General features: G+C 43.8%; 4 protein-coding genes and 2 non-coding genes across 10 annotated transcripts in view; 2 read left to right on the top strand and 4 right to left on the bottom strand.

Moving 5' to 3' along the window:
- The window catches only part of Usp13 (ubiquitin specific peptidase 13), a 113,834-nt gene extending 86,790 nt beyond the window's left edge, over positions 1–27,044 (bottom strand). For 2 of the 3 annotated variants that reach the window (XM_036189956.1, XM_036189957.1), the window contains exons 1-2: positions 26,770–27,044; positions 1,753–1,878 (exon numbers count right to left, since the gene is read on the bottom strand). In XM_036189956.1, coding sequence (XP_036045849.1) covers positions 1,753–1,878; positions 26,770–26,931 — 288 coding nt within the window. In that variant the 5' untranslated portion in view covers positions 26,932–27,044. Of the gene's footprint in view, positions 1–1,752; positions 1,879–26,430; positions 26,723–26,769 lie in introns of those variants that run through there. The other variant, XM_036189958.1, reaches the window with a different exon arrangement.
- Positions 27,045–48,055: 21,011 nt separating this feature from the next.
- On the top strand, positions 48,056–48,162 carry LOC118586510. Its single transcript, XR_004945378.1, has one exon. It is a non-coding gene; the product is annotated as a U6 spliceosomal RNA (small nuclear RNA).
- A 24,816-nt stretch (positions 48,163–72,978) lies between these two features.
- Positions 72,979–73,110, bottom strand: LOC118586448. The gene has a single exon (XR_004945334.1). It is a non-coding gene; the product is annotated as a small nucleolar RNA SNORA70 (small nucleolar RNA).
- A 9,809-nt stretch (positions 73,111–82,919) lies between these two features.
- On the bottom strand, positions 82,920–101,654 carry Ndufb5 (NADH:ubiquinone oxidoreductase subunit B5). The gene is made up of 6 exons (XM_036191075.1): positions 101,464–101,654; positions 92,339–92,427; positions 91,087–91,153; positions 89,540–89,601; positions 88,673–88,779; positions 82,920–83,124 (listed from the first exon to the last, which is right to left on the bottom strand). Exons 1-6 carry the CDS (start codon positions 101,585–101,587, stop codon positions 83,004–83,006), a joined length of 570 nt encoding a protein of 189 aa, XP_036046968.1. The 5' UTR covers positions 101,588–101,654; the 3' UTR covers positions 82,920–83,003.
- Positions 101,655–101,738: 84 nt separating this feature from the next.
- Mrpl47 (mitochondrial ribosomal protein L47) lies at positions 101,739–112,673 on the top strand. 2 transcript variants are annotated; one of them, XM_036191073.1, is made up of 8 exons: positions 101,961–102,024; positions 103,827–104,098; positions 104,405–104,541; positions 104,986–105,046; positions 106,715–106,811; positions 109,152–109,282; positions 110,560–110,655; positions 112,189–112,673. In XM_036191073.1, the coding sequence occupies exons 2-8, from the start codon at positions 103,995–103,997 to the stop codon at positions 112,310–112,312; spliced, it is 750 nt and encodes a 249-aa protein (XP_036046966.1). In that variant the 5' UTR covers positions 101,961–102,024; positions 103,827–103,994; the 3' UTR covers positions 112,313–112,673. The 2 variants fall into 2 exon arrangements, with proteins under 2 accessions (XP_036046967.1, XP_036046966.1); XM_036191074.1 differs by lacking the exon at positions 103,827–104,098 and having other exon boundaries at positions 101,739–102,024.
- Positions 112,674–113,478: 805 nt separating this feature from the next.
- On the bottom strand, positions 113,479–132,976 carry Actl6a (actin like 6A). 2 transcript variants are annotated; one of them, XM_036190168.1, is made up of 14 exons: positions 132,640–132,976; positions 129,461–129,537; positions 129,155–129,329; positions 126,864–126,964; positions 125,956–126,053; positions 122,601–122,695; positions 122,244–122,350; positions 122,059–122,148; positions 120,850–120,911; positions 120,541–120,655; positions 120,268–120,348; positions 118,499–118,594; positions 115,150–115,236; positions 113,479–113,923 (listed from the first exon to the last, which is right to left on the bottom strand). In XM_036190168.1, exons 1-14 carry the CDS (start codon positions 132,662–132,664, stop codon positions 113,843–113,845), a joined length of 1,290 nt encoding a protein of 429 aa, XP_036046061.1. In that variant the 5' UTR covers positions 132,665–132,976; the 3' UTR covers positions 113,479–113,842. The 2 variants fall into 2 exon arrangements, with proteins under 2 accessions (XP_036046061.1, XP_036046062.1); XM_036190169.1 differs by lacking the exon at positions 132,640–132,976 and adding an exon at positions 132,175–132,543.
- Between the last annotated feature and the right edge of the window lie 11,203 nt (positions 132,977–144,179).

The following is a 144,179-nucleotide window of genomic DNA, read 5'->3' as shown; positions in this document are numbered from 1 at the left end:
ATAATGATATGCATGAAAATAACAGTGAGAATGAGTGATGGTCACTTTGGGAGAATGAAGGGCTCCAGGGGGAACTGGGGATTGGCTCCATTGATAGAGTGCTTGCCTGGACACACAAAGCCCTGAGGTCAATCCCCTGCACTACACAAACTGGCCTTGGAGCACACAGCCATAATCCCAGAATGTAGGGTAGGTTAGCCAAAACTAAGGGTGTATGAAAAAGCCTTATACAGACATCCAGTAGTTAGTAAGCTAACTTCAAAATATAACTTTAAAAAAGAGTTCAAAAGAATTACTGTGCCATCAGAGGACAATGCCACTCCTAGAAGACATGGGTTATTAAATGCAGGGTCAAGAGCCCTCAGAGGTGTCCAAAACGGCACAGGCTATTGCCACTGCCCTTCGCCACCCACCATAACTGCATGGTAAAACCCTATTGCTGAATATGCCATACAATCTGGCTGCAGGACATAGCAAAATCAAACAAACCAAGAACCATCCTCCCCACTGGCTAGATTTCACAGTTCCAGGGCAAACTTCTGAGAAAGCAAAGAAATCATTGTCCTTATTGTGTGCTGGGCCCTGTGTGAGGGACTATCGACCTGGGAGGCAAGATGTACTCACTGATGCAATAGTGGCATGTCAAGCACAGGGTAACTAACTGCTTTCTGGTTGGATTTGAGGCCTGTGCCACAAGAGAGAAATTCATGACTGATCCTGTAACCCCAGTCAAAAGCCCGAGCTACAGGAGGTCATGGGCCTTACTATTATTTTGCTAAATGGTCATGTTGTCGTGTTTATACACAGACCTAGACTACTTTCCACCTTGGTCAAAGAAACTTGGGCAATCTGTCAACACTGAGATGCATGACCAGTCTAAGTACTGAGCACTGAGACTGAAGGTTCAACCCAACGTGGGACATCTTTCTCCACCATTACCACCACGGCTGAGGGAACACGGTGGAATAGAGAAAGTGTAAGAGCTGGAGGGTGGGAAGCAGGGCCGAGACTTGACTTGGCGTCGCCCTCATCAGCTCACGTCAGCACTGATGACCTGCACAAGACCTTCACAAGAGCAAGCTAGCCGAAGTTCCAGCATAGGTGAAACCTATACTCTCCAGGCCCCACTGCTTGCTGAGGAGCGACCAGCAACTGACAGTTGCTGGAGAGGGAAAGTCACTATTTTCTGAACATGTGGCCACTGGTACACTTCCCATGTTCCAGAGGGTGGTCCCACACCCGTGCACATATGGGTGGCACTAATCAGACTCAATGGGTTATCAAAAGAGATAGAACACACATTATGAAAAGGGACATGTTGGGGGCAACTTGGGGGTGTAAGTTGGAGAAAGAAATGGGGTGACTATGACCATGTTTTATAGTATAAATGTATAAAATTCTCAAAATAAAGAAAAATTATATATATTTTTTTAAAGAAACAAAGGGATGTGGACTTTCAAGAAGGTTTTTCTTTCATTTAAGGAAAACATTGGGATGCATTAGGTTTGCACTTTTCCAGTTTTAAAGTTAAAATTACTTTTTCCAAGCAATCAGCCACATAGCTTCTTAACTCTGACTGGTGGTCTAGAAGAAGAAAAATAAAACTGGCTAAAGTAAGGACTGTGTTGGGAGGGAGCCTCTGAGTGTCTACAAAGTGCTGCAGTCTCTTGACACCAAAGAGAATTTGGAGTTGTGAGTTCTAGTAAGTTCCCTCTGTGGAGCATGCAGGAACTCTCCGAACACCCATCTCACCTCTCGCACGTGCCTTTTCAGGTGCATGTACACACTCTGTCCAGTTTTCCGAAAATGTCTTTCAACGTGTTCCCTTCCAAAGGCCAAAAATGTATTCATGCATATATAGAGTCCACCTTCAGAGTTCTAGAAAAAAGAGACAGGGTACAATGTTACCTGGCCAAGCCATCAAGATACAGACAACTAGAAGAGGAAGAAAGGTAAATGATTAAGGGTCAACCTCAGCAAAGGGCTACAATGACTCTTGGTATCTACCAGAGCCTGAACGGCTGCACACCCACCCTGGTAGAGCACCGTGTTTATTGAGTACAGTCCGCCAGAGCCACAGTGGCTGCACACCCACCCCGGTAGAGCACCATGTTTATTGAGTACAGTCCGCCAGAGCCACAGTGGCTGCACACCCACCCCGGTAGAGCACCATGTTTATTGAATACAAGCGACTTTCACCCCAGGTGAGATACTACAGGCTTTAGAAACATGTATGACATTTCACACAGGGCAAGGGAAGGGAGACAGAAAGGATCTATACATTACAGCATGCCATGAAGCGCATCTCAACTTCCAGTTTGAGTGAAGCTTCTCAGTTCATTGAGTTTTCCAGAGAATTCACTAAGAAGAGAGACCTGCCCTTACCATGGGCTGCAGCAGCCAATAGGCCGGGGACTAGATGGATAAAAGAGGAGGGAGAGGCCCTGTAACACATTCATCTTCTCTCCGCTTCCTGAATGCAGTGAGGTGAGCAGCTCTGTTCTGCCACACCAGAGACCACAGCAATGGAGCTGGCCAACCGGGGACTGAGACCTCTGGAGCCATACGCCAGAATAAATCCTTCCTTCATCAAACTTTTTCTCAGGGGTTTGTCACAGAGACAGAAAGACTAACAGACATGCTTAGTATGCTGTCCAAGAGAATATGTAATAGCTGCTTTTATTAGCCACTTCAAGTTGTTAATATTTCCACTTCATAGTTTAAAAAAGTAATCATGAGTCTTTTTCCCCAAGTATATACAGCCTGGAAGTTTCAGAGCTAGATTTCAATGTTTCTCTTTTTCTCTCTCCTTGCTGCATTTCAAAACACATAGTTATTTCATCAGAATGAAGCCAGGGCTGACGTTCACATCCAAGCTACTTGACTTTCTGTCTCATTTTCATATCTTCTTCTCTCACTTTGCCTAACACCACCCTCTGAATACTTAGTCTACTAAATTACGTAGCCTTTCTTCAAGGAGGCAGATCCTGTGAGACCACTGCCAGTCTCCCTCTCCAAAGGAAAGGAGAGAAAGATGCAACAGGTACACAGATGTGCATGCAGTAAAACACCCATGCGTGTAAAATAATATAGGAAAAAAGTAAAAGGAAGACAAACCCGAATGGGAAATACTATCCAGCCAACACATAGAGAGATTCCTTACACTAACATCAGGTGTATACCTGTACACCTGTGAGTCTAGCACACAGGAGAGTGAGGCAGGAGGGTTGTGAGTTCGAAGCCAGCCTGGGCTACAGAGTGAGATCAAAGGAAGGAAAGGAGGGAAGAAGAAAAGAAAAATCCTTTAAATAAAGATAACATTCACCTGATCAATACTTTAGAGAAGTCTTCAAATGTTTATCTTTTAAGTAAACAATCTCTAGTATAGTTGTACTCAATAGATAAAAACATACAAATATAAAGATATACATATAATATCTATGATGGTCATTGATTTATTACATCAAGCATTATACTGTGATCAGCAAAAACACTTCCATTTGCTCTCAATAAAATGTTAATTCAATTAAAGAATCGAAGCTGTAAGGTATGGGGCAGGGTAAGTGACACACAGAATCTGTAACAAAGGCCATGAACGAGCCAGCCAGCTCTGCAGCTTGATGGGATGCTGAGAACCTTGGGCTCCATGTTCTCCAGAAACAATGCTTTGGTAACTCCCACCTCATGAGGCTGCTTAAGTAGAAAAGAGGAAAAAAACACACCAAAGAGCTTCCTGTGTTACAAAACATTACACAAATGTTGGCTGTCCACGGTTATGAGGTCATTAATTCTCCTACTGCTGCAGTCATTCTATAATTGGGGGGCAGCAGAAGGGGGTGATGCAGTTCTCACGGCCACGCAGGCTAGGGCCAAGAAATAGTCATCAGTCAGAAAGGAAAACGCAGGCAAACAGGGAGAGAAGAGAGAAACTGGTAAATGAAAGAAAGAAAATGCTATATTATAACATTTTCCTAAAGACAAATATATAACTGCTCTATAATGCATATTCAAAAGAATAGCCAGGCAATAAGCTCGTGTGCTGGGCTCTGCTGACTCCCCATGGGAGATCTTGATTTGGAGGATGTGGGGATGTGGGGTGGCTTGGGAGAGAGGGCTGGGGGTGGGAGGAAGGAGGAGGGGAATCTGTGGGTGGTATGTGAATTAAGTAGAAAATTTCTTAATAAAGAAAAATGGAAACAAAAAAGAATAGCCAGGCTAATCCTTTGATAATCTATTAAAGCCATCTCACAGTTTTTGTTTGTTTGTTTTTTACTTTCTAGTGCATTTGATAGAAATGTAATACACCAAGCACTTGGTATTCATCTCCAGGGCTGTGTGGCATTGTCCCAAAGTCCATAATCAAACAGAACAACTCTGGACGAGAGACAGAGACAGAGAGAGAGATGGAGGCTGTCATAAACATCCACAGCCATCCTTCATCTGACACTCAAGACTAGCCTCTAAAACAGGAAGTGGCTGCTGTGCTGCTGTGAAGGTACTTGGTGGGGAAACTTGTCAATAGGTGCAAAGTTCAGGGCACGCAGGAACAAAGAGCTCTGTCAGAGCTCCCCAGCCAACAGTCAACAAGCAGTCCAGTCTCTTGATCTACACTCTCGTCCCTCTTGCTTCACTGTCTACATACTGGTCCCAGCTGAGCAGAGTCTTGCATCTCTAAACCCAGCACTCAGGAAGCTGAAGCAGGGGAATAGCCACGAGTTTAAGACTTAGACTACAGTCAGTATCAGGTCAGTCTGAGCTACAAAATGATACTTTATCTGTCCTGGGCGGGTTTTTATCAACTTGACATAAGCTGGAGTTATCTGGAAAGAGAAACCTCCATTGAGGAAATGCCTTCTTCCAGATTACCTGTAGGCAAGTCTGTGGGCGTGCGCATGCAGGCGGGCGTGCGTGCGTGCGTGCGTGCGTGTGTGTGTGTGTGTGTGTGTGTGTGTGTGTGTGTGTGTGTGATTGATTGATTGATGTGGGAGGGCCCAGCACTCCTGTGCAGGTGGTCCTGACTTGTATGAATAGGAAAGCAGGCTGATCAAGTCATGAAAACCAAGCCAGCCTTGCTTCAACAGCCTCTGCTTCAGTTCCTACCTCCAGATTCCTGCCTTAAGTTTCTTTCCTGAGTTTCCTCCATGATGGACTATGATGTGGAAGTATAAGACGAAATAAGCCCTTTCCTCCCCAAGTTGCTTTTGGCCATGGTGTTTTATCACAGCAATAGAAACCCTAACTGAGACAGATATTAGTACCAAGGTACAGGGTACTGCTGTGAAAGACCAGATTTGCATTTTGGGGAGGACTGTGGGAAGAGTTTGGAATTCTGTGCTAGAAAAGCCACTGAGTGACCAGATTTAAGGAGCTATTGTGAGAACTTAGAAAACAATGCTGAAAGTGGTGCACATGATGAAGTCCTGGGTGGGAAGGTGCAGAGGGAGCTTGAGAGTCCCTTCAAAGCTTGGTCAGGGTCACTCAATATTCTGAGACTTGAGAATCTGTGGTACTAAGTCAGTTGGGGCTGAATAATTAGCTGTGATTAATGGAAGACCAGAACCACTAAAGTGATTCTTTGCTAGGAGGATCAATACTAGCCAGCTGGGGCTGAAGAATCAGCTATGTTTAACAAGAGACCAGCATCCTTGAGGTGGCATCTTCTGTGAAGTGTTTCCTCAGGTCAGCACTCAGGAGCTGTGGTCCAGAGGCAGCCAAGGATGTACCTCATGCTGGCAGCTGCTCTTGGTAATACGTAAGAGTTTCTCAGTAGGTACCTGTTCTAGAACTCTTGAGAGGTTAGGAGGGGCCATTGGTGAAACTGAGGCCTCCATTCCAGTAGAAGCCCCAGGATTGGAGTGGCCATGGAGAGAATTTGAGGCTTGGCACCATGTGGCAGGCCAGAGAACTTGAGGAGAGCCCAGGAGAGGCTATTGGTGAAGCTACAACCCAGGCGCAGTAGAAACACCAGCATTTTGGAGATGTCAGTACCATAAAAGGACCATCAAGAACAGCAGCAGCTGTGGAGTGGAGCCCGCCTGAGCCTGTGAGACAAGCCATATGTGCTGTGGACAGCAGAGCTGAGACCTGCAACTGCTCAGGCCTTTGGAGCCCAGAAGACCATGAGTCCCAGATGTCGGACGCAGAGCTTCACGCTGTCGGACTTCAGTTTTGCTTTGGTTTAATGGCTTTGGTTGATGACTGTGCCCTGGCTATTCACTCTTGGAATAAGAAAATACTTATTTTGATTTTACACAAATCCACAATTATGAGACCTTGGATATTTTAGAGAAACTTGGTAATTTTAGAGAGACTCCAAAGTTTCGGAGAGACTTTAGAGTTGTAAAGACTGGATTTTTAGAGAGACTTTGAAATTTTTAAAGACTTCAGACTTTTAAGTATTAAAAATTTTAAGGACTGTAAGACTTTTAAACTTGAAATGCTTTACATTGTCCTATTAATGACATCTTGGGAACAAGAAAGGAAAAGTTATGGTTTAACAGTGATGTGTTTTTGTGTCAAGCTGACAAAAGGTCAATTTCCTGGTTTGTTTTTTGTTTGTTTGTTTTTGTCAATTTGACACAAGCCAGAGTTATCTAGAAAGAGGAACTTTAATTGAGGGAAACGCCTCCATCCAGAGGGCCTGTAGGCAAGTCTTCATGACATTTTCTCGATTAATGACTGATGTGTAGGGGCCCAGCTCCTTGTGGGTAAGCCACTCCTGTGCATGTGATCCTGACTTGGGTAAGAAAGCAGGCTGGCAGGTCACGAGGACCAAGCCAAGAAGCAGCACTCCTCCACAGCCTCTGCTTCAGTTCTGACCTCCAGGTTCCTGCCTTGATTTTCTTCCCTGACTTCCCTCAGTGATGGTCTATGACGTGGAAGTATAAGATGAAATAAACCCTTTCCTCCTTAAGACACTTTTGGTTACAGTGTTTTAACACAGTGACAGAAACCCTAGGACTGACTATATATATATATATATATATATATATATATATATATATATTTTTTTTTTTTTTTTTTTTTTTTTTTTTTCAGTCAGCCCTCAATGGCATGTGCTCTGAACAGCTTCTTTCAAAAATAATGACACACTGAGGCTGATAAAATTCCCCCATTCACTTGTAGCAAAGTCCAGAGACAGCTGAGAGCTCCTAGCTCTCAACCTCATTTTCTAGCTAGCCAGGCCCTCTCCTCTAAGGCTGCCACCAAGGAAACCTGGAGAAACATCTGCCTCCACACTGCCTTCAAGCCAACTACATCTGGCGAATGAGACCTAAATGGAAGAATACAAGGGCAGAACACAGAAGCACACCTTTAAAAAAAAAAAGCACGGAAAACACTGGTGGGCTGGCCCAGTGGGAAAAGCGCATCCTGTGGAAGATGAGGACCCCAATTCAAATCCCCAGCACCCACATGAGAATGGGTACAACAGCATCAATATGTAATCCCAGTGCTCCTGTGGGGAGTTGGGAGGCAGAGACAAGCAGAGCCAAAGATGCTCTCAGGCCAAACAGTCTGGAATAAGCAGCAGCTTATTCAAAAAAGAGACCCTACTTGGAGCAAGGTGGAGAGTGAGGACAGACACCAGAGGTCGTCCTACGACTGCCACACATGCACTGTCACAAACATGCACGTGCACACATATACACACAGAGAGATAATAAATGTGTGCTGTTAAAATACATGACAGGGAATGAAGAGATCACCCAGTAGGCAGAAGGACAAAGTGTTAGGAATAAAGTTCACATCCACACAAGGAGCCAAGCTGACACAATCACAAGGCATCAACACTGAGTGAGGTTCAACTCAGTAAGTGTTTTTTGGGTTTTTTTTATTTTTCTATTCTTCTCTCATACATTACCTCCCAACTGCAGTTTCCCTGCCCTCCACTCCTCCCACTACCTCTCCTCTCCCCCAGATCCACTGCTTCTGTTTCCTTTCTGAATAGAGAGGCCTCCCAGGGATGTCAACAGAACATGGCACAACCAGTTGGGCTTTGCAAGGAGACACAGTTTGTCATTAGAAACAGTCTCACTATGTAGCCCAAGCTGTCCCTAAACTAATCCCGTAACTTGGGCTGGCCTTGTGCTACACATTCTCCTCCCTCAGCCTGTGGGATCACAGGTGTGTACCACCACATGAAGCATTTTGGTACTGAATGTGTAAAAACTAAAATATTATCTCCTCACATTCACACAGCCTCCTGAAGGAAGGGTTACTAAGACAACCCAAGACCTGTGAGAGGGCTCTGCAGTTAAAGGGCCTCTCCGTCTTCTGCATGGATAAGTGTCCACTTTCCTTGGCCACTACTGGCATTTATATATTATGGGACCAACAACAAACCTTACGTAGAAATAATTTACCTTCCAGCTGTTTTTACACACACATACAATTACACACGAAAAAAAGATAGACTGCTCAAAGCTCTATGATGAATTTACATTACAACTTCTCCCACACAGCAGTGTCAAAAGCTCGTGTGATGCCTATGAACGTGTGGATGACATTTCCACGGCCATTTGCTCATTACTCATGATGTGTTGCCCTACAAGCTATGCCTAAGCACCATCAAGGACAAAGGGACTTCTTTTACATTGTCTGCCATTTCAAACAATGACAGAAGATCCCCACACAAAGGTCAAGGTTACATGTCTCCAAGACACATGTGAATGAGTCAACAGCCATTTCATAATAAAAATCCTCCACACTGTCAATGAGCAGGTGTTCAGAGAACTCTGTTTATGAGGGCGTTTTCTTGGAGACCAGCCTCACTGGCAGGCCAAAAAGTAGAATGTGCCTGTGAGAGTCACAACTTGGAAAGCTGGGGACACTTCCAGCATGTCCTGTGGAAAACAAGTGCCTACCACCACAAGGAGCATGACACAGGGAGCCAGAGTCAGCACAGGGCCACAGCCAGGATGGAGACTGACCCACACTCCATTACAGAGGGGAGGCAAAGGGACAAGGGCACAGAATCTTCTAGAACACAAATAACTAACCAGCTGCCTGGAATCGTGAGATGAAGTAACACTCATTCATGACCCATCCTTAAAATGTCAGCCATGAAAACAGACAGAGCACATACTGAGGGAACACGCATGTGGTGATGTTCCTGCAAAAAAAAGGTAACCAGCAAGCATGGTGGTACACACCTGTAATTCCAGCACTCAGGAGGCTAAGGCAGAGGATTGAGAGTTCAAGGTTAGCCTGGGAAACACAGGAAAACCCTACCTTCAAAACAATGTAGATAACCAAACTGAGTATATATTATAATATACACAACATACATCCCCTAGCATGAGACATTCCCCTCATGTGATAAGGTAAGAATAATGTGGGATTGTTTTCTTCATATTCCTTTGTCTGAGTGGACTCAATACATGTGATTACACATGTCCCAGTGCATGGGTGGGGGTGCCTGTGCATGCAAAGGCCAGAGATCAACCTTGGATGTAGTCTTTAGGCACAGTCTTCCTTGTTTTTCTGAGAAAGGGTCTCTAATTGGCCTGAAGTCACCAATTAGGCTGGCTGGCTGGCTATCAACCTCCAGGAATCCACTCCTCTTTGCTTAGCAGTGCTGGGGCTTAAGTACATGCCACCACACTTGGCTTTTTGTACACAAACTTTGGGGTTCAAACTCAGGTCTTTGATTGAGCTATCTCCACATCCCTCTTGGCATTTTCTACTTGTTACTGTGGTACATAGATGTGTTTCTTAATTTAAAATGAATAGAAATTGGGGTTGGGCCAGGCAATGGCAGTACATGCCTTTAATCCTAGCACTTGGGAGGCAGAGGCAGGCAGACCTCTGAATTCAAGACCAGCCTGGTCTACAGAGTGAGTTCCAGGACAACCAAGGATACACAGAAAAATCCTGCCTCAAAAAAGAAAGAAAGAAAGAGAGAGAGAAAGAGAGAGAGAGAGAGAGAGAGAGAGAGAGAGAGAGAGAGAAGGAAAAGAAAAAAGAAAGAGAGAAGGAAGGAAGGAAGGAAGGAAGGCAGAAAAAGAAAGACAGACAGAAGGAAGAAGGGAGGGACGGAGGGAGGGAAGAAGGGAGGGACGGAGGGAGGGACGGAGGGAGGGACGGAGAGAGGGACGGAGGGAGGGAAGGAAGGAAGAAACTGAGGTTGGAAAAATGGCTCAACAGTTAAGAGCACTTGCTGTTCCTACAGAGGACCTGGATTTGGTTCCCAGAACCTACACTGGCTGGCTCACAGGGGACCAGACGCCCTCTTTTGGCATCTATGGGCACCTGCACTCACATGCACAGACACATAATGATAAGAGACTAGACAAGCAAAGATGGATAGGCAGCCTAACCAGATGTGCAGCAAGCCAAGCTCCAGTGATCACAGAACAAAAGAGACAATGGGGTGCAGCTCAGTTGGCACAGCACTGCCTGCAATCCCAGAACTGGGAGGTGGAGGCAAGAGGATTGGCAATTCAAGATCATCCCCAGCAACATAAGGAGTTCCAGATCCTGTCTCAAAACCAAATAAGAAAATAGAACAGAAGAAAACAGGGTGCTGAAGGAGCTTGAGATCAGAGGACAGAGGAGAGGAGAAGGAGAGGCCTGCAGATGCAAGCTCTGTAGGCCCCACTAACAAGAGAAGAGCTGGCTTCTACCTTCAGTGAGAGTCAAAGCCACTGATGGTATCAAATGGGAAGTGCCTGCATCCCACCACATTTAGAAGGTCACTCTGCCATCTCCCCAGTCCAACAACTCCACCTTGGTGTCTCTTGTTTACTGGTCCACTGAGCTGTCAGATGCTTTTTCCTCAAGCATAAAACTGAGTCCTCACTCTAGGAGTTCTGAGCAATGAGGATGCTGTCACTACCAGCAGCTGGAGATGGAGTGATGGCACAGGGCAGAAAGGAGAGCTACTGGGATGCTCAGAGGACAAGGGTTGATGACAGCCATGGCTGGCTGAAGACACTGAGCTCAGCACCATCACCAGTGTTAAAGCAAATCTAAAACCCATATATGTAACTAACTCCCAGGTTTAAAAAGGAGACTGGGGAACCACCTCATTACTAATAAAACCCTTTCATAGTCATTTAATATTTTATTAATTCTTTGAGAAGTCATACAATACATTTTGATCATGTTCACCCCTGCCCTCACCTCCCTACCCACCAAACTTAGAATTTCCTTCTTCATTCCCCACCCCATCCAGCTAGTGTTGCCTAGCTGGTTTTGAGAGGGGACCTGCCCTAGAGTGTGGCCATCCTACCAAGTATCATGTCATTAAAGAAAGATGACTGTTCTTCTCCTGGCAATATCAAATACTAATAGCACCTCAGCCAGTGATAAGATTCTGCCCACCTCCTCCCCTCCGCTGGGATTTTGTCTGGCTTGAGCTTTTGCAGGTCTTGTGCATTCTGACACAGCTACTATGAGATCATATGTGCAGCTGCCCTGCTGTGTCCAGAAAACACCATTCCCTGACATTATCCAGCACCTCTGGCTCTTACAATGCTTCCACCACCTCTTCCATGATGATCCCTGAGCCTTGAAGGGAGGGGTGTGATACGTAGATCTCATTTAGAGCTGAGCACTCCCCAGTCTCTTAGTTGCTGCCTGTTGGACAGTTGAGGGACTCATGTTCACTGACATCTAAAAAGAGAACTTTCTCTGATGAGGGCTGAGAGATGTACTGTTCTGTGGATACAGCAGTAAGCCCTTAGAACTCATTTTAATACTATGTCTATTCAGCATGATAGTATTAGGGTCTCCCCTAGGGCCTATCACCTATCTTGCCATGAGTTCTTGGTCATGTTTACACTGTCAGGTATGAATTCCATCTCATGGAGCAGGCCTTAGAACCAATCAGAAAGTAGTCAGTTTCTCCCACAACATTTGTACCACTATTACACCAATGAACACATCTTGTCAGGGCAGTCATTATTGTAACTTGCAGGGGTCAAAACTGGATAAAGTTAATAATTACTTTCCTCTTCTGGTTGCATGCATAACACCATCTAACACTATATGGCTAGCCAGTAGGGATGAAGCTTCTAGGTGAGTGCCAATTTAATTTCTAAGTACATAGTGTCTTAAGCAATAGGGTACCATCAGTTCAGGAGAGGGACCAGGAGCATTGGCAATAGCCTATAATGTTTGGTATTTATCAGCCCAAAGTTCAAAAAGAGATACCCACTCCTGGTACTGAGGTTTTTATTTGCTAGCATATAATATCCAGTTGTGGTACCATCTTCCCCATCTCAGTAGGTTTCCATACAGCTTTTTCAATATGGCTTTAGTGTTAGCTATCCCGCTCTATAGACCGTCCTCTACCCTGCCCTTGCAGCCCCTACCCCACTGTAACCTTCCCTGTTCCATTACTCACCTTAAATCTTTATACTACTCTACTATCTTCTCTCCCTTGAAATCGCCTAGCCCCCAAAGCTCCTTACTAAATTCGTGACCTCTATGGATATTCCAAATGAAAGGCACATATCTGAAAATTCAAAGTTAACATCCAGAAATGAGAAAAAACATGTAACATTTGGCTTTCTGGGTCTGGGTTATTCCACTCAGCATGATTGTCTCCTGCACCATCAATTTACCTGCAAATTTCATAATTTCATTTTTCTTAACGTTTTAGTTTAAGTTTATTATTCTCTGTGTATATGCATATTTATGCGAGTACATCTGCATGTACATACATGCATGTAGAAGCCAGAGGTCAACCCCAGGCATTGCTCCTCAGGTACTACCTACCTTTTTCTTTGAAGCAGCCTCTCTCGTTGTCCTGGAACTTGCCAAGCAGGCCAGGCTGGCTAGCCAGTGAGCCCCAGGGATCCACCACTGTCTGTCCTCCTGCACTACACAGCCTCACCTAGCTTTAACGTGAGTCATGTCCAGTGGTCCTCAACCTTCCTAATGCTGTGACCCCTTAATTCAGTTCTGCATGTTGTGGTGACCCGCAACCACAAAATTATTTTCATTGCTACTTCATAACAGTGATTTTGCTACTCTTATAAATTGTAATGTAAATATCTGATATGCAAAGGTCCAGGCGATCCCTGTGAAAGGAATGCTTGAATCCCACAGGTTGAGAACTGCTGGTCTAGACCAAGACAAGATCTTGTGAGTGCCATGTCACTTTCTTCTCAGAGGACACACACACACACACACACACACACCCCCCACAGACTAAAGGTCATGGCTACTGTGGTGGTTTGAATAAGAGTGGCCCCCCCAGGCTCCTATATTTGAATGCTTAGGGAGAAGCACTATTTGAAAGGATTAAGAAGTGTGCCCTTGTTGGGGTAGGTGTGCCCTTGTTGGGGTAGGTGTGCCCTTGTTGGGGTAGGTGTGCCCTTGTTGGGGTAGGTGTGCCCTTGTTGGGGTAGGTGTGTCACTGGAGGTGGGCTCTGAGGTTTCAAGAGCCCATACCAGGCCCAGTGTCTCTCTCTTCCTGCTGCCTGTGGATCAGGATGCAGAACTCTCACAGCAACAGAACACCGGCTAAGACAGGCATTATGCAGAACAGCCTGGAGCCATGTTTGACAGGCAGCAGGATAACATAGGTCCTAGGCTGGGGACCCCTAACCACCCAAAAATGTACAGAAATGAAGCTCCTGCTGAGGTCACATGGCTGTCAAGGAGTAGGGGCTAGACTGACCCAGGCCAGCCTGCCCCCCAAGGCTGCCTTGTATGTCTGAGAAGCAGATGTCATTTTGTTGGCAGCAGCCGGGTGGGCGGCTGTCGGCAAGCACAGCACTTGCTGCCAGGCCTTGAAAAAAAAAAAAAAAAAGAGCAGCTTTTCCTTCCAGGCTGTTGCATTCGAGGCAGAAGAGGCAGGACCAGCCACCCAACTCGGGTGAGGGGCTGTGTCAGGCACTCTGCCAGGCTTTCCTGCAGAGGGAGGAGAGGTGTGCCCTTCTTAGATGCCAAAGGGCGGCTGACTCCCTGCAAAGTGGCCACTCCTGGCTGAACTTGTCCTATCCAGAACAGTTTACAACCCCAAGGACTGGGCTGGAAGATGCTGCTGAACAAAGGGTTGGCAGTCCTCATCCTTCTACCACATCAGCCGTGTCTAGAAATCAAATGAGGGCCCTGGAGAGAGAAATCACACTCACTGAAAGGCCGGGGCTGAAGACCTGCCATCCAATACAGTGAACCCCAAGTGGCCACACACAAGAGTTATTCAATAGTCTTACCCCAAAAACACAGTTCCAGAATTAGCTTCACCCTGCTTCTTGTACTCCCACCCCTACATTCCTGCTCTGATGTTCTCTTTCCTCCTGGCCAACCAATGTTCTGATCCCCACAACACACCACCAACCCTGTTTCTAAGAACTGCTGGGAGCAGAGATCTATGTCCAGGTCATCCCTCCTCCACACCCAAAGAATTAGCCAGTGCACAGAGGGCAACATTTGACTTCACAGGAGAAAGTTTGCATAATTGCAGCCACTTACACGTGTCTCTTAAGGCATTTCTCCTTCTTAGCTAATCGCATACACAGGTGCCCACTGCAAAGCTACTCCAGGCTGGTTTTAAGTCACATGTATTCTGCTCAGAACAGCTTGTGATAGCCTGTTCACGTCTAACACTTGGAGGAAATATTACCCGAGGCTTCTGCCTGAGGGTCCCTGAACATGAGTCAGTCAGAGGAAAGGTGAGAAGGACGTAGCAGGCACTGCTTTCTCCAAAAGTGGGTGACAAGACTCCAGGAACATAGAAGTGGGTCCCAGGCCCTCACAAATCCAGAGTACTCAGACTGCCACATTCCCAGATGCCAACCCTGGCCCCTGAGGTCCCTACTATTCCTAACTTCCCAGCCAGGACAAAGTCCTAGCCCACTTGCATTTCCTGTCTCACCTTCCTCATGGCCACCCTTGACACACTCCATTCCAGGATACTGGCCAGAAGTCCTCTTACACTCATGCTCTGTGGACTCAGTCACCAAACTCAAGACTGACCTATTACCTGCTCCCTCAAGCTTCACCTTCACGGCCACCATCCTGAGGAAAGGCTGTCTTCCAGTACAAAAGCAACCTTCTACCTGGACCTTTGCTGCAGGTTTCCAACCCCCACACTCCCTACCTGGTCCATTCCACTTCTAGAAGAGCAGCCACCTGGCCTCCAAACTCTCTTCTATCCTAAGTGGCCAGCCCATCTGGACTCATCTTGTTTTGAGACAGGGTCTTACATAGCCCAGGCTATCCTTTGAACTTGCTTATGGAGCCAAAGCTGGCCCTTAACTGTTGGTCCTCTGGCTTCCATCTCCCACATGCTAGGATCACAGAGATTTGTCATCACTGCCAGATCTCCACCAGGTCTAACCTCATCAAGACCATCATCCCCGAAAGCCCTTGGAATAGTGATCTGCCCTGCTACCCAATCTCACTACTGCCCTGCTATTCCAGAAGACAATTTACTATCTCAAACACGTGAAAGACCTCATACCTTCATACGGATCCCGTCCAGGAGTCCAGGCCTTATGCACTGCTTCTGCTCAGGCCTGAAATCTGCACACACAGGTGTGCCACATTTAAATATCCCATAAGTGCTTTTGTGGGGGATGAGGTCTAGTCATATAACACATCAGAGCTTACATAGCATCTCTGTCACACACCAGACTCTGAATGCGCCCTTGAAGGAGGTCACCTAGCCTCTCTGACTGTTTCCTTACCTGTGAGACAAGGTAACGACAGCATTTCCCTTCTGCCAATTACTATACCTATGGTACACAAGAGGATGTGCAGACAAGTCCCCTGTGCTCGATGGATCCATAATGGACACATTAAAGTAGAATGCACAAAGATCTGTCACTGTCCTCCTGCCCATGGGCCTCTGTCTTCCCCATTCACTCACATCTCTGCCACTTTATCACCTACCCCAGTGCAGGCTGATTGGTAGAGTCTAAATATGAAGTGATACTGGCAGAGTAAGACACAAACAAAACAGAGGTGGGGGTTAGGGCTTTATGTCGCCCAGGCTGGCCTTCAACTTCACTACCTACTGGAGGAGGACCTTGAACTCCTGATCTCTCTAGTACTAGGGTTCCAGGCTTGCACTATTACTCTGGTCTTGTGCATTTCTGGGGATAGACCAGGGTTGTGCACATGCTGGGCAAGCACTCTACTCACAGAACCCACAGCTCTTTGCTGGAAACACACTATCCTGCACCCAGACACTGACTCAGGGCAGTACTGGGCATGCACAGATCCATCATATTTGTGTCACTATTGCACTGTTCTGATATTTCAGCTCTTGTTCAGACCGTCACTGTGCACACGGACAAGGCGGCCTGGGACCAATCGCACAATTCTGAACATGAATGACAGTACAGCCCCGGCCTCTGAATCTCTCTGGGGAATTCTACAAAGCCCCTGAGGCAATGCACAAAACACCCAAGACACCATTCCCTGGCATCTCAAGCATCAAACTTAGGACTTTAACAATAATATAGCAAAATTAAAATACCACAGTGGTTATTTTTAGTAACATTTTTCATTAAAAAATACATGTGCAGGGTCTTAAAAATAAGAAATCAGAAAAAAATTCAGGCTTAGTAACCCAGACTTACGAACAGTGTGATTTCACTTTTCTGTTCTTTTCCATTTAATTCTCTATTCTGACCTTACTTATTCCATGGTTTGAACAGTCTGCATCCCTCCCCCTTTCAAGATCAAAGCACACTGTACAGCCAAGTGTAGACTCTTCCAAACAACTGGTAACCATGCCCCTGGTCAAATCATCCTATTATGTAGCCCTGCTGGGTAAAGCAAGCTCAGATTCTCTGACCCTCAGTAAGGTCTCACTAGATAGCCTCTGTGGATCTCCACAGTTCCCTCTTCTTAATAATATAAAGTTTTCAAGTGAGGGTACAGAGCTTAACTCTATGAAGCTCTGAATCAACTTTCCAATAAGAGCTTGCAAGTAGCTGGAATAATTATAGCAATATCCCTGCTCCTTATGACTGCTATACCTCCTAGTAAAGGAGTAAAGGATGATAAAAATGGAATGGCCTTTTTGAATGGGTCTAAGATGACTACAGCCATCTTAGCTACACCAAGCCCATTTTTAAAATCAATAAACTCCTGATGCAACTGTATCAAATAAATCAGTAAACTCCTGATATAACCACATCAAATCTAAGGACTCCTTAGCATCATCATTAACATTAACAGGTTAACACCATAATTCTATCATGAATATTACTATACATAATTACAATGCTTACAAATGTACATCCAAGAGCAAACTCTCTATAGAACTATTTACACTTCATAAACTTTAGCAAATATCCAAAAGCAATCTCTTAATAGAACTATTTACACTTTTTGCTAACAAATATGAGGTACATTAATACAAGTTAACATTAATCCATTCAAGGGACAAGAAAGTATTTTGTGTAATTAAAGAGACTGAGGAATATTAACTCCCCCTTTTCTTTATAATTTTTTAAGTTGCGTCTTGAGTCTAGGTATAAAAAACAAATTTCCCTATTTCTACACAAACAGTTCCGTTTTTACACAAACAGTTTGTGAGTTACCACAGTTAATAAAGCATATATGCATACACTAAACAGTTCATAAGTCATAATAGAGTCTATATGTGTAAGTGAATTCAAAACTGTCCCATTGCAATTGAATCACTCCTGTTCATCTCTAGTCTGAAAAGTTCAAAAAGTAAGTTCTGATACCAGTCTTAATGTTCTATTGAATGCTCAAAATCAGGGCCTGGCTCATCAGTGGCCCTGAAGTCTTTGTATAGCGTTTCAAGTCAAAATGAACCTGAAGCAAAGCTCATAATACAGAAAGTCCCACAACCAAAACTTGTTGCAGTTCTTTTGCTTGCAACAACTCAGTTCAAATCAGAGTCTCTAAAACTTTGCTCCCAGTTCCAGCAGCATTTTACACAGGTCACCTTCCACTAGGCAATTTGCCCCAAGGCGAAGGTGGCTGTCACAGTAACTGAGCAGCTGCAGGCTTCTTCACAAACAGAAGCTGCATATTTCTGCCTGCTGACTCTGTCCATTCAGCTTTTACAGGCTTAGTCCTTGACTACCATATAGCAGTGAACACCTTTGTCACAAACTCCTCCACAGCAGTCCATCTGTGCCTCCCATCACCGGCCCACCTGTCCAGATCCCCTGAGTCCTGAGGCCCTGAGGGCTCTCTTGTGCCTCAGCACTGTATGGCTCAAGTTGCTGCTCTACTGCTATGAGCTATGTCTCTCATTCAGCACCTTGGGTCTGGGAGGAAACCCAGCCTTGGCCATTCACAGCTGCTACATCCCAGCTCTGTTAACTGCTTTGCTGATGACCTTGCATACTCTGGCGCTGCCTTGCTTGCATGGCTGAATATCAACCACCCTTAGGGCAGCTCCATGGCTTCAGCCACACCCTGTTGCTGGGAGCTGGGGCTGCCCTGAGTTCCAGCATGTCTCACTCGGGAATTCTGTCAGCCAACAATCTCCCCTGTGTCCGCAGCACTACATCTACCATGATTCCACCCTTCGGAAGTGCCCCCAGTGTCCTTAGAATGCACTCAAACTCAGAGGTGCCTGCTCCCTGGCCCTCCTGATGTGCACGCCACAGGCGTCCCTCTCTGAATGAAGGTTCTGTCTCTTGAGCAGCCACCATGCACTTGCCCTCCAGCTGCCTGCTGACAGACCTGCTCTGGCTGCTGGAGTCCAAAGCTTCTGCTGTTCTCCAAGCCCCTACTGCTGCCTGCCATTTGCCTCCCCCACAGCATCTCTGCTCAGCTTGTCAATGTTGGGCATAGCCTCAAACCATGTCAGTCCACTGGCCAACTGCATTCTCCTCTCCGAGGCTTGTTCATGGCAGAAGGCATGCAGAACCCCACTGCTTGCACTGGCTCTCAGCATCTGCTGCCTGCGCTGCGATGATACCCCACAGATCTCAGCTACCAATGCCTGGCTGGGGCAGCCACTGCTCTTACTGCTTCTGCTGCTGCGGCTTGAGGTGGGGGCTTCTGAAGCCGCTCTCAAATTTGCAAAGTCCACAATAGCTGCTCAGTCCCTTATGCTGCTTTCTGCATCTCAGATCCCGTGCAGGGGAAAACTTACTTTACACTACGTTTCTATTAAACCTTCACTGTATCCCTAGACCTAAAGTCTATGTGTCTCAACCTTCACCAAACCGTTTTTTACAACTTTAAACCTAACTTAGTAAATAGACATAGAGAGAGAAACAGAGACAGAGAGAGATACTTGCTGCAGCCTAACTCTAACTACTTGCTTTATATTTACAATATTACTCTCAAAGAAAAGAATATCATTGCCTCAATTAATTAATTCTGAGCATGCCACTTAACCCACGTTGTTCTTTTTCTTTATCCTCTGTCTCTAAGTCCCTGTTCAGGCACCATATGTGGGAGTCCATCAGAGTCCAGCTCCTACCTGCCCACCTTTCGAAAGGTTCTTGGTTGGAGGAGAGAGGAATGAGGAAATAATAGGTAGAAAGATAGAAAGAGACAATAAGAAAGACAGAGACACAGGATAGCTTCAGGCGTGCCCTGAGTCAATACCCAGTCACCTAGAGCTTTATCCAGAGGGCTTTTTATAATACGCACAATGTACAGCCAAGTGTAGACCGTTCCAAACACCTGGTAACTACCCTCCAGGCCAAATCATCCCATTATGCAGCCCTGCTGGGTAAAGCGAGCTCAGATTCTCTGACCCTGAGTAAGGTCTCACTAGATAGCCTCTGTGGGCCTCCACAGTTAAACAAATGCAATACAAAAGAAAACAACACATCTTTGCATCATTAAACAAATGTTCCATGCCATAAACAAATGTAACACATCTTAAAATAATATTCTACAACAGAGGAGCTGAGGTACAGCCATCTGAAGAGCAGCACTGGGGAGTTCTGGGAAGGAAATGATATGAAACGGGCATTCTAGAAAGGTTACAGAGGGCAGTATGCAAGACAGGAGGGGAGGGCACTTGTTAAGAAGCTTCTGCAAGGGCCCAGCAAGAGCTGATGAGGGCTTGAGCCTTAGCGTGTAAGGGAGAGAGGAGGCTGCTTCAGATCTGGTGACTGACAGAGTGGGATAACAGGAGAGAAAGAAAGAGATGCTGTGTTTGCAGCAGAACAAATCACAGAGCCACAAAGAGAAGCACTCCAAAGCCTATGAACAAATACGGAAGAAAGCGAGTATCTGTTTATGAGATGGAATACTATTCAGCCTTTAAAAGTAAAAATAATCCTGACATGTGCTGCAGCGTGGATAAAGACATCTAAATGAAAAACAACATACATACATACATACATACACACACACACACACACACACACACACACACACGCTCACAAACTCACATACACGTGCACGTGCACACACACATTACATAAAGTAAGAACAGTCAAAACAGCAAAGGGAGAAACAGAATGGTAGAATATGAAAGTACAAGGTGACCAGTTGAGGAGAGGGAGGAGATCAGCAGGGCCTGGAGGGGGCATTCGAGCAATGGGTGAATATGATCAAAATTCATTATATACATGCATGAACATGTCATAATGAAACTCATTATTATGTAGAAATAATATTGTCCAATAAAATACATCTGGTTAAAAATTATCTGTCTGTGTGTGTTTGTGTTTGTGTGTAAGTATGTGTTTGTGTGCCAGAATGTGTGCATGTTTGTGTGTTCACCTGTGTTCATGTACATGGGTATGCATTCATGTGTGTCTATGTGTGTGCGCATGTGTTTGTGTGGGGGGGTATGTGGGTATTGTGTACGCACAGAGAGGTCAAAGGTTAATGTTAGATGTCTTCCTCAATCGCTCCACACCTTATCTTTTGAGGCAAGGTCTCTCACTGAGCCTGGAGCTGAACAAGTCAGCTAGACTGGGTTCCTAGCAAGCCCCTGGGATCCTCCAGTGTCCCTAGCAGTGGGATTATGGCACTTACCCCCATGCCCAGCTTTTTACATGAGGTCTGGGGATCCAAACTCAGGTTCTCACACTTGCATGGCAAGTATTTCACGACTGAGCCATCCCCCTAGCCCTTAGAAAACTGTTTTTAAAACACAAATAACTAGTCTCCCATGACATTTCTGTTTCAGAAGATCTGGGTTAGGATGCATAAACTCCGGTTTCTAACAGTTCCAGGGTGTGTTGGTGCTGCCATCACCGAGAACAGGTTAAGCCTGTGGGAGGTACTGTTGCTGTTGATGGCACCTGACGCAGCAGCAGGTGTACCAGTGACACGTGATGGACAAGTTCAGGAAGATTTACCAAACCCCTAATGTGACTTTTTCCCACAAGTAAGTCGGTCATGACTACCAGGCCCTTCACCGGAATCTGGGAAGATAGACAACCAACCATGATGTCACCATCTAAGAAACTTGGGAAATGAGAGAGAAGTTCCTTCTTCACACAGTCCTGTTACTGGAAGGGAGGTAAGAGGTCCTGGGACAGTCCTCAGGCTCTCTCATCCCCTGGGCACACAGGGCAGCCCTGTGAGCTACTGAGTGGCTCTTCTCAGCTGGCTGCTCCTGGAAGCCTGGGCACAGAGGAGGCCTTCCAGAACAAATGCTGAGTTGGAAAGTGAGGGTGTGTCCTGGATCAGCATTCAGCCAGCAGGGGGATGGGGCTGGGAGCCAGAAGATAAATACTCTCTCCCCCTTCTCACATCAAGTGAGGGCTGGAAGTGCATTCCACAGCTCCCTCCCTGGGACTTGCTGCAGGCTGTGGAAGCCAGGGCTTTTCTTGCTCCTCGTCACTGTCCCTTGTCCTTTCCTGAGACAGCTTTCCGACGTGAGCTGCCTGTTCTGAGGCTTTGCCTCAGCCTCCTCGTCTTCAGCAATCCAAGGCCAGTGTGATCGCCAACATCGATTGTCAACTTGACAGTCACCCAGGAGACAAACCTCTGGCCATGTTGTTGAGGGGGTTTCTAGGATGGGTTGATTGTGTTGGGAGACACTATGCCATGGGCTGGGGTTCTAGACTGAATAAAAATGGGGAAAGCAACTCAACACCAGCGTTCATATCCCTGTCTCCTGCTGTGGATGCAGTGACTAGCTTCCTTGAACTCTTACCACCACGGCTTCCCTGCCAGGATGGACTGCACCCTCAACCCTAAGCCAAACCGTGGCTTCTGTCATGGGTTCTTTCATAACAACAAAAAAGGACAGTGAGACAACAAGAGGCTCACTCTGCGATCAGAAAGTGGAGTGCCCTGAACAGAACCTCCTGCTCCGCCCAAGATTCCACATCCCGTAAATGATTCAAAAATAGGAATTAAAGGGATAAAATAAAGAGAAAGAAAGGCAGAATGGGAGAGACAAGACCTAAGTGCAGAAGCCTGCGTACAACACAGACTGTGCAGCGTAGGCACTCGGGGCAGGATGGAGTCAGAGGTGGATGAGCCTTGATCACCAGGGACGGTAATATTAGACAAGGAAATGAGTGTTGCAGAGTAAAAAGCCATAGAGTGGCCTCACAAGAGCTGCAAACAGGAGAGAACAGTGCGCACAGTGTGGAGAATGACTGAACCCCAAAGAGCCACGTTGGGCTCCTGAAGGAACTGACTAGCTGCGGGAACCATCACCATCCCCACCTTCACCTCACGGAACTTGCAACACAGCATCTGACACCCAGCTCTGCTAGGAAGGACATCACCGACTTCATAGACAACCAAGTCAAGGAGAGATGAACTGAACGTACTGGGAGCCAGAGGCCAGATCTGGGCAAAGCCTCAGAGGTGGGAGAAAACAAACTCATCTTTAACATCTGTTCTCTGCTAAACTCTAGAGCACTGGTTCTCAACCTTCCTGATGCTGCGGCCCTTTAATACAGTTCCTCATGTGGTGGTGACCCTCAACCACAAAATTATTCTCACTGCTACTTCATAACTGTAATTTTGCTACCGTTTTGAATCGTAAAGTAAATATCTGAGTTGCAGGATATCTGATGTGCAACAACTCCCACTCCCCCTCCCCCACCCGCACCCCCACCTTGTGGGAGTCAAGACCCACAGGTTGAGAACCCCTGCTCTACAAGGAGGGAAAGAAAAGCAAAGTACAAGAATGACTTTTACACTGTCCAAAACACCACATCCTACAAAGTTCTTATGACTGTGCCTAGGTTCTGATACCTCGATGATACAAACTCTTGGAATCGCTGTCTTCCTCTAGCCCCACTATACATCACTGTATTCCATGGGAGGCATCACTACTTACCTTGCTCATGATCATGTGGCCTCCTGCACTAGAACAGAGACCCCACAGTGGTATAGGTGTGGTGGAGGTGCTGCTTCCTGAGTCCCAGCAGGCAGGAACAGAGAGCCAGGAAGGGACCAAGGACAAGGCCTCCACCAAAGACCCACCCCTAGTAACCCTCTTCCTCTGCTAGATCTAATGTCCTAATGTTTTCCAGCTCCCCAAAAATAGCACTATCCTAAACTAAGCCCCTAACACATGAACCTGCAAGGGATATTTCATAGTCAAAACACATGAAATCGTGTCACCTAAAAGTAGCTTTTCAAGAGGCGGCGATATGGCTCAGCAGACAAAGGTGCTTGCCACTAAACCTGAGGACCTCCATTCAGTCCCCAAAACTCAAGTGATGGGGAGAGAAAACAGGCTCATTTTGTGTCTGCACAGTGTTCTCTGTCCTCAACAAGCAAGCCATGAGCCAGGTGGTGGTGGCGCACGCCTTTAATCCCAGCACTTGGGAGGCGGAGCCAGGCAGATCTCTGTGAGTTCAAGGCCAGCCTGGTCTACAGAGGGAGATCCAGGATAGACTCCAAAGCTACACAGAGAAACCCTGTCTTGGAAAAAAAAAAAAAAAAACACCACCAAAAACCAAAAAAACAAGTCATGTGGGTGCATCTCACACACACACAAATACAAACACCACACAAACATAAAAAAATGCACACAAACACACATTAATTAATACTTCCTTTTAAAAATAAATGTAAAAGTAGCTTTCTAAGCTGGGGTTGATAGCACAGGCCTGTAATCTCAGCTATTTAGGAGGTTGAGGTGGAAAAATCCAAAGTTCAAGCTCAGCCCAGGGTTCAGAGTAAGTTTGAGTAAGTTGTCTCAACTGAGACCCCATTTCAAATTATAAAAAGAAAACTAGAGATATAACTCACTGGCACAGTGCTTGTCTAACACATATAAAAACTTAAACCCAAGATCAGGATAGAGTAAGAGGTTAGCATGTACAAAGCCTTGAATTCAAACCCAGCACCAAAAGGAAGAGGGGGGGGGGGGGGGAGGGAGAGAGGGAGAGAGAGAGGGAGGGAGGGAGAGGGAGGAGAGAAAGGAAGGAATAGAAGATAGATAGATAGATAGATAGATAGATAGATAGATAGATAGATAGATAGATAAAACCAAGTACCCTTCTCGGTTCTGAAGTCACATGTTACTCTCCCAGGTGGTGGTACTGTGAAGGGGTAGGGTGGCAGAACTTTTGGTGGAGTCTCCCTAGAGAAACAGGTCACTGGGGGCTTTTCTATCTGCTTCTCACGTTGGCCTGAGCCCTCTGCTTCCTTGAGTGGCCCTAGCTGTTCCACCATGCCATGCCTTCTAACACCAACTGCACAGCAAACCAACATAAACCTTGCCTCTCAATGGCTACTCCTGTGAGAGATTCTTATCTTAGCAACCAGAAAACCACCACACTTGGCCAAATCAGTCTTTTTGTTTTCCAGAGCATTACAGGCGAACAAGAGTTCGCACCTTTGCCCCTCGCTTGGAATGCCCACCTCCTTTATCTTCTATCTTTAGCTATGAGCCTTTTCAAATTTACCGGAAAGGAAGATGTCTTCCCTCATACCCACCCAAACATAACTGTTTTCGACCTTTCTCTGGAAGCCCCACAGCACTTATGAATGAAAATGCTGCCATGTTGGGCACCATCCAACTGTGTTTATCACATGTATGAGCTGGTAAAGTCAAGTGCTGAAAAAACACTGGATTCTCAATGAGCTGTTCAAGTGCCACACAAAAAGACTTCACATTATCAGGCACCCTGCCCCAAATTAACAAGTTATAAACCCTCGTCATTTTCCCTGAAATACAGATAACGAAACAGGATGATTCAGAGCCTGCAAATGGTCCCAGTCTCTGAAATCATTGCTCACATGGACAAGAAACCTCTAGAGCGCTCTCTGGCACACAGAAAGTTCCAGTTCCTTCCAATCCGTGGAAACCAGTTAAAACAATTGGCTATTTCTCACACCTGCCCAGCAGTAACAGTCTATGAGCAGGGCTTGAAAAGCAACCCCTCCACCTTGGAGAATGCCATTTTACATGTCCAGAGGAGTTAGGCCAGACGCTAGGCAGGCTCCACTCTTGAAGAGTTTTTAATATCACCTACCCACAGGGTCCACACAACCTGAAAAACAGTCTTTCCAATAGTGTTGGAGGTAACAAGATGCAGTGACAGTCACTGTGGGTAATATGGTCAAAATATGCTATTAAATGTAATCTTTCACTCCACTCTATCTGGGTCTTTTTAAAAGATATGAAAATAACAAACAATTTAGGTAAATGTGATACCCAAATAATGTGGAATACCATAACAGAAAAAAACAAACAGTCCCAGAGAAGATAATAACACTAGAACGCCAATGTATGCCGAACAAAATAAGGATCACCACCAAGAACTCCGATGTATACCAAACAAAATAAGGATCGCAACCACCCCAAATCAACCCACAGGCTTAAATATAAATAAATAAATAAATAAATAAATAAATAAATAAATAAATAAATAAATAAGTAAGTAAATAAAAGGAAACTTCTGAAATTTTGCCTCTCATTTGGTGGTCTCCCTCCACCCACCCCACCCCCCATAACTCTCTATATTCTAAGAATAAAATATTCCGGACAACTTCTGTGAAACCTGCCTCTCCAGCACATCCACCTCGCGATGCCCCAAGATCTGCTGGGTGACATATGAGATCCAAAGTGGAGGGATAAAAATAGCCTGGTCCTCAAAAAGGCAGATAACCGCCAGACAGCTGAGTCACTTTGAACCCATTTTGACTAGTGAAAGGGGCATTTCCCCCTGCTTCTGCTTCGCAGGCTTTCACAACCTCACAACCCACCGGATTGGAAACGTCCACCAGCCTCCCTGGTGGAAGGCCAGGATGCCTTTTAACTTCCCCTCCTCCAGCGGGGTCACGATTCAGGAGTGAACTTTTAATAATTCACATAGCGCACGTCAGCCCAGTGACTCACTTAGAAAGGAAGGATTTGAGTAAGGCTTTGGAGAGCCATCATAAGCTAGCGATAGGCCCCTTATTTCTGCTGCCCTAGTGGACCACCCGGACCTGACAATGGCCAGAAAGGAATGGGATGGGAAGTAGGAGGAGGCGAGCTCAGAGGCCATCAGCTTTGTCCCGCAGCGGCAAACCCTGGGCAAGGAAAAGCTTCTAGACTAGAGACTGGCTGTGCGCGCCGCGGGCTAGGGGACTCTCACCTACCACGTCCCCGCCCTCTGTCACCCGGAAAAGCAGCTCCGAACCCTGGACTAACTCTTCTTTGCCTTTCTCGGTGCTGGAGCTGTGGGCGGGATGCTGATGACCCGGAGCCCTGGCAGCCTAGCCGCAGGCTAGCGGAACGAAGGCCCCAGAGGACCTTGTCTTCGGCCGCCGCAGCCCGGGGGCGCTCACTTGGTGCCGGAGAGCCAAACCCTGAGCCAGGAGGAGAAGCAGCAGGAGGAGAACAGGGTCCCCGGCCCGCAACTCATCTGGTCCCCTGCCCGGCGCGCCACCCAGTTCCTAGGCCTCCGGCTGCGCGACCACGCCGGGGATCTTCCTTACCGGGGAGTCATAGGAGAAGGAGCACTCGTTCTTGTAAACGCGGTCCCCCGACCTGGGCACGCGGATCGTGGGCATGTGCGGCACCAGTAGCTCGCCCAAGTCCCCTGTAGCCATCTTCCTGCCGCCGCCAGGCACGCTGAACAGGGCTCCCCGGCGCTGCATGGCCGCAGAGCGCAGCGGGCCTGGGAAGAAGCGCGGCGCAGCGGGAGAGCGGGCCCAGGGCGCAGAGGCTGGAGATCCGCTCTGGTTGGGGATCGGCTCCAGCTGGGGAGGCTCGGCCCCTGCCCGGGCGGGCGGGCGGGCGGGCGGGCAGGCGGGCGGGCGCTGCTATTTTTAATCCAATGGCGAGTCGCCGGCCCAGCTGCAGCGTCAGGCGGGGCGCGCGCCAGCCGCAGCACCGGGGAGGGGGATGCCGAGCAGGTGGGGACGGAGGAATCGGAGCCAGGGAGATCCAGCGGTCCCTGAGCACGCAGCACGGCCTGCGGTGGATCCCACATCGGGGATGCAACCCCCAACTGCCCAGGACTAGGTCCAGGAAAGCCCGCACAAAAGCGGTACGCAGAGCGACCTCCCCCATAGATTGGGAAGGGGTGGGTGGGACTCTAGTGTTGCCTCGTCTTCAGGCTCTTCCTTGCTCCTTACTTTATAACATGCAAAGCCCCATAAAAGACGCTAGGATCCAACAGGGCCTGGAGAGGGGAGAGGTATATATTATTTTCTTGCTATAATATAGTTTTCTTATATGTTGCAAGGGGAGGGGCCATCGGGATCTACCCTCCCCTTTCAGGATAAGGGTGTCTATTTTTCTCTGGCTTTACAGTATCTCCTGTATGATTCAAAGTCCCCTGTTGAACATTTGGTGGCCTAATTTGAGGATCTATGCGCAAACGTACATAGTCCTGCCCTTGCTTGTGAGTTCTTCAAAATAAATAATGGATATTGGGGGTCTTAATAATGTGCCAATAGAGCATGCCCCATGGCATATACTTTCATTTCTATCATTTTCTCTAAAAAAGAATAAATAAGTAAATGACCCATGCAATCAGGAGATGGAGACCGGAGGATCAGAAGCTCAAGATTAACCTGGGCTTAGCTATATGAGATGCTGTCTTCTAAAAACAAAACAAAAAAAGATACCCGTCTTTCCTACAGTGAGGTTTGGTTCCATTCTTACAGCGCAGACCCTACTGCATTGAGGTTCCCTCACTACATACAGCAGCATACTACCGGAGCACAGCACTTAACCATACACAGAAGCGCAAATCCAAAGTATTCTTTCTGTAAGACTCTCCAGATAGGATGGTTCTTAGAGTGTTGTTGCTGTTACTAAATATCTCTTCCTCAAATTGCTTCAGAACAAAGAATTAGACACATCTCTTGGCTTCCTTGCTGTCCAGTAGGATCTGTGTCTGTTCACAAATTGGCTATAGAGAGAAACTTGATTTAAAATGTCCAAAGCTTAAAATTCAATATTGGATTGAATGCAAATCAAATCAGTGAGATTTGTTTCTCATCTTTGCAGCTGATAAAAGATTTATCAAGTTAGTCTGGGTTTGAGAAATGCCATCATACACATTGTTGGTGGGGACAAAAGCTGCAAACCTCTGACAGGGATTTTTGTTTTTATGTTTGTCATTGTTGTTTGTATCCCAAGCTGATCTTGAACTTCTGGTGATCCTCCTGTCTCAGGCTCACCCTTCATCCCCACTTGGTCCCCCAAAGCTGGGATTTCAGACCTGTGCCATCACACCTGGCTTTCTGGAAGGAAATTTAATAACACGGATGTGAACTTTATATGCATATACTGTTTTTCCAGCAATCTCCTGAGTGGCATTCATGCCACATTTAAATTCAATCTGGGTAGGCTGTTTGTTGTTTATGATTGCGACTGGGAACAAAGAAAAGATCCATCGGTAGAAAGCGGTTAGTGTAAAGCACCACTGAAAACAGTGAAGTCACTCTGCACCGTCTCAGTCACATCACTAGATGGAAACAGAACGCAGTTCAGTGTGGGAAAGCCACGGGTGTGTGAAGCTGGCCACCCACAATGTCCCAATGGGCCTTCCTTCCAGTTAGCTCTGCTAGTTCCTGTACACACTTGTATGCATGCCTTTTGGGCCCCCATAAATCTCTTAGAAAATATGCAAACTGTATAATTGTCAAAGTTGTGGAGAGGAACAGAAAACCTGCAGTTACAGGGAATGCATTACCACTTTTCTGTAAGATTCTTACAGTTTTGTTTCTCTTTGCTTGTCTGTAACACTGGGATTGAATCCAGGTGCCTGCTACTAGTCAAGGACTCTGCCACTAAGCTACGACCCCACCTCTTTTTAAAACTATATTTTGAGACGGGCTAGCTAAGTTGTCCAGGCTGGCTTTGAACTTGCCATCCTCCTGCCTCAGTGTTCCCAGTAGCTGAGATTATAGGCTGTGAGCCCCATACCCATTTGCAACATCTTATTAGGTGCATGCATTTCCTAATTAAAACCAGGCCTCATGATATGACTCAGCAGGTAAGGGTACATGCTGTTTAAACCTACTGACCTGAGACCATTCCGAAGAGCTCACATACAGGTAGAAACAGAGAACTGACTCCAAAGTTGTCTTCTGACATCTACACGCTCAGAGTGGCAGCCCACACACAGACACTAATAAAAAGAATTAACTAAAATTCAATTATAAAAACATCTTAGCTTCAATAGCCAGTAACAGAAGTTGAAGGCTGTCACTGTATCACTGCAGTGATGCCAACCTTTTCATATAACATCATAGATTAGACTGATGGGTAATAAGTACTGTTGCACACATGTAATCCCACGCAGGGGGGTGGGCAAAAGATATCATAAATTCAAGGCCAGCTACACAGTGAGTTCCGGGCCAGCCTGAGCTACAAAGAGAACCCATCTCAAAACAAAACAAATTACAGGAAGTGATATTTGTAAAACACACCAAAGTCAAAGAGGCTTCCTACAGCAGAAGTGACTAGTCTGAGGGCTGTGATAACTTCAGGATCCACCTATGACCTTCCAGAGAGTTAATGAGTATGTGCCAAGTATGCAGCATATAAACATATACATAAATATCACTTACAGAAACAGATGGATGTAAAATCTGTCTGCATAGCAGAATGCCAGTAGCATCCCAGATGACAATTCTAATCACAACAGGGGAAAGTGGACATCAACTAAACATAAAGAGATAATTAAACTAGGTATGTCTACTCAAAGATGCAAAACATAAAATGATCATTATGAACTTCATCTTAATAATTTTACTGTATCTTGGTTAACATGTTATTCTTGTGTAATACCATTGAAAGCCAGTTAAATAGGGCCTAGCACAGTGGCACACACCTCTAATCCCAGCACTCGGGAGGAATAGGCAGGCAGATCTCTGTGAGTTCGAGGGCAGCCTGGTCTACAGAATAAGTTCCAGGACAGCCAGGGCCACACGGAGAAACCCTGTCTCAAAAAACCAAAAATGAAAACCAAAAAAAAAAAAAAAAAAAAAAAAAAATGGTTCTGTTTGGAAGTTGGTCATAGGATTTTGTTTCTATTTTCAATTTGTCTCCAACAAGACTATATGTGCTGTATAATATAAAACATTATGAAAATTATGAAGACAAAAATCTGAGTAAAAGAAACTGAATTAAGAAAGTCTTAATCAAGATATTTTAAGGCTGGACACAGTGGCACTTGCATGTAGTCCCATCTACTAGGGAGACTCAGGGAAGAGGATGTCTGGGTCCAGGAGTTCAAGACCAGCCTGTGCAACACACTAAGTCCATCCAAATGCAAGGAAGGAAGGAAGGGAGGGAGGGAGGGAGGGAGGGAGGGAGGGGGGAGGAAGACATGGGAGGAAAATCTGATTCAGTTACTGCAAACTTTAAACGTACTTTTTCAAATTCTACATGGGACTCATCACTGGACTACTTTTATTTCAAGGCCAGTTTCTGCACATAGCCCTCAATCAAGAAGCAGACATGACGAGCAAACACTTGACTTCTAACAAATCCAGTGTCTCAACATTTCAGACTCGCTTTTGACACTTCAGAGGACTACGATCATGGGCCATTCTGCTTCTGCCAAGCTTCTCCCATGATGTCCTCAGAGCCCAGCTAAGCAGGCAGCATTCTGGGGCCCTCCCTGCCCTGCAGAGTCCACCTCACCCCAGTACTTCTGAAGAGATCAACGTACTGTTCCCTAAGGAGAGAAGAAGGGGCGCCAGCCTTAGTCAAAAACGCCCTCTCTCTTATCTATCATCTCAACCCTTTCAAGTGCAGTTGTTTTTCCATGAAGTCCTTTCTGGGAGCTCCAGTCACTCTCAGAGATCTGTCTTTACAAATGATAGCAGTGGGCTCAGCAGGTAAGAAAGTATTCTGCTCTTGTAGGGGACCCGAGTTCAGTTCCCGGCACCCACATCAGGTTCACAACTACCAGTAACTCCAGCTCCAGAGGAATCCAACACTTCTCACCTTCACAGGCATCCTGCATGCACATGAGTGTGAGAGAACATATGAACATGGACATAATTTAAAACAATAATAAATCACAGCATCTCTGTGGTGGAGAATTCATACTTAACATATGAAGAGCTCTGCATTTGACCCTGAGCACATAAAAATAAATGCCAATCAAAACTATAACCCTTGTTGCCTGTCTGTCATCAGAAACTCCATTATGACATATCTTATACAGTTGCCCCATTAGCATAAGTTCCATGTCTAAATCTGTAAGCTCTGTATTTGTGCAATGTTGACTGCCCAGAATAGTTCTATTTGGGACATTCAGTAAGTCCCTGACAAGTGACTGACTCACCTTACTGACATTGTAATAAATGCTCTCTGCAGTCAGCTTTGTGCATTTTTGGTTAAATTCATTGCTGCACAAATTTTATTTCAAGAACTGACAGAGGTTACATCAAATGTGATATGAATATTAGTTATAATGACTAATGCCAAAAGGGAAAATCGAGGGAATCTACAGAGTAAAAAAGATATCATAATTATTTCAATTAATGAAATAGCTCTTGACCTCAGAGGCTTGCCAGTAATATCAGTGATCCCAAAGAGCCACTTATGGTGAGACTTATGGAAAGTGAGCCCTCAGATCTTCTGTCCTGTGGGTAACCTTCATGAGAAGCACCGTTAACTGCAAAACAATAGGCACTGAGAAAAGAAAATTATGGTGTTTTCTCCTTGAGACAATCCTACAAAGCCATGAAGCGTACTTAGATTACCCAGGAGCTGGGGAAATGACTCTGTGGGTCAGTGTACTTGCTATGCAGATACGAAGACCTGAGCCCAAATACCCAGTGCCTATATTTAAAAAAAAAAAAAAAGCTGGATATGATTGCTGTTGATTGCCTACCATAACCAGATAGTTGGACTTTATTGCTGAAGATACAACACCTTTGGCTGCAGAACATTGGAAAATCAAGCTGAAAGTGTCCCCCCTGCTCTCTAGCTTTCATAGTGCTCGTAGAAAAGGTATCAGTGGTCTTAGCCAGCAGTGAATACTGATTACCACAATACTGACCTTCCAGGCAAGACATGGTCACTGGTACAAAAGTGGCATGAATATTATAGGGGTAACCAACCACTTTCTATCAAATTTGAAGCCTGCTCCTCAAGAGAGAATTCATGACTGACATTGTAAACATAGTCAAAAGTACATGGACTCAGGAAGTCATAAGCCCCAGCAGAGAACCTATTAATGTTGTTTTGCTAAATGGACATATTGTCAAAGTGCCTTCTAAATATTTATGTTTATGTCGATAGTACAGTTCTCAACCTTGGTCACAGAAGCTTTTTTCTGCAGTATGCAGCAGTTAATGCAGAATCATAACTGTTCAACTTGCCCAGAATAAGTGACTGCTACACGCTCAACCCCATCAACAGCATCAAGGAAGAGGAAGCAGGAAGAATGGAAGAGCCAGAAGGTGGAGAAGAGTGCTAAGAAAGGCTGTCTTCTGGGGATGACACAGCCATCACACTCTCGAACACGCTGCAACTGTAGTTGCCTACACAAGGCATGTACAAGATCAAGCCAGCCATGTCAGGCAACGTTCCAGGGGGCAGTGTCACATGGACTTAGTGGGTTAGAAAACGCAAAAAGTGACAGTCTATCATCAGTGGAAACCAGGGCAGGAACTGAAGCAGAGGCCATGGAAGAATGCCACTTACTAGCTTATTGCTGATGTATTTGGTTTTTGTTTCCTGAGATGGAAACATTTAATACTTCAGAGAAGCTTCTTAAGCCAGAAGGCAAACAACTCAAAAAACTTCAGTGAGTCCCTAAAACTGATCAGATACTCTCCCTTCTAAGAGTAAACAATAAAGGCTGCTGAAAGTCACTCTCAGACAAGCTGAGCTGCAAAGACTCTTTAGACCAGACGAGCTGCCTGGAAGAAGCAGAGACCAGCCAGGCTGCCTGGAAGAGATTTAGAACATCTGAGTCACCTAATGATATTCTGCTATACTCATAGATCGGTGTGTTATTCAGTCGTCATCAGAGAGGCTTCCTCTGGCAGCAGATAGGAGCGGGTGCAGAGACCTACAGCTAGACATTATGTGACAGGAAAGGCTAAATGGGAGTCTCTATCAGATCTCTCCCCTCAGAGCTCAGGGTCTCCAACAGAAGAGGAGGCAGAAGTGTAAGAGCCAGAAGGGATGTAAAACACCAAGAAAACAGGGCCCTCTGAGTCAACTAAGCAAGGCTCATATGAACTCAAAGAGAGTAAAGCAAGATGCACAGGACCTATATGGGTCTGCACCAGGTCTTCTGCATACACATTGTAACTTTCGGTTTAGTATTTTTATGGGACTCCTGAGTGTGAGAACAAGTGGGTCTCTGATTCTTGTGCCTGCTCTTAGGACTCTTTTCCTTCTGTTGGGTTGTCTTGTCCAGAATTGGTGTGATTTTTTTCTTTATCTTACTATATTTTATTTTGTCATATTTGGTTGGTATCTCTTAGAAGCCTATTCTTTTCTAATGAGAAACAGAAGGAGAGTGGACCCAAAGGGGAGGGGAGGTACTGGGAGTAGTAGAGGGAGGGGTAACTATAATCAGGATATATTGTAATAGAAAAGAATCTATTTCCAATGAAAGAGGTAAAAGGGAATAGCTGAATCACTTGGAAAGGGTACTCTCTAAACTGTTGAGCTGCCTGCAGGCTGTGCTGCTGTAAGCCACAGGAAAATGTATGGAGTCCAGCTACTATGACAAAAGCTACTACTTGGAAAGGTCAAGGACTTTTCTGAAGGTCAAGCCATGGCTTAAGAAGTCTTGGTGATATTTTTGCTTTTGTATATATATATTAGTCGATTCCTACAATAATTTTCTTGTACGCTATGTGTGCTTCCAAGAACTCCTAACAGTGTATTTATCTAAAATACCTATCAAGCATCCAAGGCCAAATGATCTCCTGAACTAAGGTAGCACCCTTATGGAAACAACACCTGTCTCCTAGGTCAGGAGGACAGCTTTATTTCTTGTGCCATTTAAGCTGAGACCCTCCTTTCTTATACAGCTTTGGTGGTATTTATACTAACAGTATAGACTTCTAATGTTTTACCTAACCACTTCTAGGAATATAGATTGAACACATAATTCCCCCCCCCTTTTTATATACTAACTGATATTAGTATACCTCTCTGTTGACCTCTTCCTTTAATCACTCCTTTTTAGGGTTGTAAAAGAAAGCCAGACAGTCACTGCCTGAAGAAAATTCTTACCTGTCTTTATGACCCTATAGAGAGTCAAGCCTGGTGACCTGGCTGAAGGGGGATGATTGCTATTGCTTGGGTTTATAACTGAATACTCTAGAGAACTTGAGGACAGAGAACTGAGAGGGATAAGGAGGATTTTGACTAGAGAACTTGAGGACGAGATGGAAGATGAGGAAGTACTAGATGGGTAAGAATGAGATGAAAAGAACCTAGATGAGGCAGAATTAAGATGAGAGAATTAAGATAGAACTTAGAGGGGACAGCAGATAAAGGTAGAGGGAAATCAGGCAAGAAAGGAGCTAGGCACTAGAACAGAACTGAAGCTGTGTAGATAGGATGTTATCCCAGAGGAATAAAGTAGACAAAGAGCTTGGTGTACTTAGATTAATTTCCCAAAAATAATTCTTGCCATTTGTAACCTCTCTTCTGAACCCCTGGGAAGAAGATTATTAAGGCTGGTCCTTAATAATATTCAAGAGTGTGCAGTACACTCCAGGTTCCCTGCATTGTGAGCTGTCACCCATGCTGAGGTGGGCTCTGATGATACAGCTGTCTTTGAGTCACTTATGCACCCATAAGTAACCCATAGCCCACATTCCTGTAAGTAAACTCAAAGAAACTCATTGGTTCACCAAATTGGACTTCGGTGGTATCTGTGCTTTGGTCTGTACTGAGCTCACTGTCTAGCGAGAGTAGATATATATGTAGTGTCTCCCCAAGAAAATTCTTGTCATACAATGCCATGGCTTGTTCAGTGTTCTTTCTTTCTTCCCCCCCCCCTTTTTTTAAATCTACTGACTTATTTTAATTTTAAGATTTATTTATTTATTGCATATATAGTATTCTGTCTGTATGTATCCCTGCAGGACAGAAGAGGGCACCAGATCTCATTATAGATGGTTGTGAGCCACCATGTGGTTGCTGGAAATTGAACTCAGGACCTCTGAGCCATCTCTCCAGACCAGCTCAGTGTTCTTTCTTATACAACCTGGGAGCACCTGTCCAGGGATGGTACTGCCCACACAGGGCTGGACCCTCCCATGTCAATTATTCATCAAGAAGATGGCCCCACAGAGCTCCTACATGCCGATCTGCAGGAGGCAGTTCCTCAACTCATGTTTTCTCTTCCCAGGTGACTCTAGTTTGTGTCAAGCTGGCAGACACTAACCAGCATGGCATCTATTTTCATGAATCCAAGAGAAGTGGTTTTTTTGTTGTTTTGTTTTGTTTTGTTTTTTGTTTTACAATATTATTGATCCTGTCAATTTTTCCTCTGCTGGCTCTTACTTGGCCCTTTCACCACACATATAAAAAAGTAAGCTGGTTTCTGCTGTTAAATTCATAGGACAATTGTCTGACTAGATGGTAGGGTTGTATCAGAAACTCTGAGGGTAGCTCTCAGTGTCGGAATGAGGTAAATTGTCACTCAGCTTTGGAGGAGACCTGGCGACTATGTGATGTGTAGCTCTTTCCACAGTCCTTCAGGAGCCTGGCTCACAGGATACTCATCTCTCTAGGCAATTACAACACCATCCTCTGATGGCCATCACCAGACAGGGAGACTTGTGCTCCCAGGTGGTGGAGAAACCCCTGTGAGCATGGTCATAAACACCAGCCATGCCTCCAGTGCTGTGTCTCAGAGTCCAGCAAGTTGCTCAAAGCAAGATCTTAACCTATGACATGAAGCTCACTGGATGGAAATCATGCCTCACTCTGTGGTAGGAGGCAAAGATGAAAAACTTGAGCTTCTCTTTCTAGATTATTATGATGTTTAGTCTTCGTTATTAACTTGATTGCATGCCTGTTCAGGTTTTGTTTTGCTTGATTTTTTTTTTTTTTTTTTGAGAGCAGGGCTCATGCTATAGCTCAGGCTGGCCTTGAACTCCTGGCAGTTCATCCACTTTGCCTCCCAAGGGCTGTGATTATAGGCATGAGTCAGTGAGCCACTGGGCCTTGCTTTTGGGATTGAAAATCGCCTTGAAGAGATCAATGAGGCTCACTTCTGAGAGTGTCCAGGAGGACATTTTCAGGAAGGATTAACTGAGGGGAAAGATTTATCTGAATATGGGCAGTACCACTCCCCAGGGACTGTCACCCTCTATACACACATATGCTGTGTAGGGAGGCAGCTAAGCACCAACCTTCCCTTTTCTCTTCTTCCTGGCCACCATCATATCGACTAATTTGCCCCACCATGATAAACTTAACCTTTTGAAACCCTGAGCCAAAATAAATCATTCCTCCCTTTACAGCATAAATTGTCTCTGTTAGATATTATGCTCACAAGGACACAAAGGTAACCAATAATTTCTAACCCCTCCCCCAAAATTTCACCTGATGGTGTGCCCTGTATTTCTTCAGAATATCTCTCTCACCCTCTGCCACTGGGCACCTATCACATTCCTGGGTCCCATCTGCACAGTATCATCACCATAGGGATTAACATCATGTCCTATGCAGTATGACGGTAAAGACCAGAACTGGGTAGACTGTAGCCTGCCTCTGTTAGAGCTGAGGCTGTGTTCCTGTGTCAGTAGTAAAGTTGAATAGCTGCTTCAGATATCTTATGGCCTAGGGAGCAAAGATATTTACCACGAAACTCTTTACAGAAAAGGTTTGCCGAACCCAGTCAAGGTCACTGAAGACTCAGAATCAGATACTTGACATGACCTGTAGTAAGAGAGTAGGTCATGTTACTTAACCTCAGATTTCATGAGAAACCAGCAGCTGCAACTGCAAGAGATATTTTAACTTGCTTCAAGGTGATCTTCTCTGAAATACCAACCAGACTGAAATCACCACAGTATTCACTATTGGTCAGTCATTGGTTATTGTCATAGTTTTCCTGTCCAAAGCCAAAGACAGATCAGGGGCATGGTAAGAATAACCACATCCACTTCTTGGTCTTTGGTAATGGTGCAAATTCCAGGATTGCAGTTTTCATCATAGTTGTAGTGTGTTAGGGGAAGGGACTCCCAGTTCATCTACCTGGTCCTTTCCACTAAGGTCATTATTTCTCCATGGCTCAGGGATCCAGTGTGGAGACCCTGGGCAATGGATACCAATGATGCCTCCAGAAACTTAGGTACCACCTCCAAGATGAACTGAGGGTCCTACTGGGTCCAGCAACAGATGCACTAGACCCCAGTAAGCTGCTCTTGGCAGAAAGGATAGGTACCCAAACGTGCTCCGGTTTTGCTCAAAGCCAATTTCCAGTGGTTTCTAAAAGACCTGGAACACACAGCTCCTTGGGAAGTGAGGAAATGTCCACAGTCTCTGTATGTGATGACACTATACCTCCATTTTTCGAGGAGCCTGGCCTCATCTTCCACCAAGGAACTCTGGGCCTTTCAATATCCATGTGGATGTGGCCACTAACTACTGCATGTGGTGGCTTGCCTCAGGCTGCTGTTGGTTAGCTGTGGAGTTGGTGAGAGTGGAATGTGACAGCTTAATGGAATGCACACTGCCTTCACTCTTGTGCATCCGTGATGAACCACAGTCAGAGCTGTGTGAATTAGTCACCTCTGAGATCTGTTACTTACACTTGGATCTCTGCCTGATGTGATAAGCGCACTGGATTTGCTTCTGGCAGAGAATCACTACCACCCAGGCCTCTGTGGACACAACAGGCATGAGAGAGTCTCCTGTGGTATTCTCAGCCAGGAGGGAGCAGTTAGCAAATTGCCTTGAAAAGATTCCAGGCCCCGTGGAAACATACTAGATGGGCTGAACTCAGCAGTTCTGTCTCCCGAGTCCCTGCTCCTCTGCCATGCCAAGAGACTTCTAGCCCTTGTCACTGTGTAGCCTGAGCCAGCATCTGGTCCAGGCTTTGCACCCGGCATCCAAGGCTTGCACCAGAATCCTAGTGCATGCTGAGGCCATCAGTAAGTACATCATAATCAACCAAATTTGCTGGACCTAAACTTCCAGCTTCTGTTCCTATGTCAAACATTTTCAAAAATCTAGCCCTACAATCACATTCCATTTTGTAAAATGTATTGATTCCTATAATTTTCAGGATAACTCCTGGATTTTTTTTTCACACTGAATCATCACATAAAATGGTTGTCAGTGGAGAACACAGAAGTGTTGGGCAATGGGGAAAATGCTAACTAGTTCCAGGAGGGAAATTTCGGATTCATTGAGGAGGAAAAACGCTGCTTGTTCAGAACTTCAGAATTGGACATCTGCCAGTCCCTGCACAGTCCCAGATGTCTCTGCTTTAATTGGAAGGACTCATAGCACTCTTTTCTCATATGCCATTGACACAGAAGCAACTCCTCTCTCTCTCTCTCTCTCTCTCTCTCTCTCTCTCTCTCTCTCTCTCTCTCACACACACACACACACACACACACACACACACTCATACACACACACACTCACACACACATTTTCTCTCTTTTTCATAGGGGCTTTCTCCTACCTCAGCCTCCTGAATACTAGGATTACAGGTGTGTGCTACCACATCTGGCTAGAAATGAGTTATTTTTTCATGTTGATATAGACAATAGGTTCATCCTATTCTTTGAAAACTTCAAAGATCTGAGTATGTCTGACTCTTGCATTTAATTACTAACATCTTTTAAAAGAGTGTTGTTTCCTCTCCTTCCTCCCCACTGTGTGTCTATTGGATACATGTCTGTGGCTCTGGCATACACACATGATGCTAACATGAGACAACGCGGATGCTAACTTGATTGACTGACTTCATATCTGAGCACTGTGGTCTGCACTTGCCGATTGGAAATTCAAGTGCCTTCCATCAACTCAGAACTGCAAAGTATTGCAAACACCCATCCTGCCTTCAGGGCTCTCGGGCTTACAGCATGTTCTCTGAAACTGACCAGGGCCCTACCACAGTAAATGCTAGAATCTAGCTTTGAATAATCAACAGGAAGAGTTCAATGAGAGAGCAAAGAGTGACTCCAGCACTGAAGGCCACATAGCCAGACACTCAGCAAGTCAAGATCTACTTAAGAGACTTTCCTCTAGCTGGGTATGGTGGTGTACACCTTTAATTCCAGCACTCAGGAGGCAGAGGCAGGAGGATCTCTGTGAGTTTGAGGCCAGCTTAATCTAGAAAATGAGTTCCAGGATAGCCAGGGCTGTTGCACAGAGAAACCCTGTCTCAAAGAACCAAAAGCGGTGTGGAGAAGCTTTCTTTCTAGACATGCCCATCAGCTGATGCAATGTCTTCCCTTTTCAGATAGCCAATCTAAGATCCAGGTTTCTAGAAAACAATCTACTTGCCTGAGCCTCAGAATATACTGAGCCATGCCTATGATAGGGAGGGAGTCATTCATCAAAGAAGAAATGAGGCCATTCTAAATAAACAAGACAATAAATAACGATGCCTTGAAAATCTGTTGAGGATAGGAAATGTTTGTAAGATACCTAACAGCTGGCCTGGAGCTAATGCCTGTTCCTCTTCCAGCATAAGACCAGCTGCTGGTGTTTATAAATGTTTCTTATTCTAGTAACACCTCTAACATTGAAGTTTTTCTGAGAAACAGTGCAGAGTCTCTGTGATACAAGATGTATTAAGACAATCTCGACTCCCAAGTGTCCTGAAATCTAGCTAGGAGGGCAAAGTGCACAAATACAACATGTCCTCTAAAACTTGTTTTATCGGGTGATGAATAATGGATAGTATGCCCACTTGAGTTTTTGAAAATGTGAGCAAAGCAGAATTTAGGAAAGTGGACTGATTGAAGGAGAGCCTTCCAATCAGATTCATCATGAGCAAAAGCGTGAAAGCCAGATTGCTAATGAGTACCAATGAGCACAGAGTCGACCAAGTTAGAGATTCATGCAGAGAAAGGCAGCTCCCCCAAATTATCTGCAGTTCAGCCTTAGGAAAGGGAAAATGCTTCCTCAGAGGCTTCTGTGTCCTGATCCCTAGGACCTGTGACAATGACCTTACATGCAAAAGAAGATCTTCAATTAAGTGCTGTGGAATAATCCTTTTGTACACTGTGAAGATATGTCACTCAGATTGGTTTAATAAAAAGCTTATCAGCTGGTAGCCAGACAGGAATTATAGGTGGGACAATCAAACTAGGAGAATGATGGGAAGAAAAGAAGGGCAGAGTCAGGAGTACCAGCCAGCCACCAAGGAAGCAGGACATGTAGAAAATGAGGTAACAAGCCATGAACCATGTGGCAAAGCATAGATAAGAAATATGGGTTAATTTAAATATAAGAGTTAGGTAGTGACAAGGCTGAGCTATCATCCGATCATTTGTAATTAATATTATGCCTCTGAGTGATTATTTGAGAGCAGCTGTAGAACAAGAAACTTTGCGTATTAAGGATTTGGAGGTAAAGAAACTAGCCTAGATCAACGGAATCCACCCCAAAAGTACATGTAGGTGTGTCCTCATGAGACAAAGTGAGCAGACACGTGCAGAAGAGGGAGTAGAAATGTGGTGGTGGAGGGCAAGCGCTTGGTGCAATAGTGCTGGCTTCGGCTTCAGCCTCCAGAACTGGAGAGAATAGATTTCCATTGTTCTAAACTGCCATGTCTGTGGCCACTTGTCACACCCACAGGAAACTAATTTAAGCTTATCTTGCTGGATGTGGTAAAGAAGATCTAAACCTCACACTCAGGATTCTGAGATGGGAGTATCAAGTTTGAGGCCACCCTAGACTAGATGACAAGTTCCAGAACAGCCTGGACAAATGGAACTCTGGTTGCACACTGCAGTGGCTTCATCCATAAGATGTTCATATAGAAAATAATACCTCTGATAAAATCATCAAATACACACCATTCCCAGCTCTCCTTATTCTTATCACCTCCTCTGCTATTGCTTCTGAACTCACACATGAAGGAGTCTTCCTGAAAAGCTGAATTTACAAGAGATCATGCTAGAGTATAAGCGAGGTCACAGTGGATTAACTGATTACCAACAGAATCATGAAACTCATTGTATGAACTACATTTGTTTCCAGTGTCATGTGAACAGTCTCATGGAAAGCAAGAAGCTTGAACAGTTTAGATACTTGAATATCTCTCAAGAAAAGTTTTTCCTCTGAAAAGGACAAGTGAAGAAAGAAGCAAAAGGGTCCATAAGACGGCTCCAGAGGTAAAAGCACTTGCTGCTCAAGTGACCTGAGTTTGATCCTCAGAACCTACATAAAGATGGAAAAAGAGAACCAACCTCACAATGTTATCCTGTGACCTCCACATATAAGCCATGTGTGGTAGTTTGAATGTGAATGTCCCCCATAGGCAAATATGTTAGAATATTTGGTTCCCAATTGGTAAAACTGTTGGAGAAGGATTAGGGAGTGTGACTTCCTTGGAAGAGGTATGTCAATGGGATGGCCTTGCTACAATATCAAGGATTCTAGCCCTCTGGAACAGTATGCTAATTAAATGCTTTCTTTTATAAGTTGCTTTGGTAATGTGTCTGTCACAGTGATAGAAGAATTACTAAGGCCCAATGGCATGTACACACACACACACACACACACACACACACACACACACAGGAAGAGAGAGAGAGAGAGAGAGAGAGAGAGGGAGAGGGAGGGAGGGAGGGAGGGAGGAAGAAAGTAATAATGAATAAAATTAAATATATTTTTGTGAGATAATATAACTATATAGCCCTGATTGGTCTGGAACTCATTATATAGAGCAAGCTGGCCTTGAATCACAGAGATCTACCTGCCTCTGAATCTTGACTGCTGAAATTAAGGGCATGTGCTACCAGGCCCAGCTAAAATACATTTTTAAGAAAAGGAAAAAGGGGGCTGAAGAGATGGCTCAGCAGTTAAGAGCACTGGCTCTTCCAGAGAGGTCCTGAGTTCAATTCCCAGCAACCACAGGGTGGTTCACAACCATTTGTAATGAGATCTGGTGCCCTCTTTTGGTCTACAAACATATGTGCAGGCAGAACACTGTATACATAATAATTAATTTTTTTTGTTTTTAAAGAAAGAAGTACTGACACATTAGGGAGGCACATGAAAGGGGAATGTATTGGCACACCTTGGTATTCAGAACTGATTGCTGTCATTTAGCAATTTATTCTGAACTGAAACATTCCAAACTGGACCAAGGTTCATTAAGAGTTGGGTGTAAGGCTGCTTTAATGCCAGCTCTCAGGAGAGAGAGGCATGTAGATCTCTGTAAGTTAGAGGCCATTGTGGTCTCTAACCTAGTAGGGTTTCCATCCCTACGATAAATAGTGTGTTCAAAAGCAACTTGGGCAGAAAAGGGTTACTTCATCTTACAGCTTACAGTCAGTCCTTCATGACAGGAAGTCAGGACAAAACCCAAGGGGAACTCTGAAGGCAGCAAATGAAGCAGAGGCCATGGAGGGGTGCTGCTTACTGACTTGCTCTCTGTGGCTCTCTCAGCCTACTCTTATACAACTCAAGACCACCTTCCTAAGGGTGGTAGCACTCACAGTGGACTTAGCCCTCTCACATCAGTCATTAATCAAAAAAATGTTGCAACAGACTTCCCTGCAGGCAAACCTTATAGAGGTGTATTTTCTCAATTGAGGTTACCTCTTCCTAGATGATTCTAGCTTGCATCGAGTTGACAAAAAAAATAGACAGTACATCTACATAGTGAGTTCTAGGTCAGCCAGGGTTACATATGGAGACTGTGCTTCAAAAAGAAGAGGAGAAGAAGAAAAAGGAGTCAGCTTACAATTGGTCTCATGCACCAAAGGGCAAGTTAAATGGGTAATGACCAAATGAGAAATGACAGTATGGGATCAAGGTCAGTATTTGGTCCAGACTCATTAATGCATGGCCTGCCCTTTCATGTTTACCTGTGGCCTAAGTGTTTTCCACACCCCACACCCCGGAGATTTGGAAAGAGAAGATACAAGTACCCTCACAGCAGAGCCCAGTGGAGCCCAGCAGAGCCCAGCTGAGCAGATGCAATGGTAAACTCAGCCTCATAAACAAGAAATAGTTACCAATTATTGCAAGTCGTTGAGTATTGAGATCAGCAGTTACCATAGCAAATGGCCACTGGTCAAGCTTAAATATGCCTTACTGCTACAGCAGTCACATTCTAACTAACCTTTGACCCTTTTGCTGTTATTTTCCTGACTAAAAACTGTATCTTCTAAAATTATTTTTCATGTATTCCCTCTGTTTTCTGCTCTTGAAGAATATAGATAAAATTGTGTCTGTGAACAGAAAATTCATTCACCCCAACAGAAAAGATTCTTAAATTTTTCCATCATCATTGTTTAACAAACAATATGAAAACACCCAGGAAAAAATATTAAAAGGAATAAATCATACAGATCTTCAAAAATCCTTCCATGCAGAGTGAACATTGTTAACACATGGTGAATTTAATTCCAGATAACTAGTATGTTTATAGGTAGAAAGCAAGATGGATGGATGGACAAAAGAAATAATTTCACAAAGTTAGAAACATGGGAAACTTGGAGCAGCTTGACTTTTTTCTTCCTATAAGTAATTATATTTATCTGTTGGTAATAGCTAAACTCTGTCTTTTTAAGCTCTGGAGTGAGAATGTGTCTTGGGGCCAATAGTGCATCCTTTCCATTTTTGGGTCTCTACATCTTGGAAATGACCCTTCTTATACATCCATCTCAGGGATTCCAGTGCTGGCTTCTCCTTCACATAGGAACATTGTGGCACTGTGCCCAGGGTAGACTGCCCAAAAGGCTCTGCTTCCCAGAGGAGTGGACTCCTGCCAGCATCCTGGCATTCCACACACAGCTATTGCTACTTTAACATGTCTCCTATTTTTCCTTCCTCCTCCAAACTTTTCTACTAAGACAGAGAGTTTCTATGTCTCTCTGTCTTAGTTTCTTTTCTACTGTAATGACAAAACACCATAACCAAGACGACTTATAAAAAGCTTAACTGGGCTAACAGTTTCAGAGGATTAGCATCCATAATGGTGGAACAAAGGCCTGAGAACATCTGAGAACTCACATGAGCAGCAGCAAATAGGAGGCAGAGAGAGCCATATGAGTCTTTTGATCTCACAAAGACCATCCCCAGTGACACATCTCCAATGACACACCTACCTCCTAATACTTCCCAAAAATTCCACCAATTAGTAATCAAATATTTAAACATATGAGCTTCTTATGGGTGAAGTCCTCATTCAAACCACCACTTCCACCCTCCACCCCTAGTCACATGGCTATACCATAATACAAAATGCATTTAGTCCAACTTCAAAAGTCCCCGTAGCCTTTCAGTCTCAACACAGTTTAAAAGTCCAAAGTTTCTTCTGAGATTCAAAGTAATCTCTTAATTGTAACTTCTTCTGAAAGAAAAAGGAAATTTGTATATTTCCACCATACAATGGCACCGAATATGCATTGATATTCCCAACGGAGTGATTGGAACTTAGTGAGGAAATGAACCAAAGCAAGACTCAAACCCAGCAGGACAAACTCAAAATCCTACAATTTCATGTCCAATGCCAAAGGGCTCGAATGGCTAGTCCCTTCTAGCTTTGCTGCCTACAGCACATTGCTCTCTCTTGGGTTGATTCCACCCACTGTGTGCTGGTTTTCTGGGCAGACAACCCACATCTCTGGCACCACTAACAGTGTGGGGTCTCCAACTCAATCCAGGCTTCACTTTCACAGCTTCAGGCAATGGTCTCTCAGGGACTTTATGCAGGAACACCCCTGCCGAATGCCTGGCCTCCAAGGCTCTCTTTAATCCCAAAGGAAGATTCCACAACCTCTTTATTTATGTATTCTTCCTGACTCTCAAGCCAGGACTACATGGGCAACATTGCCAAATTCAGCTGCCCTCTTGTGATGGAGTCTGGGCCCCTTGAACCACATTTGCAGCAGCTTGTGTTTGTTGTTACTTTTTAGGAGAAGAAAATTCATTAGCCATTTTCTTTTCACAAGTTAGAATCTTAGCTGGGTGGGGTCTTGTCCTGAGGCTACCCCTCCCCTTTTGCATTTTGATCAGGCCTTTCTTTAATTTTTCATCTCTGTCAACATAGGCCTTGGCTCTAACATTGAAATTCCTGGTGACCTTTTTCTATTCAAGCTGTTTATTTGTTTATTTCTTTTTGCCCTACTTGTTCTTTTTCATCGTAGACCTGTATAAAAGTGATTACTAAGAACCACACAACAAAGTCAGTATTGGGCTGCCTTGAAATCTTCTCTACCAAGGAAATTTGTTCATTACTTTTCAGTTATCCTTGGGAAAATTCTTAGGACAAAGGCAGAAAGCAGCCACACTCTTTACCAAAATATCATAAACGTGACCTCTAATTCTGTTGCTAATGTTGTTTCCTTCTGAAACCTCTTGAACTGGACCTCCACAGTCCACACTGCTCTCACCACTACTCTCTCCCAAGCCTCTACCATGATGGCCCTTCAAGCTCTGCCTTCAGATTTCAACCACTTTCCTAATCCAAAGTCTCAAGGTTTTCCACATTCAAAAATAAATAAATAAATAAGCAAACAGTCCAAATAGTTCAGTCTTTCATAGCAATACCCCACTCCTGGTACTAACTACTGTCTTAGTTATTTTTCTATTGCTGTGACAATAAGCAACTTATAAAAGAAAGTATTAACTTGGCTTCTGTTCCAGAGGGTTGGAGTCCGTAATGGTGAAGCAAAGCCATCAGCAGCACAGCTGATAACTACTAAGCTGATAACTCACATCTTGATCTACAAGTAGGAGGCTTAGAGAGGCACACTGAGAATGTCATGAGTCTTTTGAAACCTCAAAGCCCATCCACAGTGACACACCTCCTCCAACAAGGCCACACTTCCTAATCTTTCTCAAACAGTTCTACCAACTGGGAACCAAGTATTCAAATATATGCAGCTGTGGTGGTTATTCTTATTAAAACAACCATACTGTCTGTACTCGTTAGTTTTGTGTGTCAACTTGACACAAGCTAGAGTCATCAGAAAGGAAGGAGCCTCAGTTGAGGAAATGCCTCAATGAGACTCCACTGTATGGTATTTTCTCATCTAGTGATCATTGAGCAAGGGCCCAGGCCATGGTGGGTGGTGCCATCCCTGGGCAGGTGGTCCTGGGTTCCATAAGAAGCTAGACTGAGCAGCCCAGAGGAAGCAAGCCAATAAGCAGCTCCCCTCCATGGACTCTTCATCAGCTCCTGCCTCTGGGATCCTGCCCTGCTTGAATCCCTGTCCTGACTTCCTTCAGTGATGAACAGTAATGCTGAAGTATAAGCCAAATAAACCCTTTCCTCCCCAGCTTGCTTTTTGATCATGGTGTTTCATTGCATCAATAAGAACCCTAACTAAAACACTCTCTCTCACACATTTGGCTCCAAATGGACAGAAATCAGAGATGTAACCTGAGTTTCCTTCCTTTCCTGTCTTTCTTCTCTCCAAGAACCTGAATGGGGTGATACCTCCACTCCCACTCCATGCCCTCATTTGGTCAAAATTTCCCTTGCCATAAAGGTGGCATCAATTCTCCCTTTTCTCTGGAGTACAAGATCTAAAAAGAAAAATATTAAAACTATTTTTTCAAACCAGGTAATTTGGTGGTTTTTCTCTGCTCGTCTGTAATCATAGAGGTTCAGACAAGACAATCACAAGTTCAAAGCCAGCCCTGGTTACATAGTGAGGCTATGGTGGTTTGAATAGGAATGGCCCCATAGACACATGTGTTTGAATGCTTGGCACTACTAGGAGGTGTGGCCTTGTTGGAGTAGGTGTGGTCTTGTTGGAGGAAGTGTGTCACTGTGGGGTGGGCTTTGAAGTCTCATATCTTCAAGTTATGCCCAGTGTGGCTCACAGTCTCCTTCTGCTGTCTCTGAATCAAGATGTAGCACTCTCAGCTCCTTCTCCAGCACCATGTCTACCTGAATACCCCCATGCTTCTTGCAGTGATAATAATGGAATAAACCTCTGAAACTGTAAGGCACCCCAATTAAATGTTTTTCTTTATGAGTTACCATGGTCAAAGTATCTCTTCATAACAATAGAAACTCTAAGATAGTGTGGGGACCCACAGAGACTCTGTAGTATGGCCTTATTTCATCTTGACTTAATGTCAGAGAATCTGAGCTTGTTTTGCCCTACAAGGCCACATAGTAGGATGCTTTGGTCAAAGGCATGGTTACCAGGTATCTTATACTTCAAGGCCTAATTACAGGATGCTTTGCCATAAGGCATAGCTACTAGATGTTTTGAGAATTAAGAAAGTCTTTATAATTGTCTGTACTTTGTCCTTGAGAGGGGGAGGTTTTTTGCCTCTTCCCTTGCTGGTGTATAAAAAGCCCATGAGGAATAAACTCAAGGCAACTGTGGTATTGACCCAGAGCCCTCTCAAAGCTATCCTGTGTCTCTGTCTTTTTCTTTTATGTCTACATCCCTATTTTTCATTCTTATTATTTCTTAATTCTCACTCCTCCCTTGAAGGATTGTTTGATAATTGGGTGGGACTTGACAAATGACATCCTGAATGTGTGGCTTTGAATATGGGGGAATCCAATGAAGGACACTGCAAACTGAAGAGTGCTCTTGGGTCAGATATTAAGATGGTAATGTACAGTGATTAACTCGGGAGAAAATATAAAACATGATAAAAGTGCTCGCTTCCGCAGCACATATACTAAAATTAGAACGATACAGAGAAGATTAGCATGGCCCCTGCGCAAGGATGACATGCAAATTCATGAAGCGTTCCATATTTTTTTGAGAGGAGGGGAGAGAAGGGGCAGGGAAGGGAATAGAGACTGGTACCTGGAGATGAGATCAAAGGAAGAGAAAGAGAAGGAAGGTGTACAAGGCCCCCTTTTATAAGGAAACATAGCAAATGCCCAGGGGGTGCTCTTAGTGGCTGCAGCTGAGGATATATCCTGACAGGACCCTCAGGACAGGCCAGTACAGATGCCTAAATGCCAACATTCCTCCCTTCTGTTTATTATAAAAAGGTGAGGAGTTAGAAAGGAGTAGCAAGTGAGGCAGGGAAGAGGGTGCCATGTTCTCGAGACTGCTTCCTGTGGGTCTGGGGGATATCAATCATCTTTGGGGGATCTGAGAAATCTGGGGTGCTGGCCATGTCCTGGGGTAGCTAGCTGGACAGCTACCAGGCTCTGTGGAACCGTCAGGCTGTTTGAGGTGGATCCAAGTTGACTCCCTGGAGCTCATAAAAACAATCATCAGTGTTGGATGCAGAGACCCAGCAATTCATTAGGTGGGAATAAAGTAGGGCTGTCATTGGTGGGCCAGGTGCAGGGTCCCAGCATGTCTCAGACTGAATATAAATCTCGGTACCAAATGTATTTTTAAACCAGCAGGGAAGGAGTCACACCATACAACAGGGCCCACATGGGAGGTTTATTGAGGGGATTGGAGAGAAGGGGCAAAGAAGGGGCATAGAAGAGAGCAGAGACCAGTCCCTGGGAACAAGAGTGAAGGAAGAGAAAGAGAGGTAACTGCTTTTTCAAGTATGTTTGAGAATGTGTCACCCAGACACCTAGGAGATTAAGGATAACACTGAAGATCATTGACCTCCATTTAGTAACAGTAGCATGCCAGCTAAGCATTTTCATTCTCACAATCCTATTCATGCTAGAGCAGTACCTACTTCTCAGGAGTGGCTCTGTGCAACATTTTTTTGCCTCCTGAAATTCATTTATCCCCCTTTGAAGATACCTTAAAATTTGTGAGTCTGAATGTAGCCATTATAAGACAATTAATTCTGCTCCTTGTGAGTTGCCTGTTTTTCCTTTATGGTTCTTAGTTGTTCTTTTGCAGAGCTGCCAGCTTGAGTCATGCTGGGATCAAGAATAATGGGCCTCAGCGGTTCCTGAGTTGTGTTCAGGAGTTGTGTCCATGCCAATGGATACCCACACGCTCCAAAAGAGAATTTGACATCACTGCTCCCATTGTTGCTGTTATAACAGTGACAACCACTGCTACTACTGTTTCTGGGATTGCCATTTCATAATTAGTTGCTACAGCTAGCACAGTGGAGACCCTGGCAGCAAAAGTAGCTACCACAGTTAATTAATCTTTCATTCTATTGGGCATAACAAATTTAAATCAATAGTTATATACATTTCAATTGGCTTTGAGAGTTATAAATTTACAAACTCAAGTCCCATTTGCTCTCAGGATACCATCTTAAAGGACTCCAATTTGCAGTAAGGCTCGTTAAGGAAGGGAATGACTCAGCTGCCTTTAGCCTACCGGCTATGGGTGGGTTAAGACTTCTGTTGGTCTTTTCTGTGTCAAACACACAGATTGCAAGCCCAGCACCACTTAGATATCTTTGGCAACAGTTAACTCTACAGCTCTCACACAACTGAGCCTGTATGATAATGAGTATTCAGAGATGGGTAATACTTAGCGGGCGCTCACCAACCTAAGACAGAACGCCTGTGTGGCCTGGACAGGTGTCTCCATGACGGGTAAGGTGACCTGCTGACGTCCCATGCAACCTAAGTCAGAAGCTCATTTTTTTTAGTAAAAGGGGGGACCTGTAGGTCCCTGGCCCACATTTTGGGTAACTGTTGCCTTGCTTGCCGACTTTGACCTTGATATCCTCCATATGCTAATTCCCTGGGAGATTCCACCCTCCTGAATGCTTAAGGGAAGCTCCTTGTCTGTGTATTCAGCATATTGGGCATTAACAGCTTAGATGCAAGATTGTAAAACATCAGGAGCAGGGGTGGGGATTTAGCTCAGTGGTAGAGTGCTTGCCTAGCAAGCACAAGGCCCGGGTTTCCATCCTCAGCTCAAAAAACAAAAAACAAAAAAACAACAACAACAACAAAAAAAACATCGGTAGTGAACTTCTGCCCTCCAGGGTTCTCCCATTGCGCTGTAAGCCTGTATTTAAGACCTCCTCCCTCCTTCAATAAACAGCATTCAAAAAGAAGGAGGAGGAGGAGGAGGAGAAGGAGGAGGAGGAGGAGGAGAAGGAGGAGGAGGAGGAGGAGGAGGAGGAGGAGGAGGAGGAGGAGGAGAAGAAGAAGATCATGATGGGGAAACCCACAGAGACAGCTGACCGGTGCCAGTTGGAGCTCACTGACTCTGGACTGACAGCTCGGGAACCTGCATGGGACTGAACTAGGCCCGCTGAATGTGGGTGACAGTTGTGTGGCTCGATCTGTTTGTGGGGCCCCTGGCAGCAGGGCCAGGACTTATCCCAGGTGCATGAACTGACATTTCGGAACCCATTCCCTGTGGTGGGATACCTTGCTCAGCCTTGATACAATGGGGAGGGGCTAGGCTCTCCTTCAACTTGGTATGCCAGAGTTTGGTTGACTACCATGGGAGGCCTTACCCACTCTAAGGAGTGGATGGGGGTAGAATGGGAGGGAGGGGGAACTGGGGTTGATATGTAAAATGAAAAAAAAAATTAATAAATAAATATATTTAAATACAAAAAAATGATAAAAATAGACAGCCATTTAAAGATATTGTAAAAGCAAGAGGAAGTTAGAACTGCAGCAAATATACAAGTCATGAAGGTTTCTGTTTATAATATTTTTTAGTACTGAGAAAGAAATTTGAAAATGTAAATGTCTGGGTATGTTGTGAGAATGTTTGAGTGAGTGACAGTGTGAGTCTGACTGGGTGATCTGTGTAAGCTGAGGATGCAGGCCTGAGATGGGTCTAGAGTTGTGAACTAAGTGGGTCATGGAGTTCTGAATATGGATAAAGTTTTTGTGAGGTCTGAGAAGTGTAGGCTTAAGGTATGGAGCCTGCCATCATTGCTAGAGTCTCTGTTTCTCTGTGTGTAGGGGCTAGATAGATGGCTCAGTAGTTAAGGGCACTGACTGCTCTTCCAAAGAGACCAGGCTGTGGCAGAGGAAGTAGCATGCTGAGCCCTGAGGGTGAAGGGGCAGCAGAGGCAGGGTAGCATCTCAGGAAGGGGCCACAGGCCTCTAGTCAGAGAGTCTGGGCTGCACTATAGCCACACAGGCAGCAGGAAGTGAGCTTGCTTGCTCAGAGACTTTAAAGCCCACCCCCCTGTGGCACACCTCCTCCAAAAAGCCACACCTACTCCAACAAGCATACCCCCTAATAGTGCCACTCCCTGCGGCCAAGGATTCAAACACATGAGTCTATGGTGGCCATAACTATTCGAACCACCACATCCCACTCATTGGTACCCATAGGCTTGTAGCCATAACATAATGCAAAATGCACTTACTCCAACTTCAAATGTCCCCATAGTCTATCACAGTCTCAACAATGCTTACAAGTCCAAAGTTCAAAGTCTTTTCTGAGATTCATGTAATCTCTTAACTATAATTCCCTACATATAAAATCAAAATAAAAAAAAAAAAACAGGTCACATACTTCCAACATATAATGGCCCAGGATATACATTAACATTCCAAAATGGAGGAAAGGGAGCATAGTAAGGAAATACTGGACCAAAGCAAGACTAAAAACCACTGGGCAAACTCCAAACTCTGCATCTCCATGTCTGATGCTGAAGCACTCTTCAGATATCCAACTCCTTTCAGCTTTGTGAACTGCAACAGACTTCTTTCTCTTGGACTGGTTCCACTCCCTGTTAGCAGGTACCCCATGGCTCTGGAATCTCTACCATCTTGGGGTCTCCAAAGCCATGTTTTACCTTAACAGCTTCACACAATGACCTCTCTAAGCCTCCATTCACATGCCTGGCCTTAGTGGCTTTCCTTATTTATGGAGGTAGATTTCATAACCCCGTTCAGAGGAGAACAATTTTAGCAACTGGGCTAGGGACCATTCTTATGATATTTTGGCAAAGAATGTGGCTACCTTTTGCCAGTGTCTTACAAATTTTCCTGAGGCTAAATTGAAAAGTAATGGAGATTTCATGACAGCATAATATCGACTCTGTCACATGTAACTAGTAATCATTCTTATGCAAGCCTACAATGAAAAATAGCAAGGGGTACAAAAAGAAATACAAAGTGTACAGTTTGAAAAGAAAAAAAAATCACCAGGAAATTTATTGTTAGTGCCAAGTGTTATGCTGAAAGAGATATGTCTGAATAGTTGGTCAGATTCTGGGGAAGGATTAAAAGATGTGGCCCTGTTGAAAGTGTATGGGAGAATTCCTGCTATGTCTGGCCTGGCTCCAGAGAGTAGCACCTAGCCCTAATCCAGTTTTTGTTTAGCAGATACCCTGTTTTTCTTGTCTCCCTATATGGATCTTGACTCAGAATCTCCCAAGGATACAAAGTCTATGCAAAACTTGGTTCAGGAACCCCAGAAAACTGTGGTACCTGATGCATCAAGAAATTTTCGCTTGGCATTTTAATTTTTGGGAGTTTCTTTCAGGTTGTTTGGAACATATGGAAATCAGCTGGCTAAAGTGTAAATATGGAGAAAAATACAAATGCCCTGGGCAAAGGGAAAATGTTTCAGTCCTTAGAGACTGGATCCCCTGCAGCCACAAAGGCTAGAGTCATTCTTAAGGTGCCTCTGAGTCTTCATTCAACAGTCCAGTCCTGAGTGAACCCACACACTCCCACTGTGACAAAGGTGTGTCACTGAGGGCAGACACCATTCCAAATTCTCAGCTCTGTTTCCAGTCTTGTAGAATAATTCTATTCTGAGTGGCCATGAATTTAACATCTGCTTTACAGAAGGTAAATGCATCCCCTATAAAACTATTGCTTCCTCAAATCTCTTCAAATCTAACACTTCTATAGGATACCAGTTGTTAATATTCTGACCCGCCCCTTGGGGCTGCCCTGCAACCTGACATAGAAGCCTCTTCTTAAGGAATATTTTTCTTAGTTTCATTAGTAGGTCTTTCTAAGAATTATATCTTACCAGTCAATTTCTCATATTTGGCACCAATATCAAACAACTTTTTTAAAGGATAAAACATGAGTTACCAAACTAATAATGATTATAACTGACATTATATCAATCCCAGTTAAGCTGATTATCCCTTCATTTAATTTCTATTTTTCAAACCTCCATTGTGGAACCATACAGAGACCTAACTGTTGGTTAAATTCCAGATGTCGGCGGCCAGCTGGAGGGGTGTGCTGGTTGGCGGAAGAATCACGAACCATAGTTACCTTTCTAGAGCTTTATTGAGAGAGAGAGAGAGAGACAGACAGACAGACAGAGACAGAGAGAGAGACAGAGAGAGACAGAGACAGAGACAGAGACAGAGAGACAGAGACAGAGAGAGAAAGACAGAGACAGAGAGAGACAGAGGGAGAGACCGCACGGAGGGGAGAGGGGAGAGAGAAGGGGGAAGGGGAAAAGGAGGAAGGGGCACAGAGAGGGCCCGCTCACTTTTTAGGCTGGCCCATGTCCCAGGATTATGATGTAATTAAGGATAAAAGTCTTACATCCTAGACTTTTACTTACTATAAAAAAAAAAGCAGGTAGATGGGAATAGGGCATCATTCCTCTCAAAAACTGCTTCAGGCTGAATGGTGGGCATCAGTTGGCTCTTGGGGGAATGGAGAAGGTGAGTCTTCAGAGGAAGACAGGTGTTGTGGAATGCTGTCATCTGTTTGTTCTGGAGGCATGGATCCCTCTTGGCTGTGGCTGGGAACCTTATCTGACAAGATGCTGGTGACATAGAAAAAAGCTTAGATAGAAAACAATCATTATTTTATGTTGGTAGATCTAGCCTGTCCAGAAGGATTTTGAAGCATGTTAAGCTTTATCAGAGACAGATTATTTTAAAGCACCTGTTTCCTTTACTAGTTCAGCATCCAGGAGACAGGTGATCAATTGTTAAAAGCATCTCACAGTAATAGATGTTTACATTAAAGTCTTTTTGTAGCGCCCAGACACTTTTGGGATACCTTTTAGCTGTTACAGTTTCTTACTTGATCTCTGGACTCTGGTTCTGTGGTGGTCCTGTATCATTGGCTGAACGGTAACTTAGAAAAGGGAACTGGGAAGAGACAAGCTTGTGGTGCATGAGAACTTATTTTTTTTAATTAGGGACAAGGCAAAGATCATGGCCCTATCTGTATGTACATGAGAAACACAGGCAGTAACTTTGAAGTGAGAAAATGAGCTCTTATCTTAGTTGGAAATCTTTCTCATTAAGTACCTCTGAAAGTGCAATTAAATCTGGTGAGGTAAGTAAGGCTGTCCTCTGTACCGGACAATAGAAAGGAGAAGTGACATCCTAAAACTCCCAGGACGGAGTCAGTGGCTCTGGTGTCCAGAAGGAAAGAAACGGATCACTTCCCTGCTGTGCTCTGGGTTCCCTGCAAGCCTGTAGCCAAGCCTAGGTTTGCTGGAGGTCTTAGCTTGATGTACTCATGCGTCTTGGTGCCTGGGGGCAGTCAGCTGACTGGTTGTCTTTCTAGGCGGCACTTTTAACAAGGCTGTTGATGGTCTGGCAGGGCATTCGCTAGCCTGTGGCCTTTTTTCACTTAAAACAGGGACCCAACAGCTTTTGGTAGTCAGCGAGTGCCAGCACTTGGCAATTTTGTTTTCGGGCTTTTATCTCTTCCCTGGCACACCTTAAATGCCGCAGATGACTCTTTTGCCCATGGGGTCAGGAGCCTTGCTCTCCAGATACTTTACTTTTAGCCCAGAAGGTCTGGGGAACAAGAGATGGATTTTACTCCGTGTCCTGAATTTTTTTTTTCCTGATGATTGGTGGCTTAAGGACATCTTTTGGAAGATCTGCCAGTAGGCAGACTGTAAATCGATCCTTTTGAAAGACTTATCTGAGGCTATAAGCTGATTTTTTTGGCTTAGGAGCCACCCTGATTATTGTAAACTTAATTGTTTAGATCTCAGCCACTTTCAGACCCATCTGTGCTTCTCAAGGCACTTTGAGAATGAGTGGGTGGAGTTAAGGTGAGTTAGGGTGAGAGTCTTAGAAGCCACCCAAGCCTGTGCATTTGAGCCCTCCCCCTGCCGGCAGAAGTCAGACAGAAAAGGTTGCACATGGCCGACATTTTTGCTCCTTCTCGTCAGGAGCAAAAATGTGCCTGCTGTTGCCAACACAGCCTGAGGACAACCCCTAGGGTGTCCGTTGCAAAGAATATAGCTCAGACTACAGCCACTAGAACGGCAGACTCACTGTGAAAATCATGGTGGTATCAGTAGTGGTAGTTGTATAGGGGTCCAGTGGAGGCAAGGGATGCTCGTGTGCTCACTGTCTCACGTCCTGCTGGAGTGGGGGGAGGTGGCAAGTGGCAACAGTCAGCAGGTCCTCAGTTGGCGTATCGAGTCTGAACGGCACCAAATGTTGGTTAAATGGCGCTTCTCATGGCTAAATGTTGGTTAAATTCCAGATGTCGGTTAAACAGGCGCTGCTGGTGGCTGGCCACCACCTGAGGCAGTCAGCTGGAGGGGTGTGCTGGTTGGCGGAAGAATCACAAGCCATGGTTACCTTTCTAGAGCTTTATTGAGAGAGAGAGACAGAGACAGTGAGAGAGGGACAGAGAGAGAGACTGCATGGAGGGAAGAGGGGAGAGAGAAGGGGGAAGGGAGGAAGGGGCACAGAGAGGGTCTGCCCACTTTTTAGGCTGGCCCGTGTCCCAAGATTATGATGTAATTAAGGACAAAAGTCTTACACTAACTCCCTGCATCATAATACTGTTTCACATTTTTAATGTGTGGGAAACTTTCTTTTAAAATAACTAATTCCCCCTTTAAGAATTCTTAAGTGTCTCACAAGATCTGCTGAAGATGACAGTGACGTGTGAGGCTGACTGTCACTGCATAGCACAGCTGAGCAGAGAACACAGGTGGTGCACAGCCTGGCTGAGGGCAGCTGCAGCCACTCATGCATAGTGAAGGCTGAGAGTGTGTGATGGATGCAGCAGCAACAAAAACCCAAGCAGGTGTTGAGGTAGCTGACCTGGTGTGGCCGTGGCCTAAGGAGGAGATCCAAGGGAAACATGCAACCCACAGAGAGAGGGAGCCATCTGCCTAAAAAGAGACACAGGGGAATGTATGGAAGAAGCACATGGGGCAGGAAGTGAGAGCACGGGGCCATCCAAAGGCAGCACCATCCTGCAATGGGTGGCTAACTCCAGCAGTGTTTGGAGCCCATGTGCCTGAGGAATTTGGGGCATGTGAAGTTTGGGGCTAGGAATGGGTGGCAGCTGGAAGCTGTTGTAGAGAGACTACAACAGGAAAATCTCAGACTCACTCAGAGGGCTTGAGAAGAGTTCCTCAATCCAAAAGGGACCAAGACTCTCTCTAAGCCCTACCCTGCTACTTCCTATCTCTCTATCTATCTGAAGTTCTTCAAAACCTCTATGGTTAACTTTGGTCAGCTAGTAGCTATCTCTGCCATCTGATTCAAAACAAATTTTAGTGGCAGTCTTGAGAGTGTCAGAATGCACTAAAAATATCACACAATAATTTCCTGAGTAAACAGGAAGTGTAGAGCAAACAACTTCCAAAACTATAGAAATGACCAAAACAGCTGGCTGCCTGGACAGTCACCCAAGGTTCCTCTGAATGTTTGGGCATCTATCTTTGGCCTGCAGGCCTAGAATATATGACAGACTTTTCTGTGAAGCAAGAATTTTGAAGGACGGTCCTACCTTGCCTTGACAAAATTTGGAAGTTGCTTTCTTTTGTGTCCTGAATGTATAATTTGGACCACATACTGTCAGCATTTGAGGCAAGGGCAGTTTCTTTCCCAGTGGCTAAATTTTGCCACAGTGAAAGCAAACTGCATAGGGAGCTTCTTCAATGCCCATCATCCTTTTTTAAAATAAATTGCTGTTGCCAGGAGCAGACATGTCTCACTGTCATGAAAAGCCTTATGTTATTAAAACATTTTAAATGTCATATTCTGTGGGTCTCTGAAGTGTTTGAAGTCCATCTATATTTTAAAATACATCTGTCTGACCTTGAAAACATACTAAATATGACTATAGGTTTGATTGTTATAAATAACTATTAATCTTTCTTTATCATCCTCAATAGCCTTCAAGGACTAGAAATTTAAATTACTTTTTAAATGAACTGCATAGGTACAATACCTTAAACAAGAATAGAAACATATATATAGTATGTTAAAGCAAAAAAAACCCCTTAAATTTGTATAAATATTCTCTCTCTCTCTCTCTCTCTCTCTCTCTCTCTCTCTCTCATCCAAGAAGGCCAAGAATCTTTCTAAGCCCCACCCTACTACTTCCTGTGCCTCTCTATAAGTTCTCAGTCCTCCAAAACTTCTCATTTTGGTCAACTACTAGCTAGCTCCATTCTCTGATTCAAAGTAAACTTTATTGGAAGTCTTGGGAGTGTCATAGTGCAATCAAAATATCCCAAAACAGTCAAAGGCCATTATTTCCCCCACACAGGTTTGTCAGTTAACCATTTTATAGGTAAGGCTATTGGTACCTTTGAAAGACCAACAGTTGTTGTGCCATACTTATGAACAACCTGAACAGTTTGTGACTGTTCTTGATAACATTTTTTAATATTTTTCTCAGAAATATTCTTTATGTTTCTGAGATTGGAGGAATGTCAATCTGTGTTTTCCATTGCTGCAACAAATCACATCCCCATAAATTCATTGTCATGTTAGCCACATATGGCTTTAATTTTGCTATCTGTCCTTCTCACCCTATACACTCCACCAAACCTTGTACTTTATTTTACCTGAGATAAAGTTCTAATCCCTAGATGCTGAATATTTACCTCTTGAAGAAGCCAATCTAGATGCCAAGATTTTTTGTGAAAGTATAGTTACAATTGTGCCTGTGTTTACCAAACCTTCAATTACCATGTCATTTATTTATATTTTTAGCTTTGATCTCTGATCATTTATAGCACTTTGCCAAAATACTTGTTTTTTGGCCTCTTCTAAATTTTTTGTTTTATCTACTAAAGCTGTTCTGTCCTTGATCACATCGAGAGCAGTGTTGTTTTGAACAACAGGCATTAAGTCTTTTAATTACTCTATGGATGAGTTTCTCCAATGTGGACAGGGAATGATTGAATCAAATTTGATATCAGTGCCTGTGGCAGGATCCCCATGGTATTTTCCAATGGCAAAGTGTTATCTTGCCTGTCCCTTGTTGATCTGCATTTATTAGTCCAGTGTTGGCCTTTGCCACACCTTCTGTGTAATCCAGAAGGCTGGGGCCTTCTGTTTGGATTATCTCTAGAAAAAAACATTGTTTCTAGGAAAACCTTCTCTACAATCCCTTGCTTAACATAATTAAAATATCTGACATTTTTATTTTTATTACTTCTTCTATCAGAGTAGCATCATAAATGGGAGATCCATAATCAGCCGTATTTCTAGTCCATTCATCTATTGGTACTGATCTTGCCTTTATAGGCATAATCACCCTTTTGAACTCTGAATTAGCATTTTCAAAAGTCAAAGATTCAATTAATATTTGGCTGACTTCTGGATCTGGTACTATTCTATTTATAACTGAAGTCAATCTTTGCAAAAATTCAGTGAAGGCTTCTTTAGGGCCTTGTATAATTTTAGTAAGTGACTCAAAACTCTTTCCTGATTCCTCAACCTTGTCCCAAGCATTTGAAGCTGCTAAATGACATAGCACCAAGGTGTAGTCATCAAATTCAAGCTGCATTTGCAATTAAGCATGTTGACCTTTACAACTTACCTTGGGAAATAGTAGTACCTCTAGCCCTATTTCATTGCTCCATAGCCCTAACTTCTTCCCACCGTGTTTGCCACTGTAACTGAGGACCAGCTTCCAAATCTTTCCAGTCTGTTCTGAGATGCCTGTAAATAATATCTGCTTCACATAGAGTCTCCATGTGCATTCACATACCACATGAAATGATCACTTCCTTGAATCTTCAAATCTGACATTTCTATAGGATTCTAGTCAATTTCTATATAACCTTGGGGTACCTATCATCTTCTGGCTATTCTTTTATAATAACTGGATCAACTAAGGTTGGTTTTCTAACAACTTTGTACCACCCCTCTTCAGTTTCATCATGCAGTGGTATGGTAGGTTCTTGTCTAAATTCCTCTGTATCTGAATATTTTTCTTGTTTTCATTAGTGGATCTTTCTAAGACTTATATCTTATCAATAGTAATTCATTTAAGGCTTATATCTTATTGATCAATTTTTCATATTTGGCACAGTTATCAAACTACTTTTTTGGGGGGGCATTGAGACAGGGTTTCTCTGTGTAGTTTTGGTGCCTGTCCTGGATCTCACTCTGTAGACCAGGCTGGCCTCAAACTCACAGAGATCTGCCTGGCTCTGCCTCCCAAGTGCAGGGATTAAAGGCATGGCCTGGCCAAACTACTTTTTAAGGATAAAATATGTATTACCAAACTGATAGTAACTATAATCAACATTATTTCACTCCCAGTGAAGTCAGTTATCCCTTTATTTATTTTTCCCATTTTCAAGCCATCCATAGTGTTGCTATTCAGAGTCCTAACTACTTGCATTTTTATATTACCATTTTTAATATGGGAGAGATGCAGTATTACATAACTCCATCCTTAAGGACTTCCCAGGTGTCTCACCAATTCTGCTGACTTTTCAGTTTGTTGATAGCAATGGAGGCAGGAACAGCAAGGGGTGCAGCAAGGCTGGTGCAGTGGGCTCTGGCAGTGCAGGAGGTGGAGGCTTGGCAAGAATCGAGGTCATGTATATGTAAGAGGGTTCAGGGCCACCTAGGTGACAAAGCTAGTGGTGAGTGGCTGCAGCTCTGCAGAAGAGTACAAAAATGGAGTGTCCCATGTGCGTGTGTGGAGGATAAGTAGCAGCACAAACTCAAGCAGGTGTTGTAGTGTGAAAGGATGTTGTGTGGCAGGTGTGCCTGGGGAGCAAAAACAGGAGCACCATGAAAGAAAAGCCTGTGACCTGCAGGGATGGTTTGGGGTTGTGGTGGAGAATCTACCAGAGCAGTGTTATGTTATCTAAGTTGTTCTATTACCAATAAAGTCTCAGGAGTCAAATATTGGGGTGAAAACATGATAGATCAAAGAAGCAGAGAAGGAGTGACCAGCTGACATCCCCCTTTTTACTAGAGACCCAGGAAGTACTTCTGTCTCCACATGTCACAAGATGGAAAAGACTGTGACATCTCTAAGTACCTCCCTATTCCTTCCTGTACATCTTATCTATCCATATTCCTGGCTTCTCTATAGCTAATTATGGTTAGCTAGTCACTGGTCCTGCCTCCTGATTCAAGGTTAACTTTATTAACACAGTCTTGGGGTGTCACATTGCAATCAAATATCCTACAATACTACAATAAAACATATCAGATTCCATATGGGTCTATGAGGCCCTCAAATACAAGGTAATGATGAAATTGATCACCTATTGGTAGGAAATGTGCTAGAAGCCTCAGAATTTCAGAAGAAACACCATGTTAATAGCAAGGGTTTGAAGAAATATTTTTTTATATCACAACAAGCCAGGGAAACTAAAAGAAAATGTCCTACTTGTTCTCTGTATAACCAAACTCCACTACTTGCAGGTAGTAACCCAAAGGGTACTCAAAGAAAAGAAATTTTGCAAATGGATGTGTTTCTTTTTGCAGAGTTTGGAACTTTAAAGTATGTGCACCATACCATAGGTACATATTCCGGATTTCAATGGCCAACTGCTTTGAGCTCTGAAAAGGCTGAGTCTATAATTACAAATTTATTAAAAGTTATGGCCATTATGTGAATACCTTTACCAATCAAGACTGACAATGCTCCAGCATATGTCACTAGTAAAATCGAAGTTTTTTGTATATTACAACATAAAGCACATTACAGGTTTACCACACAATCCTACAGGACAAGCAGTTATAGAAATATCTAATCATACTTTAAAACATATGCTTAATAAACAGAAAGGAATAATAAAGACCCCCAGAGACAGAATACACAGTGCTTTATTAGCTTTATTTTTTTTAAAAATACTAATGAAATAAGAACAATGGTTGTGGAAATCCATTGGCTAGTAGAAAAAAACTGCTGAATTATTTTAAAGATGTGTTGGCCTCAGAATGGAAACCAGGATATGTGTTGTGTTGGGGAAGAGGTTTTGCTTTTGTTTCCATAGGAGAAGAAAAGCTGTGACTACCTCCAAGATTCATAAAGATTAGAGTTGAATAGGAAAGACCTCCTGAACTTATAAAGACTGACCAATGCCCTTCATTTGATCCGTTATGAAAAAATAAAAAATAACAATATTTTCAAATGATAATTTACCAAAGGCACACTTCCTTACTGACATTAAAGAAAAAATAGGTTTTCTCAAACATGTGTCTTAATTCCACATTAGAATGTTAGACTGTACATTCTAACAGCCCATGCCATCTTGGACATCAGCTTTTGAATTTTCTTTACTAAAAACACAGATAAGAGATTTTAAATGTTTAAATTCAAAGGATAACTACAGTTCAAGCTTGTTTTCTAAATCTCTAAGTGTTAGAGTGATTTTGAGCTGAAATAAAATATTTGAGCAAGGCGGTGATAGGCCACACCTTTAATCCCAGCAGAGACAGGTGGATCTCTATAAATTAGTTGTTTTCTAAATTTTAGAGTTATAGTGAACAAGGTGGTGATGATGGTGGCGGCACATACCTTTAATCCCACCATCCAGGCATAAAATTCAGATACAGATCCTAATTTGTATGTTTGTATATTAGGGAAATCATATACCATATTTACATATTATTATAAGAATCCTTGGGGCTGGAGAGATGGCTCAGAGGTTAAGAGCACTGACTGCTGTCCCCGAGGTCCTGAGTTCAATTCCCAGCAACCACATGGTGGCTCACAACCACCTATAACAAGACCTGGTGCCCTCTTCTGGCCTGCAGAGACACATGCAGGCAGATACTGTATACATAATAAATTAATTAATTAATAAAACGAAGAATCCTTTTAAAGTTTACTAGAAAGATAGGCTGAAATGTACAGTGAATGTTCTCTGTAATCTAAAAATAAATACATGTAAACTTTACATATAATATATATACATACATACATATAGAGAGGGGGAAATATTAGTATATTTATCCATAAATACTAAGGTATATTTTGTTTCAAATTTTCACAAAAATACCTTTTAAAATTAAAAGATAATACTTTTTCTGTTGCCAAAATATTTGCCCTAACAAAGGTAGAACCTACCAAAACAGGAGCCCCCAAATTTAGGGTTGGGGCAGGGTTTTGTTTTTGTCTTTCCAGGATAATAAAACCATCCAACTAAGGAATCTAGAGACTACTGGACAGGTGAGACATCTGAAGAAGGGAAAATCAACAAGAGAAAATGTCCCAGGAAGAAGATTAAATTGGCCAAGTGATATTGTCACCTCCAGCCTCTCCTACCACCAGGTTCTGCACAGTGGACACCTTTGAGATCTCCAATAGGATGATTAGGCCCTGCAATGACAAATGCATCTGACTTGTGGTAACACCACTAAGCTGACAAACACCACACAAAGATCAGCTTCAAACTACAAACTGCTCAGGACATCCACTTCAGACTACAAACTGCTCAGGACATTCAAATCACTGAGTTCATAGGAGACTGACATGAACATTTTACAAAACTTTGAATTCAGAAATACTTAATCCTAAGACAATCAAATACAACCAAGCTGGACACTGTAGAAAGCTCGGCAAAAATAACTTCATTATTGTATATAGTTTTACTGTGTTAGAGTTAAAACCTTCCCTTTTTATTAAGACAAAAGAGGGGAATGTTGCAGATATTTGATCACACTCTGAACCCTGAGATTTTATTATGTAAATAAAATCAACAATAGGTCAAGAGGCAGAGTAAACAACCAGTTGGCTGCAAGTAACCATAGAGAGTAAGGGGAACTTGGGAGGTCAGAGAGAGGGAGGCACAGGAAGTAGAAGGGAGGGGCATCCAGTTTGGAGGAGTTTTGTGTCAAATGGAGTAGGAGAGAGCCCTCTGATGGTAGAGGAGGAAGTTCAGATGGCTGCTTTCTCTGCTTCTCTGAGCTAGCAGGTTTTCACCCCAGCATCAGGCTTCTAAGTCTTTATTGGTAAAATAAAAAGATAGGGACTTAGGTAAAACAACATTTGCCTCCCTGTGTGGAAGTAGCTGAGGCAGTGGCTGCAGTATGTGAAGGCTCCCCCAGCGGTGGGTTCGGCTGCAGAGGTGCAATCAGCAGCTGAGGCAGCAATAGGACCAGGTGCAGCTGCTGTGCCACAGATTTAAAACAAAACAAACAAACAAACACAAGTCTTCATGAGGCTAAGCCTTTGCTCCATCATCATAGAATCTAACCCTCTGTAACCATAAGCCCAATCAAATGCTTTATTTTTTAAGTTACTTTGGACATGGTGTTTTATCACAACAATAAAAAGTAGCCAAGATAGCTGCTATTTAGATAATCTCATTTTTCTTTACAGCTGAATATTCCAATGTCTATATTACCACATTTTCATTGTCCATCAATTAATTGATGGGCATGTGAAAGCAGAGCTGGGATGGCCATGTGCAATAGTCAGGTGCATGGCAGTGACTGCACCCAGAATGGTTAAAAAGGGAAACAACCATAACTCTCCACACACCTCCCAGATAGGGTCAAGGAAGGTCCAGCTAAAAAACTGTCCACTGTGTCCTGTAAATTCATCTCTTCATGTCTAACACTCTATCCTGCCAATCAGCACCATTTGTGAAGCGTCTATGCAGACATGCACTGCTTCTGTCTTTTCCATTCTCAGCAGCAAATGTGAAAACTGGGGCTCATGGAATTCAAACAGCAGCAGTCATGTAACCCTGACATCCAAAACCTTTCTGTTTAAACTTTTTTCACACATTATATTTTGATCACTTCTCCTCCCCTAACTTCTCCCAGGTCCTCTCCAGTTCCCTACACACCCAAGTTCTTGCTCTCACTCTGCAAAGAAAAAAATGTTAAAAATCAGAACAAACAAACAAAAGGCAGTAAGGCCAAAAACATAGCCAAATAAAATGAAGCAAAAAGCTCACAAATAAACATCAAGTCTGTGTTGTAGTGGCCAACTACTCCATGGCATGGGGCCTGTTTTTGGGGTGTGATTAATATATATTTCATTGGAGAAACCCGATTTTTCCTTTCCTAGGAGGCATCAATTGCAATAGCTTCTTGGTTAAGGCTGGACTTCATGCCCACTTCTCCTTCTTAGGGCTGGGCCTTTGTCTGGCCATAACCTGTGTGGGTCTTTATGTGTGCTGTCTCAGTGTCAGAGAGTTCATCCGTGTGTCAGTCAGTTGTGTCTGGAAGATGTTGTTTCCTTGGTGACATCCACTACCTCTGCTCTTGGGTCTTTCTGCCTCCTCTTCCACAAAGATCACTGAGCACTGAAGGGAGGGTTTTGATAAAGACATCCTTTTTAGGGCTGGGTGTTCCAAAGTCCTTTACTCCCTGCACACTGTGCAGTTGGGGTCTCTGGGTTAATTACCATCCATTAAAATGGGATGCTTCTCTGATGAGGGTTGAACAATAGCAATTTATTAGGCATCATTTTATTGCTGTGTCCCTATAACAGAATAATAGTAGTACGATATATATATATACATATGAAGAGAGAGAGAGAGAGAGAGAGAGAGAGAGAGAGAGAGAGAGAGACTAGATACTAACCCATTATCCGGTGTACAATTTCTAAACCATTTTTCCCATTCTGTAGGCTGCTTCTTTGCTTGAATGATGGTGTTCTTTGCTGTACAGAAGAAGCTTTTTAGCTTCATAAGATTCTGTTTATTAATTGTTGGTCTGAGCACCTTTGCCAATAGTTTTCCATTCAAAAAGTTCTTTCCTGTGCCAATGAGCTAATTCCTCGCTTTCTGTTCTATCAGATTCAGGTCCTTAGGTCTTTTGTTGAGGTCCTTGATCTATCTAGGGGTGAGTTTTGTGCAAGATGATAGACATGGATATATTTGCATATTCTTCTTCATGCAGCACCATTTGTTGAAGATGGTGTCTTTCCTCCTGTGTGTACTTTTGCTTCTTTGTTAAAAATTAGTTGTCCATTGGTATATGGACTTATATTGGTGTGGTCCTTAATTCAATTCCATTAGCAATGTATCTATTTTATGCCAATTTTTATTACTATAGCTCTGTAATTCAACTTGTAATAAAACCTGAGATTGATGATATTTCCAGAAGCTCTTTTATTGTTCAGTATTATCTAAAATCTAACAAATTTTCTGTGTTTCCATATGAAGCTGAAAATTATTTCTTCAATTTATCTGAAGAATTATGCTAGAATTTTTATGGGGATTGTATTGAATCTATAGATTGCTTTTGATAGGGTGGAAATTTTCATAGTATAACTCTTATTTTAATCCATGAGCATGGTAGATATTTCTAGTTTCTGGTGTCTTCTTCAATTTGTTCCTTCAGTAGCTCAAAGTTTTTATTATGAGTCTTTTACTTGTTTAGTTAGAGTTGCCCCAAGATGTGTAGGTGGAACATTTCTCTCCTGCCTGCCTGTTCCCAAATATCCAGCAGCTGCTTCCCAAATTATTGACTCATAAGCTTAATATTACTTATGAATGCTCGGCCAGTAGCTAAGGCTTATTACTAACTAGCTCTTACACTTAAATTAACCTATAATTCTTATCTATGTTTAGCCACATGGCTTAGTACCTTTTCTCAATCCAACATTCTCATCTAGCTTTCTCTGCATCTGGCTGGAGACTCCTAACCCCACCCTTCCTCTTCCCAGCATTTTTATTTTGGTTGCCCACCTACACTTTCTGCCTAGCTACTGGCCAATAAATGTTTTATTAAACCAATTCAAGTGACAAATCTTTACATTGTACAAGAGATTATTCTACAGCAAGATATTTTAATTTTGTGAGGCTATTGTGAAAGGTGTTGCTTCCCTGATTTCTATCCAGTCTGTTTGTCATTTGTATATAAGCAAGTTGATTTTTTGTGTTAATTTTACTTAAGGCTTCAACCTTACAGAAAGTTTATCAGCTGTAAACATTTCTCTCCATTCAGGTTGATGTCTGTTGGCTTGCTGTAAATTGCCTTTATTATGGTGAGATATGCCCCTTCTATCCCTAATCTCTTCAGGATATTTATCAGGAATGGATGTTGGATTTTATCAACATCTTCTCTGAATCTAGTGATATGATCAAGTGGTTCTTGTCTTTCAATCTGTTTATATAATGGTGTGATAGCTTAAATGTAATAGGCCTTCATAAACTCATAGGGTGTGGCACTATTAGGAGGTGTGGCTTTGTTGCAATAGGTGTTGTGAACTTGTTGGAAGAAGTGTGTCACTGTGGGGTGGGCTTTGAGGTCTCATATATGCTCAAGCCATGCTTAGTGTCCCAGTTCACTTCCTGTTGCCTTTGAAACAAGATGTAGAATTCTTGGCTCCCTCTCCAGAACCATGTCTGCCTCCATGCCACCATGTCACACCATGATGATAGTGAACTAAGCCTCTGACATTGTAAACCACCTTATTAAATGTTTTCCTTTATATATGAGTTACTGTTGCCATGGTCATGGTGTCTCTTCACAATAATAGAGACCCTAAGAAAGGTGAATCACTTTTATTGATTTTCATATATTGAACCAATCCTGCATGTCTAGGATGAAACCTACTTCATCATGGTAGATGATCTTGTTGATGTGTTCTTAGATTTGGTTTGCAAGCATTTTTTAAGAATTTTGCATCTATATTCAAAAGGGAAATTGGTCTATAATTTTCTTTCTTTGTTGGATTCTTGTATGGTTTTGGTATCAGGGCAATTGTGGCCTCATTAAAAGAATTAGGCAATGTTCCTTCAGTTTCTATTTTGTGGAACAATTTGAGGAATATTGGCATTAATTCTTCTTTGAAGGTCTGGAAGAACTCTGTACTGAATCCATCTGGACCTGGGATTTTTGTTTTTGTTTGTTTTGTTTTTGGTGTGTGTGTGTGCGTGTGTATATGTGTGTTGGGAGACATTTAATTACTGCTTTTATTTCAATATGAGGTTATAGGTCTCTTTAAATTATTTATTTCATCCTCATTTAATTTTGGTAGATTGTATTTATCATGAAATTCATTCATTTATTTTAGGTTTTCCAGTTTAGTGGAATACAGATTTTTAAGAATGTCCTTAAAATTCTCTAAATTCCCTTGGTATTCATTGTAATGTCTCCCTTGTAATCTGTAATTTTATTAATCTGGATCTTCTCTCTATGTTTTTTGGTTCATTTGGCTTAAGGTTTGCCAATCTTGTCAGTTTTTTCAAAGAATAAACTCTTCATTGCATTGATTACTTGTAGTGTTCTTTGTTTGTTTCTGTTTCATTGATTTCAGCCCCAAGTTTGATTGTTTCTTCCCATCTATTTTTTGAACATTATTTCTTCTTGTTTTTCTAGAGCTTTCAAGTGTCTTGTTAAGTTATTAATATGAGATTTCTCCATTTTTTAATGTAGGCATAGAGTACTATAAACTTGCCTCTTAGAACTGATTCCATTATATCCCATAGGTTTAGGTATGTTTCTTTTTCATTTCCATTCAGTTCTAAAAAGTTTTAAATTTCTTTCTTGACCCAATTTTGATTCAACAGTGAGTTGTTTGGCTTCTGTGAGTTTTTGTACTTTTTGTTGTTGTTCATATCCAGCTTTAATCCATGGTGTTCAGATAGGATGCAGGGTATTATTTCAATTTTCTTATAACTGTTGAAATTTGCTTTGTGTCCTAATATGTGGTCAAATTTGGAGAAAGTTGCTGAGTTGCTGAGAAGAAGGTATATTCTTTAGTGTTTGGGTGGAATGTTCTGTATGTGTCTGACTGACCCAATTGAGTTATGACATTATTTAACTCCAGCATTTCTCTGTTTAGTTTCAGGTATTGAAGTCATTCACTATGAATTGTGTGTGGTGGTTTGAATGATAATGGCTCCCACAGGCTCCTGTGGTTGAATGATTGGTCCCCAGTTGGTGGAACTGTTTGGGAGTGATTAGGAGGTGTGGCCTTGATGAAGGAGGTATGTCACTGGGGGTGAGATTTAAGGGTTCAAAAGCCCACGTTTCCGGTTAGTTCTAGTTCTCTCTCTCTCTCTCTCTCTCTCTCTCTCTCTCTCTCTCTCTCTCTCTCTCTCTTTCTCTCTCATCATATGTAAGCTCTCAGCTAATACTTCAGTGCCTGCCTGCTGCCATGCTCCCTACCCTGATGGTCATGGACTCACCCTCTGAAACTGTAAATTCCCATTAAATGATTTCTTCTGTTGCCTTGGTCATGGTGTCTCTTCACAGCAACAGAAAAGTAACTGTTTTTACTTTCCTTCTTTCCTATCTCTTCTGATTAGTTTTAGTTTAAAGTCTATTTTGTCATCTATCAAAGTAGATATACCAGCTTGCATCTTGGGTCCATTTGCTCAGAATATCTTTTTACACACTTTCCCCAGAGATGATGCCTGTCCTTGGTGATGAAGTATGTTTCTTGGATGCCACAGATGATAGATTCTGTTTTCTTATCCAGTCTGTTAGTCTGTGTCATTTAATTGGGGAATTGAGACCATTGATACTGATTATTAAGGAGCAGTGTTTAATGGTTGATGTGATTTTGTTGTGCTGTGGAGCTTCCTCTCTTTGCTTAGGATTATTTATTCATTGCATCCTCTTGGGTGTAGCTAATCTTCTTTTTAGACTGAAGTTTCCTTCTAGTACCTCATGTAGAGCTGGATTGGTGGACAGAAACTGCTTAAATTTCTTATTGTGAAATGTTTTTCTTTCCCTATCAATTGTAATTGATGCTTTTGCGGGGTATAGTAGTCTAGGCTGGCAACAGCAGTCTTTCAAAGCTTGTAGAACATCTGTCCTAGGCCTTCCATCTTTCATAGTCTCCCATGAAAAGTCAGCCATTGTTCTAGTTGGCCTGCTTTTATATGTGACAAGTTCTTCTTCCCTTGCAGCTTTTTTGTTTGTTTTGATTTTCAAGATGTGGCTTCTCTGTGTAGCCCTGGCTGTCCTGGAACTCACTCTGGAGGCCAGAGTGGCCTTGAATTTAGCAATCCACCTGCTCCTGCCTCCCAAGTGCTGGGATTAAAGGTGTGTGCCACACTACCCAGCCCCCTTGCAAGCTTTTCATGTTTTGTTGTTGTTGTTGTTGTTGTTGTTCTGTACATTTAGTGTTTTAGTAATTATATGTTATAGGGTATGGTAATTTGTATGTAATGGTCCCTATAAGCTCATAGGGAGTAGCACTACTGAGAGGTGTGGCCTTGATGAAAGAAGTATGTCACTGTGGAGGTGGGTTTTGAGGTATCCTTTGCTCAAGCTTCCCTCAGTGTGACACTGAGACCTCTTCTTATTGCCTGAAAGACATACGACTCGTGGGGCAGTTGTGGCACACACCTTTAATCCCAGCATTCAGGAGGCAGAGCCAGGCAGATCTCTGTGAGTTTGAGGCCAGCCTTGGCTATCAAGTGAGTTCCAGGAAAGCTACACAGAGAAACCCTGTCTCGAAAAACCAAAAAGAAAAAGGAAAAAAAAGATATAGGACTCTCAGCTACCTTTCCACCACCATGTCTGCCTGCATGCCACCATGCTCCCCACCATGATGATAATGGACTGAACCTCTGAATAAGTGAGGTGAGCCACCACATTTAAATGTTTTCTTTTATAAGAGTGGCCGTGGTCATGGTGTCTCTTCACAATAGAAGCCCTAAGGCATAGGGGGTTTCTTTTCTGGTCCTGTCATTTGGTATGCTTCTCTCATTGGTATGTGAGAAAAAAACAGAGGAGTTTAGAGTAGTGTAGGTTGGGCAGTTAATATTGAAGTTTATTGTTTACCTTTTCTAAAAGCATGGTGTGGTAGTTTGAATAAAAAGGGCTCCCATGGGCTGATAAATGTGAATGTTTAGGGGTGACAGTATTTGTTGGGATAGGTTTGGCCCTTGTTAGAGGAAATATGGGGTGAGCTTTGAGGTTTTAAGGGCTCAAACCAGGTGTAGTGCTCTCTCTTCCCACTGACTTTGGACCCAGATATAGAACTCTCAGCTCCATCTCCAACATCTTGTCTGCCTGCATGCTGCCATGCTTCCCACCCAGCTACTAATAGACTAAACCCCTGAAACTGTGAGAAAGCCCCAACTAAATGCTTCCATTTACAAGAGTTGTCCTCATCATGTCTCTAGAACACTGACTAAGATACATAGAGTGTTCCATGGTACTATGGATGGGGAGGATTGACTTGTAAGGCTCAATCATACCTGTTGAAACCCAAGGGGCTGGACAAATGGAAAACACCAATGTACATTGGTGAAATTATTAAGGCCATTCCACGTAGTTAAAAGGGGGGTTTATTTTGTGGGGTAACTTACAAATGAAGGGATAGGTTGCAGGGTCTGGCAAAGGTATGGCACAGTCCAGCGGTGTTCTCTGGAGAACTCTGCTTGGTCTACCTCCAGCATCCAGGGTCCTGGAACCAAGAGAGGCCTCTCCTCTCGATCCTGGGTCTTCAGCTTCCTCCCTCAGCCCCGCCTTGTGGGTGTGACCATTACCAAAGCCTCAATGGGGGTTGGAACTTCCAGGCCAAGCCTGGGATGGCTACCCACTACAAACGTAGATTTCCTGACATAATCAAATGACAGACATTCTACCAGAGGGAGGTGAACCCAGAGCCATTTCTTCCACCAACACTCCTGAAAATCAAGATGCCCTGAAGACTTGTGCACTATCAGCCTGTATGAGAGAAAAAAAGATAATAATCACAGAATACACTTTCTTATTTAGTACTATTTATGACTCTGTTAAACCACAAACCATATCTAACTGATGCCAGCATGAAGACTTGATACAAGAGATCCACCACAAATTGCCCCATAGTCTATCAACATAGAAGTCCAATCAGCACAGTGAACAACCTGTTACACATCTTGACTGGCACTGAAGAACACTAACAGTTGACCAGTCTGTCAAACGTGTCTCCCATTTAAACACGTATCAGTATATAGCATTTACCAGCTTTCTAACTTGGTCAAAGACAAGGTCCCTGCAATGGTATAGTGCTGATCAGCATAAACTGGCACCACCTATATTGTTTATGATGATCTCCTGAGAGTAGAAGAGTTGATGGTAGGGACCAGTAAGAACTTCATCTGGAAAAGAAAGCCAGACACCCACCAGTAACAAGCTATACATGCCTGTTCACCTAGTCTTGAAGGATACACTCAGTATATAATAACATAAAATATTATTTTAAAATTGTTATATTTGTTTATGCTGTGGACCATTTGTTTAATGATGCAAACATGTGTTGTATTTTTCTATGTTGTATTTGTTTGACTCTGTGAAGCTGTGTTATGTTACCTGTCTAAAACACTTGATGGTCTAACAAAGAGCTGAATGGCCAATAGCAGAGTAGGAGAAAGGATAGGTGGGGCAGGCAGGCAGAGAGAATAAATAGACAGAGAAATCTGGGAGGAGAAGAAGAGCAAGAGAACAAGGAGAGGAGGATGCTAGGGACCAGCCATACAGCCACACAACCACACGGCCATACAGCAAGCAACAATAAAATTTGTAGATATGTTAGGTATACTTTCCAGATTATACAGAGGTATATTTTAGATAGATAAATGGTCTCCAAAGATCTATAAAATATGGCATTTAAAATGTTTTATTAACCTAAGATTTTTCATGACAATGAGACACATCTGCTCCTGGCACCACCAATTTACTTCAGAGATAATGGATATTGAAGAAACTCCTTATGGAGTTTGCTTTCATTGTGACAAAGCTAGTCACTGGACAAAGAAACTGCTCTTGCCTTTGACTACTGACAATGTGCTATGCAGACTGGACATGCAGGACATTCTTTGCCAAAGCAAGGCAAGACACTCCTTCAAAATTCCTGCTTCACAAAAGAACCTGGTAGACATTCTGCAGGACACACAAGAAAACAACTGACAAACTTTGTCAATACAAGGCAGGACAGTCATTCAAATTTCCTGTTTCCTGAGAAGTCGGCCTGATACTCTAGGCCTGTAGGCTGAAGATGGATGCCCATTGCAGAGTAACTTCAGGTGACTGTCCAGGCAACCAAATGTCTCTGTTGTTAGATAATATTACATCCTTCCGGGTCTTTGATGGAGTTAAAGACTAGATAGATACAATTACAGTTTTCCTTAGTTATGATAAAAAATAAATTAGATGTAAAACTTTAGATTCATTAAGATAGGATAGATAATACACTACTTTCTCTAAATATACTAACTGCAGATGAACAGAATATTGTAAATGTAATTCTTGATAACTGCTTTTGTTATGTATAGTTTTATTAAATATAGTTACAGTTAAAAACATTTCTTTTTATTTATAAAAAGAGGGGGGAAATGTTAATAATAAGCCTCCATGTGTGATTTATTTGGGAGCTGGGTGGTGGGCCCCCCAAAAGAGTAAAACAACAACAACAACAGAAGACCGGAGGCCAGAGCTCCTTGACTCACCAATGACTGTCGGCTCCAAGCCTATGAACACAGTTGTCCTGCCAGAGTCTGTCTCTCTGAAGAAGGTGAAGAAGTTGTCTCCTTCTTCAGTGGTAGTGTCACTCAGTATCTGCTCCCAGGCTAGAAGTCATGTTCCAGGTAGGAGAGCTCCCAGAAAGCATTACTATCCTTTGAAAAGCTCTCTCAGGTCCCTAGGAACAACTCATGAAACAGCAGGCTATGTGTACCACCAAGAGGGCTGCTGCCTGCAGCCACTGCACACCAGGCCCCATGAGCAAAGGAATCTGGCTTTGTAACTGGCTGCAGATTATATGAGTCTCTACTGGTGAAATCATCAAGGTCACTCCACATAGTTAAAAGGGAGGTTTATTTTGTGGGGTAACTTACAAATGAAGGGATAGGTTGTAGGGTCTGGTAAAGGAATGGTGCAGTCCGGCGGTGTTCTCTGGAGAACTCTGCTCAGTCTACCTCCAGCGTCCAGGGTCCCAGAACTAAGAGAAACCTCTCCTCTCCATCCTGGTTCTTCAGCTTCCTCCCTCAGCCCCGCCTTGTGGGCGTGACCATTAATGAAGCCTCAATGGGGGTTAGAACTTCCAGGCCAATGCTGGGATGGCTAACCACTACATCTCCCCCTCTTATCTAAATAAGAAGGTTCTAACCTACTATAAGACTATATACGAAGAAATGGTTATCAAATATTGTCCAGGAGTAATGAGGGATAATGACCTAGATAAGTTGGAATTACAATAAATGCAAACCATATCAAGCAAAAAAACACATACTAAAATCCAAGGAAGTCTAGAGCATGGGTAGGTGGCATGTTACAAAGATCATTCCAAAAGGTGTCCTATCCTAAAGAACCTGAGTCTAATACTTAATGTATTCTATCTAAATTATATATGTATATATATTAAGTTGTAACTATAACTGCTAGTGTTCAACCTCATCAAAGACCTGAGAAGGAATATAATAATACCTGAGAAATGGGAGAAGGATGCAAGCAACTTTCAGGAGTCTTGCAAGAGTAGACAGAGACAGCTGGAAGCCTAGAGAGTCACCTAATGTTTCTCAGCATCGTTGGTGCATTCAAATTAGCTACAGGCCTAGAGTATCTGACAGACCATTTTCAGAAGCAGGAATTCTGAAAGACCATCTTACCCTGTCTTGGCAAAGTATAGTGGTCACTTTCCTTGTGTCCCACTTGTCCAGAAAGGACAGCATTTGTACTGTCAGCAGTTGAGGCAAGGGCAGTTCTTTGCCTAGTAGGCCATTTTGTGCCAAGAAGACAAACTTCCAAATGGAAATGTCTTAGAAGCCCAACATTCTCTCGGGATCAAATTGGTGCTGCCAGGAGCAATTGTGTCTCACATCAACAGAATTCTAAGTTATTTAAATGCCATATTGTCTAGGTCCATGAAGTGTTTGAAGATTACCTGTCCATCTGACCTATGTATTTATAAATCTGGATAACCTAACATAATTATAGAGATGACAAGCATAGGTGACAATAAATCTACCTAAACAACCTAAGGACTAAGGCTTCCTATAAATAAGGCAAACAGTCTGTAAGCAAATGTACAGTAAAAGGACAATGACTTTAAATTGTGACAATACACAAAATATCTTTAACAGAGGTAGGAATATATAGTGCAATATGCAATATAATAATCCTAAACATATATATCAGTATATAGAAATCTTAAACAGAAGTAGAACATACATACAGTATGACAGATATAAATTTACATTTGTATCAATATACAAATATTTCAAATAAGAGTAAAAATATGTGTACAATATAACAAACATAGTTCTGTATTTGTATCAATATACAAATTATCTTAAATGGAATATTAAAAGTTTATATTTGTATCAACATATAAGAATTCATAACAGTGCAAATTATCTAAGGCTGCTATATTACTAAATTTGTTTACTAATGTATTGATAGTCTACCATAATATCTTATAACTATCCATTCCATTTCTTCCTTTTTTTTTTTTTTTTTTTTTTTTTTTGAGACACGTTGGGCGCCAGATATTGGGAGGGAGGAAACTGAGGGTGGGAGCCGCCAAGGCCTTTGGAATTGCCCCACGTTGGGCACCAGATATTGGTGAAATTATTAAGGCCACACCATGTAGTTAAAAGGGAGGTTTATTTTGTGGGGTAACTTACAAATGAAGGGATAAATTGTAGGGTGTGGCAAAGGTATGGCGCAGTCCAGCAGTGTTCCCTGGAGAACTCTGCTCGGTCTACCTCCAGCATCCAGGGTCCCAGAACCAAGAGAAACCTCTCCTCTCCATCCTGGTTCTTCAGCTTCCTCCCTCAGCCCCACCTTGTGGGCGTGACCATTAACGAAGCCTCAGTGGGGGTTAGAACTTCCAGGCCAATGCTGGGATGGCTAACCACTACAAGTCTCCTTTATGAGTGTTGTGGTATGAAAGAAAATGGCCCCCAATGGGAGTTGCACTATTAGGAGGTGTGGCCTTGTTGGAAGAAGTGTGTGACTGTGGGAATGGGCTTTGAGCTCTCTTTTCTCAGGCTTCACTTAGTATGAGTCAGTCAACTTCCTGCTGCCTTCTGATTAATATGTAGCAGTCTTAGCTTCAGAACCATGTCTGCCTGCATGCCTCCATGCTCCCTGTCATGATGATAATGGACCTCTGAAACAGTATGTGAGCCATTCTAGTTAAATATGTTCTTTAAGAGTTGCCATGGTTACAATGTCTCTTCACAGTAATAAAAAATAGGACAATGAGTGAAAGTCATTACCTTGAAATCATCTTTTTATCATAGATTTAACCCCATTATTAAATTTGCCAGCTCAAAATATGTTCATCACTTTTGATCAGCTCCCCCCCCACACACACACAAACACACACACACTGGTTTTTTTCTTTTTAATTTTTGGTTTTTGTTTTTTGTTTTGTTTTGTTTTGTTTTCTCCCTTTTTTATTTACTACACTTGTGTTCCAATTTCACACATCAGCCATGGATTCCCCTGTCCTCCCCCCACCCATCCCCGCCCCAGCTTCCCCCCAGCCCTCCCCTCCATTCCCATCTCCTCCACGGCCAAGACTCCCCTGGGGATTCATTTAAACCTGGTGGATTCAGTACATGCAGGTCCAGTACCCTCCTTCCAGGCTGAGCAAAGTGTCCCTGTGTAAGCCCAAGATTCCAAACAGCCAGCTCATGCACTAAGAACAGGTCCTGGTCCCACAGCCTGGATGCCTCCCAAGCAGTTCAAGCTATTCAATTGTCTCACTTATCCAGAGGGCCTGATCCAGCTGGGGGCTCTACATCCTTTGGTCATAATTCATGTGCTTCCATTCATTTGGCTATTTGTGCCTGTGCTTTTTCCAATCTTGGTTTCAATAATTCACGCTCTTACAGTCCCTCCTTTTTCTCGACAATTGGACACCTGAAGCTCCACCTGGGGCCTGGGTAAGGATCACTGAATCCACTTCCATCAGTTATTGGATGAGAGTTCCAGCATGACCGTAAGGGTGTTTGGCCATCTTATCACCAGACTAGGTCAGATCGGGCTTTTTCCCGACCATTGCCAGCAGTCTACAGAGGATGTATCATTGTGGATTTCTGGGGGCCTCTCCAGCACTCTGCCTATTCCTGTTCTCATGTGGTCTTCATTTATCATGGTCTGTTATTCCTTGTTCTCCCTTTCTGTTCTTGATCCAGCTGGGATCTCCTGCTCCCCTAAGCTTTCTTTTCCTCAAACCTTGCGCTTCATTACTCCCACTGTCGTCCAGGTTGTTCATGTAGATCTCATCCATTTCTCTGTGATTGGGTATCCCCTGTGTCTTTCCTAGGGTCCCGTTTTCTAGGTAGCCTCCCTGGAGTTGTGTAGCAGTCTAGTCATCTTTGTTTTACATCTTAGCATCCTCCTACGAGTGAGTATCATACCATGTTTGTCCTTCTTAGTCTGGGTTATCTCATTCAGGATGATTTTTTCTAGATCCATCCATTTGCCTGCAAACCTCATGATGTCATTGTTTTTCTCTGCTGAGTAGTACTCCATTGTGTATATGTACCATATTTTCTTTATCCATTCTTCAGTTGAAGGGCATCTAGGTTGTTTTCAGGTCCTGGCTATTACAAACAATGCTGATATGAACATAGCTGTGCAAATGCCCTTGTGGTATGATTGAGCATTCTTTGGGTATATGCCCAAGAGTGCTATTGCTGGGTCTTGGGGGAGATTGATTCCCAATTTTCTAAGGAAGCGCCATATTGATTTCCAAATTGGCTATACAAGCTTGCATTCCCACCAGCAGTGGAGGAGAGTTCCCCTTGCTCCACATCCTCTCCAACATAAATTGTCTTCTGTGTTTTTCTGACAGGTGTAAGGTGGTATCTCAGAGTCATTTTGATTTGCAATTCCCAGATAATTAGGGATGTTGAGCAATTCCTTAAATGTCTTTTAGCTATTTGAACTTCCTCTGTTGAGAACTCTCTAGTTCTATAGCCCATTTCTTAATGGGACTGTTGGGCATTTTGATGTCTAATTTCTTGAGTTCTTTATATATTCTGGATATCAGTCCTCTGTCAGATGTGGGGCTGGTGAAGACCTTTTCCCATTCTGTATGCTGTCTCTTTGTCTTATTGACCGTGTCCTTTGCTCTACAAAAGCTTCTCAGTTTCAACAGGTCCCATTGATTGATTGTTTCTCTCAGTGTCTGTGCTACTGGTGTTATATTTAGAAAGTGCTTGTTTGTTTTTGAGACAGGGTTTCTCTGTGTAGTCCTGGCTATTCTGGAACTCATTTTGTAAACCAGGCTGGTCCCTATGATTTCATAGCTTTTGTAGAAAACTGAAAGTGCTTTGTATTACTATTTATTTAACTTCCTTCCCTTTATATAAGCAATATGTTGATTTGAATGCAAGTTGATTTTGGTCACAGTTATCCAGTTTTCCATTATGGTAACAAAGTACCTGAGGTAATCAATTTAAGAAGACAGAGGTTTATTTTCACTCATGATAAGAGATTTCACAACTGATTAGTTGTGGGAGTTTCTGCAACCTTCACAGCAGAGCTACAAGCCAAAGGAGGCAAGAAGGCAATTCAGCACAACACAGGTCAGTAGACAGTGTTGGTTCAAACTTCAGGAGTCTGACCCTGAGTGGTTTATTTTAGGCCTATATCAATTCAGCACAATCTGATGAAAACTATTCTGATGATGATTATCTCAGTCCCATGTGCACAACAAAGCATACCTAAATTTCTTTGAGGAACAGAGTAAACTAAATACAGATCAAATGTGACTACATCAAAACTCTTTGGAAAGTATATGTGACATCTTTCATAAAGAGAGGTTCTATACATTGTCTGGAAGAGTGTCCAGTACCAGAAAGTCTCCAGTTACATAGACTATGCAAAGGCCACCAGGCTAGAAAGCATGTCTATTCCAGCCTTCTGAGCAGAAAAGCTTTTTGCATCCCTTCCCTTGAAGGAACAACCCAATGTGCTTAACATTCCAGGTTCCCCTAGCACATGTCTATAAGCACAAAGACTTCCATGCCACCTAAAATTAGTCCTGTTGCCTTTGGGCCTGTGGCAAGATGGTAAATCAATCATGGGATTGCCTGGAAAGCAGGCAACTAGAAAAGCAGTTGTTCCCCTTATGGCAACAGAGAAGTGAAAAGGAAGAGGCGTGTCCAGGTCCAAGTGAGGCAAGCAAGCATAAGGAATAGCATAGCAACTGGGGGCTCTTCTTGTTCAGTATCTTATGTGCCCTTTTCTAACAATGTACTTGAAAACCTAAGACTCTCACCCATGTACACACACTCTTTCTGAACAAAGCATCTAGCCACCTGTCAGCAACCCAGAACCCCCATCTGCATTATGCTTCACTTACCTACTTAAAACAAGTAGGATAAAACAATGGGTACTTTCTCCTCCCTCTAGCAATCATCGGTTTCTATTCTACACATTCATCTAAGAGGGTAGGAGGGTTGATCCAGCCTGAATTGGTCTTGGGTGCTTTACAACAGAGCAAACTGTCCTCTAAGTGAGGTTTTAGGGAGAATCAACTATTTGCCATCTCATGCTTATGCATAATTAAATATGCTGTTGTGGAATATTATTTTAACTATGTAAAGATGTGCTACATTTGTCTATGCTGTAAAATATTTTTCTGTGTAGAGGTGTGTTACATTTGTTTATGCTGCATTTGTTTAATGATGTAAGTATTGTTTAATTATGCAAAGATGTGCTGCTGTTTCACCTTGCCTGCCTAAGGCACCTGATTGGTCTAATAAGGAGCTGAATGGCCAGTAGCTAGGCAGAGAAAGGATAGGCAGGGCTAGTAGGCACAGAGAATAAATAGGAGGGGAAATTTAGGCTCCAGAGAGAAGCCAGAAAGAAGAGGGAGAAAAGGATGAGGGGGACACCTAGGGCTGGAAGCTAGGCAGTCGCCAGCCAGTCAGACAGACACAAGAAGCAGGAAAGTAAGATATACAGAAGGAAGAAAGGTAAAAAGCCCTGATGCAAAGTGTAGATAAAGAGAAACAGGTTAATTTAAGTTAAAATAGCTAGCCAGAAATGAGCCTAATCTAGACCAAGCCTTCATAACTAACAGCAAGTCGCATGTCATGATTTGGGAGCTGGTTGGTGGCCCAAAAGAAAAAGCCTGGTACAATATGCATGACTAAAATTATATGCATAATAGGAAGGAACATAAACATTGATCATGTTACTTACATGGTCCAAGTGTGCAGTCAAAATAGAGAACCACCCAAACCAGACCCCAAGTCACTGAACTCCTGTCTCTGAACCCAATAAAAAGTAACCACTATGAGAGTCCTCACTCATACAGCAGGCTGTGAGTCTCAACAGTGTATCTGACCTGAACTGTCACCTTGTTTTGAATGAAGTCAGCTTGCTGCTTTTGAAACTCTGTGTGCCCTTACAAGAACCCTTTGAGTAAGAGGCCAAGAACCTGTACACAGGCAGCCCAGACCTGATCCCTGATAACGTGCTTGGCAAGCCAGCCAGGAGAGAAAACATTCTTTCCTGTCTTACTGAAGAAATCCCCTCACTGCAGTCTAGTCCTTTTTCATTCCAATGTCTGTGGCTGACAGTTGGCCCAACTAGCTAGCTTTGTCAGAGAGCTGTCAGTCCATTTAACTGGGCCATGTCAGTTTGTGGGAGTTGTTTTTATCTTTATGTGCTGTTTTGTATGCTGAGAAGGAGCCCTAAAAATAAACTATGTGCTGTTCTTGATATATACCTAATTTTAAGATCTCTCTCTCTCTCTCTCTCTCTCTCTCTCTCTCTCTCTCTCTCCGTGTGTGTGTGTGTGTGTGTGTGTGTGTGTGTGTGTGTGTAAATATGAATACTTGGGGGATGATTTCAAAATTTATTATTATGTGTGTTTGAGTACTAGCCTGTGCATGACATCGTACACACATAAATGTCAGAAACACTCTCAGGACTCAGTCATCTCCTTCCACTGTGGGATCTAGGACTCAAGTCACCTCCTTCCACTGAGGGATCCAGGACTCGGTCATCTCCTTCCACTGAGGGATCCAGGACTCAAACACAGGTTCTTAGGATTGGACAGCAAGCACTTTTCACCCTCTGACAGTCCAGGGATGATTTAAAATAATTTTTTTTCATTTGTGTGTGTATGTGTGTGTGTCAATGGCATACATGTAGAGATCAGAGGACAATTTTCAGGAGTTTGTTTTCTTCACCCACAAGCCTGGGAGTGTTCATAAGGCCTGAGGTTGTATGTATGTATGTATGTATGTATGTATGTATGTATGTATGTATCCATTCATCCATCTATCTTTGCAGAGCTGAGAACTAGACGAAGGGCCTTACTATATCTTATATTTTCAAAGTCTACCACTGAACCTAGAGCTTAATGATTGTCTAGAAGCTAGACTGTCTGGCCAGTGGGCCACCAGGATCTTCTTGTCTCTGCCTCTCAGTGCTGGGATTACAGATACAGTCCACCAAGCCCACTACAAATGTAAGCCAGTATTTAGATGTGAAATAAAAGGCAAAATAAATGTTGGAAAAGGACCTCATTGAACAAAGTCTGTCATCCAAGGGAAAGGAGCTTACAAGACAGGTATGTCCCAGGGGCAGACAGGTGCTTCCTAAGGCTGGCGCGCCTTTTTACTGGTGCTGGTGTTTGAACCCAGGGCCTTCCAGTAGGCTAAATACATACTCATCTCTGAGCCTTGTCTTCAGTCTCCAGCTGAAGTGTGCTTTTACTTTTAGATCCTTTTAGAAGGCTGATGTAGGGCTGAGGATTTAGGAAAATAGCAGAGTGTTGTCCCAGCACACATGAAGCCCTGGGTTTAGTCTCCAGTACTACCACCAAAAAATCATCCAAAAAGACCAATTTTTTACTCCCCTCCAAAGGAAATAACTTTTATCTTATGTAACCTAATGTGACTTATTCAACTTTTCAAAACCCATTCATTATCTTAAATTTGAGTGAGAATAATGGTGTGTGTGTAGTGTGTGTGTGTGTGTGTGTGTGTGTGTGTATGTGTGTGTGTCTGTGTAAGCATGGTTGTAAAGAATTAGATAAAATATGGTGAGTTCCTATTTTGTTACGTATTAGACTTAATGACAGCTATTTTTAATAGGATTGAAGTCTTTCTGTGTCAAGCTTCCTTACATTAGTAGAACATAAGGAATGATCTCTCCCTTATAGTAGTAGAATGGCAAAGTGAAACCTACTACTGAGGTTGAGGAGGCCAAGGAGAGTGGAGGTCGGGATGTATTGTATGAGAGAACAATAATAAATAAAAATTAAAATGATAGCCATAAAGATGAATGATGCCTCTAGATCTAAAACATCCAGGCCAGGCCTACTTCTTCTATCCTATTCCTCCTACAAACTGGTTTGCATAAACAGGGGCCTGGAGACCTTAGTCCTTCTCTCAGCCAGTAGGCAGAATTGTGAGATGTGGACAGGGACTCCTCAAACAAAACTGTGGGGTCATGGGGTGTGGCCACCCCCTTCTGGGGAAACAAGGAACTGCAAGCAACCCAGAGACCTTGGTGGATGCAGGTAGCATGACAAGTGGGTAGTAAAAGACACCTTCCTAAAAAAAAAAAAAAAAGAGAGAGAGAGAGAGACACCTTCCTATCTGGCCAAGGACAGCACCTGGAAAACCGCTGGCTTGAATCTCCACAGTGTGAGTTCACACCACTGTCATGAAGAATGAAAACACACGCAAAGGAAGCCTGTCCTACTTTAAAGACAAAAGCATTGGAAAGAAAGAATGAAGGCTGAACATGTCAAGTCTCCAATCCTCATCTGTAAAATAGAAGACGACTCGATATGGCGACTTAGGAAAGAGACTTTGATGCCATTAGTGGCAGACAGTAAAGGCTTGATAGCCACAGCCATGACTTAGCTTTCACTCCTACTTCGTGCAGTACTCTCCAAACCCAGGGCTTCATGTGTGCTGGGACAGAACTCTGCCATTTTCCCAAATCCTCAGGCCTACATCAGCCTTCTAAAAGGATCTAAAAGTAAAAGCACACTTCAGCTGGAGACTGAAGACAAGGCTCAGAGGTGAATGTGTGTTTAGCCTACTGAACACCACTACCAGCACCCGTAAAAAGGCACAACAGCCTTAGGAAGCACCCGTGTTTATACCCCTACTTCCCAGTGTTTACAAAACAGCACTCTAAGAAAGGTCAGCAACTGTGTCTCAAGTGTGTATGTGTGTCTCTGTTTGTAGTTTTAAAAAGCATGACATGTACCCCCAATATAAAGCAAGATTTCACATCATAAACTTGAAGACTGGTTACTAAAATTGTTTACTATGGTGCTAACATTTTTGTATAATTGGTTCAGTATTTCTTAAAGTTAAAATTCCAGGTAGTCCCGAATAACCCCATCTGCAATACAGTACACCGACGACTAGAGTTCCTGCATTTTCACAGGACTGCTGCACTTTCACCTGCCAGACAAAGAACTCACAGCCTATCAACACTGTCACTTTAGGGGTTCACAAATTCCCAGACCTCTAGTTCTTACCACTACCTAGTAAATCTCAACAGATGAAGCTGAAAAGCCCACGTGGAATACATCACCTGAACCATATGAAGAAACAGCCATGAAAGCTTGTGTGCATCAGAGTAAAAATACCGAATATTTATTCATTTCTTTCCACTAGAGAGAACACACTGTTCTTAGAGAAATGAATTGTCAGTTGTCAGGAGTTGCTTTTGGAGAATGATCAATGAATTCTTTCTCAGGGGTTGGAAATTGAAACCAGGGTCCATCACCCCGGGCACGCATCAGTCTTCGAACTTCCTGCTCCTTTAACCTGAAACAAAGGAAATAACAACAGTGTGAGAATGGGCACATCCACAGGTGAGCTACTACAGCAGTCAGCACAGGGGTTCCTCAGAAAACCAACAGAACCACCACAGGACACAGTTACACCGTTCATGGGTCTAGGTCAGCACACCAGACACATAGCTAACCTTTTGGGTCACAAATTCACACACTGAATCCGCACACGAGACCTGCATCCACCAGAGTCCCCTTCCCACAGGCTAGGCTTCCCTTTCTTCCCCAGGCCCCCGAGTGAGTCTGGGACTTTTCTGTTGCAGCCTCTCCACAGCAATCTCCACAGGCACTTGGGCTCTGAATGCCAGTGGAGTTAGCCCCTCACCACTCACAGCTCTGCCTTCAGGCGGCTCTCACACATGTGCTTCTTCCACTCCCCTGTGTGCATTTTTCAGCCAGCTTTCTCCCCCCTCCCTGTGGGTTTTGGGCTTCCTCTGAACCTCCTCCTTGGGCTGCTGCCACACTAGCCACCTTGACACCTGCTTGGGCTTCTACTGTTCTTGCAGGTGCCACACACCCTTAGCTCAGAGCTATATGCTAGCAGCTGCAGCTGTCCTCAGTCAAGCTGTGCACTCACTGCCTGTGTTCTCCACTCAAACATGCTAGACAGCAGCAGCCAGCCTCATGCTTCATCACCATCAGATCTGATGAGACAATGGGAATTCTTAAAGAGGGGAATTAGTTTTTTTAAAAAAAAGAGAGAGAGTTTTGTCTCATGTTAAAAAATGGGGCCAGGCAGTGGTGGCACATGCCTGTAATCCCAGCACTTGGGAGACAGAGGCAGGCATATCTCTGTGAGTTCGAGGCCAGCCTGGGCTACCAAGTGAGTTCCAGGAAAAGGTGCAAAGCTACACAGAGAAACCCTGTCTCGAAAAACCAAAAAAAAGGGGGAAATACAATTACAATGGAGGGAGTTAGGTCTCTGTAAGATCACACGATGAGTGGTTTAAAAATAGAACAATTAAATGAAGAGATAGTCAACTTAATCCAGATTGACAAAATGTTCATTATCATTTTGGTAATCCTTATTCTCAGTTTGATAATTCTTGGTTTATCTCTAAAAAAGTTGGTTGATATGACCCCCATGATACAGACCTTAGAAAAACTTATTAAAACAGATCATAGAGATATTCAGACCCAGACAGAGAAATTTAAAGAAGAGCCAACCTCATCATTATAAAATTAGAGGACCAGCCCAGTGTTTTCAAACAACCAAACTTAATTTATCCAGTAAACTACAGGAACTGCCAAATAACAGATACTCCCAAGGTTATATAAGAGCTGGCTGGATTCCTGTGGAGATGTTAGATTTGAAAATATTTAAGGAAGCAAGTCTCATATGGTATGCATTCACCTTTTGTGAAGCAGATATTAAATTCATAGTCAACTAGTAACAGAACTGTCCCATAAGACTGGAAAGACTTGGTTACAGCAGTAGTGGAACCTAGTCCCCAATTACAGTGGAGGACCTGGTGGAAAGATGAGGCTAAGACCATTGATCAATGAAGTAGGGCTAGAGTACTAAAATCACCAAGAGCAACTTCTTGATGAGGGTGATTATGCTGATGTACAAAGACAGTCTTTGTATGTTGACCACACCCTGGCTCTATGCCATACAGCAGCTTTGAATGCTTGGGACAGAACTAAAGAATTCAGAAAGATAACTGAGTCATTTACTAAAGTTATACAGGGCCCAGAAGAAACCTTCATTGATTTTTTTTTTTTTAACAAAGACTGAATTCAGCTGTAAACAGAATCATATCAAATTCAGAAGCTAAACAAATAATAATTGAATTGTTGGCTTTTAAAAATGCTAATGCACAATGCAAAAGGGTAATTAGGCCTTTAAAGTCAATATCAGCACCTATAGAGGAATGGATCCTGGATACAGTCAATATTGAATCTCATAAACATAATGATGCTTGGATAGGAGAAGTGATTTCTAGAGGCTTGAAGAAAAATCAAAATGTCAAGTATCTTAATTGTGGCAAACAAGGTCACCTAAAAAGGGATTGTAGACAAGGTGTTCCTAGAAACAATGTTTCTTCTAATCCAAATTGAAGGCCCTTGCCTTCTGGAGTATGCAGAAGGTGCAGCAAAGGCAGACATTGAACCAATGAATGCAGATCAACAAGGGACAAAGTAACCTTTTGCCATTGGGAAACGCCTTGGGGGGGCTCATACAGGCCCCCATGTCCAATTTGGTTCAGAACCTGTCACCATGAGTGAAACTCCTTCCCAGAGCAATTAAAAGTCCTAATGCCTATTGTTAAAAAAAAAAAAAAAAAAAAAAAAGCATGCTGTTCTGGATTTAGAAGATAAAACAAAAATTCAGGAGGAACCATAAAGCAAATATTTTGGCAAGCTTTTATAAATGATCAAAGACCAAAGTTAAAAATACAAATAAATGACATTGTACAGGAAAAGAAAAGCTATGGATACCATCAAAATTGATAAAGATTAGATTCTAACAAGAGAGACCTCTTGATTAGAAGAGGTGATAGTTCATCAACCAGTGTGACCATTCAATCTAAAATAACTTACAAGACTAATATATGCTTTTCATTTGATCAGACATAACTTGCCAAAAGGGAAAGTCCCCAAAGTTAGGGTTGGGGCAGGTTTTTTTTTTCTTTCCAGGAGAATGAAGGCATCCAGTTAAGGAACCTGAGGACCACTGGACAAATGAGACATGTGAAGAAAAGGGACAAATAACCCTGAAAAAATGTCCTAAGAAAAAGAGTAAATTGGCCTATTGATCTATCACATTTCCAACAGGATAAAAATTCATAAATCTTCCCAAATTTTGTTTCTGCTTTTCTCTACAGACACATAATGTAAATGGTCTGATTTTAGTCCCGGTTCAATTAAAAATTAAAGCTGGCTTTGAAGTTGAAGCATGACTCTTTCCTTCTCTAAACCCAAGCATGCTGTTAAAAGGAAAATCCAAAATCTCTGTATCATGTCAGAAGAACCATATGATACGGGACAAAAGAAAAACCAAAATTAAAGGACTATTATATTGTCACACATCACAATCCTTTGGCTTTATTTTGATTCTTTAGAACTTTTCTTAAGGTATAACTATCTCAAAATTTATAAAATTTATATATATATATATATATATATATATATATATATATATATATATAACTTTTTGTCATGATATTAATGGTCATATAGAGTACTAACTAATTCTAGAAAAGGGCTTCATCTAGCTTCCTGTACATGATTTCAGGTTAGAGTCTCTATCAGGTAGCTAGGAATTAAGTTTTTGTACTCTGGTTGTACATAACAAATATTGATCCTTTAACTTCTTTGAGATCTGTTACATATGACATGTAAAATGTTAACATTTTCTGAAGTAAACCATGACCATGCCTAAAAGCAACCACTGAAGTCTCCAAAAGGAGGATGAGGTCCCACAACAATGAGTCCACCTGGATTGTGGCAATGCCACTAAGCTGACAAACACCACCCAAAGACTGGCTTTGGACTACAAACTGGTCGGGACAATTTTGAGGTGGCTGGCTGAGATCATCCAGTCTTACAGACTACTCTAGCCAGGACTTGAGACAAGCCCTGCACTTTCCCATTGTGCTGAGACTGGACAACAAATGACACAGCTACCTCTCCCAGGACTTGACAATTATCCCAATTTTTTTCAGGGTCCCTTAAAGATGCCATCACCCTCAGACAGCAGGAAGTAATTTTAAGAACATGACACCCGGCAGGCAGACCCTGCAGTCTCCAAACCCTGCCCCCACACCCATTTGCCTGAGACCCCAGCCACTTCCTGAGACTCAGAGACCAGCCCCCGGCTCCCATCCGCCCTGGAACTCCCATCTGCACCAGAGCTTCCATCCTGTCCCAGAACTCCCATCTGGACAAGAGGAGCTCCCATCTGGACAAGATAAGGAGACTCCAGGGACTTCCTGAGACTCAGAGTCCAGCCCCCCAGCTCCTATCTGGCCAGCACTCTCATCCGGCCCAGAGCTCTCATCCAGCCCAGAGCTCCCATCTGGCCCAGAGCTTCCATCTATCTGGACCAGAGAGAGGCTCCCTAAATCTGTCAGCTCTGTCTGGACCAAGTACACTAATAAGACCAAGAACAAACCCACGAGGAGATGGGCAGATGTCAAGGCAGAAGTACATACAACAAAATAAAGAGCAATACAGCATCACCAGAATCTAGCCCTTCTCCAACAGCTAGACCTGAACATCACAGAATGGAAGAAGAAGAAGAAGAAAACAACCTTATAAGTAACATCATGAAGAGGCCAGAGCCTTATATAGAAGAAATAAAAAATAAAGTGGAGGAACAGACAAACAAAAAATGGGAAGAATGCTATAAAGAACTAGAGGAAAGGACAATTAAAGCAGAAGAAAACAATAAATCCCTGAAAGAAAATCATGAAAAGGCAAGGGAAACAGTCCAACACCTGAAGAGGGAAATAGAAAAAATGAAGAAGACACTAGCAGAAGGAATGCTAGAAATAGAAAATCTGAGTAAACGAATAGGAACTTCAGATGCAAGTACAACCAACAGAATGCAAGAGATGGAAGAGAGGATCTCTGGTGTTGAAGATACAGTAGAAGAAATAGATTCATCAGTCAAAGAAAACACTAAAACCAACAATGTCATGACCCAAAATGTCCAAGAAATTTGGGACACCATGAAAAGACCAAACCTACGAATAATAGGGATAGAGGAAGGAAAAGAATACCAACTCAAAGGCACAGAAAATATATTTAACAAGATCATAGAAGAAAACTTCCCAACTTAAAGAAGGAAATGCCTATGAAGATACAAGAAGCCTATAGAACACCAAACAGACTAGACCCCCCAAAAAAGTCCTCTCGCCACATTATAATTAAACAACTAAACGTACAGAATAAAGAAAGAATATTAAGGGCAGCAAAGGAAAAAGGCCAAGTGACTTATAAAGGCAAACCCATCAGAATAACACCCAATTTCTCGATGGAGACTTTGAAAGCCAGAAGGACCTGAAGAGATATAATGCAGACACTAAGAGACCATGGATGCCAGCCTAGACTAATGTACCCAGCTAAACTTTCAATCATCATAGATGGAGTGAACAAGACCTTCCAGGACAAAACCAGATTGAAACAATACTTATCCACAAACCCAACCCTACAGAAAGCACTAGAAGGAAAATTCCAACCTAAGGAAGGCAGATACACCCATATAAACACAGGCAATAGATAACACCACAGCAGTAAACCCCAAAGAAGAGAAGTACACACATACTACCACCAAAAAATAAAAATAACAACAGGAACGAACAATCACTGGTCATTAATATCCCTTAATATCAATGGACTTAATTCACCTATAAAAAGGCACAGACTAATAGAATGGATACGAAAACAGAACCCATCTTTCTAACACAGTTCTCCTCCTCCTCCTCCTCACAGGCGAGCCCTCTCCCCAGCTCAAGCTTCATACAGACATCTAGGTGTTGACACCACTCTATTAATCCCCCCTACCTTTCTCCTACCTTAACTCGGCCTTTTCAGCTTCAATCTGGAGAATAGCCAGGGTTTTTTCATAATTCTTTTCAGGACAATCATAAAAAGTTCGGGCAATCCATCTTGATATTGGATGCTAAGGGAAAATTTGTTTAAAATCAATTATCTTCTGGAGGACGCTTGCTTTTCTGGTTGACTACTGTTTCAAATGACTAAAACACTACATGCCAAAAACTCTGCTGTGTTTTAAATCATTTTAACCACTAGTTTCACACTTTTTAGCCCCCACTTTTGAGATAAGCACCGAAGTGCAGCATCTGACCCGTCTGATGTGCTCAGCCTGTGTGCTCCCTTCACACTGCACTGAGGACTACAGCTCAAGCACGGCAGGAGGCAAACCAAATTCTACTGATCCAAATGCAAAGACCTTTCCATTAGAGTGCAGAAATAAACATAGTCTATGCTTATTTAATTTAGCCTATAAAGTTTAACATAATTTTTTTAATGAAAAAGTATCAAGAATCGTTACTTATAAAAAGAAATTAAACAGTACTGTGGGCTAGAAAGATGCTTCAGCAGTTTAGATCACTCATTGCTCTTGCAGAGGATCTGGGTTCAATTCCCAGCATCCACAAGTGGCTCAAAAACATCAGCAACTTCAGTTCCAGGGGATCTAATACCCTCTTCTAGCTGCCTCAGGTAACAAGCACACATGTGGAGCGCACGCATATATTTGGCAAAACACCCAGTCATATAAAATAAATCTAAAAAAGAATTTTTAAGTTTAAAATGTATCATCTCCTTGATGTGAAAAACTATATCATAATTGTCTAATTAAGACATTTACCACAACATTAACAAGCTATCCAACAAGAATTTCCAAGAGCTGTGCAAACCTTGTAATACTCCCAGTGTTCTGGGATGTAGCCTTCTGGGATTTCTGCAAGTTCAGCTTCACCTAGTGAGAGAAAACGGTGATGATGCTCGGTTAGTGCTGAGTCACCAGCTCCACACCAGCTCTTCCATAGCAGTCAGCAGCCAGCTCCTCAGGGTTCCAAGGGCTGCTTCCTCTAATGTGCTAGACTCACTGGGGAAAGATGAGTCCCTCGTGGAGTTCTAGCCATCTTCTAGTGTACGACAGGACCACCAGCATCTCAGCAGAGCCTCCCACCTGGTTCTTATATAACAAGACATACTAAAGGATACACTGTTTGTTTTTACTTTTGCTCTCCTGTGTAGTGGTATTTGGTCCGCCCATGACTTTGGGCTATAGGGCCCAAAGGAGACAGACCCACGTGACCCCTCTCCCTTTCCTTTAAGAAGTCCCATACTATGGGCAAGAAGCATTGCCTTCTTTGGGTCCTATAGCCCACAGTCATGGGCGGAGCAAATATCACTATGCCTCTGTAAATCTACCAGACAAAATATTCTAAGACTCAAAATCAATCAGTATTTTAAGATAATGCTCAGAAGACCTTTTACATGCATTCAACGCTTAGAGACTCCAGGATGAATTTTAATACTCTTTCTCTCTTTCTCTCTCCCTCCCTCTCTTTCTCTCTCTCTTTCTCTGTCAGTGCCTGTTTGTCTGTCTGTCTATCTGTCTGTCTTTCACTCTCTTCCCCCGTTACTCTATTTTCCTGATCCAGCTTGTCAAAGCTGATTTTAGAAAAGGAGATGTAGTGGTTGGAGTAAGAATGCCCCCCAGGCTCCTATATTTGAATGCTTCGTCACCAGGGAGCAGAACTGCTTGAAAAGATTACAAGGATTGTGAGGTGTGGCCTTGCTGGAGGAAGTTTGTCTGTCACAGGGGCTGGGCTTTGAGGTTTCAGAAGTCCACAGCAGGCTCAGCTTCTCTTTCTGCCTTTTGATCAAGAGGCTCTCAGCCACTAGCTCTAGCACCACGGCTGCTGCCAGGCTCCTCCCCACTGTGATAATGGGCTAACCCTCCAAAACTGTAAGCCAGCCTCCAATTCAACGTCTTCTTTTATAAGAGTCGTCATGGTCACGGTGTCTCTTCACCGTGATAGGACAGTGATAGGACAGGAGAGAAGGAAGATGAGGCTTTGGAAGCCACCTCCTCTGTAGAAATGTCCCCACAGGCTCACACGCTATCTTAAAGGTCACAGAACTTCTAGGCAGTGGGACTTGGAGGGAGGAATTAGTGACTAGAAGAAGCCTTTAAAGGTCAAGACCACCCTGGTTCCAGCCAGCTTCCTCTGCTTCCTGGTGCCCCTCCCACTCTATCATCCAGCTCATGGCAGGCTAATGTCTCTCTGGAACCATGACACATGAACCTTCCTTACGCTGCCTGTGTCAGCTGTTCCGTCACAGCAATGCAAAAGTAACCAATGGAAATGCTCACAATCTCCTTTGTACAATTCGTATACGGGACTACAAATATTACTGTTTCATGGACCGAGGGGCTAGATGAGGGACTTACCAACAAATATGTTCACCAGCGTTATGCCAATTACAACTGGAATCCCAGTCAACAAAATGTAGAATTTCTATGAGAAAAAACAAAAAGGTTTCTCATGATCTTTTCTACTTCTCCCACCAAAATTATTCTCATTCAATTTCCTGAATATCCTTCTAAACAAACATGTCAACTTGGGAATCAGAATCCCCGATTTCTGTCACATTCCTCTGATTTAGTTCTTAAACACAGCTATTTAGTATACAGTATAATATATTTGAAATGACTTTTGACTTCTTGGTTAAAGCAATGTGATAAAGAAAATTCTGTACTGGAACAAAGTATGAAAACAATAGCATTTCAGATACTGAATGTCAGGGGAGTTGGTCATGGTAAGAAAAGAGGACACTCAGGATATGACAGCACACTCCAGGGAATCCAGCATTAGGAGGTGGAGGCAGGAGGATCAGGAGTTCAAAGTCAGCCTTGGCTACACAGCAAGTTTGAGGCCAGTCTGGGTAACAGACAGATCTGTGTCAATTTTTTAAAAGAGGGCTAAGAAGAGGCGGTGAGAGCAGTGGGGGAGGGGGTCTCAGGCAGCCAGAGTCCTGTTGATGAGCATTTCAGGGGCAATGGCAGAGTCCAAACAACCCTCCATCCTTAAGCCTCTGGTTGGTATTTTTTTAGACCATGAGATATGGACAAGTAGCATTCTAAATAAGCAGGATTATTTGCCCTTCTGCTAAATTAAGAATGTCACCTTAAAATCAGTATTCAAATAGCATAAATTAAAAAGAAAACTCACATCCTAAAATAAAGATTTCATATAATAAAGACTAGAAGTCTTCCAGTGCGTCTTTTGCTAATTCAAAAACTGTCTTAGTGATACAAATAACCAGCTGACTGGCTCAGCTTTTAAATTCTGAAAAGCCTCAGTGTTTCATGGTGCTGGAAATGGACCACAGGGCCTGAGGCAGACATGCATTGAGCAGCCAGTGCCCACCTAATGCTGAAGATTTATTTTTATTCTTGAAGAGGAAACACACATTGGACTTCAGATCCCATAACCCTCACCCGAAGGAATGGCTGGTACCTGACCTGCGGTTTTGAAAAAGGGGTTCTAACTAACTTGAAAAATTCAGTAGCAAATCAGACCTTCTACACAATCTAGTATCTCCTGAGGAAAAATAAATAGTAATTTTAAAATGAAAGGCATCTCCTAAATGGGAATTACCCCCACCCAAACATTTTGTAGTTAAGAACATTTTCAACTCACCAATAACCTCAAAAAGCGATCTTCATAGTACGAAGAAGCTTTGATGACGAACATTTTCTTGCCATGGTCGCCACTGTGCCGCACAGGAGCTGGAAATGTGACACTGTTTAGCAGGGCTCATGCAGGGGGTGAGCAGAGGAGACCGTGGGACATCGTGAATACATGTGCTTTGTTTGCACATCAGAATGGGTAGGATGCATTTCAAAGACTGACCGGCTGTTCTCAAATACAGCTGCTGCTGCTTTTATTTTCTTTTAATGTTTAGTAGTAACCAGGTTGAAGCCCAGTCTTCACACATGCTGGTAAGTGTTCTGCAGTTACAGAGTGATGCTCACTTCAATTCCTGCAGCAGCATCAAGCAATCATTTCACTGTACCTTAGAAGCAGGGAGGGAAGGCAGATACTCCTGACAAGCTGCTCACCTTTGCTTCCCCTACAATAAACAAACATGCTAAAGCTACCTAAAAAGCAAAGGTGAATAATACCTCCTAGCACAAGAAAGTGGAAGGCAGGAAGCCGCTGCAACATAGATGGACAGGGCTGGCAGTATCTACTCCAATCTCCAGCAGAAACTTGATTATTATAGACTACATATTCTATCGTGTGTGTGTGTGGGGGGGGGGGTGTTGGGCTAAACTCAGGCCTTTCATATGCTAGCCAGACATTTCTACCACCAAGCTATACCCCATCCTTCACATCTTGACAAAAATCTATTTGTAAATCATTTCTGACTAAGAATATCCTCCTCCTCAAATCAAAGATTTGGAATGATTTCAGCCTTGCTGGAGGTAAGTGGAGGTGGAAAGTGACTCCTGAATCCCTTCTCTGCTCTTGTCCCATGGAAACTGACAAGACTCACCATCCACAGGCTAAGCCCAGAAGGACCACTGCTATTCAGAAGGGATGCCTATGTTGCTGCTCAGATTCCCACTGAAGAAACTGCAGTCATCACAGCAAAGAAAATGCAAAAATGAACCCAACTGAGAGCCCTAGATGGCGACACTAACAGACATAAGAAAGAACGGTACCCTTTATTCATGTTTAATGTCTAGAAATGCCCCCCTTTCAGGACCATAGAACATATATCCTGCAGGAAGCTGATGCTGTGAGGCAAGGCTGGAATTGCTCAAGAGTTCAGGAGAGGCTATTGGTGAAAGTGCAACCCAGGTAAAACAAGGAACCCCAGCATTTTGGAGATGCTAGTACCATGGGATGAACACCAAGAATAGCAACAATGGAGGAATGGAGGCAGCAGGAGCCTAGAATACAAGCTGTGTGCACTGCAGAGGGTGAGCCAGAGAAGAGACCTAAGCCTTTGGAGAAGCCCAGAAGACTGCGGGTGAATCCCAGACATTGGACATTGAGCTACTTATACTGTTGGAGTTCAGTTTTGCTTTGTTCAGATTGTGACTGTACCCTGCTTCTTCTCTCTTCAAGTGAGAAGGTATTTAATTTATTTCTGATTTTATAGGAAGTCACAATTAAAAGACTTTGAATTTTAAACAACTTTGGATTTTAAAAGATATTGGCTATTTTAAAAAGACTGAATTTATAAGTGTTTGAATTTTTAAAGACTGTGTGACCTTTAAAATTTGGAATGTTTATATTGTAATGTTGATATTAATGTGTGATCTTGGGAGAGAACAAGAAAGGAAAAGTTATACCTTAACAGAGATGTGTGTATATGGCAATTGTGCTGGCTATTTTTATGTCAACTTGAGACAAGCTAAAGTTATCTGCAAAGGAGGGAACCTCAATCGAGAAAATGTCTCCATAAGATCCAGCTGTGAGGCACTTTCTTAATTAGTGACTGGTGGGAGAGGGCCCAGCTCATTGTGGGTGGTGTCATCCCTGGGCTGGTGGTCCTGGGCTAAGCAAGCAGGCTGAGCAAGCCAGTAAACAGCACCTCTCCAGAATTTCTGCATCTGCTTCTGCCTCTAAGTTTCTGCCCTAGCTTCCTTCCATGATGGACTACAGTGTGGAAACATAAGCCAAATAAACCCTTTCCTCTCCAACTTGCTTTTGGTCATGATGCTTCATCATAGCAACAGAAATCATAATTAAGACACAACCTAAAACATTCAATCCATCAAAAGGATCTCTCAAAAGCCCCAGAATCTATAAATTTACAGATTCCTGTAAATGCCTTGAGTGGGGTATAGACAGTGTGGTGGTTTGAATAAGAATGGCCCCCACAGAGACCTATTGGGCCTTCGTGAAAAACTCCCCTCCCAATGCCAATGGGGATTGAAAGCCCAATATGGCCAGCTTTGGCAAGCATTAACGTAAGCCTAGGAACTGCAGCCATGCGGTTGGATTCTCCAGAAGGTAATATATGGTAACTGCTTTTTCAAGTATGTTTGAGAATGTGTCACCCAGACACCTAGGAGATTAAGGATAACACTGAAGATCACTGACCTCCATTTATTAACAGTAGCATGCCAGCTAAGCATTTTCATTCTCATGATCCTATTCAAGCTGGAGTAGTATCTACTTCTCAGGAGTGGCTCTGTGCAACATTTTTTTGCCTCCTGAAATTCATTTATCCCCCTTTGAAGATACCTTAAAATTTGTGAGTCTGAATGTAGCCATTATGAGACCATTAGTTCTATTCCTTGTGAGCTGCCTGTTTTTTCTTTATGGTTCTTAGTTGTTCTTTTGCAGAGCTGCCAGCTTGGGTCATGCTGGGATCAAGAATAATGGGCCTCAGCGGTTCGTGTTCCTGGAGTTGTGTCCATGCCAATGGATACCCATATGCTCCATAATAGAATATGGCATCACTGCTGCCGTTGTTGCTGTCATAACAGTGATGACCACCGCTGCTACTGTTTCTGCCATTTCATAACTGGTTACTACAGCTAGCACAGTGGAGACCCTGGCAGCAAAAGTAGCTACCACAGTTAATTAATCTTTCATTCTACTGGGCATGACAAATTTAAATCAATAGTTATATACATTTCGATTGGCCTTGAAAGCTATATATTTACAAACTCAAGTTCCACTTGCTCTCTGGATACCATCTTACAAGGTCTCCATTTTGCAGTAAGGAAGACTTCTGTTGGTCTTTTCTGTGTCAAACACACAGAGTACAAGCCCGGCGCCACTTAGAGATCTTTGGCAAAAGTTAACTCTACAGCTCTCACACAATTGAGCCTGTATGATATTGAGTATTCAGAGACAGGTAATTCCTAGGGTGCTCTCACCAACCTAAGACAGAACACCTGTGTGGCCTGGACAGGTGTCTCCATGACAGGTAAGGTGACCTGCTGATGTCCCATGCAACCTAAGTCAGAAGTTCATTTTTTAGTAAAAGGTGGGGGGACCTGTAGGGCCCTGGCCCCCATTTTGGGTAACTGCTGCATTCCTTGCTGACCTTGACCTTGATATCCTCCCTATGCTAATTCCCTGCGAGATTCCACCCTCCTGAATGCTCCTTGTCTGTGTATCCAGCATATTGGGTGTTAACAGCTTAGATGCAAGATTGTAAAACATCAGAAGCAGGGTTGGGGATTTAGCTCAGTGGTAGAGCACTGGCCTAGCAAGTGCAAGGCCCAGGGTTTGATCCTCAGCTCTGAAAAAAAATAAAAATAAAAAGCGAACTTCTGCCCACTGGGGTTCTCCCATTGTGCTGTAAGCCTGTATTTAAGACCTCCCTCCTTCAATAAATGGCATTCAGCATTAAGAAGAAGAAGAAGAAGAAGAGGAAGAAGAGGAAGAAGAGGAGGAAGAGGAAGAAGAAGAAGAGGAAGAAGAGGAGGAAGAGGAGGAAGAGGAAGAAGAGGAGGAAGAGGAAGAAGAGGAAGAAGAAGAAGAAGAAGAAGAAGAAGAAGAAGAAGAAGAAGAAGAAGAAGAAGAAGGGTTCAAGATCATGATGGGGAAACCCACAGAGACAGCTGACCAGTGCTAGTTGGAGCTCACTGACTCTACATTGACAGCTTGGGAACCTGCATGGCCCACTGAATGTGGGTGACAGCTATGTATGTGGCTTGATCTATTTGTGGGGTCCCTGGCAGTAGGACCAGGACTTATCCCAGGTGCATGAACTGGCTTTTCAGAACCCATTCCCTGTGGTGGAATACCTTGCTCAGCCTTGATACAATGGTGAGGGGCTAGGCTCTCCTTCAACTTGGTATGCCAGACTTTGTTGACTACCATGGGGGGCCTTACCCACTCTGAGGAGTGGATGGGGGCAGAGTGGGAGGGAGGTGAGGAGGCGGAGAAGGGGAGGGAGGGGGAACTGGGGTTGGTATGTAAAATGAAAAAAATTTTAATAAATAAATATATTTATTTTTAAAATGGCCCCCATAGACTCATATTTGAATGCTTAGGGAGGGAGGGGCATTAGGAGGTGTGGCCTTGGAGGAAATGTGTTGGGGGGGGGAGGGACTTTGAGTTTCAGAAACCTAAGCCAGGCCCAGTATCTCACTTTTCCTTGCTGCCTGCCTATCTAACTGTAGAACACTAGATTTCCCCCGTGCCCACCTTTCTCCTTCAATTGGAGAATAGTGGGAGGACTAAGTTATATGCAGCTTTAGTGAACAGCAATTACAACTATATAGCAAACATAAGAATGAACAGGCATTTGGGAGGCAGAGACTGGAAGAGAGAGTCTTAAGTTTGAGGCCAACCAGGGCCCCCCAGTGAGACCTGTATCAATGCTTCATGCCCCCAAAAAAGAACAATGGAAGAAAGCTTGGACTGGCTGCATTAGAGGAATATTACTGAGGTTAGCAAAGTGAACTGCTTTCTCTTTCTTAGCATCATTACCTACTTGTTTAACAATTACATTTGGTTAAATATGCCTGATAACTGCTGCTCCCATCAACTATCCTGAAATCTACTTCAGAGTCGTCAACTTCCCACAGCACTGAGGTCTCTGTTTGCTGATGTGGGAGGGCCATCTGCTCACATTCGGAAAACATAGAATATGCACAGCTTACAAGCCTAAGTCTTCAATAATGATTTTTTTTAATTCTTTTTTAGGTGTGTGTAGGTGTATGCACGTGAATGCAGTTGCCTACGGAGGTAAGAGACATGGGGTCATGTAGTGGGAATCTAGTAGTCATTGTATCTAGGGTAAACATTAGAATGAAAAGTTGTTTCTCACTGTATCTAGGGTAGAATGTATTAGTGTTTGGTGAAGTTACCTAGAAGAAATTATAGTAGAGACAGTGATTGTTGTCTATGATTTATAGTGTTGCTTTTCTGAGGAAGTTTTCCATCCATTGCATGGCTTTCGTCACAAGACTATCCAGGCACACTTGAAGTATATTGAATTATTGTGTACTGAAAGCAGTACACAAAGTTACAGGGCTGTGATGATTTTCTTCAGAGAACATACAGATCAAAGGGGCTTTGGTATGAGGAACTTGTGCCCTCAAAACAACCTTTGTGTACAATCAATAAATATGAATATCTGAACAGAGGTTCAAGGTTCAGTTCACAGAAACTGTTCTTCCCTGCTGCCAGAGAGCCTAAAATTACATTCTGGGGTGACTCTCCTTTGAATGGCCCATGCAACACAGAACACCCAACAGGGTCCCTCTGAAGCCAGTTATATAGGCTGTTGTAAGATATGCAATGTGGGTACTGGGAACTGAACCCAGGTCTTCTGGAAGATCAACGCTATTAACCACCAAGCCATCTCTCCAGCCCCCTCCAATAAACAGTTTTAAATATGCAAATCACGCAGGAATGTTATTTAGAGTTTGCTGACTATAATTGATGTCAAGATTAAGAAAATGTTGCAACTTTGTTTCAAACCATCAAAAACTGGTCATTCACTGTCTTTCTCTATATTCTCAGTTAAAAGTACCATTTTTATTATCTGGTCCAAGAATCTAAGTCCTCTCCCTTACACCTGTCAGTCTTTCATCACTTACCAATGACAAATTGAGAACGATACTAAGAAGGACTAATGAGGTGGCTCGGAAGGGAAGGGCATTTGTTGACAAGCTTGAAAACTTGAGTTTGCTCACCAGATCCCACACAGTGGAAGGAGAACTGATTCCCACAAGTTGTCCTCTAACCTCTACATGTATAGGCACTTGTGCCTTGTGTCCAAGCCCCCTCCACCCCAATTAGGTCCTGACCACCTTCGGCCCCACTCTCTCAACACCTAGGTCTTCCAAAAGCCCCACATCCAGACAACAGAAAACCCACCCACTACTCCTGGCAGTTTTGAATGTTAAAACAATTCTTATATTCATTTTACACATTGTACATTCCTTCTCTGAGTTCACAGTACTTTGTTCATATAGCATTCCTCTACCTGAAAAAAAATATCTGTGATATATTAGCTTATAATGGAAAGGGATTCAGTATTTCCCATTCGTAAGATGCAAGCCTTGCTGTTTGAGCCTGTGGCAAAGCATGATGGGGAGTATGTAGCAGAACAGACTGTTCATCTTCTAGTGGCTGGAAAGCAGAGAGGAAGAGGAGGGGCTGATGTCCCAATATTCCCTTCAAGGGCACAACTTCAATTACAGGAAGCCCTTAGATTGGAATTGCACCTCTCAGATGCTTAATCCAACTACTTGTAAGATTGGGGCAGGAGCATCACAGGTTCAATGCTGTGGAACAATCTCTGTACACTGTAAATATGTATTACTCTCATTGGTTAATAAAGAGCTGCCTGGCCTATAGCTAGGAAGGAGGAGATTGGGTGGGAGAGGCAGACTAGTATGACACTGGGAAGGACAGAGTCTGAGAGTTTCCAGCCAGATGTAGAGGAAGCAGGACTTACACAAAATGAGGACAAGCCATGAGACACATGGCAGCAAGTAAATAAGTAGAAATGGGTTAAGTTATAAGAGCTGGCTAGTAACAATCCTAAGCTATTGGTCAGGCTTTTACAATTAATAATAAGTCTCTGTGTCAGTTATTTGGGAACTGGCAGGTGGGAAAGAAAAGTTCACCAACAGTTCAAAGCCAGCCTGTAATGCAGAGTGTATTCAAGACCAGCCTGGGCAACTTAATGAGGCTCTATCTCAATTTTTTTATAAAGTAAACAGAAATGAAAAGAGGGTTTAGGGATGCAGCCCAGGGGAAAGAACTCAGCTGACTAGCATATGCTAAAGTTTGTATTTCATCAGCAGTACCAAAAAAAAATAAGCAGGGGGTTGGGGATTTAGCTCAGTGGTAGAGCACTTGCCTAGCAAGCACAAGGTCCTGGGTTTGGTCCTCGGCTCCGGGGAAAAAAAAAAAAGAAGAAGCAAATAAAATAAAGGGCCAATTTCATGCTGTGTGTATTTGATAGCTTGTTTTGAAAAGACTAATGCATGAGTGCATGGTGCTAGAAACATTTCCTACTCAGCGCTTCTTCACAACTACTCTGTAAGATGTCTACAATGATTATCTTCCAGATGAGGAAATGAAGATTATGGCATTCAGCTTCCGAGAGGTGATGACTCAAGGTAATAGAGTCTAAATTCTGCAACCAAGACTTGAATCTAGACAGTCTACCACCAGAGAAAAGATGGGGGAGGGGGTTAGTGACACAGTGTGCCTGTGAAGGCAGTGACATAGTGACAGTCACTGTCGGAACAAGCAGCTAGTAGACGTCCCCTGTTGTCATTAGAGGACATGAGACATCCCCCTGGTCCTCTCAAAACTGCAGAAGTGGGGAATAGTACAGAAAGAGGAACCTGGGAATCTTGACCACTGTAGCTAGACTCCATCAAGCACCCTTTGGGGGAGGTGTCGAGGGATCTCTACCTGGATATCAGAGGATATTTGTAATAAAAATGGTTTGTGAAAAGATTTTACTAAGTAGTGTTAGCACATAGAGTTTGCATGAAGTTTAAATTCCTGCTAGAAATTTTAAAAGCACTGATCTTTCCCAGAAGGTCCCTATGCATAACGCCTCATTACATAATGGTGCCACTCATGGGAAACAGGACAAGATATTTAGAGACCAGAGAGCATGGTTTTGGTTTTAGGGTAAAATTTTCATTTCTCTGTATTGCACAAGGCAAATTAAACTGTATATCTCTGACCAAGAGGATCAAATGAATTAACCCTTAAAATGGTGCCTGGCACTTAACAGATGCTCAATAAACATGGGCCACCATTATTGCTAATGTAGTAGAGTGGCGAATTATTTTTGATATTAATTAAGTAGATTTCCTCTTTTGTAAAATAAGGGACTAACATTGCATTTACTTTCCAGAGTCTTTGGAGTGAGAAAATAGATCGAAAACTAAACACGTAGTATTTTGCTACGTTTACTCATCTAGAAAGCAGAGGGACCCGGGTCAAGTTCCTGGACCCTCACTATGACTGTCTTGAGCTCTTTTCTAAATAGCAGTGGTCCTTAACTTTCCAATTGCTGCGACCCTTTAATACAGTTCTTCATGTTGTGGTGACCCCAACCATAAAATTATTTTTGTAGGTACTCCATAATTCTAATTTTGCTACTGTTATGAATCATACTGTAAATATCTGTGTTTTCTGATGGTCTTAGGAGACTCATGTGAAAGGGTCGTGACCCACAGGTTAAGAACCACTGCAAGATAGTTACGACTGCAGTAACACACAACAGATACAATCTGGGCTGAACTCATTATCGAACATGCATTCAATTGGTCTTTTAAAAAACAAACATAAAACATTTCTGTGGGCTTCTAAATGTCGTGAGCTCCTCAGGCAGTTACTACTGTGCCTAACGGAGCTGTCAGCTGGAGCCTTTACACTCGTGCCTAGAACATCGTTACAGCCTTCAATTCAGCGCGCTTCTCAGCAAATTCCTATCTGCGGGTTAGAACCAGCTGCAGGACCCACCTGTCCAGATTCTGCCGTGACCCCAGCGAGGTGGCGCAAGCCTGTAATCCCAGCACTGGGGCCCGAGGGTGGCAAGTTGGGACCTCCGTGTTGCCCTTGAGACAGGGGCGGCAGCTCCACGCCGGTCTAGCCTGGCCGCAAGTAAGCAGCACCCGGCATGGTGAGTGACAACGAGCCTCACAAACAAGGCCAACGGTTTCCGCAGCAGCCCCTCACAGTCAGCGCCGGCGCCTACTCCACAAACCCCAGGCCAACTCTGTCCTGCTCCCTCCCTCGGAGGCCCCCAAGGTCACCTGGAAACAGCCCTCCCACCTCTCACCCGCGTCTCCAAGGCCTGCACCCACCGACAGTCTTCGGAAAGCTCCGTGTGAGAAAACTTCCGACTCCGAGTCTGGTGCCAGCACGGCGGCCAGACAGCGCTGTCAGCGCGGCGACCGAAGCCCGCTGCAGCAGGCTCATGGCCGCCATGGCTACTCCGGGCAGGGGAGGAAGTGGGCTGAGCAACGGGAGCCGGGAGGGACAATCCACCAGTGAAGGTGAACGCTGTGGCGGCCATGTTGAGTAAGGGCAGGGGCTGGCTCCTGTTCGCTTCACATATAGGCGCTCGCGGGCAGACGTGACGACATCGTCGATGGGGAGCGCGAAGAGAGACCGTAGACGCTCTATGGCCGATAGTGGGTTGGGGCGAAAGCCGTGAGAGAGGCAGTGTTCAGTAAGGGCAAAACCTGTTCCTGTTTGCTTCACTTGTCGGCACGCAGCAACGGAAGTGACATTGTAGACTCAGCACAGTGAGTCTACTTTAGAAACATGGCTGCGACCAGGGTAGTGGGTATTTGTAGAGGAGTCTCAGCGTTCCTGAAGGCTGCCGGCTCCTTAGTAAATCCCAAGGCCCCCGCTGGTTCCGGGTAAGTGATGAAGAAAAGGATGACTGCCTCCGCCTTTGGGTGCTTGTTGCAGAGTGCGGAGCTGGGGGCCACCTCCGAGGCGGGGCACGCCACTCTTCGCCAGCGTTCCGGTGCTGCGGCGGTGGGTCCGATGGTCTGGGTGTTCAGATGCTCTGTTTACCTCGGTTCCGGTGCTGGGCTGCGTGGGTTGGGAGAGACGTTCTTGAGCTGCGAAGGGAAGGCTTCGCCAGGTGTCAGGCAGAGAGGATTTGAACCGGCAGGTTCGGACACAGATTGTCCGCGGATACTAAGTGATGAGAACAACAGAAGGTGTTTGTACAAGTGTGAGAAAGAGACAACTTACTCTTGGTTGACGTTTGCCCGCACGAGCCGAATTTTATAAACAGTGGCGTAACTCGGATTAATTGAAGGAAGCAACCCATGTTTGGTCGAACACGCAGCTCTTGTGTATCTGCTGTGCTCTGTATTATTAACACTAACTTCGGAAATTAGCTTTTAAAAATTTTGCAGAGTTGTAACTTGATCAAGGTGGCAAATTTGAATAAATTATTTCGTCTTTCATCATCTATTTTTCCTAACAATGAAATAAATTGGGGATGGAGAGAAAATAAAATAATTTGGGGATCAGTGGTTAAGAAAACTTGTACTCAAGTTAGGCTCCTAGCACCCGTGTGGTGGCTCACCAACATCCATTAGCCACAGTGTCTGGTGCACACATACGCAAGGAAAACATTCATAGACATAAACCTTAACTTTTTTAGTGAAATAATTTTAGTGTGTGTGTGTGTGTGTTTAAATAAAGTCACTCAGAAGAGAGGCAAAGTATTTGAAGATGGTAAAGGCAGTTGTGCATCCCCAGATAGCACATTGCCATTTCTTCTTTAGTTTGGCAGATATACACACTTCATTTGCCATCATTTACCCAGAACAATAGAAAAGTTATTAGAATAAAACAGTAACCATGTGCTCTTCACCGTTGTCATTGTCACTTTGTCACATTTTCAAGATCTGTGTTTATGCTTCTTTTTCTGTGCTGTTTGACAGAGGTCCAATTTGAACCTAGAACCAAGGGCATTTTCTTACCAAATATGATCCAGCGATCACCCTCAGGGATACACCGCTGTTGTTCAGCATACAATCCACAGTAGAAATGCACTAATAATTCCCTTCTTTACTCTTTTTTTTTTCTGTTTGTCTCCGTTCGGTTCCATTCTTTTCTTCAGGACCCAATGAAAGACCATTTATTGCACCAGTTGCCATTATTCCAGAATGGTTCTTTTTTCATACTTTTTTGTCGTGATACCGGCATTTTGGGTAGGATTAGTTTTTTTTAGAATATGCCTCCATTTGATTATTTCATCATAATTAGATTCAAGTCAAGAGCAGGAAATGTAGCTCAGTGTAGAGCACTTATCTAACATGCCCGAGGCCCTGGGCTCAATCCCCAGAACACATGCAAAAAGTCAAGTCAAATACTCTTGGTTCAGAAGACAGCACTTGAGAAACATTTCACATTTTGTTTTTAGGTCATTGTACCAGGTCATTAAATATTTTTAGAAATATAATTTCTAAATTACTACGTAAGATTTTCTTGCAGTTGTATGGTAATTAGCAATTGTCTAGTTGTATATTTATGTAATTCACAACTCTTTGATACACATTTAATTCCTTTGTGGACATCTTGATCTGTGAGCTCCCATACAGAAGTCTCTAGTTACAGAATTACTGGATTAAAGGAGAAAACATTGTGCCTTTCTAATGTTGCAAAGTTGACTTTCGGAATGGTTTTGATCTGCTCATAGATTTACTTGTTACAATGGAAGAAGCACCTAAAAATGTTATTCTAAAATATAATTGTGGGGTTCAGCAAGATGGCTCAGGAGGCATGCCTGTTGACCTCAGTGTGACCCCAAGAACCTATGTAGCAGAAGCTGGATGCAGTAGCACACATCTGTGATGTCAGCATTCCTATGCCCAGACAGGAGCAGAAAAAAGAGAAACACCCAAAAGCTTTCAAACTGCTAACCTGGAGTATTCAGCAGAGCAGCATTAAACTAGAGACTGCTTCAACAAGGTAGAATACTGGGATTGTCTTCTGACCTCTACATGTGTGTCATGGCACATGAATGTGTGTACTCACATACACACTAATAGTAAATAAAATAAAAAGATACATGTATGTAATTGTGTAAATATGTTGTCTCTGAAACTATAGGGTAGCAATCTATAAAATGAAAAGTACTTCCTAACACATTTAAAGTTTACTGCCTCTGGGGTCAAAATCCTGAGTAGAATTTTTGACGTAATAAAGAAATGTTTCTTGCTTATAAAATGTGAACATTATAAACTTTAACCCTTACTTATTTGTGTTTGATTGCAGGTTTTCTTTTAGTTTGAACACACCACATGTCACATCTTTTTTCCAGTGTAAATTACTTCATACCACATTGTCAAGGAAAGGACTAGAAGAATTTTTTGATGACCCAAAGAATTGGGGGGAAGAAAAGGTCAAATCTGGTGAGCTATTTAGAATGGTCTGTATTAATTGTTTGAACTCCATCATTCTAGGATTGTCTAGTTTAGGGTTCCCTTTTAGAATTTGCTGTGGGTTTTAAAGGTCATTCTCATAACAGAAGGAATACTTCCTTGGCATGTTGGTGGGATGTCTAAAAAAAGGGTACTTTGAAAGTGTTAACTAACATGAGGTTGGGATTTGTTTTAGTTGCCTTTTTTTTTTTTTTTTTAGTATTAAAAATAATTTGTAGTGACATTAGGGAATGGAAATGCACTTGCCAGTCATGTTGATGCTTTCATGTTACTTAATTGAATTCTAGTCATATAGAATATAATAATTCTGTTCCACATTTTGCAGATACAGAAACAGATTTCAAGAGTGGGTAATCAGCCAGGGGCATAGAGCTAGAAGCATCATTTAATGTTACACATTTCTCATTCCCATAGGAGCTTCATGGACCTGCCAGCAGCTAAGGAACAAAAGTAATGAAGACTTACATAAACTTTGGTGGGTGTTCTGCATTGCAATGTTGCAGTTTAATAGTAGGGTCAAAACTACACCCATGTGATAAAGAAGTGGGAAAAATGATTTGTTTCATGGTACAGTGGGTGATCATTATGAGCTTTGTATAAATATGTCAGAGGATTACATTGAGACAGATGTTCAAAGTTCAAAGGCAGTAGGAAATTTAAAGTTTTGCTGTAAGTACTATAAGAGTCAGACTGATGCCATTAAACCAGTAATGTCAAGAAACAAACTCAGAAAAGACATGGGGGACTGGTTGGTCACATTTATACTGCCTTCCTTTTTTGTCCTCCCTTGTTAATTTATTGTTTAATATAAATGTTGGCAACAGATAAAGACCTTGTACACACTTTCTTATATTTACAGTCCAACAGGTGAATCACCTACTTGTTAAAATGAACCCTGTTATCTGCAACTCATAGGAGCCTTAAACCCCTAGTTAGGAGCAGCAAGAAGCTGAGCAGGTCTCCAAGGCAATAAAGTATCAACCATTCAACAAATGTGAGGTCTTTAATATAAACAGCGTGCACACAGAGAAGACAAAACTGAGAGAGAAGGCCCTAATCCTCTAAAAAAAACTCTGCAACAAGTGGAACATGGACCTGCTCAGATCCAGAGTTCTTTTGCCCTAAATACACGCTTGTTTGCTTTTCCCCACCCCGTTTGTTTAGAAGGCTGTTTAAAAACTGGAAATATTAAAAGAACAAGAATGTTCCATTTCAAGCAGGTTTTTTCTTCTGTTCTAAAAAAAAAGCATTTAGAAGATAATGTCTCAACTAAAGTCTTACTGTGAGCCAGATCATTCCCAACCTCTGCCTTCCTTTTTATTCCCTTTTATTCATGGCCTGGGGTTTTAGCCTATTATCCCAGTTAGGTAAGAATGTGGTGCGTGACCCCGAGAGGTCTGAGGGTTAAGACAATATTACATTCTAGTATTTAACCCAATCTGTTTTGTTTAAACTGTACTTGTTTGGGGGAAGTTTCATGATGTATGTAGGCTTTTGGCTTCTTGACTGATTAGACCTCTCTGCCTCTTTGGTAGCACTGGTCAGTGTGTACAGCAATGCCTACACAGCTCCTCAGTTGTCCACTGTCACTCAACACACTTCCTTCATAACTATTATCTGCCTGGGCACTCTAGTAGACATTTAATTTTTTATCCCAATTGAAGGATTACTTCTCTTTCTTGGCAGATTAAAGAATTGCCTGGTGTTTACAAAAACCACTCATACTGTGCTTATTTTAGAGAAGTAAGTTTTAGTTAAAGCACTGTTATTATGAGTTATCAATAAACGTGAATTTAGGACTGTTTTAGCCCTCACTGTGCTAAAACCAGTGTCTTCTGCCACTCCTCCCCCCAGGACTGTAGACCCTATTTTAAAGGTTGTGAAGAGATTGGGATGCTTAGCATTTGGGTGTGAAATAGCTCCCCAGTAGATGTTACCCATCTTCCTTCCCTGTGGGATGGAGGACTATGGCATGATAACCCTCCAGGACTCCTCCAGGGTATAGCACCTGGTTAGACTGAAGGACGGCTCTTCGGAATGATGCCCTGTGCGAGGTTTCCAAATGACTTCAAGACTTTGGGGGCTTTTAATTTTGATGTAAGAATCACTATAGAATAGCACCGTGCCTTTATGTTTGGTACAGGTATGTCCTTCTGAAGGAAAGAAACATGCTTCTAACTCTAGAGCAGGAGGCCAAGAGACAGATATTGCCAATGCCAAGTCCAGAGCGGTTACAAAAGGTAGGCTTGTGGGAGCTAAGACTCCTAGATGGGGTAGAAGCTAAAAGGGAATGAGTATATTGTTCTTATATTTCTTTCAAACCTTTTTTCTATTTGTGTGGTTTTTTACTAAGTTTGCAGAATTTTATATACCATTCCAACAGTTTGTGACTTGAGAGCATTTTGTAACTCCCAAAACAAGTGTCATGCCCCTCTGCTGTCTCCTTATTCTTAGTTGCAACTTCCAGCCTTCAGATGGGTATTGATTTTTATTTACCTTGAGTAGCTACCTGGGAGTAAAATTGCCAGGCCATCCAGTAAGTCTCTCTGAAGCAGCCCTGTGTAGATGAATGTTTCCCTGTCCTGACTGCCCGGTACCAAATAACAACTCAGAGGCTTAATATTACTTAGAAATACTCAGCCAATAGCTCAGGTTTGTTACTAGCTAACTCTTACACTTAAATTACCCCATATTTCTATTTATGCTTTGCCATGTGGCTCATGGCTTGTTACCTCATTTTTATACATCCTGCTTATTCAGTGGCTTGCTGGCATCTCTTCTGGCTCTACCCTCCTTCCCATCATTCTGTTTGGCTTTGCCACCTAATTTCCTGTCCAGCAACTGGCCTGTCGGCTTTTTATTAATCAGTGAGAGTAATAGGTATTCATAGTGTAGAAAAGGATTGTTCCACAACATTTCCCCCTTTTTGTCTAATTAAAAAGGAAGGTTTTAACCTTAATACAGTAAAACTATATACAACAAAAACAGTTACTAAGAATTACAGTAAAAATATCCAGTCCATTTGCATTTGGCAAAATTAGAAATAATAATTATGTATCTTCATGAAGTTTTTTTAATCTAATTTACTTTTTTGTTATAACAAAGAAAATTATAATTATTTAGTCTTCAACTCCATCAAAGCCGCCAAAAGGATGAACCTATTGACAGGAACGTCAGGTTGTCTGGACAGTCACCCAAAGTTTCTCTGCAGCGTTAGGGCATCCAGCCCTGGCCTACAGGCCTAGCATATCTGACAGACTTTCCTGTGAAGCACGAGATTTTTGAAGGACTGTCCTACCTTGTCTTGGCAAAGTTTAGCAGTCGCCTTTCTTGCATCCTGCTGGTCCAATTCCAGGCAAGCCGGAAGCTTGTTTTGCTCTGACAAAGGCAGCCGCAGTTATGTATGGTTGACTTACCGTGTTTTCACATGTTATTAGAGCTGTGTCCACTCCAAACAGAACTGATACATTGTTATGAAATAGTCCTTTACAGTGTGTGAAAATGTGTTTTTAACAAAGAGCTGAATGGCCATTAGCTAGACAGGAAGAGGTTAGGCAGGACTCCTGGGGACAGAGGAAAAAAGGTGGAGTGCCAGCCAGATGTGGAAGAAGCAGGGTAGGCAGTACGAAGGAAACCGAGCCAAGTAAAAGAATGTAGATTAAAAATATAGGTTAATTTGGGCTGGAGAGATGGCTCAGAGGTTAAGAGCACTGACTGCTCTTCCAGAGGTACTGAGTTCAATTCCCAGCAACCACACGGTGGCTCACAACCATCTGTAATGAGATCTGGTGCCCTCTTCTGGCCTGCAGGCAGAACACTATATACAAAATAAATAAATAAATCTTTAAAAAAATAATATGGGTTAATTTAAGATTTAAGAACTAGTTAGGAACAGGCCTAAGGTAAGGCCAAGGTTTCATAATTAATAAGTCTCCATGCCATTTGTGAGCTGGTGGCCCAGTGAAAAGGCCTGCTACAATACATGGAAACCAATGATTAAGAAATGAAATAATAAAACTTCAAATAAGTTACAGAAAGTCGTACTGAAGACACCTGTGGACACACACCTGTGTCGAAAGGGCTTCCTAGGAAGTACTGGAAAGAGCGGTTTCTAAATAAAAATGTAGTTGGAGAGCTTCTCTCCAGGTGCCACCATGCTTTGTTAGTCCAACAACCCATTTGTAAAATAAACACACAGACATTTATATTATTTAAACTGCTTGACCATTAGCTCAGGCCTACCATTGTCTAGCTCTTACTTTTATATTTAGCCCATTTCTATTCATCTATACTTTGCCACGTGGCTCGTGGCTTACCCTTACCTTATCTCTTTCTTGTCATGGCAGCGGCTGGCAGTATCTCTCTACCTAGCCTTCCACTTCCCACAATTCTCCTCCTCGTCCTGCCTACTCTATCCTTCCTGCCTGGCTACTGGCCAATCAGCACTTTATTTTAACCAATCAGAACAACACATTTGACATACAGAACATCCCCCAGCATAAAAATGTCATCATTCCCTGCTTCGTAACCTTGAGTTCTGTGGACCGCGGCTGAGGTGAGGCTCTTTGTCGTCACCTCAGGTTGTTGACTCCATGGATGCCTTAGATAAAGTTGTCCAGGAGAGGGAAGATGCGCTAAGGCTTCTTCAGACTGGTCAAGAAAAAGCAAGACCTGGTGCTTGGAGAAGGGACATCTTCGGACGAATTATCTGGTACATGATTACACTGTGACTTCCTAAGAGTGGAGATCACTTGCCTTGCTACCCCTCTCAATACCTTTAAAACTCCTCCCCTTGGACATATTAGAGATCTTAGGTAAAGAGAGGCCCCCATCCATCTCCAAGAGCACAAAATATGCACCAAGCTTGCTTTGTCTGGTAAAACCAATTCCATACAACTCATCCCTGTGGGTTCTTGTCTTGTGTGGATCATGGGTCCTTTCAAGGATTTCATGAAAGTTAGCTACTTCTGACAGAAAAATCTGCCTATACACATGTAATTCCAGATTCTAAAACTCCAGGAGCTAATTTCAGATACTCCTCTGCCCACCTTGCCCACTAAGAACCTGGGACTTGAAAGTTCCTGAGTATCAAGGTCAGTTTGCTTATTTCACAGGCATCAGGATAAGCCCTGAGCCAAGTAATGAACAGCTTACCTTCTTCAGGGAAGGACCTGGATGTCACTCACCCCAGAGGAGCCAAGATAAACTAACTCATGAACATGTAATATCTTTTTTTTTTCCTGGAGCTGAGGACCGAACCCAGGGCCTTGCGCTTGCTAGGCAAGCGCTCTACCACTGAGCTAAATCCCCAACCCCGACATGTATCTTAAATGTGAGTCAGTTAAGTGTCGAGGCTTGAGGTGTCTGGACATTCTCCGAACCTAAAGCCTTAAAAACAGCACCTTCCCACTTGATGGAACAATCTAATCCAACGCAGAAAGAGAAATTGCCAAAGCCTCTCACTCTAAAGCTCTTCCAAGGAGCTGGGCTGTGGTGGTGCACGCCTTTAATGGCAGCACTTGAGGCAGAGGCAGGCGGACCTCAGAGTTCAAGACCAGCTTAGTCTACAGCCAGGACTACACAGAAAAACTGTCTCAAAATATGTGTGTGTGTATGAAAAAAAATTCAAGGATTTAGGGATATAGCTCTGTTTGAAAAATCTCCAGAATGTAATTTTTAATTGTATTTTCTAATAACTAAAAAGAACATTCATTACTTTACCTGTTTGTATGTGTGCTTGTATGTGCTGTGGCACATGTGTAGAGGTCAAAGGGAACTTGCAGGAGTCAGTTTTCTGCTCCTGTTCACACACTCGTCCTAAGGATTGCACTCAGGTGGCAAGTACCTTCCTACTTTGCTGTCTCCTGGCCCCATTTTCTAATAATGTTTTTAATTTGGATTAATTTATTTGAGGCCAATTAGGAAACAATGAAAAGTAAAAATTTGTGAAATATTCTGTATAAAGCAATAACTTTACTTTTTTGGCAGGCACAAATTCAAGCAGTGGCCTCTACCTTGGTACCTAAATAAAAGATACAACAGGAAACGCTTCTTTGCAATGCCTTATGTGGATCACTTTGTCAGGTAAGCACAATGTCCTCATGATGAAGCTGCCTCCTTATTCCATGTCTTATGTCCTCAACTTTCTTTATACTTGGATTTCTATTACATAATTAACACATTTTCATTACCTTAAAAAAAAAAGCACTAGGTTAAAAACAAAAATTGAAGCCATATATCTGAAATCTAACCCTTCATAAAGTCACTGTATCAATAGTGTGTATCCCTTGCAAAGCTGTATGACTTGTGTCTGAAAATAAGAGTGAAATCCTACTGCACTGTGTGGAGTGTAAGCTCCAGTTCTAAGGCTCATGGAAATGGGACGGTCTGAGATTGTGCCATGCTGCAGGCTGTAACCTCAGGCATTTCCAGTAGCAGATTCTGCATTAGTTTACATGAGACAGGGAGAACATGGTGCTTCTAATAGAGGACTGTAGTTGCCCAAGAACCACCAGCTGACACTTAAGAAACTAGGCAGTGTTCTTGGCAGACAAGCTGAAAGACAGTTTGATCCCCAAACCGCAGTTAGAAGTGGGGCGGGGAGATGCAAGATGCCTGTCAGAGTGAAGTGACATGCCCACAGTCCGGAGCACCCTTTAGCTGGGTACACCTGTGACCCCAGCACTGCGGAGGCTGTGGCAGGACTGGGCACAAGACCACTGGTTAATCTTGTTGCAAATAAACAATCTTCGAGGGATACTTTCTGCTCAGCAAAGTTCTTCACAAACTGATGTTTCTACCCCAAACTTAATCCAGAGAAAAGAAACTAATTGTTTGCCCATGTGTGTGCACATGTGCATGTTATGCTAGCATGGATGATGTGTGTACAAGTTAGAGCACAGCTTACAGTTCTCTCCTGCCGTCCAGTGCAGTGCCTCTCTGCTGATCCCTATCACCAGCCATTTTAGACTGAGCATTCAAATGTTTAATGTACTTCAGAATCAATTCAAACTGTTCATCTTCCTCTTTCAACAATCTCTCTGTTCCTTTTGTTTTTTGATTAGGTCTATGTAGCCCTGGCACCTGCCATACCAGGCCTAGGGCAGAAGTCCACCTGCTGGGATTAAAAGCGTGCTCACCAAACTGCATTTTTTGCCATAGTACATCTGTGCCTTCTTCCAGTGTCTACACTGATCTCACCCCTTGCCGAGTAGCCTTACTCTGCACTTTGCTTCATGATTTTCAAGGCTTTTATTACAGTTTCAAGCTGTACACTAGCTCCATGTCTCAACTAGTCACATCCTGTACCACCCACTCTAGTTAGGTGAGCACTGCGGTTCCCTAACATCTTGCCCATTCCCACCCCCTGGTGTTGATCCTAAGCTTTGAAACCTGTCTACACTTAAGACCTAATGAGGATGCCAAGTGGTTGAAGAAATCTGCTACATGGCTTCTCCTCAGTTTCTGTAGGCACAGAACTAAGATGGTTTAACCTCCACATCCTTAATTTATACATAGCAAGTACTGCTGACGTGACTACGTTTATATAGTTGGCTTGGACGTGCTTTGAGAAACAGGGATGGTTTTGTCTAAGTTGCTGTTATGTTTTAATTCTAGATTGAGACTTGAGAAACATGCCCGAATTGAAGCAAGAAAGAAAAGTTTACAGAAAAAGAAAGAAAAATTTCTTCAGGCCAAGTTCCCACATCTCTCTCAAGACCAGAAGTCAAGTACTGTCTAAGATGAGATCCAGAAGTCCAGTTGTTCTTACGGCAGTCTGTGTCCTGACATGACTATGTCAAGCAGTGATAAAGAAATGCTCCTATTCAAATGACATGAGTTGTTCTTGGGGATAACATAGCATGTTAATTAACTCTGGAAGTGCTGCTGCTTCTAATAAAAACAGGCAGAGTTCAGGTTCAGTTTCCACCGAACAGGTCCTGACATCTAAGCAGGCTTAATACCACCTGGCATCTTTGCACAAATCTGATGCTAGCTGCCAGTAATGCTAGCACCGAAGTCAGTTTGTGGATGCTGTTTTCACCATTACTGTTGGGGGGGTGGGGGGCTGGAAAGATGCCTTAATGGTTAAGAGCATTAGTTGCTCTTCCAGAGGACCCAGATTTGATTCCCAGCACAAACATGGAGGCTTACAACCATCTCAAACTCCAGTTGTAGGGGAACCCACATGCTGTGGGATGTTCTGTATGTTAAATGTGTTGCTCTGATTGGTTAATAAATAAAATACTGATTGGCCAGTAGTCAGGAAGTATAGGCGGGACAAACAAAAGAGAATTCTGGGAACAGGAAGGCTGAGGCAGAGAGACAATGCCAGCCGCCACCATGACAAGGAAGATGTAAGGTACCAGTAAGCCACGAGCCATGTGGCAAAGTATAGATTAATAGAAATAGGTTAATTTAAGATAAAAGAAGCCTGCCACAGCCATACAGTTTATACGTAATATAAGCGTCTGAGTGATTATTTTATAAGTGGACTGCGGGACTGAGAGGGCTTGGCAGGACCTGGAGAGAACTCCAGCTGCAAATGGCGCCAGAACATGGGGCAGGATTTCCTAATTGTCTCTCTCAAGTTGGTGGGTTCCTGGCCTGTGCATTTGACCAGCAGTATGACAGGAATGAGGCGTTTGCAAGCGTACACTGCATGGTGGACTTTAGCCTTTGCTAAGCCTTTGCTAGTACAAAAAAAAAAAAAAAGGTTTCTGGCTCCTCGACACAAGCAGGAGACTGTGGTGCAGAGCTACCTGCAGATGAAATCCCCATCCATACTGAAGGGGGCGTGGATACTGTGAATGAAACAGCTGATTGCTTCCTACTCTCAAAATAAGGGTAAAAGCAGTAGTACTGTCAGTAGCAAGTCACAACAGAGACAAGAATCCAAAACCCTTCTAGGACGGGTAGTGGTTTTATTTAGTTTTGTAAGCCTAAGATAAAAAGCATAGGCAATTACTTTTACTAGTCAATAAAAAGTAACTCCACCAACCCACAGGAGAGCCGGAAAGTACTCACTGAAAGCAAAATATTTAGAGAAAATAGACATTCATACAAAATTATAAAATGCCTGTAATAAGAATAAGTGCATTTCAAGGAAAGCACAAACTCATTTTAATTTACAGCCAGTTAAAGCCTTAAAAAATTTAAGTGGACATTGAAATATGCAAACATGTATAAACATTCTACAAAAGATGGTCATCTTTTCCTGAGTATACTAAAGCTACAGACGTGAGGTGACGGGCAGGCAGGGTGGGAGCCTTCAAGGGCATTTTCTTTCTACACACTGCTTCCCTCCTTCTTCATATTCTTGTTTGGAAATCCACATCTGTTGAAAGGTACCCTGAAAGATAGAAAGAAATATTCCATAATTATGCCTCATCTTTTATTAGAAGGTAGTGCTTTTTACTTAGAAATGTCTTTAACAACTGCTAAACTATTAAAATCCCTCCTCCAAAATAGTACTGTCCCCTATTCCTTCTGCCCTCCTCCAAGACAGGCCAGAGATATTGTTAACCTCACCTAGCCTTTTTGGTCTGAGAACACTAACCCTCTACACCTGTTACAGTGAATAGAAAGTCACTGCATCCTAAGGCAGTAAGGAACCTATCATTAGGCCTATGCCAGTTATTTCAGCTCTTAGGAGAAAAAGGAAATGCTCTACCTCTAGCCTCCTGAGACACAATCTAATTCAAATTGGACCCTTGATCTCACTGGTCCACAGAGTCAACTCCTGACAGCCTCATCAGGAATTGGGAACAACTTCCAAGGGACTGACTAGAACTAAGTGCACACTATACTAGGCCTGCCCAATACCCAAAGAGGTATTCAATCAGAGGTATTCAAAGTAGAGGTATTCAAAGCAGAGGCTCAGCAGCTCTCACTGCAAAGGGAAAGTCAGTGTAGGCTAACAAATGTCTACTGGTAAGGTGTGCTGTTGTACCCCAGTATAGAGCCAAGCGTGACGACGGTACATGAGCTTTAGTCCCAGCACTCTGGAGGCTGAGGAAGAAAACTGCAGGACAGAGGCTAGCCTGAGGTAGCTAGAGGATAGGGATGTCACGTAAATGTTTTTAAGCAAATATTCCTACCAGGTCCTCCACTCATCTGTCAGTTTTTAAATGAAGCACTGAAATCATTCTGAGTATTTCCTATTAAACTTAGTATTTAATGGTGTATTTTAGCCAAAGAATCATTTTTTAAAAGAAAATTTCTGCTTATATTGAAAATTTGTATTATTACAAATACTATTATTACAAAATACTATTATAATATTGTAATAAATAAACAATCAATACCAGAAAAACCACAGTACTGTTCTAGGAAAAAAATGTGAATCAAGAAGGGTTACTAATAGTACCAAGACAGATTTTTATCAGTACAGAATAAATATTAAAAGTATGCTTAAGCCCCAACAAAAAGTAAGAACCAGGAAAGATGTAATAATTATTCGGAGAAAAAGATGGTGTGTTGTCAGATGATAAAACTCTCCATAAACTGCCGCACACCAACCCCATTCTCACAGATCCCCTCAGATCTTTATTCTTATAGCGCAGCTCATCTACTAACCAAAGATGCTAGGATGGAGCCTCCAATCCATGAGCTGAACCTCCGTTCCACCGTCGTGTTATTTGCAATCAATTTCAACCGCATGCTCTGCAACAGAAGCAGCCTTAGGATATTAGCAAAGCCACAACAGCCAACCTGGGGATTCAGTGCTGAGAAGCCTGAGGGCCAACACATACTTAATGCTAGCATACTTGGGACAAAGAGACAGGAAGATTTCTGGGTTTCAGGCCAGTCTGGTCTACAGCCAGGGCTAGACAGCATCCATATTGCACGTCCACCCACCCATCCGACCCCTCTTCCTTCCTCCCCCCCCCCCCCACACAAACAAACAAAAAGGGAAAACAAGTAATTTTACATGGTGTCAAGTAAGATATGCTAATAGTTGGCACAAGCTAGGAAACTTCATAAAAAGGTCTTAACAAATGGGGTAAGAAAAACTGTAACTCAGAACTGGGCAAATACAGGCAGGCAACATCTCACCAGGTAAGAAAACACACTGGACTGTAAAAACTGAAACCTGAGCTCTAACTTTGGCTGGCCGAAAGGTGTCTGAATACCCTCAGCATGATAATCTGCTGTGAATTTTCATTTCTGCAGCAATAAAGGAAGAGACTATGTAGAGCTTGAACTCTTTCTTCCCTTAAGCAGCTCTACCAAAAATGTTTTAGGATGCTCCTTTAAACACAGACACTGTTACTTTGTAATCTCATAGAGGTGTAAAGACAGAATGTGTTTAGTTCATATGTGTATATAACCCCTTAACTGTTAAATATAACAAACTGACAAAGCAATAAAAACAGAAACTTTGAAAAGTGCACAGTACAAGGACAGCACTTAAAATTCATAGATATACTTCTAAAGGTACCACACTAGGTGTTTCACTCACTTTCACTAGTTTCCCACCCTACCCCAGATGCCCTGTATCTCAACTCTTCCCAATCAAAACGCCAGATCTCAAATAACTTTTGATTCATACTGCTTGTCTTCCAAATCCCTGCTTCTGCCCAGCAGGGTGACTCACATCTGCAACCCCAGCATTCATGTTAGGGACCAAGATTTCAGGAACCAAACATGAACCATGGAAAGTACTAGCTAAGCCAGAGAATAAGTCATAAACCCACCACCTTCCCCTCTCCCCCAGGGCAGTAACTCCTGTTTGCTAACCAGAGGCTCCCAAAGGTAAGAACATTCCGGAGTCAGGTGACATGGCAACCGAATGTAAAGAGCATTCCATGGTCAGGTAGCCTAGCAACAGAATAAATGGCCCCTGACCAGTCACCTTAGCAGACTTCCTGCAGTTGCACAACCTGCACGCCTCCCACGTACTGCATGCATGCCTTCCACGTCCCTTCCCCTTCCCCTCCCCCTCTTATGCTATATAAGCCATGTGGAGGAAAATAAAGTTTGGCGGCTTGATCAGAATACTGTCTTGCTGTCCGTCTCTTGTGTCCCGTCCTGTCATTCGCTCCCACAGGTGGCCCCCGTTGACAAGCCGCTGAGGGAGACAGAGTGCTGAGTTCTGCTACCTGCTTACAATAGGACTTCAACATATGCCCCATCTCAAAACACTAAAAACTTCATGCTTCTGTTCTGAACATGGTATAGTCCAAGCTGGCCTTGAACTCATGATCTTCCTGCCTCAGCCTCCCAGTAGCTGCACTACCAGGCCTGGTTTAATACTGAATTTATCTCACTTCCTGTAATAAGGGACTTTTCCCTTATCCCAAGGAATCTGCCTCTGGGGATAATTTTCAATGCATCCATACCAGACACATAAAACACATATGGGGAGTACTTTCACAGTGAAATAAACATGTGGTGTGGGAGCCCGTTTTCAGGTTCCTCATGACTTTACTCAGCAGGTCCGCATGTAGGATGATTAGGACCATGGGCCTGAGTGCAGGTGCCTGAGATGGTCTGCACTTGGCTGTGCTGGGGGAGGTCTTTTGCTCCACCCCTTGGCATCGCTATAAATACCCTGGGACAGAGACAGTCAAGGCTTATTGGAATAGGTTCCAGGCCCTCTTGAGGCTATCCTTTATTTTCTATCTGTTTATCTCCACACTCTAAATCCTTCTATCTAATATTTCCTGCTGCTCGCACTCAAGAAAACTCTGGGGAACTGTGGGGTGGTGGGTAAAGGCCCCACAGTGTGGTGGAGTTGAGCATGGGACCAGGGAAGGTGCTAGTATGGGTGTCTATTCCAGAATGAAACTTTCCCTGACATTTTCGTTGACTTTACTCCCTAAAGGATGAGTTTGTAAATTACTCTTCAAAGGGGAAAAAAATTTTCATTTTATTATTTTAATTATGTGTGTGTGAGTGCAGGTGCCTAGAGAGGCCAAAGAGGGCACTGGATCACCTGGAACTGGAGTTACAGGAGGTATGGCCTGCCCAACCTAGGTTCTGGGAACTTGCGTCCTCTGTAAAAACAGTTTATGCAGCTAAGGCTGAGCCATACTGCAGCCCCTAAATTACTCCTCGGGGGACCTTGGACCATTCATGCCTACAATGTATTTGTGGGTTTTCTATGAAATCCAATGGTCAGGGCTACTACTACAGATTCCCTAGACCAGTGGTTCCATCTGGTCAAGACCCCTCTGGGTCAAATGACTCTTTTACAAGGGTCACATATCAGATATCCTGCATATCAGATATTTACATTACAATTTATAACGTAGCAAAATTAGTCATGAATTAGCAATGAAGTAATTCTACGGTTGGGGGTCACCACAACATGAGGAACTGTATTAAAGGGTCACAGCATTAAGAAGCTTGAGAACCACTGCTCTAGAACAACATCTCCAACAATGCAGTATGCCAATGGCAGATGTCAACCATGGAAGTGTATCAAAACCCCAACAGCACTTCTAACTATAAACATACAGCACATGTAAAACATGAAAGCCAAAACAGACAATTTCTACAGACACGTAACACTCTTTAAGCATATTATACCTGGCTATTATTAATGTGCATATAAATTACCTCTCCAGATTCTCCTCTCCTTTGAAAATTACCACCATGTGCCCTGTGAGTGAATGTGTGCACACTTATATGTGAATGTGTATGTGTATGAGTGTGTGTGTAAATAAGGTAGAGATAGAAGATACCTAATTTGACCTCTGGCCTCCAGACAGACATGAAGGGTGAATGTACCCACACATATGTACACAGCACACACAAATATTAAAGAGATTCAAGTAATAGAAGAGGAACAAATAGGTGTTGTGTAGGACATCTTGATTAATAACAGACATTACTCGAACTGTAAAGGCACACAATTATCTATTAAATTCCACTCAGTGAGAATGCACACAACTAAGTAACACAAAGAAAAAAAACTTACTGGGGGAGTCTTCTGAGAAAGCTCTCTGTTTAACCTGTCAGTGAAACTCTGTATTAGCGTGTTTCCTCCTGCTACGATCACACTGCCGTAGAGACCCTAGAAGAGGAACATAGCATTTCCAAATGTTTCCAGCAACCCTACGATGGTATCGTTTGGTGCTGGGAGGTGGACCCAGCTACCAATTTCATTGTTTTCCCATTGTGTGTGTGTGTGTGTGTGTGTGTGTGTGTGTGTGTGTGAGAGAGAGAGAGAGAGAGAGAGAGAGAGAGAGAGAGAGAGCGCCATGTGTGGACATTAGAGGACACTTGTGGGAAGTGGTTCTTTTTCCAGTATGAGGATCAATTTCAGGTCATCAGGTTTTGGTGGCAAGCACCTTTACACACTGAGCCAGCTTGCCAGCCCAGAGTCACTAACTTAAAGTAAGTACTCTTAAATTTGTAATCTTACTGGCAGACAGCTACTAATATTAGAGGTCCATTTTATAATGGTATTCATCTTTGTTCATCTGGAAGGCATGGTATTTTAAGTTAGACAGATAATGATGATACTCTGTTCTTTCTCTTCTGCAGGAATGCTACAACTGTTTTAGAACACAGGCTGAACCTCCCAAATAAAACTTCATATTCATAGGAATATAGTTACTCCTAATTTGCATGTATTTACCAAAATGTAAATGCCAGCCTTCTCTTTTAACTGGCTATGTTCTTAGTTTTAAAATCTACTCCAAGCATCTAAATCATCTAAATTTTGAAACAGAAAATGCAAAAATTGGGCCCCATCCGCTAACAGCATTAAATAAACAGAAAACAATATCAGTTCAAACAGTTCCATTCTTGCAAATGTATTTAATATTTAATTCCCTGCCCTGAAGTGACCTTGCACAAAAAAAAATTCAAAACTTAGAGCAGAAAAATAGCTCAGTGGGTTACGGGTACCAGCTGTGCACATTTGGACACATGAGTTTAATTCCTGGAACCCATGTGGCATTCCCAAAACTGATGCTCTCCATACATAACACACAAAAAATGTTTTGTTTTGTTTTGTTTTTTAAATTTTAGACTAACATTTCCACTGTCCTGGAAGGGTATAGTGTGCTAGGTCACTTGAAAGAAATTATTTTCATGGTCACTTAATAGCCTTTTGTGAATGTTGTTTATACATTCACATCTATTCATACCATACTTTAAGTAAATTAACTTGAAGAAAACCAATGTACTATGTGGGTTGTAAACTAAGTGGATTATGAAATAAGTCAATACCTTAGTAAATTTTAACTAATCTAAATGAGTAATAGTACATAATCAAGTCATCTGAGTACAGTATATAATCAAGTCAATATATCAGCAGTTTAACACTTGACAGAACAGAACAAATACAAAAATCATCTAATAAAATGCATGTAAAAGCTGCATACTTTAAACCACACCTTTCTGAAAAGTACAAGCAGATGTCAAGAAAAGTCACCAATTTCTGTGTACCACATTTTAGGAAATCGAGAGCAACATGGTCCAAGGAAATTTTGTAAGGATGGAAATGTTCTAGGAATCTGCCCTGTCCAGTACAGCGGCCACAAACCATGTTCCCAGAAAGCTTAGTGCAATTCAGAAGCTGAGCTGAGTGGTCTGCAGCACTGGGTACCAGACCCTCTCCTGGTGTCCATCTCTTTACTCATGGTTATCAACAGCCCTCAAAGCCAGTGGCCTCAGCTGCAGGCTCAACCCCAAGCATGTCACTGCCGTAAGAGACAGTGACAGGAGACTGGCACTTACCGGTCTGATGTCAATGTCACACATTCCAACACTTGTAGTGACCACATGACTAACTCCCAGCATTGTGTTCCCAGATAATCCCTAGAACAAGAATGCAAGTGTTCACATGGAAAATCCCCATTGCCAAATTTAGTTTAATTTAGGCCTTATAATCCCGTAAATTCTCTACACAGGAAAAGCCACACCTTTTATGAAAGGGTCATAAGTATGTATATACTTATATGACTTTATGAAAGTCATATGAAATTGACTTTTTTGAAATTGGCTTCACACCTTTACATTGGAAGGGTCAAATAATCCTTCAGGAATTTTCAGCCGCTCTGCACCAAAATCACAGTTGTAGCCGTTGGGGAATTCGTAGTGGACAGTCGGCATCTGTGCGGCCACTCTGCAAACAGCAAACAGTGTTTCACAGAAAGCAAAACAACCCTGTTCAAGAACCACCTATAAGGAGGTACTAATCTGTGAGAAGTCAGAAGTACACCTACGAGAGTACTTTTCGGCTAAATACACTCTACAATTCTTTATGTTTAAACCAACAAAAGCCCTTATTCCTAAAGTACGGTCACACAGACAACATACTGTTCATCGTAGGTGGAGTCTGACACCTGAAGAACTGAAGCTTGAAAATCCTGGATGACGCACTATGGACAAAGAGAAGAAACAAGGTTGAAATCTCCTTTGTAACCTGCTCTGCATGTGACATCAGACCAGTTCAACATGGAGAGTCATTTGAAGAGTGTAACTCCACCAAAGGCTGAGCATCAGCATACCCAATTCTACAGTTACTGAGAGTTACCATTTATAGCACAAATTAAATTCATTTTTACCTATAGTTATAATTATATAATTTAAGTACATTTCAATTACGATATTTATGGAATAAAGAAAAATAAAAAACAACCAGGAAACTGCACCACTGTCCCACCAAACTAAACCAGTTTCAGAACATCATTCTTTTCCTTAAAAATTCCTTGATTTTAAAAGCAAGATTTTATCACCTGAGTATGTGACAGGCAGACACATCACATCTCATGGAAATTTATAGTGACTGTTGTGAAATGAACATGGCCTACAGGCTGCTATGGGAAAACCTTGTCTGTTGTCTACACAGAATCATTAGTACACACGGAACACATACAACTTTGGGTGCAACATGCTCTCAGAATACTCTCAGTCAATTATGTCTTTCATAGCCTTTTACTACTAGAAATTATTATGTATCTATGGAACAGCAAATGTACAAACCTCTCATCCACATACATCTACACATTCAGACAGGTTTTCAGTAAAAAGTCTCATTGGCTCAATGTTGAAGCAGTGAGACATACTTCTGCATGTCTGATTACCGTTGGAGAAGAAATCCTACCTAAGCAACACAAGTTCTAGACGAACTAAAAGCATCTTCTTTTTTTTCTTTTCTTTTCTTTCTTGTTTTCAGAGACAGCATCTTCCTGTGTAGCTGTGGCTGTCCTAGAACTCACTCTGTAGACCAGGTTGGCCTGGAACTCAGAGAGATCCACCTGCCTCTGCCTAAGTGCTGGAATTTGAGGCGTGTGCCACCACCGCTCAGCTAAAAGCATCTTAACAACAGTATAAAATAGTGTGCTTGCTTCTACCCTAAAACCCAAACCTCTTCCATGTCTTCAAGCTGCTATGCAATCATGTTTGTAGAGACTGTTTCAATAATATGGAAAGTGCTCCCCACACTTAGTATTAATTTTGTTACACAGTAAAAGCATATAACTTAGAGTCAACACTTTATTTATAAAGACAGTAAGGGTTACTTACATTGCACATGTAATTGTGCCAAGACCTTGTAACCTGGGGCAGTTTCTCCTTTCTTTTCCAGTTTGCTGGAGAGCCTTCCCGAACAGCCTCCTGTGAACACCAAGAGCACACGCTAATGAAGAGACTGCACCACAGGGGAGAAGACGCGGAAGGAAGGTCAACACGAACCATCACATGCTGCTTACTTTGGAAGCAATCATATATGGAGGAATGAGTTCTATATTCATTTCCTGGAAGAGTTCTCTGCACTGCATGGTTATGAAGTCTCCAGCAAGAGGGGATTTCACAATGCCTGAGAATCAAATCAAACAAGGATCAAGATGCCAAAAGTCTGATTTCCTTGGGACTGTGAATATGTTTACATATGAGTAGGTTTCTTTGAGTAGAATTAACCAAACTATCCTTTCAAAGAATAAAACCATGTATTCATTTAAAACATATTACTCAGGAATGAACAGGCTCCAATAGAATTCCTGGTCTGTCTTCATTATCTGTGTCCCCAGCACAGGGAAAGTCATCCTGTGCCCTCATTAAGCAGTTACCTTGTTGAAGGACATAACCATCATGGACTGGAATTGCAGTGGTGTGGGTGGCTCCACTGTCCAAAATCAGCCCAGTAGAACGACCATTAGCAAATCTAGTTTTAAGCATTAAGGAAAAGAAAGTATCAAGGCTCCAAGGATAGTGCTGATTATGAAAGGCTGGCTCTTGTAATGTTTAGGCCGGTTCTTTAAACATACATACATTGTGTAAAAAGCCTATCTAGGGAGGAGGCTGGGGTAAGGAATTAGTCCATCTTGAAAACAAACGTCCACAGGCAGGCCTCCCAGAGAGCTTCTATGCAGAAGCCTTTTTCATCACTGCAGTGATTCTTCAGTGCTCTTCCCCAGGCAGCCCAACAAGCAATTCCAGATGGACTCAAAGAGCTGGGGAAAAGGCAGATTCCATTTCCCTCACTATATGCAGGTTTAAGAGCTGGACCTTTCACTAAGTACTTACTGTGAACATCTATGACGGTGCCTGATAACATTTCAGAGGAGATAAACGATGGAGAATGGGTTAGGGGTGGAGGGCACAAACAAGGCTGCCACTAACGCTTCTTAAAGGCAGAAGACACACAAAACTAATGCTGAGCCATCTCTGCCCTAAAGGGTATCTTGTTTAGTACAGCAGAAGTCAGTTTATCTGCAAAAAGAAAAGCTTGGGGTATCCTGGAAAGATAAAGAAGAGACCACCCAACCTATTCCTGGGACTTTAACAATAACCTGGGGGAGAATATGGATGGAGTAGGAGCAAGTAGAAATACAGAGGCAAGAGGACACAGTAGGTGCAGAACTATAGAAGTTCAACACAGCCTCAAAGCAGAGAAGGAACACAGAAAACCATCCTGACTTCACACAGGATGATTTTAGAAGGATTCCAGAAGTGCATAGTAGCCTACAGAAAGGGCAGAGAATCTGCTGGCACACTTCAGACAAAGGATTGCTGTCTAGAATACATACCTAACTCAACATTAGACTTAACACTAGACCAAAGACAAGCAACCTAATCAATAATGGCCTAATTAAATGACTAAATACATAGCTCTCAAAAGATGAATTACCAATGGCCAATATAACAGAAACTGCTCAATTCCCTTAAAACTACCACGAAAATATAAATTAAAACCACAATGGGAGTTTATCTCACCCTAATCAGAATGGCTATCAGCAAAAGAACAGACACCAGCCCAGGAGGATGTGAGAAAGGAGAACTCATGGCTAGTAGTAGTGGTATTTGCTCCGCCCATGACCTTGGGCTATAGAGCCTGAAGGAGGTGGTACTTCTTGCCACAGTACACAACCTCTTAAAAGGAAAGGGAGAAAGGGCTCATGACCCTTCTCCCTGTTGCCTGCTTCCTGGTGGATCGAACTGCCTGGTGGATTGGTTCCCAGTCGGATCAGAGGACGACTTCAGCTATCTACTCAGTTCGGTATTCCTGAGTGTATTCCTCAATTTATATCTTAATAAATCCTTAATAGACTCACGTGGATTGATCTTAATAGCTAGTAGTAACGTAAAATTAGTCCAGCCACTATGAAAATCAGTAAAGAGGGTCCTTAAAAAATTAAAAAGTTGGGGGCTGGAGAGATGGCTCAGGGGTTAAGAGCACTGGCTGCTCTTCCAGAGGTCCTGAGTTCAATTCCCAGCACCCATATGATGGCTCACAACCATCTGTAATGAGATCTGGTGCCTTCTTCTGGTGTACAGGCATACGATATACATGGTAAATAAATAAATCTTTTTTAAAAAAAAATTAACGGGCGGTGGTGGCACACAACTTTAATCCCAGCACTTGGGAGGCAGAGGCAGGCGAAACTCTGAGTTTGAGGCCAGCCTGGTCTACAAAGTGAGTCCCAGGACAGCCAGGACTGTTACACAGAGAAACCCTGTCTTGAAAAACCAAAAAAATAAATAAATAAATAAAAATCAAAAGTTAAACCCATGCCGAAAGAACTAAGTCAACATAGCATAGACACACACATGCACTTGCAATGGTCAAGTCACACAGTCAGCCTAGGTACCCATCAACATGAAGAGAAGGTGGTGCACACACACACTGGAGCTTTGCTTAGCCACAGGAATGAAATAATCTAGCTTGCTCAAAAACTAGTGATCAAATTATGTGAGACAAAGCAAACAGATACTACATGTACAATGTTGTTTGCAAATCCAAGAATTCTTCACACATACATTAAAAACACATGCATTTGCATGTGGCGAGCAACAAGAATATATTATAGAGATTCAGTTGTGTATTAAAGCTATACTTTGACCAGCCATGGGTCTGTCAAAATGCAAGCCATTTATTATGAATATTTGGTGTTATCCAGCCTTTAATATTTCAGCTGTCTTCTGAAATTCTTGTGTGCCCAGACCAATAGGCAAACAGTTTAGCTGCTCAGACCTGCTGAACTTCCAGGTAACTACTTCCCTGCTGCAGCCAGTACTTGGATAAGGCCACAAGCTGGAGGGAGATGCTTAGATTTGTTTCTTGTGCTAATGAAGCTCTGACCATACCCTAGCTTTGAGGCCTAGTGGCTCCAGAGCAATTGACTGAGAACAAAAGATGTTTTTACATATCAAGGTGGAAGGTAGGGTGAGCAACATTCCTGAGGAGGCAGAGAACCACGAGGCCAGGGAAAGGCCAGACAGGCATTTTTCTATAAAACAGAATGGCATGACCAGGGAGAAGAACACAGAGGGAAAGTAGATGGTAAGACAGAACTCTTGAGCCAGGAGAGTAGTAGAGATGGAGAATGAGGAAACACGACGAAGACGAGCCCGAAGCAGAAGAGCTTAGTCGCTAGCAGGACTATGAGGGAACCAGATGAACTGAAGCTACGGAGACAGGATTTCGTCCCAGAGAAATGAAGCAGATGGGTAAGGAGCTGGTGCATCTAGAGTTAATCCTGCCCTGAAGGCCTGACAGAGCTGTAGCTGTACTGATAGAATTTTGTCCTAGAGGAATAAAGTTAACAGACATAAGAGCATAGTGTACATAGGTATTTTTTCCCCTCAGATATCCCATGCTGGACATAGTGAAATTCCCGGGACCCTGGGTATTCCATATTTGCACACTCACACGCACATGCACATAGACACACACATATAGAGGAAAAGAAAGACTACCAAAGCAGGCAGGGGAGTCTAAGGAGATGAAGCAGGTGAATATGGTCCAGGTACATGATATATCTGAAGGAGATTGTATTTACGAAACCCAACACTACGTACAATGACTATATACCAGGAAAAAAGCTTAAAAAATACTTAAGGACAGGTAAAATGCTAGAAAGAAGGAAAACACTCCAGTCTATCTTCCATGCAGAGAAAAGCCGCCGCAGTGTGGAAGGATACGCCGTCAGAACCGCGGTTTTGCAAAGGAAGAAGGCAGGGATGCTGTAGTGCTCAAACATCAGCTCCGTCAGCTTCTCTCTCTTGGCCCTGGTATTCCACTGCGGAAGGAGGAAGGACCAGGGTATTCACAGCGTTGTAACTAAAGCACTATTTCATGCTACAGTACAGAGCTATACTGGCAAAACAACATTAAGGACTGCCTTTTTTAATAAATCATAAAGCAAAGGCTATTATTAAACAGGTAAAACTGCCAGCTATTAGGAGTTCTAAAATAAAGACTTTTCAAATCACAGGGAAAATCAAGATGCTAAAAACAAAAGTATTATTAGATATTAAATCTGGTAACCAAAATCCTAAATAGGAATTTTAAAATACCCAATTACCTCTCTTGTAACTAGTATTCACAAACAAAGCCAATTATTTCATTTGCTGAAATGTCTTAACAATAATAAAAATTAAGCTTTCCCCAAATTTCCAAACTCAAAATGTGAATTTCAATGACTCATTAAAAGAAGGGCCACCAAGCCTAGTGATAACCCTAGTTGGAGGGCCACCAAGCCAGATAACCCTAGTTAGAGAGCCACCAAGCCTAGTGATAACCCTAGTTAGAGGGCCACCAAGCCTAGTGATAACCCTAGCTAGAGAGCCACCAAGCCTAGTGATAACCCTAGTTAGAGGGCCACCAAGCCAGATAAGCCTAGTTAGATGATCCCTGGAATCCACATGGTGGAGAGAACTATGCCTCAAGTTGTTGTGATTTCTCCATGTGTGCCTGGCACATGAGCACCTATGTATGTGTAAACACACACACACGATAAACTAATAAATGAATCAATTTTTAAAAAGAAAGAAACAGAAAATCTTCAAGTGAGTGGGAAGTAAAGAAGAAAAAGGACAGTGGGTCTCACCGGTGCTTCCGACATGAGGACAGGGTGCAGGCTGGCTTCAGACTTGACATGCATCTTGTAAGTATGATCCAAAATGGCCTGGAAACTATCCCAGTCTTCAACTAGAACGTAAGAGTCACAGCCTGAAACAAACCTTAGCATCTTCCAAGGTGCAGGGACTGTTTCTGTTACTTATAAATTAATGTCTTAACTACGGAATCTACTTGATAATACAGCCCTTTACAAATGAGGCCACTATCATTTTCCACATATAAAACCTCTTTGGTTCTTCCAGGTGGGCCTCAGATCTGCCCCAAGTATAAGTGGGCTGCTTGACAGACATGTAACAATTCTCGCTAGAGGTCAGGTGGTGATCAGAGAAAGAGGACAAAGGAAAGCTGCTCCCAGCTCAGACCAGCTACACCGGAGCAGGGCAAACAAGCAAAATTTACTATCTATTAGGAAAACGAGATTTACAGGATTTAAAAATCCAGAGAGCAGCCAGACATGGCAGTGCACGCCTTTAATCCCAGTGCAGAGCACTGGGGAAGAAGAGGTAGGCAGGTTCAACACCAGCCAGGAGATGTCTTCAATCTGACATCCCCTCCAACTGCTCCTGAGTTCCCCGATAACTAGTACAATTCCACTGGACAATCAGCATTTTCAATTGCATGTGACCTTTTGGCACTACTTGGCACTACTGATCACAATGATTTACAAACTTTTTCTCCCACAAACACAGCTTTTTTTAAAACTCTGTGGACTTCACCACTAGCTGGAACCTATGTCTCTCTTAGTATAATCTCAGCCCACCTCTGAGAAAACTGACTACCACTAGACTCTCTGAGTCTTAAACCTCTCTTGAATTTTCCCTAACCCCCAACTTGAGACTGTTCGTTCTCCTTCCTGGGCATTCATCTCTACTGGTTAAATACTAAACAAGTTTTCAACAGAAAGCCCATTCTTAACTCTTACCAGTTCCATGTCCTTTCTGGGTCATACAGTGCAATTCCACATCTTCAATGTTTCCCCATGACTTTTCACTGACTTGCTTACTGGATCATTACCAATGTCCATACACTCTGAAGGCAGGCCATTCACTTGCTGTGGAAGACTACAGCAAACCTGACCCTCCACTGCTGTCTGGGCACTCACTAGTCAACAGTTCCTTGGACATAAAACTTTCCCTGTATGCTAAGAGTAGGCCACTGTGTCCATCCTATTTGTACGAAGTGACTCATGTTGAACACTGCTTCCCTCCTGTTCTAGCTTTGGCACATGACAGGCAGAGGTGGTCCTACATGACCGGCCTTCAAAGCCTTTCACAGGGTCTCTGCTGACCTCCTTGGGGGACAATACACATGCCATCATATTGTGCAGCTGAGGCAGGAAGCACATCCACAGTAAGAAGATTTGGTCTCCTCTGGATTTCACCCCCTTTCCCTTCTTCCTGGAGTGACTTCCTCACATGTCTTTTCAGTGTGGTCCCTGAGTCTTACCTCAGAGTTTTATCCCAAGACTATAACACTTCCTCCTCCTTCTATAATTCTTATCTTAGTGAATGGTACCATTTATTCATTACCTCAACTAAAATTCTAGGACACCTTCTCAATTCTCCTCTCCTTTCTGCCTCCTCTTCAGTCTCTTAGTGACATCTATCGCCTGGACACCTAAAAGCCGGTTCAGGATCTGTCATCAGTGGTTTAAACCCTCATGTCTGCCAGAAACTTCCTCCTCTCCAGTCATTATCCTGTCTCCAGGCTTCCCCTCCAGCAGGCCCCACATATCAGCAAGTCTTTCCGGGCGGCAAATATGAGCACACTGCGCCTTTTCATTTCCCTAGGACAGCTTTCAGGGACTGTCTCAGTGTGTCCAAAGGAAGATACTGTTCTCTGCCTGTCCTTTCTCAAGTGACCCTAACACACAAGAAGGCAGCCATATCTGTAACACATTTGAAATGTGTTTCCTTCACACAAGTAGGGGTCTTCTGCTTTTTTCAGGCTGTGGGCAGTCGAATTCTTCCTCACTGGTCCTGATTCAGCAGGCTGCCTCCTTTGTGAAAACCAGCAGGAACTCTGTCTCCTCTCTGATACCACTGTTTCCTGACCACACCTTCACAGCTCTTACCCAGTATACAGTTTTCTGGGCATGCACCAAACTCTCTTGACCAAGCTTCAGGAAAAGAACACTTCTCACACATCTTTGTATTCTCGGCACCCAAAATGTTACTTTGTGGAATTCCAACACACCCCCCTGCTCCCCATCACTTACTGTTTTACATCTCAAAGGACTACTCTATAATCAATCCATACCCATTCCATTCTTGAGCGGTGAGATGGCCTCCATGTTCTCCCTGGGTACTCGGAGGGCATTGGTGTCTATGTAATAGGTGGGCCCGCCCTGTTTGCCTTTGTCGCCATCTACCTCCATCATGGAGCTGCCGTCATCTCTCTCCAGCACCACACCAATGGCCGTGGGGAAATCAACCTGGGAGGGAGCAGGGCATCCAGATCACTGCTTTCACCGGGGTGTTGCCAGTCCGCTTTGAGTTTCTGCTTGAATTTAATTTTGCACAGATGACTCGTGCCTACCTAAGTAGTTCCTGTCACTGTTCTTACCTTGGGGCAGTCCTCACCAGCATAGCCAGCCCTCACTGTGTATGATCCAATGTCGAAAACAAGGGCGCCAACTTCATCTGAAGAGATTAAAAGACAATTACTGAAGAGATTAAAAGACAATTACACATGCCTTTACCCAGCACTCAGGAGGCAGAAGTAAAGGCAGATGGAGCTCTGAGTTCCAAACCAGCCAAAGTGGTCTACAGAACTAGTTCCAGGGAGCCAGAGCTACATGGAGATACTCTGTCTCAACAAAGCAAACAAACAAAAAAAAAAAAAAATGGGGGGGGGGGGAGAAACACCAGCAACTTCTAAGTGTCCTATGAAAGTTAAGGACACTATTTTATGTGTATAAAATGAGACTACTTAAAACTTTGCAAAAAAATTCATTATGTTCATATTCCATCAGCTAGAACCTAGTTTTTATCATTGTTGTTTGAAAGAGGGTCTATGTGATCTTAATTGTCCTGGAACTCACCAATATCCACCTGTCTCTGACTCCCAAGTGCTGAGATTAAAGGCATGCATCACCATGTCGAGCTGGAACCAAGTTTTAAATATACCTCCAAGATTTATTTAATTAAAATATGGCAAGCCATACATTGTTTATCAGTAGAGGTTTAATCAGGAAAGACATGGTACACTGACAGCAGGAAATAAAAGTTCCCTTACTAAAGGGGCTGTTGATAAACATCTACAGTCACAGCATAAAAGGACAAACAGAAGGGACAGCCCAGTGCCTGGTTAATCCTTCAGACTGAAGAAACAAGAAGGAATTGTTACCAGAACCTCAGAGAAAAGATTTCGTTTGGGGAGGGAAGGTGGGAGCTGTGACATTCCAGTGAGCTACGTTGCCTACTCAGAGAGGGAGGACCAAGCTCACAGACTCCAAACTCCAGGGAGACACTAATCCAGCATCCAAACTGGAACACTTTTAACTTGGGGGTGGGCGGTGGGGTAACCAGTTTTTTAATGATAACACTAGAACAAAAGCACAAGCAGGAAGTACGGTTACCCGACTATCACCAAATGAAAGCTGAAACCAGAGGCTGAGACAGCCACTGAGGCCATCTGTACAGCACAGAAAGGGTGCAAAGGAGGGTTGGGGATTTAGCTCAGTGGCAGGGTGCTTGCCTAGCAAGTGCAAGGCCCTGGGTTCAGTCCTCAGCTCTGGGGGAAAAAAAACAACAAAAAAAAAAAAACAGAACAACAACAAACCACCTAGTACATCATAGTACCATTTAATCAATTATAAAAAATTATGTTACATGCAATCAAGAAACTTAGCAATACATGAAAACCAGAGAGCTGGGGAATCTGAGCTTAAGAGTGTAATTATACAGGCCAAATAAAAAGCATTAAATCAAAGTCTCATTAAAGTTACACATGATAGAGATTAGGAGATAGTTTAGTGCTGAGTAAGAAAGCTAGCAAAATTTTTCAGTCTACTTCAGAGAAAAGCCTTCATTTATATTTTCCATGTCCTTCACCCCAAACAGCAGGCATCCTAGAATAATACACTGGTTTCTCAGTGCTGATTTGTCAAAGGATTTTTCCCCCAACGTTTAAAAAACTAATCCTACTTACCGTCATTCAATTGCTAAGGCCTTAAGAGAAGCTCTTCTATAACACTAGCTAAAGCTATAAATCACACCAGCCACTATGTGCTGTTTAGTACTAGCTACAAAGAGGCACCCAAAGAGAAATCACACCGCTATTTAACTTAGACATCCAGTTTAGAGTAATTCATAGTTTAAAAGGCAACACACATGCAACTGTTTGAATGAAAATGTCTCCTATCGGCTCTGATATTCGGACCTCTGGTTCCCAGTTGATGGTGCTATTTGGGGAGATTCGGGTGTGGGCCTTGATGTAGTTATTCATGCCTGAGTGTGAGTGTGTGAGCCTATGAGCTCCCAGATTCCTGCTTCTACCAACATGCCTGCCCCGCCTCCCATGCCTCCCTGCCATGATGGACTATACTCCGTCTGGAATCATAAGCTAAAGCAATTTCTTCCTTCTAGAAGTTGCCTTGGTTATGGGGGTTTTGTTTTGTTTAAATCACAGCAACATAAGAGTGTCCAATACACTATGTGAACTGGGTTATTTACTAACTTCTCTGCCTCAGTGTCCTACTTTGTAAAATGTACTTAGTATTTCCTGGCTCATAGGATACTATGGTAACTAAATGTTTTAACGTATAAAAGCACTTCGAATAGTGCTGACAGTAAGCACAATAAATAGCAGCTAACTGTAATTATTACCGTCACGCAGGGAAAAGATAAACTTAACAGTTTCTAGAGACACAGCTACAATTCATTCATACAAAAGCCTACACAGCAGCTAAAAAGAGTGGGCATTGATCTACTGACTCAACACAAATACAAATTTGTAGCGTGTGACACTACTGGGTGCATGCATCGGTACACGGCAGAGAAAGAAATGGCCTTTCTGAAATGCCTTTTCCTCATCCCAGAAACTATTTGCTCCCAACTTACAAAAGTCTTATAATTTTTGGCTGGTTGTTTAACTTTCCCGATACTTTCTTCATTAACGCGGGGGGATAGCAGCCCCATCTCCCGCCAGTATCTACCCAGAGAAGAGTCCTTAACTGGTTACACGTGAGAAAACAAGTACTTGGGAGCCTTGGTTTCGTAATCGCCCACCTACAAAAGGCTCCTGCCCAGCTGGACGGGAACCTCAGTAGCGTGTACCTCAGCGCTCCGCTCATCTAGGGACCGGACACACCAGGAGCGATGTCTAGTCTGCAGCAGTTGCTGCAGGATCGGGAGCAGCAGCTGCAACACCGGGTGCGATTCGCACCCAGTGCCCACCCCGAGAGTCCGGAACCTCCGCGAACTGCCGGGGACAAACGCGCGGCGGAACCGGTAAGGCATGGGACCCGGCGTGCCAGGTGAGTGCCGTCAGAATCCCGCTGGTCCCAGAGCCCCAGATGCAAGACGCTGCGGCAAGGCCCTCCCTCGAGGCCATCTCCGGGAGCCCAAAGCGCGCGGGCTCCGGGTCCGAAGGGGCGCAGAGGCCGAGGCCCGTTCGGGGACCGGAAGAACTGGCCAAAGACCGGAAGGGCCCGCCGGGGACCGGAGGGAAACGAAAGCGGCCAGAGACCGGGCTGGTCGTTCCGGGCCCGCACGCCCCGAGGCGCCGCCGCGCTCACTCACCTCCGCCGTACACGCCGCCGCTCATGGCTGCTGTCGGACGGGGACTGGCTGAAGACTACTTGGGGGGGAGATAGCAGCGGCCGCAACTCCACGTCTCGAGAACGCTGGCCCCACAAGCCTGCAACTTCCAACGCCGCCCCCTCCGGCAACAAAGCAGCGGCCGCACGCCCGCTGCACAGCCACTCTTGCTGGTTTCTCGTATCAGCCAATGACAAGGCGCCCGGCTTAGGCTTTAACCAATCAGAATGCGGTTCTGCTGCCTACCCGCGCGGTTTAGCCTTTTTAGCCAATGAAAGGTAGGTGTGGGGGCGGGGAGAGGTAGAAGCGACGGAAGAAGGGAAGGAGTTGGGATACGGGCAAGAGGGGGTGGAGTTTTGTGGGCGGGTGAAGTGGGCGTGGCCTCGTGAGCGAGCCGTGGAATGGGCGGGGCCTCCACAAACAGGAGAGCGGCTGGAGGGTGTGAACTGTGCTTCGCGCGCGAAGAGAGTGGGAGGGGATTTTCAGGTGGGCGGGCAACTGGGAGGAACTCCGTGGGGAATGGGCGGGGTTTCAAGGGTGATCCAATAAGGTATTGGGAGTTGCTAAGCCAGGCTGGACCAGCAACCGAGCTGGTCCTAGAGAGTGGCTGGCCCCAGGAGCCAATGGGAACTCAGGCGGAAAAAGGCCGATGTCTGCCCGGAGTCTGGAGATGAGTTAAAGTTACTGTGTAGGGAAGGATCCCTGGCATCGGATTATGATGAGTTCGGATTATTTTTAATCAGAAAAAAAATCAACGAACTTTTATACTTGAAAAGTAAAAGTGTGCTACACTTTGAAGTAATCAGCAAATCAGATATAATAGACTCCAGCATTTTTTAAAAAAATGGCTATCTATAATAAGAGATGATATATTATTCCAGTTAGATTCAGATAGTATTTAAAAAAATCATGACATCAGTTTCTTTCATTCTGTGAAAGCCATTCACCAAGCAAAAATGGAGCATCATTCAAGGACGCACCCAGTTCTAAAAATATCCCCAATCTGTGTCTATTTTTCTTAATCTCTGTTTCTACCAGTGTTGTCCAGAATACTATCTTTTCTTCCCCAGATTACTGCAACAATTTGTTCCTCTGCTTCTTCAGGCTTTACCAAGAGCTTGATCTATAAAAATGACCAAACTTGTGCCATTCGAATGCTCAAAGTTTAAGATTGCAAGTATCTTTGCAACTAATAGCAGTGCTCAAAGTGTCGAGGGTCTAAGGCACATAGGGGCTACTCATGACCTTAGGAAGGCTGAATAAAACCCCATCCATCTCAGTGCCAGCAAGATGGCAGAAATTAACCTGTCATAGAATTAGGAAATGCAGCTAGTGAGATAACACTTTCCTCTTCACCTGACACTATGCTATGAGCTAACAATTATGGCTTGAGTTTGGGGTTTTCGAAACAAGATTTCACTGTGTAATCCTCCTGCCTCTGCCTCCCAAGTGCTGGAGTTATAGGTGTGTGCCACTATGTATATCATTACATTTTAAGTGGCTCAAAAACTTCTTAAGAATGCTGTGATATATGTCAGTAAACTTAAGCTGTTTTATTGGGGCATAGCCAAGTTTATTCATTGCTTTGGCTGGTCGAGCTAGTAACTGTAACTGGGGTTATGTGCCTGATTACACTAGATTAAGCACGTTTACTGCCAAATGACCCCCTGGGAGGGTTTGCTTACTTCCCAGATAACGCATGTGACACCTAACACAACCTGCCTGAGTGCTGTGTGCTATGTGCTGTGGTCCCCATGATCACAAGTGCTCACTGCAGATCAGCACCCCAAAATAGTTCTATTTCCAGTCCATGTTTTCATGTTTAACTAAAGAAAGCTGGTGAGTTATAAGGGACTGTGATTCCAAGCGCGGTGTGATGGCACACTTTTAGTCCCAGAATTCAAGCAGCAGAGGCAGGTAGATTTCTATGAGTTTGAAGTTAGCCTAGTCTACATAGTGAGTTCCAGGCTAGCCAGGGCTACACATAGTGAGACCCTGCCCTGCTACCCCCCCCCAAGAATGAAATATTGAAGAGACATTATTTTTAGTTTATAATATACAGTAGTGTATTTAAACCATTACCATTTAAATGCCTAGCAATTCATTTACAAGTTTGATGGATTTACATATTGATATTCATTACCAATAGTACCTGCAACATCTCCCATGAATGTAAGAGAATATACCCTGGAATATAATACCTCTTAGGGCTGAAGAAGAATTGAAAGACCCCCGGAGAGGTCTCCCTTCAGGAGAGACCCCCGGCTCAATGAGCACGCAGCGACCACCGATCAGATGCAACAGCACGAGGTTTATTCAAACACAGGTACCTGGGGCAACAAAGCCTCTCGGAAGACCAGCGCGCCTCTGGGTTGGTGGGATGGGTTTTTATAGCAAGAAGCGCGGGAAAGCATTAGTCAAAGGGCTCTGATTGGATAGTTTAAACAAGGCGCGAATGGTTACAAAGCTCTGATTGGACAATTCAAGTGAGGCGCGAATAGTCAAAGGGTTCTGATTGGATAGTTTAAACAAGGCGCAAATGGTTCTGATTGGACAATTCAAGTGAGGCGCGAATATATAAGCATAAATCAAATGGGGCGTGGATTCAGGCTCAGGGCGGTTTGTGGGTTTCCTTGGTAACCAGATATGTGTGTCGACTCAACCCCTATCTAGAATTCCAGCTACTCTGGTTGCCTTCTAGCTGAATTCCTTTGTTCCCCTACGTGCCTCACAAGCTAGGGGGTTTGCACAACAGGGCAATGCTTATCGGCTATCTGGGCTGCGGTGGGGCCATTCTATTTCCTGGAACTGTCTTTTGTTCCCTTATAAGCCTTGCAAACATAGCATTCCTATAGGGGTGCCGGGGGGTCTTTCATTCCCCCATTTTCTTTTTAACTAAATGGAATCTTTCATTTACTGAGGTGCATAAAGGTGAGGGGCCAGGGGTGGTGGCTCAGTCTCTGACTGATGGAGTCGTTGATATTGTTGAGTTAGTACCAGAGTCTGAACCATCGAAATTCTCTCATTAATAAATTGAATGAGCCTGTTTAAAATGCAAGGGCCAAACATCAAAATAAGCACAAGGATCAGTAGGGGGCCCATGATGGTCGATATGAGGGTGGTGAGCCATGGGGACCTGCGGAACCATCCCTCGAACCATCCTTGTTGTTCCTCAAAATATCTCTGTCTCTGCTTCAACCGCTCTCTGAGTTTCGCCATGCTATCTCTGACCAAACCTGTATGATCAGCATAGAAACAGCATTCTTCCTTTAGAGCGGCACATAGTCCCCCCTCCTGCAGAAACAGGATGTCCAGTCCCCTACGATTCTGGAGTACTACCTCAGAGAGAGAGGTTAGGGACTTTTCTAAGGCACTTATAGATTCCTCCAGAGCCTGTATATCCTGGTTCATGGCGGCTTGGAGCTGTAGGACGTGTTGAGTTTCAACTAGGGCAGTTGTTCCTGTTCCTATCCCAGCCGCAACTCCCCCCATAGTGAGACCTCCTAACATAAGGGCTAAGGTCAGGGACACAGGTTCCCTCTTGGTTCGGGCGGGTCCCATCTCAAATTGAGCATAAATATCTTCAGGCTCATGATAGGTTATCCTGGGAAACAGTTCTATTAATACACAAAAGCTGGATTCATTGCCTTGTAGTATTGACCAAGATGCACAGTGGGTGAGTCCCGTGTCGCATGCCCAGTAAGTTCCATTAGGACCAATGGAATATCCGGTTCCCGAGGTCACAGTGGTATTACAGAGGCCACGATGGGATGGGGGGAGGATTCCCCAGGCATAATCCCTGTCCAGATACTTCTGACAGAGTCAGCTTATGTTGGGTCTCTCCCAGGCATCCCAGCAGTGTCCAGCTGGGAGTGCGGGCCCTGTACTGCTACCCCTTCATAATAGGGAGGGAGAGAGAGTAAACATAGCCAACATTCCTGAGTTCGGTTAGGCTGGGTGGCATTTAGGGTGGAATAGGCTCCTTGCAGTAGACCAAGGAGTCGATCCCCTGTTCCTAGGCGGGTCCTGGCGGGGGCCGCAGTTGTTGGGGCTGCAGTTATGTTGGGAACATTCATATTGGGTGACATAGTGGGAGTGGGGAGTTGCTTACCCTGTCCCGTCTGGGACGGGGGTTTCTGATCTGAGAGGACCGAGTTGGGGCCAACTGACAGGGGGGTGGTTTCTGCCTTGAGCTGAATTTTGAAGGTCAGGCCTTTGTTAAACCCTGTCATATAAAACCTGAGTCCCCAAGTATGCCCGGACTGCCATCCTCTATCCTCCTTGCCCTTTTCAGTGAAAGAGATAACAATGGGTAAGGGGACAGTTCCCTCAGTGCTGACCATACATTTGTCGGGGCTGGAATAATTTTTGGACACCGTTATCAAGTCCCAACTAGAGCTGGGCTTCCAATAGGCCCCGCCGGTGGTCTCACATCCCCATTGTTTGCAGAAGAATTCCTCATATCCCCCACATCTACGGGCCTCATTCCGGTTGCGGCCATCACGGGGACAGACATAAAAGTCATAAGTGGACAAGGAACAATGGGTGTCTGCATTGATACATCCAGGTCCCCTCTGTGGGAGATGGCCTCGTCCTCCCCCAGGTCTGATTGACCGGGCCGTGCGAACCGGGAAGTCTGAGTGACTCAAATGAGCAATGTCCCAAGCGTCCAGGCCCGCTACCAGCTGACAAATATCGGGAGTTAGAGGTGGCCACCAGGTGTGGGGGGCATGGTTAGCTGTGGTTGACCATATGGTCTCCCCGGTTTGGGATATAACTTGCCAAATGAGCTTTTTAACCTGGTGAGGGGGCCCTGACCCCAGGGTTGGGAGAGGGGTAAGAGTAAGGAGGAGAATCAGGTACAAGAGAGTCTTATCTTCAGTGGATTTTGAGTGCGCTGTACCTTCCATGTGGACTCCTTGGCGCTGGTCGGGTCAATCTCCTTAGCAGCCTTCACGTGGGAGGCGTGGACCCAGGCAGCAATCCCGTCGACCTTGAGAGCGGTTGGTGTGGTCAGCAGGACGGTGTATGGTCCCTTCCACCGTGGTTCCAAATTCTTGGTCTGGTGTCGCCGAACCCAGACGGAGTCCCCGATCTGGAAGGGATGAGGGACTATTGGGTGGTCCAGTTGCTCTTGGTAGGCTGCTGCCAGATGTTTCCAAACTTCCTTCTGTACCAGCTGGAGGGCCTGGAGGTGTGCCTCTAAGGTAGGGCTGGTAGCGAAGGACGAAATGTCAGGATGAAGGAAATTCACAATAGGTGGGGGGGCCCCATATATAATTTCAAAGGGAGTCAAACCAAGGGGTCCGGGGGTATTCCGGGCCCGGTAAAGGGCTAAGGGGAGTAGGAGCACCCAGTCTCTAGAGCCAGTTGCAAGCGTTAATTTGGTTAAAGTCTCCTTAATGGTTCTATTAGCTCGTTCTACCTGTCCTGAGCTCTGGGGCCGGTATGCACAATGAAGCTTCCAATCAATCCCCAGCAATCTGGCCACCCTCTGACTTACCTGGGAGACGAAGGCAGGCCCATTATCGGACCCCATTACCTGGGGCATCCCATATCTGGGAAAAATGTCCTCCAACAGCTTTTTGGCCACGACGTTGGCTGTTTCCTTCTTGGTGGGGAATGCTTCCATCCATCCAGAAAAGGTGTCCACAAAAACCAGGAGGTAACGGTAGCCATAGAGTCCGGGCTTTACCTCTGTGAAATCTATTTCCCAATGAGTCCCAGGGCAATGGCCCCTTAGGTGGGTTCCCTTGCCTAAGTGGGCCTTTCCGGGGTTCACTTGGGTGCATGCTGGACAGCTAGAGGTCACTTGCTGGAGTATTTGGTCCTGGTTCAGTAGTATAGCCCCAGAAGTCTCGTCGGCCAGTAGGGCCTTCATTTTGCCCTTGCTTAGATGGGTCAGTGCATGAAGGAACTTGAGCATGTATTGGGTATGGGAAGTAGGCATGACTAGTTTGTCTTCTTTTGTATAAGCCTGCTTCTCAGAGTCCCATTCCGCCCCCATTTTCTTTGCTAGCTCATGGTCCTCAGGGCTGTAGGGCATAGGGCCTCTGCTAGGCGGCGGGTGACCCTGCAGGAGCATCAGCTGCCCTTCCTTGGGTGGTTGGGAGGCTGCGGCTCGGGCGGTTAGGTCAGCCAGCCTGTTTCCCCAAGCCATTGCTGTGTTCCCCTTTTGATGCCCTGGACAGTGCATTATACTGAGCTGCCGTGGGAGGAATAGTGCTTGTAGGAGATCCAGAATCTCCTTTTTATTTTTGATTTCTTTACCTTCTGAAGTCAGGAGGCCCCTCCGTCTGTAGATTTCTCCATGCACATGAGCAGTGGCGAAGGCATATCTGCTGTCAGTATAGACTGTGAGGCTCTTACCTTCTGCCATCCGGAGGGCCTGGGCGAGTGCGATCAGCTCCGCTCTCTGGGCCGATGTTCCATCCGGCAACGGCGAGGCCCAGACCACCTCTGACTCAGTGGTGACAGCTGCTCCTGCTCTTCTCGTCCCTTCCTCGAGGAAGCTGCTCCTGTCCGTGAACCAGACATAGTCTGAGTCCTTTAATGGTTGATCGGTCAGGTCTGGACGGGTGCCGTGCGCTTCCGCCAGGATCTGGAGGCAATCATGCTCCCCCGAGGAGGCAGGCAGGGGTAGTAGGGTGGCCGGATTGAGGGAGACTGTGGGGCCAAAGGTCACTCGGTCGGTATCTAGCAGCAAGGTCTGATAATGAGTCATTCTGGAGTTGGAGAGCCATCTGTCTGGGGGCTGCCGGACTAAGGCTTCCACCGCATGGGAGGATAGCACAGTCATTGGCTGGCCCAGAGTCAGTTTACCCGCATCCTTGAGCAGGACTGCAATAGCGGCCACCATGTGTAAGCAAGGGGGCCATCCAGTGGCTACCGGGTCCAATTTCTTGGATAGATAGGCCACCGGCCTCCTCCAGGGCCCCAGTTTTTGCACTAATACCCCTTTAGCAAAACCTGAGTTCTCATCCATGAATAGTTCTAAGGGCTTAGTTAGATCTGGTAGGCCCAGGGCTGGTGACTCGAGCAATGCTCTCTTAATTTGTTGGAAGGCCTGTTGATGTTTTTTCTCCCATCGGAACATAATTCCCGGCTTAGTGAGAGGATACAGGGGGGCAGCCAGTTCAGCAAACCCAGGAATCCAGAGGCGGCAGTAGCCGGCCGTGCCCAAAAATTCTTGGACTTGCCGAGGGCCCTTGGGAGGGGGGATTGAGACAATTGCCTCTTTTCTGGCCTCGGTCAGCCATCTTCGCCCTCCCTCCAGGGTGTAGCCCAAATAGATAACTTTGTTTTGGCATATCTGGGCCTTTTTGGCCGAGGCCCTGTAGCCCTTCTCCCCAAGCCTGGTCAGCAGAGCCTGAGTTCCTTCCCAGCATTCGGTCCAGCTCCTGGCGGCCAAGAGGAGGTCATCTACGTACTGAAGCAGAGTCAAGGTTGGGTGCTCTACCCAGAATCCAGCTAGATCTGCATGGAGGGCCTCATCAAAGAGTGTTGGGCTATTCTTGAACCCTTGAGGGAGCCGGGTCCAGGTCAGCTGTCCTGAAAGCCCGATTTCTGGGTCCCTCCATTCAAAAGCAAACAGTAGCTGGCTCTGAGGATGCAGTCTCAAGCAAAAGAAAGCATCTTTTAGATCCAGCACCGTATACCACGTATGGGTCGGTGGGAGGGTGCTGAGGAGGTTGTAAGGGTTAGGTACTGTGGGGTGTATGTCTTCTACCCGCTTATTGACCTCCCTTAAGTCCTGGACCAGTCTGAATTCCCCCGTGCCTGGTTTCTTGATGGGTAAGAGGGGAGTATTCCAGGGAGATCGGCAGGGTTTGAGCACTCCCTGGTCTATTAGCCGCCGGATGTGGGGTTTAATCCCCTCCTGCGCTTCCCGAGACATGGGGTACTGTCTGATTAAGATTGGGGCTGCGGAGGCCTTCAATGAAATGACGAGGGGCGGCTGGTCATGCGCGAGCCCCAAGCCTCCTGTTTCTGCCCATGCCTGTGGAAACCTGTCTAGCCAGTCCTGCATCTCACCCGGTGGTTCTTTTGGGGGCTCAGGCTCGAAAAGGCGGTATTCTTCTTCCAGATTTAGGGCGAGGACTTGTAAAGGGGTTCCTCCAGGCCCCGTGACTGTGGGTCCTCTTTCATCAAAGTAAATCTGTGCTTTTAATTTGGTCAGTAGGTCCCGGCCCAGCAACAGGTGAGGGCAGTCGGGTATATGTAGGAAGGAATGGGTTACTTGCCCTGACGCCAACTGGACTTTTCTTTCAGTCGTCCACCGGTATCTCCTACTACCGGTGGCCCCCTGGACCAAAGCGGAACGGTCACTGAGGGGGCCTCCAGTATGGGTCAGGACCGAATGTTGGGCCCCCATATCAACTAGGAAGGTTATGGGTTGCCCCCCGATCTTGAGGGTTATCCGAGTCTCGGGGGGGGCTCCTGGCCTGGACCCCCCTAGTCTTCCAGATTAAGGAGGTCCACAGCCTTAGGTCTGGGTCGTCGGGGTCCCTGTTGTCTCTGTGGGCATTCCCGAGCCCAATGTCCTTTTCCCTTGCAGTATGCACACTGGTCCTTCTCCAAGGGGGGTCGCCTTCGTTCTCCCATCCTAACTTCCTCTCTGTCCTGGCCCTGCAACACTACGGCGGCCAGTGTCTTGATCTCCTTGTGTCGTCTCTTGTCCCTCTCATCCTGCTTCTGCCACATCCTCTCCTCCCTTTCCTCCGGGGTTTCCCTCTTGTTAAATACTTTCTCTGCCTCCTTCAGCAGATCCGAAAGATTCAGTGTCGACAGTCCTTCTAACCTCTGTAACTTAGTCCTGATATCTGGGCTCGACTGGTAGATAAATGACAGGATAACTCCTGGCGCCTGCCCTGGGTCCTCTGGATCATAGGGGGTGTACATTCTATAAGCCTCTTTTAGCCTTTCTAAGAATGCGGCCGGCGTCTCCTCCTTTCCCTGGATGGTGCTTCTTACCTGGGCCAAATTAGTAGGCCGCCTAGCAGCGGCACGGAGACCCGCTAAGAGCAACTGGCGATAGAGACGTAGGTGTCCCCTACCTTCATCAGTGGTATAATCCCAATTCGGGCGCGCGAGGGGGAAGGTTATGTCAATGAGATTGGGGAGCTGGGTAGGTCTCCCATCTTCGCCGGGGACCTGCTTCCGTGCTTCCAGGAACACCCGCTGCTTCTCCTCCACAGTCAGGAGGGTCTGCAAAAGCTGTTGGCAGTCATCCCAGGTTGGCCGATGGGTCACTAGAATAGACTCAATCAAGTTGGTTAACGCCACGGGATCTTTGGAAAACGGGGGGTTAAATTGTTTCCAGTTATAGAGATCAGAGGCCGAGAATGGCCAGTACTGGAGATGGCGGCCAGGCCCTTCTCTGAGGGGAAAGGCCTTGGATCCCAGGGGGGTGTCATCCCGGCGGGCCCGAAGGCGACCGGCGATGGGTGAGGGAACCAGGGTCCCCCCTGTGTCCCCACCAGTTGCCATCCTCTCAGGGGCTGCTGTCCCTCCGATGGCCGGCGCCCCTGTTTCCGGTCCCGCGGCTGGCGCGGCCGGTGCTGCGCGATAAGGTGGCAGCTCAGCCGTTAGGAGGTCAATGAGGGGAGAGTCTAGGTCGTGGGGGAGGACAGAAGGCTTGAGAGCCTCTTTGCGGGGAAGTATAGGGTATAAAGAGGAGGAAGAAATCGCAGGAGGTGCGGAGGGCGGGGGAGAAGCCAAAGGGGTTGTAGAGGGACCTAGGAGGAAGGGCTTGACCCATGGAAATGGGTTTTCTACCAGGGATCTCCAGATGGCTATGTAGGGGACCTGGTCCGGATGCCCGTGGGGTTTGGGGGCAAAAATCTTCCCTTCAACCTGTGAAATCAAAGAGAGGTTAAAGGAGCCCTCTCGGGGCCAGCCGACACCCATCATAACCCATTCGGCCTCGCAGAGAGTGGTCCATTTATTCTTTTTGATGATGACTCCTTCATTGTTGCCACGGCCTTTTATGTCCGACCAGCGGTCGAGAGTGAGGCTCAGGGGCGTAGCGACGGTTTGTCCCATTCTGGTGTCTAGATAAAGAAGAATTAGGCAGCAAACAAGAAACAGACAAACAACAGACGTTACAACAAATCGCGCTGCGCGGCTTCGGCGCAAAACCGAAAGCAAGAACTCGATCGGGGATTGGGAGGGTTTGCGCCCTCCGTCCCCTGCCAACACCACGTATCCCTCGGATACCTGGGAGGCCCCGAAAAACCGTGCCCCAAAGGGGACTTCAGACTCCCGTGGAACGTCTTCCAGGGTTGGTGAGCAAAGTCCGGGCTCGTCGGCCCCTTCAGCCTCACCCCGATACAGAACACTAGGGGAGATACCCTAGTGCGGGACTCAGGCGGCCCGGCCTCACGGCAAGTCTGCCTGCCTCCTCTCCCGGCACTACAATCAGGCGGCCCGGCCTCACGGAAGACCTTGCCCGCCTCCTTTCCTAGTCCCTCCGGACGCTGCGCAGGAACAGAGCTCAAACATAGAAACAGGCAGCACAGAGACAAAACGGACACAGGACGGCTCGAGCTTAAACATAAATACCGAGGCCGGCCGGCTTACCTCCTGATAGTGGATTGGTGGTCCGTGAGTAGAGGGTCTCTGCCTCCTGGCTGGCTCGCCAAATGAAAGACCCCCGGAGAGGTCTCCCTTCAGGAGAGACCCCCGGCTCAATGAGCACGCAGCGACCACCGATCAGATGCAACAGCACGAGGTTTATTCAAACACAGGTACCTGGGGCAACAAAGCCTCTCGGAAGACCAGCGCGCCTCTGGGTTGGTGGGATGGGTTTTTATAGCAAGAAGCGCGGGAAAGCATTAGTCAAAGGGCTCTGATTGGATAGTTTAAACAAGGCGCGAATGGTTACAAAGCTCTGATTGGACAATTCAAGTGAGGCGCGAATAGTCAAAGGGTTCTGATTGGATAGTTTAAACAAGGCGCAAATGGTTCTGATTGGACAATTCAAGTGAGGCGCGAATATATAAGCATAAATCAAATGGGGCGTGGATTCAGGCTCAGGGCGGTTTGTGGGTTTCCTTGGTAACCAGATATGTGTGTCGACTCAACCCCTATCTAGAATTCCAGCTACTCTGGTTGCCTTCTAGCTGAATTCCTTTGTTCCCCTACGTGCCTCACAAGCTAGGGGGTTTGCACAACAGGGCAATGCTTATCGGCTATCTGGGCTGCGGTGGGGCCATTCTATTTCCTGGAACTGTCTTTTGTTCCCTTATAAGCCTTGCAAACATAGCATTCCTATAGGGGTGCCGGGGGGTCTTTCAGAATCAAATATGTCTCGCGCTAGTCCAGAGTGAAACAGAAGTCAGAACTGTTCAGCAGGGCTGATGATGGCTTCCTGAGCTTGCTGCACATAACCCAGAGGAATCCAAAGTCTGAGTGTAGGGTAAAAAGGGGCAATGAGGCCAGAGCCACACCCTGCCCCTAACCAACTCAGGGCTTGAAATCCAACCAATCCTTGAGCACAAAATCCAACAAATCTCTAAGCT

This window comes from Onychomys torridus, chromosome 6 (assembly GCF_903995425.1).
Source record: "Onychomys torridus chromosome 6, mOncTor1.1, whole genome shotgun sequence".
Classification (NCBI taxonomy): Eukaryota; Metazoa; Chordata; class Mammalia; order Rodentia; family Cricetidae; genus Onychomys; species Onychomys torridus.
This window is presented reverse-complemented; position numbering and strand designations above follow the sequence as displayed.

Excerpts from the sequence above, each read along its gene's own strand:
- Ndufb5 (XM_036191075.1), bottom strand. The coding sequence starts at position 101,587 with ATGGCGGCCATGAGCCTGCTGCAGCGGGCTTCGGTCGCCGCGCTGACA. Across the intron at positions 92,428-101,463 it reads GAGCTTTCCGAAGACTGTCG|CTCCTGTGCGGCACAGTGGC; the intron begins GTGGGTGCAGGC and ends TCACATTTCCAG. Across the intron at positions 91,154-92,338 it reads ATCGCTTTTTGAGGTTATTG|AAATTCTACATTTTGTTGAC; the intron begins GTGAGTTGAAAA and ends TTTTTCTCATAG.
- Mrpl47 (XM_036191073.1), top strand. The coding sequence starts at position 103,995 with ATGCCCAGACAGGAGCAGAAAAAAGAGAAACACCCAAAAGCTTTCAAA. Across the intron at positions 104,542-104,985 it reads GGAAGAAAAGGTCAAATCTG|GAGCTTCATGGACCTGCCAG; the intron begins GTGAGCTATTTA and ends TCATTCCCATAG. Across the intron at positions 109,283-110,559 it reads ATCTTCGGACGAATTATCTG|GCACAAATTCAAGCAGTGGC; the intron begins GTACATGATTAC and ends CTTTTTTGGCAG.
- Actl6a (XM_036190168.1), bottom strand. The coding sequence starts at position 132,664 with ATGAGCGGCGGCGTGTACGGCGGAG. Across the intron at positions 122,696-125,955 it reads AAAACCGCGGTTCTGACGGC|ATTTGCTAATGGTCGTTCTA; the intron begins GTATCCTTCCAC and ends GCTTAAAACTAG. Across the intron at positions 120,349-120,540 it reads TTGACCCTTCCAATGTAAAG|GGATTATCTGGGAACACAAT; the intron begins GTGTGAAGCCAA and ends TTCTTGTTCTAG.